Raw genomic sequence first — 134,722 nt, 5'->3', positions numbered from 1 at the left:
ACCGTAGGAAAAGCTCCCACCGGGAGCCCCCATTGCCAGAGCCTGGATTATTTTGGCCTTTGGCATCAAAGAGACTCGTCGCCAAGATCCTGGGTCACGGTGGCTTTGGCAGCCCGGCCGGGGGACCCGCTCGTGCCCGGGGCCACCAGACAGGCGTCGAGGGCAGCGTTGATGTCTGCCCGCCCTCGCCGTGGCCTGGGGCAGCCCTCGCATGTCCCGCTCTGCCAAGCTATTTCCAGCCTCCCTCTTTTTATAGCTTTTCCACCCCTGCAAGGAGCCGCGCGGGCCGCGGCTCCGGCGGGATGGCGGGAAGCGGAGCCGCAGGAGCGGGGACATCCGCAGGGGCACAAACGGCGGAAACCCGGCCAGGAGTTTGCAACGGCCCAGGAATAATCGCGCTGTCCCAGAGCCGGAGCTTTTGCAAGTCATCTTGTACTCACCCCAAGGAGAACATCATATAGATGGATTTTCTAATACTAAATTGGCATCAGTGTCCGATCCTCCCTTCCTATACCACTTTCAAGCACTTGGCCTAGCATTGAAAAGAGCCCTATCTGCATCTCCTTCTTTACTGTGGTGTTAAAGCAGTGGATGGGCTGAGAGCAAACCAAGATTCCTGTTGTGCTGGAGGATCCTGCATGGTTTTGGCCCCTGAGAACCACTTGGTAGCTGTCTGTATCCTTATTCCTGCATGCATGCTGCTGCCTCCTTCCGCAGTCCCATTCCATGGGAATGTGCACATAAAATCCGCCTTCCAGAAGCACTGCGGGAGATGATCATTGCTCATCCTTGGGTTCATACCTGCTTAAGAGCAGAGGAGAAAACTCCAGCCCTTTGCTGCCGGGATTCCTGCCCGGAGGGGTTGGAGAAGCCCCATCCAGCGCCTCGGCTGGGTCGTTTGCAGCTCAAACAAAGACCTTTTAAGCAGCAGCTACTGCTATTGCCCAGCCACCTGCCTTCCCCAGCCCTGCCGGCTTCTTTGGGGTCTCGTTTTCAGTAATAGCTGCAACACGTGTGCAAAAACTGCTGGGTTTTTTTCCCCCCTTGGTGCCTACAGCGCTGGCTGCAAACCAAGCACCAGGCCCAGGGAGCGCAGCTGCGAGAGGGAGAAAAAAAGAAAAAAGCAGCAACCTGAGGAATGTTTTCTTGCTTCTGAGAACTCCAGTGCTTTTTATTGCTCCGAGAGCACTTTCCATGCCTGGCACTTGCTGCATCCAGCCGCCAAGTGCGTTTCCTTTCCAGCAAGAGAGCTTGGGCAAAGGAGGGGGACGGCGGGGGGTGCATTTGACAATGATTTGGTTGGATTTTTAAACTGATACCTCTGTATGACATCCCCCTTTGCAAACTGTGCAAGCACAGGGGTGCAGGGGGTGCCAGGAGGAGCAACCGCCTCGGACAAGGTGGAGCAATACTGAGGTCTGCGGCAAAAAATAAGGGCAAAACTGCTCGGATCAGCCCAGGGGAGCAGCCAGCGCCACCAGACGAGGGAAAACAGCCCAATTTGGAGCCACGCTCACGCTGGGCACTTCTATTTGCAAACGCTACACCCAGGCAGAGAGATGGGCCACAGAGGTGGGGGGCTAAGGCCTTGCGCCTCCCACTCCCGCAGTGCCGGGCAGGAGCATCTGTCGCCGGGGGCTGCCGGCTGCGCCAGGAATTCACCGGGAAAGGGGGAGAGCCCGGGAAAGGCAGCCCCAGCTGCACCCGCGGCAGCTGTCGCCGGCCAGGACATTTAAACTTTAAAGCCCACCGGCTCCGGCTGCTTTCGGAGCGCCCCGCGGTGCCGCGCGCGTCCCCGGAGCCGCTCGCCCGCCCGGCGCCCATGGGCTCGCTCGTGGCCAAGCTCCTGCTGCCCACGCTCAGCAGCCTGGCCCTCCTCCCCACGGTCAGCGTGGCGGCCAAGCGGCGCTTCCACATGGAGGCCATGGTTTACTTCTTCACCATGTTCTTCGTCGCGGTAAGGGCCCCGTCGCCGCGGCGGCCGCGCGGGGCTGGGGACAACGGGGGGAGCAAGGGATGCCCTCATGTAGCTCCCTTGGCGTTTTATGGTCTGCAGCTTTGGGAAGGTTGGGAGAGGGGCCTGGGCGCCCGGCATGGTTTGTTTGTGACTCTTTGGGGTTTTGTTTTATGGTTAGTAAGCGGCCGGGATGAGTTTGGGTTTTAAAGGGTCTTGAGAGAAAGTTGCTGTTTCTCTGCAATTTGTAGCCAAAAACATGTGGCCGAGGGGCTGGAAATGTGCTGGTCCCGGCTCCGAATCCCTCTGCTTTCCCTCACCATGAGGAAAACAAGGGCAGGAGGTTGTTGGTTTGTGTGTCCGGAATAACTCGCTGCCGGCGCCGCGGTGCCTTGGCCTCAGGACAGCTGCCGGCGATCCCGTGCCTGCACGGCCACATTCCCACCAGGAAAAGGCGACTGTTCATACCATGAAATAGCCTGGCAGCCTGATATTCCCTTCATCTCTTCCCTGCTCCGGGCTTTCCAGGCAGATCCTTACGTCCCTTGGATAAACAGAGGCCGGGAGGAGATCCGTGCCATTCCCAGAGCGAAACCTCTTCCATAGCAGAGCCCAGGGTGAAGTGCAGGGCTCTGGATGCCCAGCTCCCTCCTCCTAGGGATCCATGGGTTAAACCTCCCTCTGAAGCCCAATACAGGGAAAAAGACAAAATCAGCTACTTCTGTAATTGCTATAGGGCCAGTTAATAGGCATGAACCAAGGTGGCCTCCCCACCAGAGCAGGCAGCGACAGCTCCACGTTACACTGTTTTGGTGCCTGCTCCACCTCCCAGGGATGCCAGCTGCAAATTTGGCCTGTGACTTCCATGGGGGGCGACGGAGCTTCCACCGAGGGGCCATAAAGCAAAATTGTCACACGCAGAGATGGGGCAGCTGCCGGGGGAGCCCGCGGGGCAGCAGCTGCTGCAGTCACCAGCGACACTTTGCAACTGGGGACAGCGACATCCTCTCTCAAGTAGCTTTGCGGATCCATATCCTTCATCTGGCCGCATAGGAGACGCCAGGGCTCTGCTCCTGGCTGGCCCGCAATTGCACACACAATTGGGGTAAAGACAACACGCCAGGTCTGGGTTTGTAAGGTGTTTTCTAATGCTTTGGTTGTTGTTTTTCCCCCTGTTATAGATATACCATGCCTGCAATGGCCCTGGCTTGTCGGTGCTGTGCTTCATGCGCTACGACATCCTGGAGTATTTCAGCATCTACGGGACCGCGCTGTCCATCTGGGTGTCGCTCATGGGTAAGCCCAGAGTCATAAAAAAACAAGAGTTTTGCTCATGGAGATGGGCAGAGTTTTGGTGCCCGGTATTTGTATTCGCTGAGTGCCCTTCTGCCATCATTGATTCTCGTGTGTATCCTTTAGAAAGCAGCATTTTTGCTTTAAAACTGGAAAATAAACACACTCAATCTTAACTTTAGTTGAAAACTGGGCAGGAGACCGAAATCACTCAGTTTGCATCCTCGTGTATCCGAGAATCTCGTTTTTTCCCCGTTATCCCTGCATGGAGCCTGTCAGCTCGTTGACACTGGGAAATGGAGGATCTGCCACTTCCCCTGGTAGCGACCCAAGGGGCTTAGTCAAAACACAAATATATCTCCTTGGTTCATCAAAGCCAAGTCTGGGTTGAGCGGAATATTAGATTGGATTTGAAGTAGGAGAAAGATATATCACTTGCTTTTTACTTAATATTTGGATTATTTTCCCTCCTTTCTCTCCTCCTTTTTCCATCTTTTGTTTCTCGTTTGCCACTGGAATGAGGAATAATTGAAAGAAAAATGAAAGAACTAGAGAGGGGTGAAACCTTCAAACTTCCTTTTAATTTTCAATTCAGCCACCTTTTTTTTTTTTGAGGGAGAAGGACAGCTGGGAATATGAGAATATCCATCAGGGAAAGAGTAAGGGGAGAGGAGAAGGGGTCAGTCACCTTTCATTACGGATGTTCTGCTCCTCAAATTCAGCCATACCCAGCAGCAACCCCAGTTCCCGTCTACTTCCAACCAGGAAGGTCCCCAGCCCTCCAGACACTGCTTTGGGGGTCACTGGGCCCATGCACAGTCCAAAATGCAGCAGAAAGAAAAACCTCACGACCAGACAGATCGTCTCCCAAGGACATTTTTCAGTAGACAATAGCAATGTCAGGGTAGGTCAGAGCTCATCCAGACACTTTGGCTCTTGCAGCTCAATTTGACTTGATTGCTTCATTACTGTATTAAAAAAAAATCACACAAAAAAAAAGTCCCGGACTAAGATGTTTAAAATATTGACCCACAGGGAAAAAACAGAGATTAAAACGCGGACATTATCCCTTAGCCAAACTCCCTATAAAAATGCAATCCAAGGACATGGAAGTGTGGTGGCTGAAGCGCAGGGAAGCCTCTCGCGCCGTGGCTTGTAAAGCCCCGCGCACATGTGCGGACACAGACCCTCGGGCATCCTTCCCGGAATGCAAATCCGGGACAGCCATAACACAGCTGTGCGAGCTGGAAAAGCATGGAGCCCACTGGGATCCATAACTTTTATCAGTTATTACCCCATTCTGTGCTAAACAAAAGCCTCTAATAATTCACTTGCACTGGCAACTCGGGGCTTCCCGGCTCCAGGCAGGTGTCTGCGCGCTCCGGCAGCCCCATCCCGGATTGCAGCTTCCAGGGCTGGGCTGGATCGACCATCCTGGAGCCGGGAGCTGCATTGAGGTGAGACAACCAGGTTAGGGTGGGTTGGAGAGGTGAGGACCAAGCGAAGAGCCAGTTACAGCGTGGTTGAGGTTGGAAGGGAGCCCTGGAGATCATCTACTCTGTGTCTAGCCTATCAGTCCACCTGGGACAGGGAAGGAAAGGCAGAGGGAGGCTGAGATGGAAAAGTGGCCCAGCTGCCACCACCTGGAAGGACTTACTGGGCTCTTTGGTTTCTGCAGAGCCAACGAGAAAGTTGGCTCCTCATCTCCTGCTGAGAGCAAAGGCAGCTGCACACGTAGGCTCTCTCCATGTCCTGGGCATTGGTTCTCTCAGAGGTGCCACAATCACCTGCAAAGCCAGAGTTTGCTTTAGCAAAGGATGCTCAACACCTTCCACTTCCAGTGAGTCTCAGGGTCCTCGGACTAGAGCCACAAGCTGTACCAAACTCAGGGCCATTCAGTGTCCCCAGGTGTCCCCAGAGCCCTCAGATCTCTGCAAGTGCCATTGCCATCTCCATGCAAATGCCTGAGCTCACGTGTGCTCACCTCTCAGGCAATGGGAGCTGGGGCTAGGAGGAGAGCAGAGAAAGGAAACAGTGCAGAAAACTTCCTTTTCCTTCCACACACTGAGCTTAGGACATTAACATCAGCCGCTAGACTCAACCACTACCTTCTTGTGAACCTTGGGGTGATTTATTTTGCCCCATGCGCCTCAGTTGCCCTAGCTGTGAGACATAAGGAAGGCAAAGCTCAGATGGATCAAACCCTTGGTGTCCTTGTGGCAGACCCGGATAGAGCTGAGTAAAGCTCCAGCATGTGCTAGAGACCCCAGTCATTTGCCCCAAGACAGGAGGAAGGGCGGACGAGGTGGCCTGATGCTCCCTGTGGTTTGTGCCACGCAGCCCTGGCAGAGTTCGACGAGCCGAAGCGATCGACCTTCGTCATGTTTGGTGTGCTCACCATCGCCGTGAGGATCTACCACGACCGCTGGGGCTACGGCGTCTACTCGGGACCCATCGGGACTGCCGTCCTCACGATAACCGTGAAATGGGTGAGTACGAGACCGTACGGACTCCAAGTCATCGTTGGGGTGACTGCCATGGTCACCCCTGGCATGGCCATGGCACGGTCACACCAGGGATCAGCCCAGGCCTTCTCAGAGGGCATCTGACCTGCAGGAGAGAGGGCCAGGAGAGCAGTTTCCTTCTCTTGCAAGCAAAGCAGCAGGCAGCAAACTGCTTTTGTGATAAATGCCGGATTCTGTCGGTCTGAACAACCCACCGCATCTTTTGTTCCTGCATTTCTAACTCATGAGGAACATATTTACGGGGAGTTTACAACCACCAAGGAGTAGCCTGGTAAACTGCTCTGAAGCCAACGGAAGATGTGCATAAGATACGTACATATAAGATAAAGTAGGGAGCAATCTGCCCCAGATCTGCCTGAATCCAACTTGCAGCTCCAGGGGTGATGATTCCAGCTTCTTCCCAGCATATGCCCTATGTGCTGCTGCTATTGATGTCCTTGATCCGATTATGCGGGCGGGAGCACGTGTCGGAGCCGTTAGCAGGAGCGAGCATGTCCGTAAAAGGGCAAGGCGAGGGATCCAGCGATGGAACAAAAACTGCAGGAAGACCCTGCCAAGCAGCGTGGAAATTCAGGGATCCAAATCCCAGCTCAGCGCTGTCGCTGAGCCCTGCCTGCAGCGCTGCCTTTGTCGTTACCGTCTTTACGGACTGAATTACAGCAGCCAGTGCAGGCCGCAGCAAAGGCAACAGTGCACGGAAATCCCGGCTGTGCAGGGCAGGGAAAAGCAAAGGGATAAGATGAGGAGGGTGTCAGGCATATTCCTTCCATTCCCAGAGGGATGGGCATGGAGACCATCCCACATCCCCCAGCCCTTGGAGCTGACTGTGATGTCCCCTCCCTCCAGCCCCATTCTGAGGCAGAGATGGGGCTTACGAGGCACAAACTTCCCAAGTTTGCTTTGGGGCCGAATATTAGGAAAAGAGTTTTATGATCAAAAATGAAGCAGCAGTGCCCCAGGGGATCCACAACAGCCCCCAGGGGCAGGTACGGATGGATATTTTTGCCTCAAGGAGCTGGTTTGAGGACTTTGCTTGGTTTTATTTTAGCATTTGTGGCACCTTTGAGCTGCTGAGCAGCGCGTTAAACCTGTGTGAGCGGGGTGGACGTGTTCTCCCTTCCCTTCCAGCTCCAGAAGATGAAAGAGAAGAAGGGTCTGTACCCAGACAAGAGCGTCTACACGCAACAGATCGGTCCTGGCTTCTGTTTTGGAGCATTAGCACTGATGCTGAGGTTCTTTTTCGAGGTATGTCTTTGCATGATAAATCTCCCTGACTTTACAAGGCGTAAAGGACATTACCCAGATAGGAGCTCTCCCCCTTGCACCACGGCTTTGCATCCAGCCTTGGACAAAATCCATTTGAGCTCTTGCCCAGAGGATCGGCGTCCCTTGGCGAAGCAGGAGAGACAGGGGCTCCTCCTGCTCGTGCCCGTCCTCGTTTTCAGCAGAATAACCTCAGTTTAGGCAGCACACGGGGTTGCTCGGGAGCATCGTGCAGCAGGACGCTCTCCGCTTCCCTCCCGCGAGCGAGTTTGCACTGGCCACGTTTCCTCCAGACAGACGCAGCCTTTGAGATTATTTTGTTGAGAGCGAGTGGCCTTTTTTGGAAGCGGGGCACGGGTGATTTAAGGACACCTCGCAAATCCATGGCAGGGACTGGATATGACCTCGGCACGGCGCGAGCCAAGGCTTACTCAACGCGCGCGCAGAGACGCGCGCTTGGCTCCCTGGGGCGCCAGATCCGGCTTTTAACCTTTTGCTCTCGCCACTGGCCGATCCTCACGAAATGCATGAAATGTTCTGCCGCTAACGGGCAGCACGGGAGGGGGAAGGAAGGCGATAACCCTCCTGACACAGCTGCGAGGCGAGCGTGCGCTCAGCCCTCGCCTTACTGCTGCTCTGTGCATTGGGAGCTACTAGATACAACTTCACAGCACTCCCCAAGGATTATTTTTCAAAGCGGGCGGTAATTGCAAATTCTAGCAGAACATAAAAACGTCACTTAGCGGAGGCTCCCTCCCCCCGCGCGCCCCATCCTCCCCTCCCGCCGCTCCGTCCTTCGTGGGGTAATGAAACACTTCATTCGGGAACCGGGGAACGTGCAAATTGCAACGTGCTAAATCCACTTTGCTTTTCCACTTTGCTGCCTTTTTTTAAGGTCGGGAAGCCTTCCTCTTCTGACAGCAAGAGGAGGCAGAAGCCTAGGGGCTTTCTTTCCTAGCCTATAGACAACTTTTAGGGATGCAATTGTGGCGCTAAGCCAATGCCACCAAGGAACAGCCCTATGGTGGCATCGACTCCAGGGTGGGAGGCACAAAATAAATAAACAAAAGGAAGCCCAAGGGCACACGGTGGCCCAGCAGGTCTCCCTGATGCAGCGTCCCATTGCAGGAGTGGGATTACACCTACGTGCACAGCTTCTACCACTGCGCCCTGGCCATGTCCTTCGCGCTGCTGCTGCCCAAGGAGAACAAGAAGGCCGGGAGCGGCGGCAGCCCCGCGCGCCTCGACTGCTCCACGCTCTGCTGCTGCGTCTGAGCCGCCAGCGGCCGCGGGACCTTCGTGGACACGGGGACACCCCGTCCCTCCGCCACCGGCCTGAGCAGCGGCCGCGTGCGGAGTCGGCGGCTCCTGCTCTGAGGATCACGCGCTGCCCTCCGAGACCTCGTGGCTGGAAGATGATCCTCTCCCCAGCGGGGACATGTGCAGGAGACCTTCGTGTCTCCCCCTGTGCTTTCGGGATCCACAGCCTCTCGGGCAGCCCCATTTTCACCGGCCTGCAAGGACCAGCGTTGCAAGCCGGAGCACGCAGGGCTGCGCTTGCGATGCTGAGTTAACAGAATCTGTATTTTTGTGAGGATATTTACTACTTTATTTATGTATGCTCTGGGTGTAAATAATGCATATTAACAAAGTCTTTGCAAGCATGCAGTGCTAAAGCTTTCCTCAACTTTCTAGACCAGCTCATGCTCACTCCTGCTGAGCCAAGGTCGGGTGCCAGCACCAAAGGGGAGCTCCAGGCATCCACCTCCCTCCCGGAGCAGCTCTCTGCACCAGCCAAGCCTGGAAGCAACAGCAACATTGGGCACTTTGTCCTTGCAAACCTGCTTGGATGGCGCGGGCAGCAGGTGCCTTCGCAGAGAGCCCCGTTAGTATGGAAAGTACATGGAAAATTAGAGGCACCGCAAAGAAGCTCCTGGAGGGAGGAGGGAGGGCTGTAAGCCAATAACATCTCCTGTAACAGACTATTTACTATAGCAAAAGTGTATGATTTATTTAGGCTGTCTGGGAAAAGAGCCAAGACTATATGTCATGGACAATTAGAGCAGCATTGATATACAGTGATGTCCACAGAAAGCCCACATTAAGCCGGGCTCCTCTGGAATAGAAATCTGCGCTGGTCATTCATCAGAGCAGCTTCCTGCTATGGGGCAGCAACCAAAAGCCAAGGAGCTTCCAACAAAAATAGAAGTGAATTATGAAGCCCAGAGCATCCAGGAGTCACTGACAAGCTGGCACGGCGGTGGCACGGGTGCAGCAGGCATTGGGCTGGCAAAGGGCTACCCAAGGGTTTATTGCTAAAATAACAGAGGGCATTGGGTCTCTGTGAGCATCCAGCCACCTGCATGCTCCGCAATGTGCTGGGAGCCCATAGCCCATGTGCCATGCTCTCCCCATGTGCCACCGATGTGCTTGGCCCTGTGAGGACAGCGGGGACATCCCCGAGACTCCCAAGGCAGGGACTGGTGCAAGGAACAATCCTGCACCCAGGCTGCACCTTCCTGGGGCAGGAGCAGGGTTTAACCAGCCCAAGGAGGGGGAAATCCTGAACAGGAGGTTTCAATAAAACCACGAGGGCAAGTGGATGTGGAAGAGGGTCCTGTGCAGCAGGGACCAGCACTCACCACAATGCCCATAAGACACATAGGAGAGTCCCTGCATCACCACACCATGGATGCAAACACAGCTCTCTAGGCACAAGCCAGGCACATTTAACCTTCCTCAGCGCTTTTAAGGGAAAAAAGGTGGCAAACACCTGCAAATAATGAGGGCAAGGCAGCTGAGGCCCAGCTGAGTCTGGGAGAGCTTCTGCTCACATCTGCCCTGCATTTGGGTGCTGTAGGAAGGAGAAAACCACTATTGAATACAGCAAAATAGTAGCCAGTGTTCTTTTTTTCCCCCCTCTCTGCTGTTGCAACAGGGCTCTGCTCTGGCCATCGCAAACCTCCAAGCCCACGGGCCAGGCGGGGATATCGGGGCATCCCCACAAACCTGCAATGCAGGGGCAGACGCAGGCAGAGCCGCGCAGGGCACCGCGCCGGGGTCGCGTCGCCCGCGCAGGGTATCCCCTGCACTACCAATGCAGGGGGATATTCTAAACATTTACAGCAACGTAGACAAAACAGTCTCTTGTAGCCTTTTAGAGCTGCCGAGAGCTTTGCCTGTAAGAGCTCTTGAGCCCTTGCCAGAAATTCTTGCTGTTTTCATAAGCGGAGGTGTTTTCGTCTAAGGTGCAGTCTGAGTGCTGTGACCTTTGTCGTGTCTGCTACTGAAATTTCCTGCTTCTCTGTTATTCTCTTCTTCGGTAAGACGATATGAAACCCAAAACTTTTATTGCCCCTTTTAAAGCGCCTTTATAGCTCCCCGTCTACTTCATATACTGTCTTATTCTCCAGCGCTGGGATATTACTTAGGGGATCCGTGCTTGACGCTGCAAAAGGCATTTGGGTTTCGCAAAGCCCAAGCCACCCGGGGCTTTTTTAAGATCAGCCGGGAGGAAAAAAAAAAGAGGAAAGAAAAAGGGGGGAAAAAAGGAATGAAGACAGGAGGGATTCAGCTTTCTCTTGCAAAGGCGCCTGCTGGAGACATGAAGGGTCTTTTATGCCCTTTAATCCCAACCAGGTGATGCCACTCTCCAAAGTGCTGTTGCATCGGTGGCATTTGGTGCTCGCAAGGAGCGGAGAGGGACCCAAGGCGATGCTGTCCCCAGGACGTCCAGAAAGGCTCCTTGCTCCGTGGTAGGGCAACTTCCCAGCGGATTCAACAGCAATGATGTGGGTAGAGGCAGGAAGGGACAGCCCGGAGAGGCCCCGGGTCCCGGCCCTGCTTGGGTGCTGAGGAGGTGCCCGACCTGCCCGATGGAGCTGGCGCAGAAGCGATGGCTCCGTTCCGGAAAGCAACACGGTGCCTGGCTCCCTTCCCCGCACGCCAGCGCTTCCAGGCTTCGCTTTGGTGACATCCTGGAATGACGGAGTCTAATTTTCACTTTAATTAATGGTAAAAACACATGTATCGAGCAGCAGAAGGGAGCGGGAGCAGAAATGGGATGCTGGAGGCGTCTGTTCCTCGGAGCGGGACCGAGCCAGGGCTGCCTGGGTGGGTAGGAACAGCCACAAACAGCCCCCAGTGCCGCTGCTCCTGCCCAGAGCTCCATCAGGCTCAGCAAATTGCTCCTTCTCCTCCTTTTGGGCTTTCCCAGGCCCCAATCCGTAAGCCCTGGATGAAGAAGACTCATCCCTGCTGGTTCCTCCCTGGCCCAGCTCCCAGCTGGGTGCACATCAGCACAAGCAAGGGCCAGATTCCCCCTGGGAAGGGATGTGCAGCTGGGATTTGCTTAAGGAAATCCCACACAACATCGTCTTGGGCTGCCCTTGTCCAGCTCCTTCCTCTCACCCCATCCCAGGGCTGTTCCACAGCCTCCGGCAGCCACTGAGGGTTTTCAGGAGCGATGACACAGGGATTCAGGACCCCAGGGACAGTCCCCATGTCCAGGATCATGCCCAGGATGCCAAGGCACTGGGAAAACCTCCAGAACAGTGTTTGGTTCCCCCACCCCAGGGACCATTGGGGCGATGGACGCAGGGACGAGCCCAGGACCCCCATTTGCACAGAGGACCCTTTGCCACACAAAAGCTGGAGGTGGATCTGGATTATGGACGAGGCCCAACCTGCCAAATGGGAGTTCGGGATTATGGACGAGGCCCAACCTGCCAAATGGGAGCTCTGCGGCCTTGGCCTTGCAGGGGCAGCCGCGAAGCAGCAGCTCTTCCTCGGCGCTCGCCGAGACGCTTCGGCAGCTGCAAAAACCTGCTCCGAATCCGGGTCCAGCGGCTCAAGCCTCCGTGCTCCTACGGCAAAGCAGCCCCCGGGAGCGCCGCTCCAAGGTTTTGGTTTAGGCCTATCTCCCAGAAATTCGGTCATCATGCAGAGCATCACGCACGCTCCCGGCTCCGCATTACGAAGATCATGGCCCCGGTCCAGCGCCTCTTAAAGTCAGTGGAAAAACCCTCCCTCGCTACGATGGGAGCTGGCTCGGACCTTATATGATCTGACAGATACCAGAGCGCGCGAGAGAGGGTGTTTTAATCCGCGGGTATCTTGCGGCCCCAAAGCTTCTCGGAGAGCCTGACAAGGCAGCAGGTCTGCAGAGTATGTGCTGCTAAAAAGAAAAAAGGGGAAAAAAGGCTCCAAATTTGCAACAGCCTTTCAATAAGCATTTAACTAATCATCTTTATCTGATCCATGTGCTCTGAGTGCAGGGGAACTGCTCTGATTTTCAGTTGCACACATCATCTGATGCTCATAAAAAGAGCTAATGCGTCTGGAAGCCCCAGACCCAAAGAAGCATTATTTAAACAGGGGGAAAAAAGTCAAAAAGGTTTTAAAAGCACACACACACACACAAAGACACAGGCAGATGGCTGCTTTCCCTCCGTTACCTGCGTTTTTCCAGTAAAGCAAATGTTTAGTGATAAAACTCATGATCTCATTATGAAGGCAGGATCTGGTTTTGCCTGTAAATGGGAAGGATGGGGGGGAAGTTTTACACATATCTCTTTCATTATATATATATCTGTATATGTCTTTATTTGCATTTTCATTTTCACAGTAGTTCAACTAATCTGAATAGAGCAGGAGTGAGGGTCCAGGTTATAACCAAAGTATCAGATAGCACCTTCACATCTGGAAGGGATTTTGACACAAGTTCTCCCAGACTGTTACAGACAGTTTAAAAGCAAAATCTGATAAATAGCGAATGTTTAACAATAGGAAGCTGCATTTGCTGGAAGACATGGACCCAGCCATCCTAGCAGCGCCGTATTGCCAAATCCCTTCGAATTGCACAAATGCACACATGCAAGGCGCAGCGAGGGTTCAGCACGGAGCTGCTCGCGGTTGCACATGGGAGCGTTGGAGACAGACGGGGCTTTCTACGTCCAGACATGTCCAAGTGGCCTCTTCAAAGCCCGGCTGCCGAGGCGGCCCCGAGCCCCCCGGCTTTGGTGGCATCTGCGACTCGCAGCCCTCCCGCGTCTCGTCCCAGCGCAGCTCCCTGCCGAGCCGCTCGCAGCAGCGGGGCAGCCTCCTCCGGGCAAAATACCCCGGCACGAAACTGTGTTGCAACCCTGGCTGCTTTTGGGAGCCTTGAGAGGAATCAAACCCAAAATGTGGACGCCAGCATTAAAATAGACAGGATTATGCAAGGCAGGGGGGCAGACGAGGCGGGGATGGAGGAATAAGAAGTGACCAGGAAAACCACCAGAACCCCTCTGGGATGCCTGCCTATATTTCAAGATAACGCGTCCAGCCGCCTTGCCAAGTCCCGCTCATTTGGAGCCGGGCTCATGGTTTGGATTAATTTTAAGGCAGTTCCTAAAGCATCTCAACTCGCACGGGGAAGAATTTTTGCCTCCTTGGCCAAGGTGACCCTTTAAAAATCTCACTCGCTATTTTTCAAGCTCTCACCCATTTAAAATTGTCATCACTTGGGCGCTTGGGGACGGTCGGCGGAGGCGACTGCTCTTCTGGTGCTGGGCAGGCGCCGAGCTCCCGATCGGCACCGAGGCAAAGGGCACACAGGGAGGGATTCATTTCTCTGCTCTCTCACCTCTCTGGTCAACATCATCCACCTGAGAGCTGCAAATGGAGAAATTACCCCCTTTGCCCTCTCCTGACGCCCACATCAAGTCCCAGCTCCCACCTCTCCCTCGGAGCTTCTCCCAGCCCTGATGACCCTCAAGCTGTTGGGTGCCAAGGAGGCTTTGCAGAGGTGCCAGACCCCCTTCCTGCTCCCAAAAGAACAGAGAGAGACACTGAGGGAAGACGCTCGAGAGCGGTTGCTTGGGATCTGCTCGGCTGCCTCCAGGACCCGGGGAGGTCGCACACTGCGACGCTCCCCCCATAGAAATAGCCCGCAGCCCACCTTCTTGCCGAGGCATCTGCTGCATCCTAATCGCCCTGGAATCCAAAGCACTTCCATGGCCGGGCACTCAGATGCTTCCCATTTAGCTAAAACGCTCGCAAAATGCTCAGCCACTGACTCACCGCGTGGCCTTGGGCGAGCGCGTGGCTGGGATGCTCGGCCCCACCGCTTCCGTGGGGCAAGGGCCTCTAGCAGGACGGGCGTTTGTTAACAGTCCTCCATCCCCTATCATTTCCCACCTTTCCCAATAAACCTGGGCGCAGCGGTGCCAACCAAGCAAGGGGCTGCAGAGGTTGGCCAAGTTGGTCAAGCTTGGTGCTGGTCAAGGCATTGCTGGGACCTCTGTGGCTCAGAGGCTCTTTGGATCCAGGAGTTTCAGCAGCTATTTGTACCCTTGAGATTTGAACCCTGGGTCCTAAAGATCCAGTGGAAACACCAGGCCAGAGCAGCACGATCAGGAATTGGCCCTTTGGCTGGAAAAAAACAAATCACGAGATCTCACAGCTCCTGAGATCCAGAGGTAGCACAAGGAAATCCTTCCCCACAGACGCTTTGGGACATCCGCTTCCAGCCCCGTGGAACCAGGAAACGCAGAGGCAGCCCTGAAAACCAGACAGACATTTGGGGTTTCAGTTGAGCAGATTTCCTCTAACGAGTGAGAACAGTTTAGTTTGGGTTTGGCAATGGAGTTTTCTGGGCAGTTGCACGGCTTGCTTTAAACCGGTTCAATCAGCCATCCCATAACCTCATCCCGCGAGGGGAAGGCAGGAACTCAAGGTGCCTCTTGTGCAATAGATGCTGCTCCCTACCCAGGCAGGTCTGGGATAGCGCTCAGGGCTTTGCTCCGTCTCCGTCCAGGCTAAAGGAGAGACCACACACGCAAGGGCTGCAGGATGCCAGCAGCTGTGCACAAAGCATTTGGTTTACATTAATTATGTCTGGACAAAAAAAAAAAAAAAAAAAGAAAAAAGAGAGAGAAGCAGCGAATACGAGAAAAAAAATCAAGTCTAGGAGACAGCAGGGATGGCGAGAGGCTCGCAGCGCTGCCGGCAGGTCTGCGCTCCCGGTATCCCGAGCTCCGAGCCCCGCGGGAAGCCTCCCTCCCAGCTTGGGGTCCCTCTTCTTCCCTCTTTCTCCTTTTCTCACCAAAAAAAATGTCCTGAGAGAGATGGGGAGGGCAGAGCAAACGCTGCCCTGGCAGCGTGACGGATGCTGGAGCTGCTGGAAGCCGCGGTCGGCAGCAGACAGTAAATAAAGCAGGGGGAGGCGAGTCGGGTAAAGCCAGGAAAGTGCCCGTCACCTCCCGGCGGTGGCCGGGGTGGACAGGGGCTGTGCAGAGCCCGGAGAAGCCGGAGCGCTCCGGGATGAGGTGGATCTGTGCAAAGCAGAGACCCCAGCTCTGGCTCTGCTCCAGGTGCCCCTTGCTCATCCCGTGAGCTCCCTGCAGGTTCTCAACAGCCTGGAAATGGGGAGCGGAGACCCTCCGGGAGCGGGAATTGCCCAGAAGGTGCCTTGGGCAGCAGATGTGACGCCAACAGCATCCGCGAGGCCGGCACAAGGCAGGTCGGAGGGTCCGAGCGTGCCCAAGCAAGCGGCTCCCGCTCCGTTAGCGTGTGCCTGACGCTCCCCGCGGCAGGGGCCCAGGCGTCCGGGCGCCAGCAGCCGGACGGGCCCGTGTCGGAGGTGATGAATGCATCAGGCTTTTGGCACCCGCCGCTCCCAGGCAGGAAAACAATATCCCGGATTCCAGCCCTCCCCGCCCAGCAGCTGCGGGCCGTCCCTCTGTCCATCCATCCCGTGGAGATGCCGTCCGGGCTCTCCCACAGCCCCACTGGCATCCTCAGCTTGGAGGGACGGGATGGGGACCGGGACAGGTCCCTCCCGCGTGTTCCCTTCCCTCCCTTCCCAAGGCTCCAAGCACGGAACAAGGAGCACAGGGAGCGCAGGGAGCGCGGCTGCCGCGCGCTCCCGGCCGGCCCAGGAACGGGAGAGAGCGCTCGGGTTTTTTCCTGCTTCCCTGCCTCCCTCCATCCCCCATCCCAGCGTTTGGGAGCAGGGACGAGGCCAACGTACGTCAGCACTGACCCGCGGCACCCTCCGGCCTCGGGAAGCCTCCCTTGGGGAAAACAAGCCTGGATTTACAGGGAAAGGTCACCAGCGGCGCGGAGCAGGCAGGAGCAGGCAGCCGCGAGCGCCCAGCGCCGGGCCCGTCCCATTTGCACCGCGGGCGTCGGGCTTATGCAATTACCCAAAAAAAAGGCAAAAAAAAAAATAATAAAACAGCCGAGCAGCAAGCGCAATCGCGGTGACACAAAACATGAACGTTTATGTTGGCCTCCCCGCGCCGCGGCGTTGATCTTGGCCGGCCCGGCCAGACAGACGTTCTGCATTCTTCGGAGATTAAGCAGTGCAGCGCGCGGGAGAAGCCCAGCTGCTTCTCCCCCCGCTGCCGGGAGCGCCAGGCTAATTCCAAACACATGGCGCCGGCCCGGGAGCGGGGAGCACGTGCGGGTCCCCCCCATGCGCAGGCACCGGGATTGGGGGGGACACACACACATGCATCCCCCTCATTCCTTGCATCCCGGCACCGGCAAAGCCGGGACTTGGCGGTGGGGATGGCAGGATGCGGGGCTGGCAGGGGCTGCGCTGGGTGTAAAGGAGACACTTTAGCAAAACGGTTGAGCAAAAAACGGGGGTGATGGATGGACGGGGGCCCCGCAGCGGCTGGAGCCCCTCTGCCCGCACCGGTCCCTGCGGAGCGGCTACGGGTGAGGGGGAGCCAGGAAAACCTCTTCCCATGGTGGCTCTCCCTTCCCTGTGTCTGAAAATCCCTCTGTTTCCCCTGAAAAATCAAGCTGGTCTTTAAGAAGGACCAAAGGCCCATCCTGGTCTCCCCCTTGCAAATCCCGGTGCTGCAGCAGGCAGGAGCACGGAGACACGGCACCCGCATCCGCCTGGCAAAGGGCTGCACCGATGCCGCATCCCCCAGGAACATCCCACCTTGGGAGCCCCATCCAGCCCCTGCTCCGGGGAGGCTGCGAGGAAGAGATGCAAAAATACCTGCAGACCAAGACAAGCTGGGAAAAGCTCCCTCCGTCGCTCCCTCCGTGCAGCGGATCCCCCGGCAGCTCCCGGGATGCCAGTGGCTCCGAATGCAAAGCCAGGAGGGCACCAGGATCCGCCAGAGAAAACACCGGCGTCACCGCGGCGCAGGGAGGGATGGAGGGATAGAATGAAAGAGGAGAGAGAAGAAAAATAGCCCCTTATTCCACTTTTCATCAAGGAAGTGTCCAGGCGTCCAAAAGAACTTAATGTCCTTTTTTAGCAAGAAAAGCAGCAGTTGTGGTACCAGACAGCACAGCCTGTGGATAGCGGTGGAGTCAAGGTTGGATGTTCGATGGCAAAAACCCCAGACCCAGCTCAAGACACAACCCTGCAAAGGCCCTGGGTGCCCGCAGGGACAACCCCGGCGCAAAGCGGGGTTTCAATAAGGTGCTTTGTGGCTGGATCTTTGGGCAAATCTCCCTGGAGCAGCTCCGCGCTTTTAAGAAAAGCCCTGGTTTCGTTCCTGGTGGGTTTTCCCAGCGCGAAGAGGAGGATGCGCCAGGGCTGACCCTGCTTCCCTGCAGGCTCTGCTGTCCGATCAGCTTTGAGACCGAGGAGACCTTCATGTTTAGGAGAGGGAGGTGGCAGCGGCACCATGACTCGCCATTGCATAGGAATGAAACCCAAATTATGTTTTCATGCAATAATAGTAAAAAAAAATAAAAAAATTGGAAACTTCTTCATGGGTTTCAGTTGCCTACAGCATTTCTTTAAGGAATCAGATGCTCGAGAGTGTCGGTTGCTTGATTTTTCCATTTTTAAGCCCACTTCTCCCTGCCCAAGGACAGTGCAAAGGCAGACGTGAACTGGAGGAGCCCAGCAGGCTCCCACTGACCAGCTACAACCTTCGAAAGCAGCACCCCAACAACAGCACTTCCCTCCCTTCCCGTCATCCGCCGGGAAAACCCCATCTCGGAGCATCCCGTGGGCCAGGAGGCATCCGACGCAGAGGATCGGCATGGCCCGGAGCGCGGTCCCCATCCCTATGGATGTCCCGTCCTCGAGTAGCGCCCGCTCTGCACCCAGCGCAATCCCGCGTCTTGCCGACCTCCAATGCTTGGATAGAGGCGACTGCAGAGGGAGAAGGGGAAAAAAAAAAAGGAAAAAAACTCCAAGGTGGAACCGCAATGTTTATAAAATGGGTCGCTGAATTATACATAAAAATATTTTCCTTGTGGATGCAATTACTTCCTGGACTTGTTATTCCACAGATGCTTAAGTTCGCCTCGAGCAACTCCAATAAATGCTTTACAGTCTGCTAGATCAACAGTAGCAATGTTGGAGGGAATTGAGTAGCGCTGGTTCAAATTTGTCAGAAAACCACACAGTGTTTTCGTGCGCACGTTTGAGAAACCCAAACAAAGCGATTCCCGCCCGGCGCGCTCCCTCTCCTCCGCTTCGTCCTTCGCGTTGGCTCCTCCAGACCCGGCCCCGAGGGCCGGGGACAGGGCGCAAGCAGCGGGTTGAACCTCCCGTTCATCCCCTCCAGCCACAGAGGTAATCGCTTTTTTAACACATATAACCCGTGCAAAAGGCCGTGCAGTAAAATCCTGTCGCCTTTGCAGCAACACCCTCTCCTGAAGCATCAGCTGCAGCTCAATGCTCTGGAGCCCGAGGAAACTCTTGTTCAAGAGCAAGTGCCAGTATTTAATGCCACCTCCAGAGACCATAACGCAACCTAAGACAGGGCATTGGAGGGCACTCCAGGATAAGGCAGTGAGGTTTTGCCAATAAAATATATTACCACCTGCCCAGTGATGCTCCAGAGCCGCTCAAGGTGCCTGTAACAAGATTATCCTGTTAGCAGATCGCCACTGGAGCAGAAATGTTCTTTCAGGTCTCTGATTCCACTGCGAATTTCAGCCACGAGATTTTCCGTCCGAAGGATAAATGGGCTAAAAGGTTCCAAGATAAGAAAGGGCTTATAAAAAGCTCCTTTATCCTCCTGCTCAGAGGATGAAGCTCTCTCCCATCTTCCCCCTTATACGGAGATCCCAGGCCCCAAATATCACGAATGACGAAGGCCCATGTGGACTGCAGGTCCCGGGGTGGCAGAAGGAGCCAGGAATGGGATGATCCATCCTGGACCACTCGGAGTTTTGCCCATCCAACCTACACGGATGCAGCTGCCACTTGCAAGCAAAGCCCTCGCCCCGGGGATGCTGGTGAAGTCGGCAGCCTGAGAGATGGAGTCGGCTCATATTCAATGAAGGAAATGATATGTTTTGCTTTATATATGCATGTATATATATATACTAAGGAAGGAGAAGGGAAAAGAGCGCTTAGGAATTTGCGGGGGAGACTCATGTCCCAAGGAAGAAAAATATCCATTCCTCTCCATGGAAAAGCAGCTTCCCTTAGGAGAGGCCGGGCAGAGGCGCCGGGCAGGGAAGGGCTGTCCCGGTGCAGCCCCGGGTTGTGGCAGAGCCGCTCGCACGGTTCAGCCAGATGCTCTGGAAAAGGAGCCACTGAATTATCCTCCAACACACACCTGTGTCCGTGCGGGATGCGGTGCGGGACGCGGTGCGGCAGCGGCGCGTTCACCGCGGCAGTGCTGCCCTCTGGTGCGAACGTGCCAGCCGGAGCCGCGGCCGCTGCACCGAGCCCGGCTTTGCCCATTCCTGGGATCTGCTGCTCCATGGGCACGGAGCAGGGAGCATCGCCACCGGGACCAGCCTGCGGCAGCTTCCCAAGTTCTCCACAATTTTCATGGGATCCAGGGAACCCCTCCCCAGATCCCAGCCTCCTCCTCACACCCCATATGGGGACAAGGTGCTGTTTTTTGCAGCACGTGCACAGCAGGTATCTGTTCTTTTTAGAGGCTGGCTCTACCACCTTTTTTTTTTCTCCAATACATTAAACAAATATAAAACTCTGCTCCCGAGCCCCGTGGCACTTCATCATTCCCCTCCGCAGCCCTCGCTGCTGTCGGAGCAGAGCAGATCCCGTCCGACATCCATTTCTCAGGCTATTAGGCAGCGTTATTCTTTTGCTCTGTGCTCTGGTACTTACAGAGCTATTACCATGCCTTGCATGCACATCCATCATCAGAGCTTCAAACTCCAGAAAGCCCCAAAAAAATGATTTTCCACTCACCATGCAGCTTGCCAGGCTCTGTGCTTCTACTCTGCGCCGTTTCAGCCACCGCGAGACATTTCAGCAAGTTCAGAGTCCAGCAAAATAAACAGCTGGCAGCCTGGAAAGGTGCTGAGTTTTTTTGGGAAGGGGGAGCGGGCTGAGGGCTCGAACAGCAGGGCCGGGTGCTGCGTGTCTGCTTGGAAACGCCAGCCCAGGAGGGAGGCCGAGCAGCGGCGACCGCTCACACCAGCCGACATCCAGCTTGGAGCAGAACGGGCAAAGGGCCATTTTGCCAAGCCCCATTTTCCAAAGCCCTGTTTTGCAAAGCAAGCCCCGTTTTGCAAAGCCAGCCCCATTTTGCAAAGCCATTGCTCCCTCAGAAGCTCTCACCAAAAGCGACAAGTGTTACTGCCCCCTCATGTCCCCAGGCCATGCACAACTAGGACCCGCTGTCCCCCCAAAATCCATCATTTTGCACAGGGCCGTGGGGCCACATTCGCTCCCCATTAGCAGCCAAGCCGAGCAGCAGCTTTGCCCCGGCCTCGTCACCGGCTGCAGGGAAACACGGAGGGAAACAACCTGGGCAAACACCCCCCAGGTCCCCCCGGCGCCTGGGCACCGTCTGCCCCCGGGCCCCCGTGCGCGTGGAGCTCGACGTGGGCGCTAAGCGATTTTGCATCTTGACCCGGCAATCACCAGCTCAGCCTCCGAGGGGGAGATTTATGGAAGGATGTGGCCAGATGAGCGATAGAGACGGATGGCCTCGAGGAGTGACTGATTTCTCCCTTACAAGACGAGGGAAATTAATTTATGAATCGGGCGAGTTAAGCTGCCAAGCGGCTTTGATGCAGCGTGTTTTTTTGCATATGCTCATGATCTATTGCACAGCTGGCGGAGGGGGAGGAAGAGCCTACGGAGCCGGAGCAATGCACCCCTGCCACGGCGGCCAGCAGGTCCCGGCACAACCAAACTGCCCTGAGAGCAGCCCCGGAGCCACTTGCTGTTGCTTCCCACTTGGCATCGGAGGGTCCGGAGCCCTGCGGGCTGTGGCACGGATGGGAGCGGCGCAGGAGCCGCTTTTGCTTCCCGATATCCCGCACGGCGACTGTCACGGATGCCGAAAGCGAGCGCCGCGCCGCCGAATCCCCATGTGCTTTCCATCCGTACAGGTGCTTGGAGTTTTTTCCAAGACACGAAGTAATTTCCTGCTCGAAGCAGTTGACAAATCCCCGCCGAAGCTGGATAGCGCTGCGGGATCCAGCTGCTCTCCAGCCTCCCGGCCCCAGACGGAAGGGGCGGCTGGAAGACGAGCGAGTGCTGCTCCCTGTCCCCTGCGTCCCAGCAGCTCCGGCAGCATCCGAAGGGATTTCCGAACACCGGAGCTCGGGGCCAGGCTCCCACCCCAAAGCACCGACCTTCCTCTCTGGTTTCAGGGGAGCAAAATAACTCGGCTGAGCCAGCTAAGTCAGCGAGAAGGTTTCACACTGCTGCTCTAAGCAAAGCTGCAGCAGGGCCGGGTACACAAACCCCCCCCCAGATCCCCAGCACTTACCTGGCCTCAGCCTCCCACTGGGAGGCCGGGGATGGAAGGGGACAGAGGGACCTGTCACTGCCACCGGTTCTGCAGAGGATCCTGCTGCAAACAGCAGCTGCAGCTGGAAGTGCCACGTCCTCAGCACGGACAACCCTCCTTGCAACATCCCCAGCGCGGCCCTGGGAAGTTCTCAGATGAGCTGGCCTGTCCCCATGAAGTCCCCTCGTGCTGTGACCTTCTTCCCCACCGAGAAATCACAGCCCCGGGTGTCTGAGTCAGCCGAAATCCCCCGCGTCCCCCGGTGCTAAATGCGGCCCTGGCTGCCGGCGCACAGGGAAGCAGGCGGTGCCGGGGAGGGAAGAGCCAGCGGGTCCCGCTCGGCTTCCCGGCACCACTGACTTCTCCCCTGCGCTTCCCAGGGCGGAAAGCTCCCAGGGAGACCCAAAAGTGCGGGGGAACTGAGGTTAGTGATGGGAAAGAGAGGAGCGTAGCAGCGATTTAGGGGAAGATTAATTAAAATAAACAAAACCTGAGCATAAAGCCAGTGGACCCCTACTTTCCTGCGTGTCCTGGCAGCTGCTCGCAATGCGGGATCGCTGCCGGCCTCCTGCCTGCCTCGTCTCCTTCCCCAGATCCCTCTTCCCAGCCCTCCATGTCTCATCTTCTGCTGGTTCTTGACTTCCTCGTGCTCAGGTCTGCCCAAAGGCCCTCACCGGTGCAGCGGGCAACGTGGATGCAATTCACCCCCGTGAAGAGCAAGAGCGTTTGGCCTGGCTGGTGTGAACTGGGAAAAGAGCGACTGGAAAGGCGACTTTTCTGGGAGCAGGAAGGATTTTGCAAGGAGGTCACCGCAGCAGCGCAGGTCCAAGGGGGTTGCCAGCAGCCCCCAGGGTTTCCGCGCTTTCCCGGAGCGCTGGTTTTCCGGCCCCCCCAGCTTCCTCCGCAGACGTTGGTGGGGCACGGGGCACAGATTTCTCCGATTAAGCAACGTTGCTGCCTCTCCCCTTTCGCTTTCGGCTGCCTCTTCCTCCGCGCGCGGGGAGGAAGCAGCGGGCCGGGGCGCGGGGCGAAGCGCTGCCCGCGGCGCCATGGAGCCCAGCGCGCGGCAGCCCCTGCTGCGGACGCCCGGCTCCACGTACCGCACCCTGCCCCGGAGCGCGCCAAGGAGGCTGGACAAGGAGTACCTGGAGTAAGAGCCACCGCCGGGCGCTGCGCGTGGCCCCAATGGGAGCGTGGGGCTCGGGAAGCGGGTTTGCGACCCTCGGAATCGCCGCGGTGGTTGCGGAGCTGCGTTGAGCCGGGGTCTCATCCGTACCGGAGTGTGGGGCTGATGCCGCCAGCTGCAACTTCTGCTTTTTTCAGCCCTGGCGTGTTGGGCTGCAATGGGGCTCAGTGGCCTCCGGCTCTCACCCTTGCCGGCGCGGCTCAGAGCGCCCTTCCCGGGAAAACCCCTGCGGGAGCCTCGGAAAGGGCACCCGGGGCCGGGCTGCAGAGCGGGTGCGCGCGGGGCTGAGCATCCCGTGAGCCTCCCGCTCGCTCCCTCCGCAGCAGCCTCCGGAACAAGCGGCTCTACCTGGCAGCCTTTGCCGCAGTCCTGGGGAACTTCAATTTCGGCTTCGCCCTGGTTTATCCGTCTCCCGTGATCCCCGTCCTCGAGGCATATCCCATCCCAGCCCTGACGCTGGACCCACACAAAGCCTCCTGGTTTGGGGTAAGAAGGGGGTTTTTCCTCGTTAAGGGGACATCGCTGCCGGTCCGGACAGGCGGCGCTGGGGCTGGTCGTGGCCGGCGCCGACGCAGCGAGCGGAGTGTCCGTGTCTCCCACAGTCGGTGTTCACGCTGGGGGCGGCCGCGGGAGGACTCAGCGCCATGGTCCTCAACGACCGCCTGGGCCGCAAGCTCAGCATCATGTTCTCGGCCGTGCCGTCCGCCGTGGGCTACGCGCTCATGGGCAGCGCCCAGGCCGTCTGGATGCTGCTGCTGGGGCGAGTGCTCACGGGCTTCGCCGGTGGCGTGACCTCCGCGTCCATCCCGGTAACGAGGTGCCCAGGGCTTTGCGGGGGGTGGGACGAGGTGGCACCAGAGCCTCCAGCCCTCCGGGAGGCATCAGCAGAGCTTCGGGGCTGGAGCTGTGCTATGGGGTTGGGAAGGTGCCCCGTGCCAGGCAGAGGGTGAGAGGGCAGCGGTGGCGCCGGGCTCGTTCCCCGCTCTACAAAATGTGGAAGGCAGGTCCTGGTTCCCGGCCCCGTTCCTCCTCACAGCGGTTTCCTTCTTAAGTGTTGATCTCGCGCTGTAGGCAGAGGGGAAGGAGTGAATTGAGCAACGTCCTTCCCGTAAGCGGAGTCCGAAGGTGCCACTGGAGAGCTCCGAGTGTTGCACCACGAAGGGGTTCGGCAGGGAAGCCAAGACAACCTGGTGCCACCAGCTTGGGTTGACCCATTGGGCTTGGAGCAGGAGGGCTGGAGTCCCTGTGTTGACCCTTTGGGCTTGGAGACACCATGAGCTCGGGTCTCCGAGGGAGGTGGCAGAGCTGAAGGCCACGGCCGGCGGTGGCCGCGGTTGCAGCTCGGCTGAGTGGGCGCTGTCCCCGTGCAGGTCTACATCTCGGAGATCTCCCACCCCGGCGTGCGGGGCCTGCTGGGCGCCTGCCCGCAGCTCATGGCCGTGCTGGGCTCCCTCGTCCTCTACGCGCTGGGCAAGTATCTCCGTGGCGGAGGGGAGGAAGCCGCGTTGGGGGAAGAGGAAGGGGTTTTACCAACCTTCTCAGCAAGGCAATTGTGGGTGTGAGAGCATAAGAAATCATCCTCCAAGGCTGGTCCGGGCAGGATCGCCGATGCATGAGCCCCATGTGCACATGCCTGGAACGGGGAACCCATAACTTGCAGGGACTTGTGGCCATCCCTGTGCCCAGGGCCTCGCTCTCACCCTCGCTGAGGTGGCACACGATGACCATTTGCACATCGACTCTCTTCTGGCCGCTGCAGCAGACATGGCTCTAGCTGGATGCTCTATGACTTGGGGTCTCCTCTAAGTTTCCCACTTTTCATAGCAGCTGAAAACACTCCTTTTTCTGAAGGGGAAAAAAAAAAATTCTCCCCAGATTCATTAGATCTCCACTGTTAGGGTGAGCACCTCGAGGCAAGGCAGAGAAATCCCTTCCCAAATGCTCTCCCGTCCTAACCTGGTGCCGGCTCCCGCAGGTCTGGTGTTGGACTGGCGCTGGCTGGCGGTGGCCGGGGAAGTGCCGGTGCTGGCCATGATCCTCCTGCTCTGCTTCATGCCCAACTCGCCCCGGTTTCTGCTCTCCCAGGGGAAGGAAGATGAAGCCCTGGGGTCGCTGTGCTGGCTCCGGGGCAAGGACACGGATTATGCCCAGGAGTACGAGCAGATTAAGGACAGCGTGAGGAAGCAGGTGAGGAGAGGAAGGGGCTCACCTCCAGCATGCGGGAGAAGTTACAGTTTTCCTATTAAGTCCTGTAAAACTGTAGAAACCTCAACTCTCTGTCTTTGTCCCCTCTAGAGCAGGCGGATCTCCTGTGCGGAGATCAAGGACCCTTTCATTTACAAGCCCATCCTGATCGCCGTGCTCATGAGGTTCCTGCAGCAGCTCTCTGGAGTCACCTGTGTCCTCGTGTACCTGCAGTCAATATTCAAGAAAACCTCTGTCATTCTGGTGAGCGCTGGGGTTCGGTCCGTGCACAGACTGCCCTATCATCAGTGATTCCTGCCAGTTCACTCAGGGCTCTGAGACTTGAAGTCACTTTGAAGCCCCCCTTAAAGCACCTGGTTGGCAGCAAGTAGCAAGAACCCAGTCCTCAAAAAGCAGCACGATGCCCGGGAGTGGGATGAGCCCCATAGCTTCAGTTTTCTGCCCTCTAAGCTACAGGCTGCTCTTGTCTGGACTCTTGCAGTTGAAGGAAGGACCTCTGTGTTTAGCTATGATAAAGCCACTGGCCAGAGTTAGCCTGTAGGAACCGGCTGGTACCCTGGATCAGCTGGGATGGGAATCCCAGCTTCCCCACTGATTTTGCCATTGCAGAAACCAGAGTACGATGCAGCTCTTGTCGGGCTGGTTCGCCTCGTCTCGGTAGCGATTGCTGCTGCGTCGATGGATAAAGCTGGGAGGAAGATTCTGCTCTTTGTGTCTGGTACGTGTCTCTGCATTGATGTGTGAGGGCACCTCTCCTTTTAGGATGTCCAAGGGCTGTGCAGACTGGCAGCACTGGTGACTTCAACCATGCAGGACTCTGATGGTGGCTCAGCTCTTGGGCAGAAGCATTTCCATGAGCTTTGCCATTGCACAGGGGTGGGAATCACATTCCCATCAGTTCCACCATGCTGTTGTATCTCCCCACAGCTGGTATCATGCTGGCCTCAAATCTGACCATGGGGCTCTATGTCCACTTCACGCCGCCTTCTCTTAATGGCACCACGGCCAATGAGACCTTGGTGAGCTGGGCCAGCCACGAAGCTCAGCCGATGAACTACATCACCCTCATCCCCCTCCTGGCCACCATGTTCTTCATAATGGGTAGGTGCAGAGATGGAGAGCCGGGCACCCACCGCCTAGGATGTTTCTGGTCCAGGGCAGCGTGGTACGGGGTGAGGAGGTTTGGGATCAGGATTCCAAGGAAGATAACCTCCCTGGGAGTTTCTTTCTTCAGAGGACCTTGGTTGCCTTTCTGAACAGTGGTGCTGACAGACACAAACACGGGAAAATCATGCAGGGACCAGAGCAGGACTGTGCAGGACTCCTCTGTATCCTCTAACGTGTTTCAAAGCCCAAATAGCCTCACTCTAGCCCTGCTCCCCTCCAGGCTATGCCATGGGCTGGGGTCCCATCACCTGGTTGCTGATGTCGGAGATCCTCCCTCTGAAAGCCCGCGGGGTGGCCTCGGGCCTCTGCGTGCTCGTGAGCTGGCTGACTGCCTTCGTGCTGACCCGCTTCTTCCTCCCGGTCGTGGTGGGTATGCGCCGAGGGGGACGTCTGCGCGGGCCCCACCAAGGCCTCGCTGCCGCAGCTCACATCTGCCTTCTGTCCCGCCTTCCAGGAAACCTTCGGCCTCGAGGTGCCATTCCTGTTCTTCGCTGTCATCTGCGCTGGGAACTTCCTATTTACAGGCTGCTGTGTCCCAGAAACCAAAGGCAGATCCCTGGAGCAGATCGAGTCCTACTTCCGCACCGGCAGGAGGTCGTTCATGAGGTAGGAGCCGCTGCCTGCCCGATGCACCAGGTCACCAGCCCGCTGGCTTAAGGGAGAGAAATCTTTGGGCTGCTAGAGCTGGAAGCTGGAGTTCTCTATGAAGAACACACTCCCTCCAAGGGGAGGGGAGCAGGTGGCAATGGCTGCCCTGCTTTGGGTGTAGAAATTCCCCTCTGGAACATTACCTTCTCTTCCCGAGTCATTCAACACTATCTAAGGACCCATGGCTCTGCGGGCAGCATATCAACCTGAGGTACAGGACCAGGTCCAACACTAGGCTGGAAACAAATACGTTTTAGCACGAAAACATGCGGCTGTGGACAAGAGTCCTTGTACTTCCCCTGCGCAGCGGCCACCAAGGCAGTTCAAGAGCCTCAGGGCTTGGTCGAGGCAGAGTTAATGGCTGTGGCCACCATTTTGGCAGAGTTGCAGAAATAAAATTGTTTGCTTCCATGTGGATGTTGCCTTGATTTGCAGAGAGGGGAGCTGCAGGCAGGTGGGATGAGACAGGGTGGATGAGGACGGTGACTTGGAGACCAGAGACCTGTTGATGCGTTCCCAGATGAGTCTTATGGACCTGAGGACTTCAAAAGAGGCAGAGCCAGATACTTCATATAAAAAGCTGCCACCTTTTATTACTCTAAAAACACACTTTATACTAGAAACCTAATGAACAAGACCAAATACAGTCCACAAATAAATCTTACATCAGAACAAAGAATGAGAACAGACATTCAGCTGTAGTGCAAGTGATTCACCCTTGGAAAGAGGGTAAAATCCCATTCCATACTGAGGCGGATCCTTCCCTCCCCAGGGTTTTACTCTCTCAGAGTGAGGGCGGATGCCTCCACCACCGTTGCGTATAGATCCTCCACCACTTGGAGATTTTGCCTGCATAGACAGTAGCAAATTGCTTTTACCCCTTTTCCTGTATGTCCTTCAACACTAAAGTCTTTTCTTAGGGTCATAACCTAGGTGAAACGCAGCTGCAGAGGGTGACACCCTGGGGAGCTGAGGCCTGTGTCCTCCCAGGCCAGGCACACATCGATCTGCTGTGACAAGGAAGCTCAGGGTAACGTAACTTGGGCGAGATCTCAGGAAAAACTAAGCACTATTTAAATCCTCTGCCACAGAACAAGAAAGGAATCACCTAAGAGGTGCCATATCAGAGGACTCGGTTAAAGCAGCCAAGGACAGAGGAGGAAAGATGGGCCCAAACCACAGAGAAACTTCAGCACTAGGTGCAACTTTTGCAGCTGAGCTCCATTTCTAGCAAGAAGTCCAGGCCTGGCTAGAATGTGACTGTTTAAGTATGACCTGATCCAAGAGATCTTGATCTCTTATGATTCCCACTGGCCTCCAGAAGATCAGGATCTCCAGCAGCCCTGTCCTAGAGTGTTCCCCATCTCTCATGGCTACAGACCAGGTCTTGAAATCTTCACTCAAGTGAAGCCTTTCCCTGAAGACAAAAGACATTTTCCCTGAGGAAAAAAACATAGAATCATAACATAACAATGAATTGAGCTTCCCAGGGCTTGGTTTATAGAGGAAAAGCCTGAGTATGAAATGAGGTTGGACTCTATAGGTCCTACAGGAACCTCATTGGAAAAGTATTCTCTGAGTGACCTCCTTCCTTTCATGCAGAAAGTCTAAGGGCTTTCGCTGCAACACTTGAAGTCTGAGAAATCACAGTGGCTCTTTCCAGAGGTAGAATGGTCTTTTTATTCACTGCAAACACAGAGAGTCAACTGGTGTTACAACATCAGCTCCTGCCTAGGGCAGCAAGGCCTGGGCACGCAGGATAAGGTGAACTGGTGTCTTCTCTTCACACCCCCAGGAGAGCCCCGGGGGAAGCAGGACCCACACACGCAAGGGTCATCATTTTCATGATGAAATGGGACACAGAAGGTTTCTATGCCCTGTAAAAGCACTTAGGGAAGAGAGGTGCACAGCTCGCGTGGAGAGGGCTCAGCTCTAAGCCTATTTGCAGCCAGCACGCAGGTGTGTCTTCACGTTTCGTGTCAACAGCTCAACCGCAGGCAACGCGTCACCCGCTCCAAGTTCTCACATAGCAAAACTCCTGCCCCGCTCTCCCAAGAGGCCTTCCCATGACCTGGGAAGCAGAGCCTCTCCTGTACAGACCCCCTAGATCGGCCCTGACACCATCAGCTGGGACTGGGTTGAGACTCAAATCACTCAAGCAGGGCTTATAACTTCATTTACTCCTGTAAACCTCCAAGCACCACAAGGTGCTTAAAACAATCACTAACCACCATGCACTGGGAATGGGCCTATTCGCTACTGTGCTATTACTACTCTAAAAAGCCTTATCTCTCTCCACAAAAATCTCATGTCCACGCTGGGCTGAGACCATTCATTATCTATCACATGGATGCTGAATGCTTCGCTAGGAGGACGCATCCTTCACCAGGCCATGGAGCAGAGCCGACCCGTCCGTGCTGGAAGGGGACCAGGAGCATCCTGCTGCCACAGAGCTGGAGCAATGGGATGAAGCCAGCGCGGGTCCTGCCCGTCGCTGTGGTTCCTCCCTGCAGGTGCAGGTCGAGGGTTACTCTGTTGCCTCTGCTTTGCCCTTCAGCTCCTTCCACTAAAGCTACCGCGGAACTACTCGCCGCGCAAAGCGGCCACTACCAAAGACATGCATGCGCGTCAGTCTGTGACATTCCTCTACTAAACACTACTAAAACCCCTAAACCCCCTCGAAATCAATGCAGGTGGCCTGCTCACTAGGCAGAACTTTGCAATTTACCCATCCAATAAAGATACTGCCTGGGGCTGTTGCCCACCCAGGCATCACCACAGGCCTTTCTCAGGGGTGTCCCGTGGAGGGCAGCGTATTCCTCCCACACCACCTGATTCCCACAGGAAGCATCCGAGATGCTTCAGGCCGTGGTCCCCGTGCACACAAGGCCAATGTCCCGTGTCCTCCATGCAGCAACATGGATCAGTCCGGACATGGTGGCTCAGAAACAGCAGAGCCTCGATTCAAACAAGCTGCATCTGGACTGAAGGTGCCTATTCCACATCCCAGGCAAACTGGTGTAGGAGCAGCTACAGCCCAGAGGTCCGGGGAAAAAGGGGTTTAGCACAAAGTGGCTCCCCAGCAACCAGCTGCAAGGGTTTGTACACGTACATGAACCCAAGCCACGCTCCTGAGCGGGGCAAATCTTCACACCTCCCTGACCTCCACCAAAGAAACAACATTTAACACTTACCAGCACTGCCGGGGCTGCTTTGGTACCATTCAACTAATGCAGATATGTTTAGGACACATATAGACAGTGTCCAACGCAACACCATATCCACTAACTGCCCTAACTGCTTGAGTGGGCACAAATCCTCACATCCAGGAGCTACCTCCTGCATTTTCCTCTCCCCTGGAAGAAGGGAAAACAAACTTCGGTCAAGTCAGCAGCCCAAAAGAAGAGAGAGGGGAGTTAAAAAGGGAAACGGCCTTTCCAAAAGTCCAGGAAAGGCTCTCAAGGCTGAACTAGGTTTCTACAGTAGCTCAGTCAGAGCAACCAGGGACCTCCCTGGGTCTGTGGAGAGACCCCCGAGCTAAATGAGACATTCCTCTGAACTACAGGAACAGCTCTCCTTCCCTAGGTCAGGAGAAAATGAATCCCATCAAGCATTTAAATAACTAGAAATAAATTATTCTTCCTTTTCTGATGGAAAAGGACAGATAGAGCCTGGATGAAGCAGCAAGGTGTCCTGGGCTGTACCATTCCAGCATGGGTGGCACGTTACCCATTGCTCTGTGTCTGCAAGGGAAGGATGGGCCACCCGCCCACCGAAAGCTTGCCCAGGATTAATGAAAACAACACGAGCCTGAAGAAAAAGACTGAATCTGAGAAGCAAAGAGCAGGTCCCACACACTATAGGACATATGCAGGGGCAGGAGAACATTACTATCCCTCTTCAAGCAAACCTCACTTCCCTTCTCCCCCAGTAAGAGGGTGAAGCATGAGAAAAGTATCATTATTAAGACAAAGTAATTCATACATTTCAAGTAAATTGCAGCAACCGCCTGCAGCTGTAGGCAGGAGGGAATGTGCTTTATAGGTACCAAGATCTGCCACAAAACTCCTCAGCTCTTCCACAGAGCTGGTTATTGTCCTTGTGTGGGATTTTTTGCTCGAAGTCCCATACTGTGCAGTGATGCCTCCAAGGCCTGACCTAACTGGACCCATATTAAAACCCACTCAGTGAAAGAAGACCAAGTTTAAGCATTACCAAGCATTGCTAAACTCCAGATTAGAGTATCACACCCTCTGCAAACCGTAGTGCCGTGCTAAGGAAAGGCTGTACATTTAGCTGTTAAAACAGCACTCAAAGGGGCCAGCACCTCTGCAAAAAATAAATAAGTAAATAAATAAAAGAAAGGAGCTGTGAGATAGTGATTTGGGTCAGGGCCAAGCCTTGGGGTGGGTGAGGAGGAGGAGAGGGCCAGGCACGAAGGCCTGACTGCTGGTGTGAGCGGGGGGCACAACCTGCCCCAGCCCTGAGATTTCCAGTTGCTGTGGAGTCCTTGGAAAAATCGGAGAGTAACGGCATGGAAGGGAGGGCAGAGCGGGTCTCCACATCTTCCCAGGGCATCCGAGGGAAGCTGCCTTGAGCCGGAGCGCTTCAGAGAGCCTGTCCCTCCAGGGCGCCCGCGAGCTTCTCCTCATCCATCTGCTTCTGCTGCTGGATGCGCGCGTAGGAAATGGCGTCTCCCCTGTGGAGCAAAGGGAATAGCCTGAGCTCCGCGCACCCAGCCCGGCCACGCCGGCGGGCGACCCCTCTCTTACTTTTTGCCGAGGGCCGAGAGGCCGTAAAGGACCCCGGTGGCGAAGGCGATGGCGTTGCCGAAGAGCGTGGTGAGCGTCAGGCTGAGCATGACGGGGACGGCGGCCATCCTGCAAGGGAGACGTGGCGCTGAGCGCCGCTCGCGCTGCCGCCCGCCCGCCCCAGCGCCCGCGCCGCCTCACCCGCAGTAGAAAGCGGCTTTCTGCCAGGGCCGCAGCCGGTCCGCCCTCGCGGCCGCCGCGTTGGCGAATTCGATGAACTGGCAGCAGAACGGGGCCTCGCACAGGAAGAGCACGAAGGCGTTGAGCCTGCGGGGAGCGAGCGTGAGGCACGGCCGCCATCGCCCCCTGCTCACACACCCGAGCCGTGCGGCTCCCCTCGTCCTGCCCATTCCCTAACTCATAATTTGGGGTTTTTTGGATGTTTTGGGTTGGGGCATCCCAGCATTTGCTTGAAAAGGGTGTGGAAATGGCTAGGAATATGAATAAAATAAACCCAGTGTCTCAGGCACCTCGTGACTGAGGTGATAACGAGTCACACATATGGGGTCTCCCCTCTTCCACTCGAGGCGTTACCCAACGGGGCAGCTCGGACACTTGCTGAATGGCGTTTAATGAACGGAACCCCTCTCCCAGCAGGAAAAAAAAGAAAAAAAAAAAAAAAAAAAAAGGAAAAGAAAAGAAAAGAAACTCTACTCACATCATCCACACGCCGGCCGCTATGTTCAGGGGGTTGATAGTGACGCAGTTCCAGAGGCCAGCGAAGGCACAGGCTGGAAAGCAAAGAGGTTTGGAGCAGCCATGGAGAGGAGCCCAGCGCATCTGCGGGGACTCGGTGACCATGGCACGGCGGGCAGGACCGTCCCCTTCTCCCAGCTCCGGCACTCGGCACGGTTTCGCCCTCCTGTGTTGATTTGCCCTTGCTTTTAGGTGCAATAACTTAAGTGGCACTCTGAGGAATTACTGGTTTGTGCCAGCATGAACAAGGAGGTGCTGGTGAGCACCTCCACGAGGAAATAGTTTGGAAAAAACATACCTGCAGCATGGAGCAAACCAAAGCAAACTCAGCTCTCAACCACCCGCTGCAGGCTCTGCCCAACTCTCTCAGGACCGGGCAGAACCCAGAGCTCGTTTTGGGTCTCCTTTAGCAGCAACACAAGCGGATGCTGGATAAAGCCAGGCCCGAAATAGCTCCAGCACTTCTGAATCCGTAATGAGGGAGAGGAAGCCGCTGGCTGCCTCCACGCCAAGGCCGCGGGCACCTACTTCCTGCCTCATTAAACTTGCAAAATGTTCCCTGCACTTGATACGGGGCCTCGTCCTCCTCGGCGCGGAGCAGCCGGCTGCGGCACTGCGGGAACCCGAGCCGGGAGGAGGCAGGGCCGGGAGGCAGCTCCGGCCACCGTGAACAGCAGCGCGGCGCAATAGCAGAGCGCGGCTACTTATTATTACGCTCTATTCTTGCGCTGCGTAGTTTTAGTGCCTACAGTGGGTCCAGTCTAGGGTCACCTCCCAAGCCAGTGGCATCCTGTTTTTAGGAGACAGCAAACCAAGGTTACTTAATTAGCAGAGTAGCAAAAGCAGCCCTGAAATGCAGCACTTCTGGGGCAAATTGCTGCCTTCCTTGGCAGCACATTATGAGCAGAGCGACTTGGAGAGCAACAGGTCAAACCTGGAGAGGAAGAGTGACATTTCCCAAGTAGATACCCAAGCAACGTAACACTTAAAAAAAAAAAAAAAAAAATCTAGTCGATCAAAGTTTTGTTTTGTCAGAGGTTTGGTTTTGGCTTGTCCTCTAAACACGACCCAACCACCCTTGAGCACTAAACGTCCTTGAGGGATTCCCAGCCAAGCAATTGGCCTGGGTGCCAATGGGCTAATGACCCAGCAAGACTGAGCTGACCAAACCCCACGTCAGCAGGCGGGAGCAGGAGTCCGGCAGCAGGAAGGGAAGCAGAGGTTTATAAACACACAGAGATTGGTGACCTTCAGCCTCCTCCCCGGCACAACAGCCTGGCACAGCCTTGTCCCATGAGGGCAGGATCAGCTCCTGCATCGGGAGAGTGGGAGCCAAAAGGCACCAGAGCTGACAGCCCAGGGACTTCCTTTTTTGTTGTGTTTTTGCAATGCGGATACCTCAGAAAAGGTTTCAAATTCAGACAGTGCTTGATGGCACGTGAGCTATGGAGGACAGACACTTTTGGTGTTTGACTGCTGTCCTGACACTTTAGGCATCGAGCAGCTGGTTGCTCAGTGCAAGTCTGTTTTTGCTCCTGAAGCGTTTTACAAAAGCCAGGGAATCTCACTGTCCTTTTACAGAAGGGAACTCAAGGAGAGGAAAATGGACTTGGCCAAGGCCACAAAGCCAATGTGTGCAAGAACCAAAAGAGGTCCCAAACCTTGGCCACCTTGTCCCCTGCTCCAGCCCTTGGAGCCTTCTATCCTAAGCACATTGGGGACTGCAGACATCCCAACCTGTGTAGTTCTCTGCCTCACAAACCTCCTGAGGGGAGACTGCCGGGGCTGCCGAGCAGGTTGTCCAGCTTTCCGGATCACCGGGAGCGCTGCTAAGAATCTGGTTCTTCCCTCTGAAAGTTCCTTCTCCCACACTCACTCCACCACGTAAAACTCTTGGCTTTCCTTTGAAAAAAGTCATGAGTTCTCAAAACTGTGAACAAAAGGTTGGGAAAATAACCCAAATATAACTGCGCTTATAATCCTGGAGATAGGAGGGAAAAATATATGTTTTTGAGGAAGGGCACTGCTTTTAAGCCACTCTTGAGCTGTTCCAGCACGGGAGGTTAACAGTACAACCTACCAGTCACCCTCTCCAGCTCTTCACCCTCCATCCCAGGGCTTCGCCCACGTCCCTCCAAGCCGCACATGGGTCGGAGCTATGGAAGAGGCGCCAAGACCCTGGCTGGAGTCGCAGGCCGTGGGAAAGAGGCCGCTCCACAAACCCCTCGTCCGGGCCCCGCGCCGAGTGCTGCAGCTGCTGCCCTGGCCCCCGGCCAGCACCGGAGCAGAGGAGCCTGGGCCAAGCACGGTGGGACAGGGACATTTTACCCCTTAAGAGCAGTGCTGAGAAATCCTTTCACACCTCTGGGATTTCGGCAGCTAAAGCTCATGGCAGCGAGAGCAGAGGCCAATTTACCAGCGTGTAAACACCGTGGCCTTGCGCAGGCGAGTTCCAGGTGTGGAATGGGGGCAGGAAGAGGGAGGGATCAAAGGAATCGCCACCGCAAAGGGAATAAATCGGGACGGGCCGAACTGGCTGAGAAACTTCTGCTTGTCCTAGCAGCAGTCATGGACCTGGAGTGAAGAAATTCTCCCCCCTGTGCTCTGCAGGTCAGACTAAGTGGTCCAAGAGTCCCTCCTGTTTTTAAGAGCCATGAGTCTCCTTGTATAACAGCACTGTAAGGACACGCTCGTTTCTGTCAACCTTGCAAAGATTTGCCCTGGGAAAAGAAATGGTGGTGGCAGGTAATTCACAGCACAGCTGGCTTTACTGCGTGTTGTCACCCTTCTTCTGCACACCCAACACCAACCTCCTTGAAAACACACAGCACGTGAAGCTCATCCTCCTCAAAAAAAAAATACAGCAAGGCCTTCTGCCTTTAACAACAGCAAGAGCAAAAAGTGTATCCTGCTATTCAGAAAAGGGAAAGGAAATGTGCTGGACGAGCGCCAATAGACAAATGCAATGAATCAAACCCTGGGGTCTCTGTTGAAGCTCTGCTCCTGACCCTGCTGACCGCCTGGTGCTCCTGAAAAACCCATCATCCAGCTCCTCTGGCACAGCCCTCCGGGGAGACGGGGTCTGGCCCCTGCCCGGCACGTCCAGCAAGTGTTTAACCCAGGAAGAAACCCCGGGATCAGCAGATGCTCCCCAGGGCCAGCCCTCCTCCCAGGTGCCAAAGTTCAGCCAAGTTCAGTGAGCCCAAAACATGGCCCATATGTGCACCTAAACCCACCCTGTCCAGACGAGCCCTGGCTCCCTTCCTTACGTGGCACCTCCACAGCCTGTGCCCGAGTGTCACACAGCCCAAAACATCCCTCCATGCCCCCCCTCCATATATATAACCTTAAAGGCAGGCAGACGTGAACCCCAGCATATGTTTTGGCATGCACAAGGGGAGCCTGGGCCTGCAGGGGAAGGGGATACTCACACACGCCCCCGAGGAGCCCGGCCATCCTGCAGAGCCACCTGTACCACCAGGTCATGCCGTCGTCGGCCGAGGCAGCCGCCGGCCCGGGGGCCGCTGCTTGGAACTGCTCGTCCTGTGCGCTCATGGCCCCGGGGGCTCAGGGGACAGCGCCCAGCCGCACAGGAGGCCCCCTCGGGTGACACCCCCTAAGGCCACCGCGTGACACGGTCCCTACGGCCGCCGCCGGGCCCCCATGCGGGGCGACAATGGAGGCTCTGCGCCCGCAGCGGCGATGCCAGCGGCCGGGAGCAGCCTCCACGTCTGCCCGCGTGCTGCATTGTGGGTCCCCTCCTCCCGCGCGCAGGGCCCTGATGTCACTCGCAGTGGGAGGCGGGCGGGCAGAGCCCTGCGCCTGCATGTCTAGATGGGCCGCGGGGACGTGCACGGGCTCCACGCGGGGACAGAGGCAGGTGGCCGTCCCGGGAACGCACAGGGGATCCCAAGGGAGCTGCCGTCTCCTTGCAGCTGCGGGTGCACACGGCTCTGCAAGACACAGCACAGAAAGCAGGCGCCAGCAGCTCTAACCTGCTCCCATCGCTGCCCCGCTGCAACACGTCCACCAAGGCACACGGGGACATTGTGGGACTCACTCCTCAAAGCCCCAGTTGGGCCTGAACACCCCAGCTCCAGCTCCCCGTTGTGCTTCTCTCTTACCCGTCTTCACTCCACTTTACTTCTCCTAGTGCCGAGCTGCTGCTTCAGCACAAGGTGGTTTGTCTAATGGCACAAAGGCAGCAGTAAAGCCAGGAGCAGAAACCTGCAGCTCTGGCTCCTGCTGCTCCTGTCCAACCACTGGATGCTGTTACCCACCTGGCCAGTACGCACTAAGGAAAAAGGAAAACATGAACTTTAAAATGAACATCAATTTAGCATGAAAGCTCTTACAAAGTTCTGCCTTCGAGGTAAGAGGATGAACAGGAAGAGCAGGGTGTCCAGACAAGCTCCAGGCCTGGAAAAGACTATTTCAGCAGCATGTTACAACAAACTTGGACCAAACTGGGAAGACACTTCTACCGAAAATGTTTGAGATTTTTTATATATAATCACATATACATATTAATATATAAATATTATTAAACCAAACTTGAGAAAATGTTACTTCTCCAAAACATTCCTTCCTGCTACAACTCATAATCACATGCAGCCTCAGCAATCTCTCACTGCACAGTTCCTGTGGAGCGAAGATAGGAACAGATTATCAGCACAGCTACTGTTGCTATCTGAGTAAAGTCATCTTGGCACCAAGTTCACCATCAAGAAACAGATATCTTATTTTCTCATAGTATTTTATTTTCTCAGAGGAAAGAAGTACTGGTGTCACTGTCAAATAAGTGGCAGTAACACCACAGAAGTGGTGGCTAGGAGGGACCTCTGGAGGTCACTTAGTCCAACCTCCCTTCAAAGCCAAACTGTGCCCATTGCTGGGCTGGATCAGCTGCGCCTTGGTCTACCCGAGTCCTAAAAACCCTCAAGGATGGTAATTCCTCCAGCCTCCTGGGTGACCTGTTCCAGAGCAAAGAAACTGCCTTGCCCTCAAGCATTTGCCTAGTCCTCCTGTCCTAATATCATGTCCTCATATAGGTCTTTGCCCTTACACATGAATTCATGTGTAAAATGGGCCTGAGGATTTTTAAGGGGCATTTACACTTTGGGGGTGTGAGCTTAATGATTAAACCATAATCTTAGCTACTTATGGCATACAGAGGTTTGTAATGGGACACAGACACTGAAAACCAATGATCATCCTGTAAGGTGACAACATAACAGAAACAGGACCCTATGGCTTAGCATCCAAGTCACAAACTGCATCAATACCATTCAATACAGACAGAAAACCCTTGAGGACTATTTGCTAGATATTTGGTAGTTACAAAATGTCTTTTGCATTAAGTTTATAAATATTAATGGAAACCCCAAAGGCTTGGGTATATATTACTGTTTTCATTCAGTATATAGGGAAGCAGAGGCAAAAGGCTTGAATGACTTGCATGACCTGGGGCAGCAATAACTAATTTTCTCAGTAAGGTGGTCCTGGCACCTTTTATTTGGGCTCAGCAATATGATATTCGGCCCAGAAACTGGTTCTATGTTCCTTAACATTTTCGTGAAATTCAATTTCAACTTGGCTTCCAGTTGATTCCCAGAAGAACTGTTGTTTCCCATGAAAAACCATCATCTTCATGGTGTTTACATCACGGATCTGAAAAAAATAAAATAAGAGACCATAAAAGACCATATCATTATTTCACAGCACCCTACAAGTCAAGCACCCACCAAATATTAGAGTCTTGCCAATTGGTCACTTGGGGAAAAAGCTGCCCTAAACATAGGTTAGAGAAAATACAGGAGACATCAGGGTATGCATTTATTCGTAATTTACATTTACAGAAGAGATCAGAATGTGATTCCCTAGGGTTTATGACATACTTTCAATCTCCCTTTGGATGAAAGTCTCTCACGATGAGATCTTCACACTCTTTAGGCTTCTGACTCACCAGGACGTAGTTGGACTGTGTTTGGTTGCTGTCCTTGCCCAGGTCAATATAGAGGGCGCGGATGGCTACGCGGTGCCCAGGAGCCACGTTGATGAAGGTCCGACACACCTCTGGCCTCCGATCAGGCAGCTGCACAGGATACACTATTTCACCGTGGGGACTAAACAGCTGCTTGTCACAGTCTGAGAGAAGGGAAGCAGGAGAGAAGATAATTTAGCAAGTTTCTAACATTGCCAAGAAAAAAAAAGTTTTAAATTTAACACATGCAGAAAAGTTTAAGACTTTTCATCTGGGGACCTCCAAGCACCACCAAACTCTGCAAAGGGATTTGTCTTTAAAATGGGTGGGTAGCCCACAAATAATATTCATTTCAGCGCTCCTCACAAAGGGGCCAACGAGCACCTAGAGATGAAGCAAAGGTTCCATACATTCCCATGGACAGCCATGACCTGTGGAACTCTAAGGGTCTTGTCATGACTCCCTCAATCCAAAGGAATAGTAAAGATTTCAGTAAGGTACCTTGGTAGTATTTTTTAGTTGCCGCTCTGCTGTTGTACTGAAGAACGACCCCATTCCCTGGCATCAAAAGCCGCTGTTTCACAACCAGGGTATTTGTTCTGGAATTTATCAGTGACAAAGGGAGCTTCCTGCAGCCCTTTCGCCACATCATTCGCCCAGAAAACAGCAGGAACTCACCTGGAATGGATAGGCAGAGTGATTAGACTCACTTTTACTTTCAGTTCAATAACTTAGTCTGAAATCTTAAAGGTCAGAAATTAGTCTGACTTTCTATTTTACACAGGTCAGGAATCTAGTAATCTCTGCTTCTTGTCCCTATCTTATCAGAATCTGTAATGAAAACAGTCCAGTTAACTAATGTAACTGTTCTGATTACAGACAGTTTATAACAACCTATAATGGGCAGCTCCTTTAAGCCCACATCTATCAACAAAATAAGGAGGAAATCATTGTGTGGGGAAAGAAAAGGCAACATCTTTGTTTAGTCTCTCCAGGGAAAGACTTGGTGGGACAGAAGAAGCTCGTAGCATCTCAGAGACCGGCACACACAGGATCCAAGGCAGCAAGATCCATTCAGGGCAGCACATGGGGGAATGAGGTGCAGATTTCCCAAAGGAAAAGTCCCCAGCACCTGCAGTGCAATTGAGGGAGCTCTCCAGAACGCTGACCATTATCTCCTCCCCGAGAGGACGGCCAATGGTCACGGTGCAGTCACTGCTCTCCACACCCGTCATGTTGATGATGCTGGTGGCATTAAGGAAGAGCTTCCCACAGACACCTGTGCAAGAGACAGACAAGTAACATCCAGAGGGACCTACAGCTGCTGAAACACAGCGTGCAGTAGGGTCAGTCAACACAGAAACACGCACTGGCCACTTAGGTCTATCTAGCAGCATCCTTCTCACCTCCACCAGTCTCCTCTCTTGGTTCCTGAGGAAGATGAGGCACAGCAGATGGAAGAAGATCCAGGCCCTTATATCTTGCCCCTCTGGCAGTTATGGCAGTCACTGGATGGGTGGCTGGTGTCACTACCTGGAGCTCTGCTCCTCTGGCCACCACTGCCTGCTCAGGACAGGGCCCCATGGAGCAGCCGCGCAGCACGAGGGGCTTGGGGAAGTGCCTGCAGAAGACGGGGTTCACGCGCTTGTGGGTGAGCGGGTTGACACAGAAATCCTGACGTGTCTGGACACCATTTCCACATGAAGTCGAACACTGCAGAGGAAGAAACCCACAGGCCTTTTTATATATATATGTTTCAGCTGGAATGCAGAAATAAGTTCATTTATTGGCTCAGGGACAGTCCAGAATGTCTAATCTGCTGTCACTGACACTGCTTTGTCACTTGGCCTCTTAGTGGTTTAGTCTTTTCAGCTCTAAGATGGAGGTAATAAAGCCAGCCCTCCTTCCCAGGGGAAGCCTTCAATGTATCAGCACACGGGATTACAGAAGCATTTCCCCCTGTATTTCTCCCCTGTATCATTTATGAAAGCAAATGGCTATCGAACTGCTGCGCTGGACCCCCAGAACTGCATGTGGACAAGGGCCAGTACCTCCGTCCATTCGCTGAAGCCCCATTCGTAGGAGCACATTCGGGTGACACAGGGGATGCTGCTAAGGGGCTTCTCTAACCCCGGACATAAGTGATCTTCCAACAGCACCTCCTGGCCTCGGTGCATCTGAACACAGGTGACCTGCTGAACTGCTAAGCCAGGTCCACAGGTGGAGGAACAGGGACCAGCTGGGGCTACCTTCCACCTGAGAGAGGACAAGAAGGAGAAAAAGATGAGTAAGGGATGATTCCCTTCCCTCGACTGCCTCTCACTGCAGGGGATGCAGTGCAGCTCCCTCGTCCTTCCCTCCTTCCCTGCTCTCAGCAGCTTCCTTCCCTCTTCCACACTTTGCTGCCCGTGGTACTTGCAGGGCAGACTCTGAGGCAAGGTCAGGCAGTCTGAAAAGACCTGGAACTGGACCCAAGAGGAAGGCATTCACATTTTCCAGGAAGCCCAAAGACTCCAAATGTATGTTGAGTGTTACTGCACATCCATTATGGTTTCCCCCAAGAGTGATATAAACAGGTTTAACAGCAGGAGCAATCTTATCTCCCTCCAAAACACACAGCATTCTGGAAGAACCAGATTAGAAATTGTCCCGGGGTTATTCCATCCTGGGACCACATCCTGTACTATGTAAAAAGGAGTTCAGATGAGAGCAGCGTTCCAGCCCCATGGCAGCCAGGGCAGGGCAAGTTCTGCCCCATTTCTCAACCTTGAGCCAAGTAAATACTTCCAGGTTACTCGGGCATGACCCACTTTCCACAAGTAGACAAAACTTGTGCTCCTGTCTGAAGGGAATGCTAAGACCTGGTTCCCTTCCTACATATTTACCATCACCACATTTACAACCACAGTTCCTCATGCATGCTATTGTGGCCAGCGTGACCACTTCACCTTGGAGGACATGGCTCCAAGTTACACGGCTCCTGCTCCTCCGGGCGAGGCAACGCATCGCACTGGGCATCTGCTACGATCTCCTCCTCCTCACCGGTCTCCCTGGCGCAGTAGAGGACCTTCTGCCTCACTCCTCCTCCACAGCTGACACTGCACGCACCCATTTTGTACTGCCACCTGGAAAGAAGGCATCCATCAGTGAGTGCTTCCAGCCATCAGCCTCGTCTTCCATGGATTTTAAGTACAAGTCTATGGAAGCACACCTACAGTTTTGTTAATACACACAGGTATTGTCTAGTGTTTGAAAGATCACTCAGTCACCGCGGTAACTGAAGTGCCCATAAATCCTAAGGAACATGCACCTGATTGGGATAACTGCTGTGAGAATTAAGACAATTTCCTTCCTTGTAATTCCTTTACCTTGCTGGGCAGGGATGGACATTGCAAACTTCCATCCTGCTCTCAGGCTTTGCCACTGGGTGACAATTTTCTTCTTGGGTTTCTTCTTTGGTGTCAAAAGCCACACATACATATTGTAGCTGAGCTGTACCTAAAAAAAAGGAAAGTGCTCTCACTGTCTGGCACACACACAGGAGTCGGAAATAAGTCCTTGGTGACAAAAGTAGTGGCAGCCTCATTTGGTGCACAAAGCAATCAAACCCCCAGCACACTCATTCCACTCATTCCCCCTGACTCTGGGGCACAGCCAGACCTGACCTATTCCCCACCAGGCACCCTCATCTCTTCCAGACTCACCAGATTTGTGACCACAGCTACACATGCCCCTTCATCTATAGGGAGGGAAAGACCAGGTTCTTGACCTGCAGCACTGAAAGACCTCACCTTTACCACAGGACACAGAACACTGTCCAGGCAGAGGGCTCCACACATACACAGGCTGATTTTCCCGTTGGATATGTCCAGATGATCCCAAAGTCTGCAGCAAGTGTACATCTTCCTCCTCAAGAGAGAGCAACAAGAACCAAACACACAATGGCAACTGCTTCTCCCCCCGGGCCTAATCTAACCCAAGCCAAAAAAACTCACTTTGTCCCAGCCTAAAGGGCAGACTTTAACCACGCAGGGCACAACGGAGAGGGGTTTTTCTTCTGCTGCACACAAGCTGTCATCCACAACAGTCTCTAATCCATCACAAGACTCAACACAGGTCAAGTTCTGCTGGGCAACTCCAGTTCCACAGACAGCAGAGCATTCATCTGTTTCAGACTTCTTCCACCTATAAATAGGAAGTAACTGTATCAGCCAGTATCTCACCTAAACCATGGAGGTTTATTATTCGTATCACTGACTACAAAATGGGATGTAGAAAATACTGCAGTTATGAAGAAAGTCAGTCACACATACACAGCCCCCTTTTTTTGTTTGTTTTTTTTTTTTAAACCTGATCCTGCACAGTGCAAACTATAGTGCAGAAATTGGAATAGCTGGCAGAGAAAGGGCAAGAGTTATTGTTTTCCAGAGTGAAAGGAGATTTAAGTTTAATCGGTGAGGAACACTGACCTGTGCAAACATGGACACGGTCCCATGGCACAGGGCTCCTGCTCCGAGCGGGGCTGTGGGAGCCCCAGACATTTCTGAGCCTCTGTTGTTTCATTCTTTGTCTGGTCAAAGCACACGTGATCCACCAGGCGAGTCCCTGGGAATGAAAGTGCAATCAAAGAGAAAGGATGTTCTAAATCAAGTAAACAGTTTGCCTCTGTTATTCCAAGAAGATGCTGTAACTGCCCTTTAAGCTAATTATCCACATAGGAAAATTGGTATATTTGAGAATGCAGACTTTCTACAAACATACAAAAGCCATATTTCTAGTATAGCTTTCCTCAAGACTTTTAAGGAGAGTCTCCAAGACGAACATCCCAGAAGAGGAGATATTTGATGGATAACCCACTGTCAAAATGGAAAGATGGCTCCAAATTTGTCATTTGTAAAGACAGCAAATTATCTATCATCATTTGTTCAACAGCCCTTCTACTGGGCTCGGTGTTTGGCTGAGAGGTTGCTGACCTCACCTTCCCCACAGGTCTCTGAGCACTGCCCCTTCTGAGGAATCCACACATAGGACAGCTTCTTTTTTGGCACAAAGTAGCTGAAGGTGATGTCTGGATTGGTGGCACTGCCATATTCTTTTGCATACCTTCTGTAGACCTGGCGAAGGAAAAGGATGTGATCAAGACACAGAATCAACTCAACCTTACACCTAGGGATAGAGCTAAGAGGGGAAGCTGGAGCTCCTCTTCCATTCAGTCCTGAGCCTCAAAGCTATGACTCCCAGCTCTTCCCAGATGCAGTGAGAATACTCAGCCTGGGAGCTCTGTACAACCCAAGCTCTGCACTGAGCAAAGATGGAGCCAAGAAAGAGATTTAACTTGGTCCACCTTCACCCCATCCATCACCCAGGCCTGCAGATGTGTAGGTAGCACAGCCTCAACCTGTCCCAAGAAGACGATCCTCACTCTTGGTGAACATCTCCAGAGGTCTTGGACATGAAGCCACATGTATGAGCAGTCTTGTCAGGTCTGACTCCTTTCTAGGTTAATTTACCTGTATCTCAATTTCCTCTTGGGTTGGCCCGTCCACATGGATTTCCTCCAGGCTTGGCAAGTTGCCCTTGGTGAGAAACACTCTGTATTTGATCTGGCTGTCCTCCAGAACAGACGGATAGGTGACATTCAATGAGATCTTTCCCTTTCCAGCAACCACATACTCGCCTTTAACTTTCACAGCTAGGAGACCAAAAAGAGCAGTAAGGTAAAGAGATACGATGTGCTCAAGGAATCCCCTAGCGTTGGCAGCTCCACTCACTAGAGACTGGGCTGATTTATATTAGACATCCCCAAAAGCATGACTTCTACCAGCTCCCACCTGAGAGCATCCCACGAAGTGATTATCAGGAACTTTCCTCCCACATACCCTTTTTCTTGTTTTTAGTGCACATCTGGGCATTGCCTAGAGCCCATCCTCTCCCTTTCACTCGACTCACCCAAATGTGTGAAGAGGGGTTTCCGATTGATAACACGGAGGAAGGTACTGTTATGAGGCAGGGACAGAAAAGTGATGTACTCTGGAAGGTTGGAAAGACAGAAGATACAGTCACCTTCTTTTACTGGGCCTCTTTTAAAAAGATAAAGGATTACAGACCAACCATACTTCACCTTATCAGCATTCCATCCATCAGGGGACAAGCCTTATTGGACAGTAACAGAGCTCAATTGCAGGCAGAAGCAAAAATCAAAAGAATCAAAAATAGCTAATCAAAAACATGAGGATGCAACAGTTGTCCAGCAGCCTAAACTCACCCTGACCTTAGCTCTGTCAGCTTGGCCTGATCAAAGCATGGGTGAATACCACCCCCAAAAATGTGGGTTTTAATGCATTTTAACTGTATTAAATGAATTCCGTGCTCTGTTTCTTACATTTCTTTTGTTTTTGCTATGTCCTTTCCTGTTGACTAGGTGTGATCACTGCAAGAGCTAGATCAGTATCAAATGCAGTGGCATCTTCAACAAAGCATCATCATATTGAGCCTGGGGCTGAGGACTACACACCTTTAGCTTTTCCTTCTGAATAAGATCCACTCACTTTGGTGCATGTGGTATTATCACCCCCACAGACCTTACAAGAGTCCACTGTCTTCTTGGAGTCCATCTGACCATCACAGCCAAATGCCTGAGAAAAGGAAACAGTTACATCAAAAAACTGCCTGAATTCCTTAAACTGTCCCTTTCACTTGTAGGAAGAATTTAAGAAGGCAACACTGACATACACACCCAGTCCTGCCATTGAACAGCAGTACACAAAACTAGGGAGTAAAAAGTCTTAAAAGAGTACACAAGTTTTCATTAATTGTGTGATTATGTATTTTCCCAAAAGAAGCAGTCCAGAAAAACTTCCCTTCCAGAAGAAGGGCCTCGAAAACCCTCAGAGATTCAGTCCTCACTCCAATGGGTGAGACTGCTTTACCCACACCCTCTACTGTTCATTTGCTGGAAATGCATTACAAAGCACTGTGAACACCTGAAGAATCAGAGACCCACAAAACTTGAAATGTGTATTCTGGGAACGTAAAGAAACAACAGGCAAAAGACAATGGGCTCAGCATCGAGCAGTTATTAAAATATAGGCATTTAAATTCAAGTTCATCACAAAAGAACACCTTTCTCAAAAGCTGGAACAATTGTTATACTCCTATTTTGAGAGTGATTCCAACAAATCAACTTGGGCAGTTACAGTTCCCTGGTTTTACTCTCTATTTTGCCACTGACACAATACATTCAAATCATGTAACCTCTCTCCAAAAGAGTCAGCATTTCCCATGGCTATTTACACTACACAAGCAGAACTGCTAACAATGTCTCTTCGACCAAGGCACAGAGCAATTGCTGCATGGATTAGGGATCAACAGCCTCATGTACTTACTGTGTAATTAGCAGAATACCTTATCTAGAGGGCATTGGCACTGGATGCACGGACAGTGCACTAGATTAGCTGGACTACTTCCAATGAGCTCAAAACAAAACTCCTCTTTTGAGGAGTGCTTGCTCTGCTGCTTGGGACACAGCGTTTCTTCCCTTTCTCCTAAAAACTTCCTTAGTGCAGGTTACAAGTCTGAGGTTCACCCGGATCCAACAGTCACTTACTTTGCAGCTTCCCATGACACACAGATGGAGAGTCCCATGGTGTTCAGGGTTATCCTGCTCACATCTGGTTCCATCTATGAAACTATCTTCACGGCTTACCATGAATTCTTTTCCAACTGCTCTGCATATGTGCTTGCATAGCAAGTCCCCTGGAGGAGGCAGATATGAAGAGACAGGAATTATTCATTCAGAAAGACACATGGCTGTCCACCAAACAAGAAGTCAAAAAGCTCTGACGAAAGGAACATGACGGTTTCACCTGGAAACTGAAAATGGTGAAACAGCCTTTTGATTTTACAATATAAACAGCCACAGAGCACTCTGCCACACAGAGACCCACGCTCTCAGTCTTTTCTTACCTTTGGCAAATCCAACAGCAGAAGTCCAGGTATAAAAGGATGGCACCCCTGCAGTGTCAGCCAATGGCTTTAAATTTGTTGCTGCACATTGCTCAGCCATGAAGTCCAGCTGGCTCATCAGACAGGCCTGCATCCCAGTGAAAAATGTACAGGGAGGGAAGAGTTAGTGAGCACAGAATCCCAAACAGCACTTCACCCACTGGCTAAAAGCAGCCAACTCTGGAGCAGAAAAGAATGGCTAGTAAAGGAAACATCTGCACAACTACTGAAAATAAAGACTATCACATCAAAGTGAAGCTGCATGATATGCAGAGAATTCTGTTTAGAAACCATTATCTTTAATATTTATACAAAATAAATAGACTTGGAAAAACAGGAACAATATAGAACACCTCTCTAAAGCAAGCTAACATTAAACAGAGTCACTCTGCTCAGTGCCTGTCCTGCTAGAGAGGCATACAGAGAATTCTTCATTACACATGGAAAATACTGTAAAAAAACACTGCTGTCTTTAGAGCCAGTGGAACAAATACCACCCTGAGGTCACACAGGTGGAGACCTCATGCCAAAATCTTAGATCTTTCCACAGCAATTAGCTGCAAAAAGCAGGGCCCAGAACCTCACAGCTCTCACAGGGTTAGCAAGCATTAAGGAGCTCTGAAGACACGATTAGCACTGCTACCTGGGTATTGCACATCTCCACTTGGCTGCCAGGTCCTTGGCATTCCTGCCCTCCAAAAGCAGGCCTGGAAGTAACAAGAAAAGAGCTCTACAGAGGCCAGTCCATCACAAGCAAACAACAACACTGCCCTGGCCTGGAGGCCTTGCTGACTTCACGTATCCCCACCTCTCTACCTGGGGTTGTTGCAAAACCGCTGCCTTGTTACCACTCCCCCTCCGCAGCTGCGGGAGCAGGAGGAGAAGGGGCTCCAGCTGGACCACTGCCCATGCACGACAGCCATGGGGTTCAGTTCTTCCAGAGAGCTGCACCGGCCCTTGGAGCACCACTAAGACCAAGAAGACACAAAATGAGCAGCAGCACCACGGGCAGCACAGCGGGGTCACGGCACAAATCCCCACCTCTTGGCAGGCCAGAATGTAACAGGGAAGCCAGGATGAATAAGCTACTTTCTCATAGGAAATTAGAGAAAAACAGTCCTATTCCTAATTATGACCTTACATGGGCTTAAAGTTAAAACAAAGAACTGATAAGTCATATCAAGTTGAAAGCACAGCCTTGAAGGATGCCTTAGGTATCAGGCTGTGGGACTGCAAAGCAACCTCAGACACGTAGACAAAGCAGAAAGATCAAGATCAGCTGGTCTCTGTGCCTTGGGTGCCTGGCCTTAATTTCATGGCTGAGGACCAGCGAGTCCCACGTCCCCTCCAGCTACTGACCACCACTAGCTACCAAAGAGCTCCATAGCCCCCATGCCCATTTCTGATCCTCAGAGCATGAGCAAGCTCCTTACCTTATTGATTCCACACTCAGTACCATCCAGGAGGGGAACAAGAAGGCGAGTGCAGCTGGATTTGTCTCCTGGTTGCACGTGGCATGAGAGAACCTTACATATATCCTGGTGTGGCAAGGAAGAGGGTATTCAGGAAGTCATTTGGGCTCATTAACCCCATGCCCAAAGGCAGTTTCATTTAAATTGTGCACACCCTGATGTCTGGTTTCCCCACAGCTACCCACCAATGCAGGCAAGTTCCTTAATTTCTGCTGCTACTGGGCAAGACTTGTGAGCCTTGCAAAAGGGCAGTGCTGCCAGATGTAACGTTAGAAGTGCATCAGTTGAAGCAGCTGAAGTTTCATCCAGATCAGAACTTCCCCATTAACAAGTGTATCCAGAAAGCAACTATTAGCCATACTACATGTCTCAGACTTGCAAAGGTGAAGGGAAGACTAGAAGCTCCAACAAACAAGAGCTTCTCAAGAGAGGAGCCAAGACTTTCCTGAATAGGTGCACAGAGAACTAGTGCTGCCAGACCCACATTAGGACAAAAGATTCTGCTTACAATCAGGTCCAAACTTTAAAGGAAACTTGTGTGGACAAAGGAGGTAACGGTGGCAAGAAGGAGAGCATTTAAAAGACTTTTGGTTTGTTCTTTACCACAAAGCCTGAGGCAGAGGAGCACCTTAATATTAACAGTGTCACCTCTCCCTGAATCCTGTCTCCAGAGCATCTCCCCACTGCCCCCAGAAATACTGGCAGAAACTTTCTACCTACAACGTTGCTGTCAGCAAAGGTGCACGCCGAGGCGACGTTCCCAAAGGCGATTTTACATTGCTCATCTGCTCCGTAGTATAAGCCAGGCTTCCACCCAGGGATGCTGCCCTCCATGTCCGGCAGGTCATTCAAGCAGTTTGTTTGGCCTGTGCTGATAGAGACACCAAAACATAAAACTTTCCCAGCTGTGGGCAATAAGTACAGTGACATGTTTGTAAACTTCTGCCGAGCTTCATTCTGGGAGTGGGTTGTTGCTTTCCCAGACAACACATGCTGACAGGGCGCCGCGACGGATTCAGCTGCCGCAGCTAAAAATGTCACTGCCTGCAGATGCTCACAGTTCCTTCTGCTGAAGCTACAGCAGAAACCTGTGCCTGTTTCTCAGCCAGCCAGTTCACAGTGCTTGTTTAAACCTACGTGCCCTGACATTTTAAGTAAATTTTCCCAGCCGAGAGAGCATCTGCGGAGTCAAACATGGCCCAGGCATGTCAGTCACTGACATAAGTAATTTCCAGTCACTTGAAGCAAAGTCTGGGTTTAACCTCAGCAAAAGACACGAGTGATACGTAAATAGGCAAGCCTCAAGTAATTCACAGTTCCTTTTTCTCCAAGGAATCCCCCTTTCATTCCTCGTCTACCCCTTCTCTCTCTGAGCTCCCAGCTCATGGAAACGCTCCCATACAGGCACACATGGGACTCAACCCCTCACTTACCTGACGAAGGCCAGGAATTCTTCCTGGCTACACTGTGACCAGACAAGGTCAATACTGTTGTGGTTTCCTGCTGAACCCATGATGTAGCCGCTGCTACTGCAGCGATTCCCCTCTCCATCATGGGGAATTCCAAGACTGCAAGAGAAGAAACATATGCCCTGAGAAGCAGAAGCCCGGAGACTTGGTTTCCAGTATCTCTCTTTTTGTAGAAAGAATGAGCCTTCAAGGAATTCAATCCAAATGTTTTGAATAATCGGTGAGAAGCCCACCCTTAACACCAAGAGATTCTTTTCTTTCTCCTGAACCCTTAAATTGTGAAGTGGGTTTTCTTGGATAAAACAGCAGGCTTATTTTGCTGCCCTGGGGCTTTGCTCACTGACCTGTGCCCAATCTCATGGGCAATGGTGACTCCCAGGTCAAAACCTGTGTCCTGGGTAATAACACAGCTCCAGAAGGAGGAACAGACTCCACCTAAATGGGTCACTCCACGTAGCTCCTTGTTCCCATCAGGTAACTCCAGGTCAAACCTAAGGTTATGGAGACAGACACAGGGAGAAGAGCAAAGAACCACTGCAATTAATGAAGTCAGGTCTAGACTTTCAACCAAATTTATCTGCACTTTCCCAATCCAACTTCCCCAGGGCAGGGGAGCTCCAGTACCTGGTCACATACAGGACGACATCAGCATGCTGGGGATCAGAGTCATTCTGCGGATTGACTTTCTTGCTCCATTCACAGACGCTGATGAGCGAGGAGGTGATATTTGTTGTGATGTTTATGTCCATCTAGAGTGAAGGCACATGTCTACACATTTCATACAGCTTTTACCAACCCCTCAGGCTGGTAACTCTTGGATGAGACTTGAACAGTCGTTTCTGCCTACCTCTGGTTCCCTCAAAACAATCATTTGCATCAGGTGGACCCTAAAGTGAGCACCCAGTGAAGCATCTCTCAGCAGCTCTGCTCCCTGGTAAGGGAGAAAAGGGATTCAATAAAGAAGGCACTTAGGTGATTCACACTAGCAGCTCTTAACAGCAGGGGTGCAATCATTTACACAGGTTTACACCTGGTAACCATAAGAGGCAATCAGAAAATCACTACAAAGTACATCATTAAAGCAGGTATAAAGGCATAAACGGGCTGTCTGAGAATAAACCACTTGGTAAAAAAAAAAAAAAAAAAAAAAAAAAGGTTAATTGATGAAAAGTGTTGTTAGATTTGTCAAGTATTTTGAAGCAGAGATAAAAATCTGTATGAAAAACAGTTTCATGAGGTAGGAAAATGAATGCTGAATACTTTAGAGCTACCCATACAAGATAAAGAATTCTTAATGAGAGCAAAGGAGGAAATTTAGAAAAAATCTGTAATAGAAACAGAATGTTGATGTGTAAAACATAAGATTAATTTAGTCGATCTGGTTCAACACCCCTGGAGTCAACAGGGACTGATTCAGGACTCTGGTGATAAAACTCCTGCTACTGGATCTGACATTAGCTATATATCAATATTAGTAATGAAACAAACGCTGTATTTTCTACACAGGCTTCAAAGCTACAACCTCTAAGCCTCTAACACCCACTTCTATCCTTTAGGTCCTTGTATAAGGGTAAAGCTTCCCTATGGGAGCAGAAGTGACTCTGCCAGGCTCCTTTCCAGCCTGCGACACTGTGAGCTCTCCGAGGGGGACAGCAAGTCCAACAGCAGCTACTCACAATGTTCAGGTTAGCGAGAATGTATCGCTCCGTGTCCTCCCTGTGGTGCAAGTAAACGTCAGGACCGGCTACAACCATCAGCTCCAGATGTTTGACAGCTCCCTCAGCCCTCTTGTGCAGGCGAGGAGACCGCCCTGCTGAACAGCAGAAAGGGACACGGAGCTTAAGGTGTGAGATGACACAGGAGCTCCTACAGATCCCCCTCCTTTCCCCAAAAGACTAGAAATATCCAACTACAAAACCAATCCTCCAGACACTCCCCCAGCTTTCCCGGTTCTGTTCGTTTCTCTCATCTAACTGCATCCTTCATAACAAGCTTTAGTGTGTAAAACACCCCACCCACATCCAAAACTGTCCTCGGCCAGTACCAATATCCTGCTTGTGTCCTATCAGTCTTGTGTGAGTGACCAGTGCTATCAAGTGAGGATAAAAAGCTGGCCACTAAAGAAGTCATCAGCAGTGCTGAAACAGCAGAGGGGTATGAGGACATAATTCTGTCCATTAACAGGCATTAATCTGCCTACAAACACCTACATGAAAACACATTATTTACATCTCAGAGAGATGAAATACATCTATCAAGCATAATCATATGGTTGCAGGTATAAATCTCTCCCTGGAGCTCATCTATGCAGTCCCATGACTGGAAGACAGCTTATGAGAACAGGATGATTAGGGCTTCCTTCCCAAATGACCATATACGTTACCTCTTGAGGAACTCGCCCCTCTTCCAGCACTTCTAAAGACAATGTGGGGTCTGGAGAAGCCAAGGTCCTTCAGCAGGGCAATATCCTCTCTTCTGACAGGTCTGATATGAATCTTTTCCTCATCTGCAATGATGACCCCTTGCTAAAGGAGATGAAATTCCATCTCTGAGTAATTCCAAAGACATCTGCTATCAGCGGAGAACCGTGTGCCACATCCTGCCTGTTTCTCCTTTTTAACATTCGGATTTAGCAAATGGGTGGTTCACACGTGAGGATTTAAATACAGTTAAGACATTTATTGGTTAGGGCATCAGGCTGCTAACATATAAGGGCTGTAAGAGCTGATCACTCCAGTGCATACTCACCAGCTGCCCTTCACAGTAAGTGACTCTACACTCAGCTCCTGGAGGGGACAGTGAGTTTCCACCTGCAAAGCAGTCGCCGGAGCGTCGCTTCAGCAGGCTGAAGGAGGAGTTCACTATGTGCTTGCTCACGAAGGAGGCGGACAGGAGGGCACGATCCTCCAGGAATTCAAATGCATAGAGACGTCCCCAGGCCTCAAAGGAGCAGTGTTGAATGCGACATGATGCCAGGCCGACCAGCTCTTCTTTGCAAGGGCAAGTTGGCTGAGCAACAACAAACTCGGGAACTGAAAGAAATGGAAAAAAATTACTAGAAAAAGGGGAACAATTATGGAGAAAAATAATGGTACATGAAAACTCATGTAACCATCTGTCTCTATGTGGAAAACTATTCTCCAAATAACTGCTGCAACTTTGTGGGGTCATTGTGTCAATAGTCAAAAAAACCCTTCTGTGCTTTAATCGACTCCAAAGTGAGGATAATGTAGGTAGAGACAATAGCTCTGAAACTGGTTCCTGATTTATCTGTTTTTTTTTTTTTTTTTTTTTTTTGCTTTAATGAAGGCTGAGACAGTTTCACTTCTTCATATGCTCTGTATTACCGCAGTGTGAATTGGCATAATGCAGGGACACTGGGTGAGCACTAGGTGAACTCACAACCACACAACATCTTTACATGGAGAGTCTGCAAACACGCATCCTACCTCTGAACTACCACCAATATAGTCCTGGAATACTAGTCTCTCCATCTACTTATTAAAAAAAAATACAAATATATTTAAAAGCATTTTTAGTCTACAGTTTCCCATTCAGATGACCTGGATCTGTCAATTTTGTAGAAAAATGTCACTTAGGAGAAGAAGGACTGTAACAGAAAAGTGCAAAAAGATTCATCATTATCTCCTTTAGCAGGTTTTAAATACTGACCCAGTTCCTCAACGCTTACACGGTGAAACAAGGATTACCTGCATCAGTAACGTACTCTGAAATGTTAAACATTTGTCAGATCAGGGTTAGGACACAAATGTTCTTCACGTTATCAAACATGCAGGTTTGGAAATAAGCTGACAAACGTGCTCCAGAATCAAGAAGGAAGGAGCCCTGCATACCATCAGAAACCGAGCTGGTGCCAAAATACGAGAAAACATCTTCTGGATCCAAAGCTCTGAGAAATTTCTGCAACAAGAACAACAGATTTAATTTTTTTTTTAAGAAAAACAAATGGATAGAAAGACTATAACTTAGCTTAACCTAACCCAGAAGGAATGTCAGCAAACAATTTCACAAGTATTGATGCCAAGTCCTAATGGTTTTATTTTGCATTGAGCATATGCTGCACAATGACCACCCCGGGGAAATGGTTTTATCTTCTTGATTACTGTGGTCTGTTACATTCTGGCTTAGAAAATTTTGAGTTTTCCCTTCTTCTTTCCTAGAAATAAAATAAAGCCTTCCTGGAAACCGTATTTTCCGGAGGTCAAACTTACCTCTTGGCAAGGGGACGTCCAGCAAAATCCCAGCGGGAGCACGGCGAGCACTCGGATCATCGCGTTGATGATCATGTTGGAGGAACCACAACCAACGCCGCGGAGCAAGTGCTGGCCCAGGGGGGATTAAAACGTTTAGCCCACGGCATCACGTGGAGCGGAAGCGACGAGCTGGGAGTTTACACAAACATCGGCGGAGAGGGAGCGGGAAGGGGGCGCAGAGCTGCCGCGGGACGCGCTACGGGAACAGCTGTGGGGGCAAAGAGAGTTTTTGCGCAATGTTTGCAGCTTTATTACAGCCAAAGAGCTCAGCAACAACAGGCGCACGGGGGCCTGTTTTAGCCGCCAGATAAACAGGGAGAGTAAAAGGGCTCAGAATTGTGCAACCCAAGGGAGAGGACGGCATGGAGCACCAGGGAAGGGGCCAAGGGCTAAGCCACCATCACGGTGGCACCACGGGGAGCATGGGGAGCCGGGGAGCCGCCATGGGGCAGCGGCCTGGCCCAGGGGCTCAGGAAGCACGGCGGGGCCTGAAGCGCTGCCCCCAAAACGCTGCTACGGGGCTGAGGCCACAGCACGGCCCCGAACACTACGGCGGGGCTGCGCCTTGGGCCACGCTCCCGAACACCGCCCGGGTCAGCGGCCCAGACGCCACCGTGGGTCTGAGGCGGGACCGCGGCCATAGGGGCCATAGGGGCCATAGGGGCCATAGGGGCCATAGCGGGCACAGGGTCCCCAGCTGCCCCGCGCAGGCCCGGCCTGGCCCCCGGTCCCCGCCCCGGTGCCCGCCCCGGGGCCGGGCGCCCTCCCGCCGCGCCGCCTCCCGGAAGGCCGAGCGCGGCGCGGCCGTTCCCCGCTCGCCTCATGGCGAAGGCGGGCGCCGCTGGGCCGGGCCCGAGGCCGGCGGCCGGGAAGGTGCGCGGTAAAGGCAGGAACCGGGGCCGGGGCCGGGGCCGAGGCCGGGCGGCCGGGCCGCAGAAAGGCCCCGGAGCGGCGGCGGTGGCGGCGGCTCCGCCGCGCAGCCCCCGGGAGTTCTCGGCCAACTGGAAGGCGCTGCAGGAGGTGAGGGCGCCGTGGCGGAGCGGGACGCTCGGGTTTGCTCCCAAATGCGGCTCCTTTGGAGCGAAGTGCCCCAAACGCCGAGCTGCGGCCCCGCGTGGGGTGGGGGATGCTCCCCTGCAGGTCCAATTCCCGTGGCGATTTAAGAGAATTTTGTGGCAACGAAAGAAATAAGGCGCAGGGGCCGGAGCCTGGGGCAGTCCCCCGTCACGGGGAAGTGGGATGGGAAGGAGGGATGATGCTGGGATCAAGGGATCCTTTATGTAACCCATACAGTGTTGCTTTGCATGATTTGGGATCGTCCTTACCCCGGGAACCTGTGCGTTGCTATTTTGGGTCCTTTTAGCTGCTGAAGCAAAAGGCAAACGGCGCGGATGAGCCCAATGCCGTGCGTCCGAAAGAGCCCAGCAAGAAGCAAGTGCCCAAGGAAGGAGGTGCCCAAGGAAATGCAACCCCCAAGGGGAAGGGGGACACGGTAAAACCCAAATCTGCGAGTAAGACCAACAGCAGCTCTGCTAAAAGCGATCCTCCTTTGGATGCCACATCCCGGAGGACTGCGGGGGATAAGGCTTTGAGTGGCACCGGGAAGGGTGGGAAAGGCTGCAAAGAGAAAAAGAAGAAGAAGAAGAAGAACGGCAATATTGAAAAGGAACAGGGTGATATAAAACATAAAAGGAGGAAAGCTGAGGAACATGTGGAGCCACAGCCAGAGGAGTGAGTACTTAAAGCTTCGTGCGTGTGTGTGAATATGGATTTTAGAAGGGGTCTCCAAGGGGCATTTGAAATAGGTGCATGCTTCCAGATTAAATTTTGGAGGAAGCAAGATGTATAGAACCCCGATTACTCAGCTATAGCAACAGAACTGCATGGATATCAATATTGGACTGGTTTCACAGAGCTAACTTCTTGATTAAAATAAAACCCAAGCTTTTTCTACACTATAAAGATGGAGGGTCTTTTTTAAAGCTATTAAGTGTAATTAAATTTTGTACTTATCAGGGATGACATCTGGTTTGATGATGTTGATCCCAAAGATATTGAAGCAGCAATAGGACCCGAAGCAGCAAAAGTTGCCAGAAGAAAACTGGGACTTGAAACAGGCCAATCCAAAGAGTCTGTGGAGCAGGTGCTGGTTAAAGAAAAGGCTTCTGAAGGGTGAGTGGCTCTGTCCGTCCTGCTCGCGCTGATGTGTGAATCTTGTGGGCTGTGCACAGGCCCTGCAGCAAACGTGTCCTGTTTTCTTTTAGGTTGACCAGAGCTGTGGCCATGGACTGTGAAATGGTGGGAGTGGGGCCCAAGGGCGAAGACAGCATCGTGGCTCGTGTGTCCATTGTGAACCAGTTTGGAAAGTGCATTTATGACAAGTATGTCAAGCCTACGGAAGAGGTGACTGATTACAGAACAGCTGTTAGTGGCATTCGCCCTGAGAATATAAAGACAGGTAAGAACTTTCTTTCAAAAATGTTCCTTAGGGAGGACAAACAGGCTATTGCATAAGTCTCCTTGTTTGAGCTTGGGAAAGTTTTAGTTTTATTCTGGAAAATGTACATGAAAGTACCAAGTGAATGCTGGGGAGGAAACTTGGGCAGATGTCCTTTTAGAGTGGTCACTAACGCCCCATGAAAATGCTCTATTTCTTTAAGCATGGTATAGAAATAATATAGAAGTTCATTTCCTTTAAGTGCTGTGCTCCTTGTGGAATTCTGTATGCTTTTATAACAAGCAGAGTATTTACAGTGCTGTAGACATTCATAATTGTCCTGTACACATTCAAGTAAGTAGGGTTCAAGGGATACAGCTGCCATCACAAACAAAAGATGCAATGTTTTAATTGCAGCTTGCTGAGTTGCCTTAATGTCTAATAGAAAGTGTTTCATTGTGTGTTATTTTTAGGAGAGGATTTTAAAGTTGTTCAGAAGGAGGTTGCTGACATCTTAAATGGAAGGATTTTGGTCGGGCACGCTTTACACAATGACTTAAAGGTATGTGGCTGCAGAATTGTTATTTTGAAGTCAAGACTTCAGTGGTTGATTACATTTCTAATTTATCTCCCAGTCATCAGATGAACATACCTCAATGCCACGAAACTAGAGCTTTAGCACTGTTAGCTCGGTTTCTTGTCATTTCAAGCTGTATCAAGTATAGCCCTATTCACTCACCACTGAAGTTCTTCAGCTTCAGAACGTTGTTTCAAATAGAACTAACATGGCCTACTAAATAGCCAGGAAATAACCAGCATGATACAAAAACTGTTTGCACGCTTTGCTTGCCACTGAAACAGCAGTCTGGATGTCTTTCCTGGATGCTGTGTCTAGTTGCATCATGTTCTGCCACCACTGCCAGTGGTCTCTATAGGTGGTGCCTCCAGACTGAACGATGTTTCTCATATTAAATAGCACTGTGGCTCTTGAATCCTGCCAGTCTTGTTGATCTTGTTTATTCATGGTTTGGGACAGTCTTTTATAATGGACGGAAGAAAAGAGCTGAAAGTTGTACAGTCAATTGTATAAGTTTTCCTGCAACAACAATCTTTAGACTGGATATATTTTTTTTCAGGTCCTATTTCTTGATCATCCTAAGAAGAAAATTCGTGACACACAAAAATACAAGCCTTTCAGACAGAGAGTCAAGGTAAGAAGTTGACAGGAAAGGACACACTGAGGAACTGGGTTTTGAGCTGCTGACTCCCAACTTCCAGCTTGCTCCTTATATGTTTCATCAGGCACCACAAACAAAAAATGTTAGGGCTACATAAAAAAATTCTCAGGATTGTGTGCAAAAATATGCATTAATTCATTATGAATAAATCCATTATGAATAAATTCTATATGGAGGAATTCATTAATACTTTTTGCCAGTTCACCAATAGAAGCTGAGATGTGCTATACTTCAGTTTACGTGCTCTAGGTGTCCCTGCTTGAGCAGGGGGTTGGACTAGGTGATCTCTAGATGTCCCTTCCAAACTTGACCATCCTGTGATTCTGTGTTGAAGTATATCGTTCAGTAGAGAGCCCAAACCATGGGAGACAGAGCGATCCAGTCTTTTTCTTCTAGAATGTGCGACCGTCACTGAAGCTGCTCTGTGAAAGGCTGCTGGACGTTCGCGTGCAGGCGGCGGAGCACTGCTCGGTACGTATCCCATCGGAACGTTTCTGGGCAAACAGCAGGATACCACACGTTCCTTCCAGCGCTGGGTTCAGTCCAGAAGCCCGTGGCTTCATTCTTGTCTCAGTGAAGATTAGCAAACTGTGCTTGGATTACCAGCATGGGATAAAATTGTCATATAAACTTACTGTTATGTGCCTCATGCCACTTGGACTACTTCCTCATTTTCATCGATTTCATAAAGCATATTTTAATTATTTATTCTTGCTACTTTAAGAGCCCCATGGGGAAAAAAAATCCAGTATCAAACTGATACCTTAAAAGCAGCTTTTTTATCATTGTACTATGGCAGGTTGGATAAAATACTACAGGAAGAATTTATAAGATACTAATTGTAAGTAGGTATTATGGAAGATGGAAGATTTGGAAATCATAGAAGATTTAGCTACCTCTTAACAATAATATTCTTAAACCATGTCAGCTGTGTTTTGTTAAACCATCTGTTTGTTCTGTTCTCTTTTAGATTCAGGATGCACAAGCAGCTATGAGACTGTACACCTTAGAAAAAAGGCGGTGGGAAGCTGCTCTTAAGGACAAATCTAAAGTAAAGAAAAAAAAATAAACTCCAACATTTGAATAATTCTACACTGTGTTTTTAATGTGCAGCATTTGCTGTGTTCTTGTCAAATTCCCCTACAAATTTAGAGGGAACTTGGAACTGACATCAGCTGCTTCATAATAAAGCTGAGCACACAACACTTGCTGACGTGGTATGTGAACACTTTTGTACAAGATTACTGCAGAAGTAACCCCAGTTCTGGAGCCCATTTCTGGCTACTGCACTACTACTGCCTGTTACGGTTTCAACAATCCATGTAATTAATACCTGAATTCTTGAAGTACTTCATTTGATCCACTCCTGCAAAACAAATACACACTAAATAGTAAGAAAAAGTTTTTCTTAATTGTGATACATGAAGGAAGAAACTATTACTGCTTTGCTGAAACTTCTAAGGCTACAATCTTTATTTCTGAGAGGTTAGTGGTGTTGGTCTTACAGTTGTAGTAACTAAATCAACAAAATACGTGTACATATTTCACTGAGGCACAATATCAATCTCACTTTTGAGTGAGAAAAATCTCTTAAAATATTTTAGAAGGATCTGAGCGTTTCTACTTGAGCCAGAAGCCCATAGGTCTTGTTCTTTTTTTGTCACTTCTGCAGTTTCAAAAGTGTTGCATCCACAAGGGTCATTATCTCCTAGAGAAAAATGTGAAATTTGTCAATTAAGAAATTGTCGTTGCTTCACTTATTTTTATATTATTTTATTAATAAAAACTGTGTGTTTAACAGAGGCCTCTACAACTAGTGGTGTTTTAAATGGATTCTGGGTCTGATTGTGCAAATTCCAAAGCAATGTCACCCCTTCTAAGGATGTCAGTTTCAGAAGATTTTTTTGCTTTATTGTATATTTATGACTATTTCTGCAAACTCGAGACTGTTTTAGTGTGAAGAACATAGTAAAATAATGCAAGCCAATGTTGTAAAAGAGCAGATCATCACAAATCCTACAGCGCAGAGCGTATAGAAGAAAAAACCTTCCCACTACTTTCTTTAGTATAATTATAAATATTCTTATGAAAATGCTCTTCACCCATGTACACCCATAATTCTCCTCTAAATTTCTGTCATATGTGACTTCTGTTATTTAGAGATTATAAAATCCATAACCAGAAATTTGATGCTAAGTCCATGCCCTTTACTGTGACAGTGTCTTCCACGTACCGTGCTAGATGGAAACCGGCATTTTATTTCAGACAGCATTTCTCTCATCTTCTGGGAAACCATATCCAGCGCAATGTCATCTGTGATGTAAACAAACAGCACAATTTACCTTAACTGGAATACAGCTGTGGTCTAGAATAACTTCTTTCTTCCCAGGTCCTAGAGGAGGGCAGAGAGGGGACAGGTCTATCAGAACAGAAGGCAAGATAAGGTGAAGTTCTAACTGCTGCATTGCAGAGATGCTTCTAGTTATTCAAGAACAACAAAATGGGATGATCTTACAGTTCAGTTCATCCTTCAGCTGCTGTTACAATTTTCCTTGCTACTTCTGGGGGCAGGGGAGAGGAAGAGGCTGCGCAGACACCATCTTACCATACTGAACCATCTCACTAATCAGTGCACAGATACTTTCCACCAAGTCTGGATCATCACTGTGAAAGTAGTAGGCATCTTTGACCAGTTTTATTCCACTGCCTTTTGAATCTGTTACAAATCTGAAAGCCGCGATTTCTAAAACAAAGAGAAACAAACACTGCTGGGTAACTGGTAGCTGGGGACTGTATTATCTGCTTTCCAGTTCTCTGCCCTACCTGTACCCCACACCTGTAATATTTTTCCAGGAAAAAGTGCCCACCTTCCTAAAGCTGTCTGAAACATATTTGGGCAGCAAGCAGAAGACAGTATAGACAGCTGATGCTGTCATGCATGACAAAAGTGATATTTTGGTATTTATTCTCTTAAGCTCTACCCTTTTACATAGTAGAAGCAGCTTCACCATAAAAGAAGAAGTGAAAAAAGCTCTCAGATTATGCTGATCTATTAGTTCTTGGACATTCATGTTCTGTCCATAGGAAGAAAAAAAAGTTTACACTTCAATTTCACTACTTCTTCCAGTCCCATAACCACCATAAACTCTTGAATTACTCAGAAATGTCCACATGTGAGGTGATTTACAATTAATAAAGATGGATTGCTGAGTGTTACCAGACAGCCTGAGAAGATGTGCTAATGCTTGGCAGGCATTCTTCACCAGCACTGGTCTTTCTAGGTTCATCCTGAGAGCATCTAGCAGAAGTGCTGTTGTAGATTCATATTCATTTTCAGTAAAACGACCTTTTTAAAAGAAATAAAGCCTTTAAAATTCTCATGAGCATTTTCACCTTCTGCCTCCTGTTTCCAAAAGGACTTTTGGATTATGCAACAAAAATTACAAAGAAAACGTGAAAACCTGTATTACAGTAATATAGGCCCCATAAAGTCTTATCATGAGCTGATCCAGAGGTCTAAGAGAAATTTCTGAGGTATTTTTAATGTCAAGATTTTGTTTATTCTCCAAGTCCCGAATAATCAACACATTCTGCTACTGGGTACTAGAAATGAGACGAGAAAGCACATTGCTTAGGCTGTTTTACACAGCCCTTCTTACCAGAACAATGGCATAAGCAAAGGTTTTGATGCAGCTGTAGGTATGGCAATATTTTTGCATGCATAAGGGACAGACTAACACTACAGGAATGCACTTATAAGAGCACATGATAATGAAAGAGGGTTTAATTTTTTAAACTGAAATGTTGTTCCCAAAGCACAAAATCAACAAAGGTTTAAAAAACAAACCTTGCATTCCTTTCTGCATGACACTAGTGCTGTTTTCAAAGGAGTAACATATCAGAGAGTAACACAGCTGGCATTCTTGGGCTTGGGAGATAAGCAGGATATAGCGTTCTGTGCTATATACGTTGCTATAGGTGCCCATCACTACAGTATCCACTGCAGTATCTAGTTATAATTGCAACAGCTCATAAACAAACAGCTCAAAAAAATAATGACATTTGAGGGCGTCCAAGTGCAAATGGGGAGAAGGCCGGCTGAGCAAGGAGGTTAAATTCCTAACTCTGCTGCCATCTGCAGAGCCTGCTCTGGTCGAGCAGCCTCTATTTCAGGAGTCACCCTCAGCAGACAAGTTTAGGGACAAGAAGCCCTGGAAAACACACCGTGGAGTGACAGTGCCCAGAGAGCAGAGCTGGATGCCTCGGTGACTGTTGCGTTCTGGAGGTGCTCTTGGAGGACAGCAGAGGAAGCACTGATGGCACTTTGTAGCAATGCTTTGTCCATGTTGTTCTCTAAATTGCCTTTAATAAAAAGGAAATGTATCGAGTAGAATTATTTACTCAAGTAATACTATCATAAGCACATTGTGTAGCAAATTACATCAGTAAAACCTTAACTGTTGAAGGCACTGGAGTAATGCAACATTATCAGTATGGGAAAACAGCTGAGGAAAGGAATCTTAAAATATTCTAAAAGGAAGCAAATGTTACAGAACTGCAGAACAGCACTTATTGAAGAAAGCTGAACTCCAGTAACTAGTTTTCTCTACCACTTAAATTATACACGGGGATCACATCATGCAACCTCAAAAATAAGCATGGATGGCTATAGCTGGACACACAAATCAAAAAAGTAGTTCAGTGTGCAGGGGGAATAAAACAGACCAAGTGCAATTGTGCATATCCTGTGTTCTCTGCCTTCCCTGCTGGTTAGGACACTGCACAACTATACGAGAACATGTCACAGAAACAATACACCTCAAGATACTCTCCTGTGGTCTCTCAAAACAAGGTCACCTCAAGCAGTTAACTCACAGCTCTCCAACACTGTAGGATGACAGTGGTTTAGGCCTAAGGCAATAGGAAGAGAATACCTGCCACCTCATCAAACATTTCTATTGAAAAAGCAAGCTCCTGTGGGATGTCCAGCTCAGGACTTAGCTCAGCACTACCAAGAGAAGCATGACACAAAGAAATAAGATGGCATTTACTTTAAATACTATTGTGGTATCCAATCTAATATGCTGTTTTAAAGCATTGCCTCTGCTGATAACAGAGCAAAAAAGCATGACTGACAAAGCAGCAGCTGTGTGTTCCTTTTCATTTCTGACAGTTTGTTCATAAGCCATATCTTAGCTTAAACAGTAAAGATTTTAGTTTGACCCCTTATCACAACAAGAGGTACTTGAAAAGTTTGCATTACTTCTATTTTTCTTTCATTTGGTTCTGGATGACTTAATTTTGTTCTAATAATGCTGCAGAGACATCTCTCTAGAACAGGAGAAATAAGAACAAAATTCTAGTCCCAGTAAACCAGTGTCTGGATCCAGCTAGGCACCACAATACCTGCTGCCTTCAGTCACATGAATCTAGGGGATAATACTTGCTCTGTTCTGCTCACCGCTCACAACCAAGCTCCAGAGGGCTCCACAGCAAGAGAGGCAAATCTGTTCATTATGAAGAAATTTTCTTATACTCATCAGAAGGTCAGGAATTGCTCCAGCTTTTCTTAGGTTCTCTGCTGCAATTTCTAGAAAGCACAGAAAACAGAAATTCTATCAAATCTGTTACTTTTTTAAACAGTGCTGATCTAAGTGGTAGCATGATGAGGGGAAGGAAAACAGATGAACGTAAGCACGGAGTTCACCACAAGTGACCCCTGCAAACACTGCCTGCTCAGCCATCCCTTCTCCTAACACCTCTGAAATTTACAGAACAAAAAGGAATTAAGAAGCTATAAATCACTATAATTCATATGTTTTCAAGTTACCAATTCAAACTGCCTCATTCACTACAGAGTTAGAAAAAAAAGTATAAAAATAGCTTGGTCTTAGTAACTTTATTTGTACAAATATAGGCACTTCATTTTTGTACATTTTTTTAGATTATCCTTTCATTGCTAAATCCTTCTGTAAACATTTAGAAAAGCAATCTTCTGCTGAATGTTGAATTGACAATTCAAACAGGTAAAAAAACACTATAAATATTTAGCATCTACAAGCTAAGGAGAAAACCCACACAGAGAAATTAGGTTTCAATTCTCCATGGCACAGCCAGAAATAGAATTCAGGTTCTCTGCCCTCATTTTCCAAACACCACTATTTGTACAATTTGTACTTTCCAAAAGAAGATCAGACATAGCACCACTCTAATACATATAAATTTGTAAGTGCCTGAAGCCTTAGCAATGTGTCTCATACTTCCAGGATTGTTATAAATAAGAAATTTCACTACTATTGACCTAACATCTGCAGACATTCACAAATCCTAGTGGTGTCATGAATTCGCCATTGTAACTTTGACTATAAAGGTTAATACAAAAGTATTGTAACTTATCAAAGTATTTTTAGCTTAGATTATAGAAATGGGAAAATAAGAAATTTCTCCAAAATGAGACCCACCACTGGATGAAATCATCATCAATAGCGTGCAGACCAGTGAAAGCAACTCTTCATTTTCAGAGTATTTTCTCACTGTTTCTAGCAAAGAGCTAATCACACTGTCATCCAAGCTTCCTTCCACATCCAGATTACGTTCTAGAGCTGTCAAAAGTAAAAATTTGAACAGAATGAAGAGATTTCAGTGGCTTTGAATGAAATCTGAGCTTCCTGTTCTCATCATAAGCAAAACATGAACTACATCACAGAACAAAACCATGAGTTATCTTAAACATGCTTTTTTTTCCTGAAATAAAATTCTTATTAGTTTCAATCCAAGGAAGTCTAATTACTGTACCTTGACTAAGAATTTCAAGCAATAATCTGCAGCCATCTCTCTGTAACTCAAGAGAATCTATGTGAGTCTTCATGGCAGAAGTGATCAGCCCTGTGCATGCCAGCAGGCAGGGTAAAGCTACGGAGAAAAGATGCGAGTCAGCACCCACTTACACTGTTAATTACTTTGATTGCTCAGCAGGTGCCTACAGTTTAAAACCGAGTTTCATTTTTCAGAATCTATAGAGGAAAATATTCCACTACGTTTCCTAATCGTAGGAAGACTTTGAGCTTTTGGAATAGCTAGTACAGCTATCAATTTATCACAACATTCATTATAAAAAAAGTTCAGGGAAAACTGGATGGTTTCTAGGGATCCATTCTGAGCATGTTCAAAGATGTGAATACCAATCATGGCAAGCCATGGTGCAGAAGTGTCAAAAAAGTGAAAATCAGGTGTGTGCCCAGCCTTGCATTGCTGCCAGTGGGTTTGAATAGGTGTTGAAGACATCAGTGAACAATGAAAAAAAAATTCTTTCTCATTTTTGACTACAGGTATAAAATACTCACAAGCCAATGACAATACTAAAATGTTACCACTACTATACTAAATAGCTGTGTATTTCATAACTGAGTTAATGTGTTGCTTTGAAAATATTAATCTTCATTAGAAAGATCAATCTGAAAAAAGTTTCAATACTGGGAGAGAACATTCAATCTTCCTTCACACAATTTATTCACACAGAAATGGGGCTCCTGTAGCTCTCTTTTGCTCTACTGGTTTTCTAGCCCCAGACATTATCAGCATTTTGCCCAGCACTGATACCTTCCACGTGCTCAGTTTGCCAATTCACCTCAGTTGGCAACTCAAACCTCACTGAGTTCTTGCAGTGACTATTGGCCTTACCACTGGTCTTTTCTTGGTTCAAGGAAAGCATTTGTAAGACAAGTACCAACACATCCCTAAGAAATGGCAGTCTACTTCAGCATGTGCAAAAATGAAAAATAGGAAGAAAGCAATTTCATTCTCAATGATAGTCAAGAGAACATTTTTCCCCTTGCCATTATGTCAAAATGTAAAGAAAGAGCAGACCCAATAAAGGAATAAAATACTGCCTCACCATTTTTATCTCCTAGAAAGCTTGCAAGGTGCTCCACAGCCCTAACCTGTGCTTCTTCGCTGTCCCAGTACGCGTGCATGAACTCTGCATAAAACAAGACAATTCTAATCATTTCACTTGATATAAATACACACACAAAGCAAATTTCCTATCTTGTGCAAGACGTGAATTCACATGAATGAAAATATTGCAATTTGTGATCGTTTCAACCATTCACACATTGCTAAGCGTTGAGATTCACCTCTATGACCTGTGTACTGTGTACTGTGTACTAACCTGTGTAATCTGAATAGCCTTTTCAGATTACAATAACTTCATCCTTACTTAGAAGGAAAATGATGGAGGATATGATAGATCCTTTGCTGGCATAAACTGGCTAATGTATTGGAATGCAAGCAACATAAGCAAGGTTCCCAGATTTCCTGAAGAATCCTCTCTAGCCCCATTCAGCTACCACGTTGGGTAGGGCTGGTAATCTTACGAGGTTATAGAAAAGGAAGTGCAGCAATTCTTTCTCCAGATAATATTCTATTTCAAGTAACATAAATAGCTAATAATTCATTTTCCAGTCATCATACTATGAAATCCGTGTTATTTTCTTATTACCTAGAACACTGCCAATTCCTCCCTCAAGGAGCACGTCTACTATTTTCAGAGGCAAAGGCTCTTTTGGTTTTATTAGAAAGGAGCCAGCATCAGTCAGGTATTCCTTAATAAGCGGAAAATCAGTCAGAGCCCTAGAGTTATGAAAGACAAAAAGCAGTACCAATAAGTTACAATCAGTAAGTTACACAGATTTCCTGCAGGCTTTGTTTCACTATGATTTAAACCCCTAAACAATACCTCTTTGAAGACTGAGTTACTTTTGACGGAACTTATACATTTTACCTTAAAAATACTAAGGAAAGCACATACTTTGATTAAGCCATTCTTTGGCTTCAATTAGCTGTCTGTAAAAAGGCTACAGAAGCAAAATATTACATGTCGTACTAAAATGTATGCATTTTGCACATGTATATAATGCTCATTTCTAAAAAAAAGAGAAATGAAGTCTTTGAATCTTTTCTAGTAAGTCAATTTCTCAGGGAGATAAGATCAGCAGCCTTTTGTCAATCACTTTCAAATAGCAGCTAACACCCTCCCTTTTCGTTAAGGGAGGTGTATTTAGTGAAAAATAGTAATAATAATAAAGAGAAAGCATCCAGAACTCACTTTGCAGTGGGTCTCATGCTGGGCTCAATATGTAGCATCATAAATAAAAGAGTGAATAAAGGCCGAATGCTGCTATCTCCATTTTGCATTAATGTCAGAAGTCCCTCAAGACGGCTGGTATCCTGTCTAATATCCTGTAGTAATGAAGTTATCTCTTCTGTCTGCAGAGAGGAGAGTATCAGAGGAGCTTTCATACACTAACATACACATATCCTGGGGGACTCATGACATTTAAAATCTGAATTTAACGTTAAATTTATTTAACAAAATATTATTACATACGTTCAGAACACAGCAGGTCATCATGTCAAGTAGAATACAACCTAGGGACCAGATGTCAGATTTCTCACTAAAAGAAAAACTGAGTGTTTCTGGAGCCATCCAAGACTTGCTATCTGTTGAAATAAGAATCATATGGTAATGTTTCTAACAGTGTACTATATGCACAGTTTGGCTTGCACAGCCAGAATCTGTAGGCTCTAGTTCCATGTCAGATACTTCAGAGATATACAGCACAATTAGTCTTTTTTTTACTGATGATATGCCACAGAAGACTGTAAGAAACACGCTATAACTAATGAATAATTTTCCGTGATGTTACTGTGCATGCATAGAGCTAAATAGGCTTGCAACAAAATTTGTTGCAGAGAAGTTTTGTTCCTCACAGTCTTTCATCTAGCTACTGTTTTTTTTTTCATTCTGAACACAATTCATACTGCAGGCAACCGTCTATGCGGAGCTGAGCAGATACTTGTGAAGTGAATCTAGAAGGTATCAGAAAAATCTTAAACAATAGTGCTAGCTGGATTTAGGTTAATGACTTAAATGCGACTGTTTATGTAATAGGCTATGATACAAGAAACACATCTACTTGACCCTTAGTTTCTTTTTAATATTCTCTTTATTCATTAGAAGAAAAAACAGCATAATACAGAAAACAAGGGAAAATGTGTGTCATGTTTCTTTTATTTTCCTCTGAGGATTAAAAATATCTACCACAACCAAATAAATAAATAAATAAATAAAATAGCTACCTTCTTCCACTCTTATTTTCCATTTCATTTCATCAGTCATAAGTGCTTCTGTACTGAAGTCAGAAAGCATGAAGGATACTTCATCAATCACAAGAACGTTCGATGGCTTGAGATTTCTACAACACAAACATTTTCTGTCAGCGTGTGAAATCAGAATGCAATAATGTATAACTACAGGCTCCCAGCATCTTTACACATGAAAAAAAAAGATAATGAACTCAAATACAATCTTTTCCTGCCTTTACTGAAAACTGCTTTAAAAATTGACTGCAACATAGATTTATCTGAGCATGTAATAGAATGCTTTAATCTGTTACTTTAGATACATGAAGTGTAGTTTGTGCCACGGACATTAAAATATAAACATTAGCAGACACAGCCAGAATTCCAGTCAGCAGAGACTGAATGGTATTAAAACTAATGATCACTTCTCAGCTTATTCCCAAGAGCAAATATAGAACATCTAGCATACCTTTTAAATGGATAATTCTACATAAAACTAAAGAATTAAATGACTTTCAAAAGTCACAAAAAACTAAGCTACGTACAAAGTGCAGAATTCTTATCTGCCAATCCTCCTTTTTGAGCAGTTAGATTCAATTCTTCTTAAGTGAACAGTTGTTCACTTAAGGTGAACATACAGGTGCTGCAAAGAGAACAGATTTCTACTCACCTGTGAATAATGTTTTGCTCGTGTATATAAAACAAAGCATCCACCATCTGCCCCAGGAACTGCAGAATCACCTACTGACAGGAATATACGTGAAAGTGCAAAGTAAACAGAGTAACAGAGAAATAAAACATTTCACATGAGAGAATTCCTTTGCTTGAAGCAGGGTCCATCCAAGAAGGAAGTAGTATTTTCCTCATATAATAAATCTGTCAATCACCCTGTGTACCACCAGTACAGTCAGTACTAGACAATTATTACTATCCGTATATTTTACAAATGAAAATCAAAACACGAAAAGATTTAAATGCTTGAGCACAAATTGTATTAGGAGATTATTATTATTATTATTATTATTATGGCAATTTCATATTGATTCAGGGCAAAACCGTAGTTTTCCAAACAGGCCTTAAGAAAAGCACTATGTTTATACTTTGAAGGTTTTGGAGAAGGCTTTGAGAAGGAGGGAATACAGAGGAAGAAATCTCAGAGCAGTGAGACTCACTGATTTCAATCAAATGCATTTTCTGTACATTTTACCTTGTCTCTTATTTTCTCTGACTTCTGCCTTTTTTCCTTGATCAGAGATGAAAGATCTCCTTGGCCGGCGTGTTGCATTACCAGACAAAGGAACAGAGATGATATCTGTAAATAAAATTACACCAAGATTGCCTAAGTGTTTGCAGATAATAATATATCCAGCAAGAAAGCTAAAACCAAGCTCTCGGCCAAACAGGTAGGTGGAACTTTTACCAATACCAACATGTTCTGAGCTAATTAATCTCTCACAAAAGAGACAACATTTCCTTTATGAAAAATATAGCATATGTTTATTTTGAAAACACTACCAGGAGTCTTTTCTTTGAAGCTACATGGGACAATGCAATTCAAATACACATCCATAAAATCAACATGAATTCTTCCTGAGTGCTGAATCATGGCTGCAAGCACATAAATCAGAGCTTTTGGCTTCCTAAACCTGCTATAAAAGGGTTTTTAAGTAGGCATACTGAAGATGGTACAAAAGCAGCTTAAGATGATACATGCACTACAAAATGGTACAGAATAAGCAAAAACTAAACACCAGAATTTGTGACTCAGCACACAATCCGGCCATGTGATGGATTCTGACCCATATACCTTCTTCAGTATGTTTAATCAGGAGTTTAAAAAAACAGGTTAGTTACAGATCAGGTAACATTTTTTAGTGTCTCACAGTAACAAGCCCAAATTTGAACCCGCAAAGAAAAAAAAAAAAAAAAAAAAAAAGCTTATAGGCCTCTAACATTAACAAGTGCTCCAGTTGAACCAAACCTACTTCATTCTCACCTTATTATCCCATGTCACAAACAATTCCTTGTAAGCACAGATGTTTGGATGCTGAAGTTTCAGCAAATCCATTGCCTGCATAGAATAAAAACAAAATCCAGAGACAAAACCGACCATAGCTACACGCTCCACCCCACTAACAGGGCCCTGTATCGTATCCTAAGTCACTTTTTCATGTCACACGGCTGAATCAAACCTTTCTAAGCATAAGGTCTAGCATATATCTCCATGTACCAGTGTCAAGTAAAATATTTCAGGAAGATTCAACTCAATGCAATGCTGTAACAGCCTGGTGAGATATATGGGATATATCTCTTTTATATATGTGTGTGTGTGTGTGTATGGCATAGTCAAGATATAAAATGATCCTTTAAAAAACAAAAACTCCCCTTTATCCAATTCCTAACATTCAAATCTGAAAACACAGGTACGGAAGTCAAGGTGGTATTTCTAGCACAGACATTTTTTCCAGTAACTACTCTGCAAGCTTGGGCTATGGAAAATATGATGACACTAAAGAGATATTGTAATAAATAGTCTTACTCGATATGGATCTTGACTGTTTACATAGTTAATCACTGCAGATAAAAGGCTTTGTTCTATTTACAAAGTTCTACTACAGACTTTGGGTTTTGTAAGGAAAGCTACTAGAAAAGCTGCACTGGTACCTCCTTCAAGGCCTTGTTTGCTTGCTTTTCTTCAATGCATTCAACCTGTACCAAACAAACAGAAGATAATGATGAGACTGTAACACAGAGACAGCCAACCACTAAGCCACTAAAGATCTTGCAATGATCTTGCCAAGACTGTCGGAACCACAATGTGTGTATGAGTTGGCATAAATTTTAAATGTTAGCTCTCCATGGCAACCAATCTCTAATGTTTGGACCAGTCTGCTGGGAGGTGAACAGAAACTGAGAGAGCTCAGGACTATTGGCCAGTCCTTTGTACTGCCAAAACACCAGGTTAGAACATGTAGATGGATGTGCAGGCTGCCCCCATTTCCCTCAATTCTAATCCCAGTATTCCAATAAAATAACCCAAACGCTGGAGCTGTCGAAGGCAGCAGGTGTAGCAGCAGGGCGGTGTAGCGTGTACGTCTGCTCACGCAGCGGCCGAGCTGCTTTGCGTGTTTGTCTCTTACAATCAAAAGCAGCCATGGAGATGAGGAGCCTGCTGGCAGGCTCTTGTTTTCCTAGCAACCGCCTTCTCACCTGCTTCATGACATACTTCTTCCCCGCGCTCTCCTCCGCTTTCAGTGCAACCACCAGCATAGTGCCCAGCGCGCCGGGCTGCAGCTGCTCCAGCACCTGCGGGACGGGGCACAGACCCTCACGCTCTCGCCCCGCTTCGAGGTGGGGGACGAGCAAGGTCCCTCCGAGCCCCTTCCCCATTGAGCCGCTCCAGACCCAGAGCACGCCCGGATCTGAAGTGGGGGGCGAGCAGACCCAATTCCCATCTTCCCTGAGGTCCAGGCTTCATCTCCACAGGGCCATGGACCCCTTCTTAATGTCATGCACCCCACTAAGGTCCTCATGACCCCACAGCCCAGGGCCACGGACCCCTTCCCAGCATCATTCACCCCCCTGAGGGCCTCATGAACCCACAACCCAGGGTCATGGACCCCTTCCCAGCGTCATGCACCTCCCTAAGGGCCTCATAAACCCACAGCCCAGGGCCATGGACCCCTCCTCAACATCATGTACCCCCCTGAGGGCCTCATAAACCCACAGCCCAAGGCCACATATCCCCCAGGGCCTCACTCCCCTCCCCAGGCCCTGCACCCCCCACCATTTTGTGACCAGGCCCCCTCGCCCCCCGCCATTTCCCTCACGCTGCCCCAGGCCGGGCAGGTCCCACAGGCACCTCATAGCTCTCCATGGCAGCTCCGCGTCCCTGGTGACCGCGGGGCAAGGAGAGGACAGCGGAGGAGGAGGAGCGGGGCCGCTCGTGAGCGGAGCTTCCAGTCCTCCCACCCTCAGCAGTGGCGCCCCTGGCCCCTGCCGGCCTCCATTTTGCGGTGCTGCCTGCCGGACATGGACGGTTTACAGTTGTGTGGCCACAAAACGTGTGTGTGGGGGGACATTTGCCTAGTGACAGCACTGGGGCCCAAGGTTTTTTACGCTCTGTGGCTTTCTGCAGCGATGCTTCTGCGGATGGGGTTTTTCTGCTAAAACAGGAAGAAACTTGAAAAAAAAAATAGGCCAAGCTCAGAGAATCTGCTCCCCTCACAGAAACAATGTAAATACTGTCCCCAACAAGGTGGCCTCAGGGCTCTAGTGCCACCTCAGTAACGCTGATAGGGACAAAATGCAGCCAGGCCTCTCCCCTGGCCCTATACCTCACTCCCCCAGGCACACGGTGTAGCTCTTTGTAGCGAAGTGATCAAAAAGCCACAGGTTGGAAAATAAATAAATAAATAAAATAAAATAAAATAAATGTGCTGAGGTGTGTAGGGGCAGAAGAACAGCCTTTCCGCAGGCCTGTGTGATTTGCAGCTGCAGCAGCCCTGCTCATCACCACAGCCTTGCTAGCACCCAGAGATTAAGAAAAATGGGAGAGGAAGGAAAACGGGAGAGGAAGGAAAGTGGGAAAAGTAGAGGAAAAGTGATTTATTTATATATTTACTTTAGGAATGAAGGGAAAACAGCCATTCCAAGGCATGAAAGAAAGAGGGGAAAGTGAAGCCAGGAGGGAGGCACCGGCTCCGCGGGCACCGAGGGTCGCTCATGGTGGCCGGGGGCCGGTGTCGCCGCCGGTCCCGCTCCCTCGCCCTGCCCGGGGCGGGCGCGGCCGCCCCTCCCCGTGGCGCGCGGGCGGCGGTGGCTGCTCCTTTAAGAGCGGGGCCTACGTGGCAGGCGGAGCGGGCGGCTCTTCCTGCGGGCCGCGGGGCGGGGGTGCGAGGCCGCGCGCGCGCACGGCAGGGCTCGGGCCGGCTCCCCTCGCTGCGCTCCGCTCCGCCGGCGCCATGGGCCAGAACGACATCATGAGCACGGCCGAGGACTTCGCCGACCAGGTGCGCCCCGGCCCCGCTGGGCCGCCGCGGTGCGCGGGGCCCCTCGCCGCCCCCGGGAGCGCCCGCGCCGCCATGGCGGCTGCCGCCTTCCTTCCTTCCGCGCCGCCGGGCCTGGGTCGCTCCCGCCCGGGTCCCTCGCGCGGCGCCCGCAGGGGAGGCCGACCCGGAGCTGACCGCGTTCCCAAGGGGAATAGGGCCAAAAAAAAAAAAGGGGAGCATTTGGGGGGGGAGAAAAAAGTGGCGGGGGGAATCCCAGCCCTGGTCTTGAAAGGCTGGAGGGGAGGGGTGGCTACATGGCCGCGTCTGATGCTCCTTTGGGCAGAAACCGCGGATTTCTGTGATAAAACAGCAGCTTAGGGCCCCGCCGTGTGTGAGAGCAGCACTAACTCAAGCACATTGGTTAACCCCTTCTCCCAGGACAGTTTTTGGAGATCTTTCCCCCCACGCTGATTCATCACTTGGGCAATACCCCCCTCTACGGTCGCTGACTCCCGGGGCGAGGGCGCGCGGGATGCGCGTCACGGCTGCGAGGGGGCCGCGCTGCCGCCGTGGCCGAATCTCACTGGGAAAAGTTGTTCCCGCTTCCTGCCCACCCCCGGATGGGTGACTCGGGTTTGGAGGCCGAGCTCCTCGGGCCTGCGGTGGGATCCAGCCTGAGGGCTGCCCGCATCATCTGCTGCTTAATCTCATCTTCCTGCCTCTTCTGGGAGGAAAAAAGTAAATTATTACTCAAGTTGCTTGCCAATACTTACACCATCTGTGCTAACCTTATTTTAACACATCTGTTTATTGCTGTGTAGCTATTTCTAGACATCTTTAACACTTCTTTTTTTCCCCCCCTCTACTACTGAAAGCTTGTTTGTCCAATAAAAAAACATATAGTTTGCCTCTCCCCAAAATAAGTCTAAATGGAATGACTGAAATAAAATGTGGCCAAGCATAAATAAAGAGGAGTCTTTACTTTAGCCACAGAGCTTGGAGTTCCCCTCTTCTCAGCCATCAGGTTGCAAAACAACTTCTAGGACTTTGCAAGTAGCCAGCCTTTCAGATAACTCTGCTTCGAATAACTGCCCCCTTGCTCAATCACACACTTAGTTCTGTGTATGCTACTAAAACTCAGTATCCCACTAATGCAGCACTAGAGCTTTACCGAGAGATACCCACTGGGCATAGGTTGCTAACGTATAGTGTTAGAGAAGTCATTAGTTCCTCTAGAACAAAATTTTCGGAGGGGAATTGGGTCAAGGCTCCCCTTGATGGAGGAGGTAGTGAAGCTTCTGTGGGACCTGCTCTCCTTGTCAGTAATCTTGTTCTCTTCCTCCTCACTATTCAAGATCTATCAAATTTTGCTTTCCGCAGCATTATAAAACTTCTCCCATGGAAAATGTTACAACTCTTTCAGTGGCTTTTCAGTAAATACTGAATGTCTCACTTCCCTCCCAAAAGTGAGGGTTAGTTGTTGTTCAAATTTGAACAGGATGGTTTAATTCTACCAATCCTGTGATTTCCTTTTGAAAGAGCAAGTTGCACCTTGGGTGGCCAGATGCGGTTTGGACGTTTGGCCATTAAGTAGGTGCAAGTGGCTCTTAACTCACAGGTGAAGTGTCTGTGGGGGTAACCTGGGGCACCGAACACTGTCCTTGGATCTGAGCTTCTCTAACAGCTCCTGTCTCTGCAAGGGATGGACCCGCTTCTTCCCAGGCCACGTTCCCCTTTCCTCCTCATGCACTAGCAAGTATCCGATGCCAAGCTGGCAAGCTGGTTTGGCAGAAGGCTTTAAGGGTTCAGTTATCTCGCTGTTAGGCCGGACGGGTGCCAAGGGGGAAGGGAGCGATGCGAAGGCAGAGCCGGGGTGGTAACGGGCTGGCTGGATTGCTCCCATTAGGAACTAGCCATTAATTTAACTTGGTTATGGCATCATTTGTATCCAGCAGGTGCACAGAGCAGCTAGCAAGAAAGAGAAAGTCCTTGGCTCCAGAAATCCCCTGTTTTCTCAGGGCCAATGTGAAGTTTGAGGGCTGCAGCAGAGGGGACAACTATTTGATGTGAATGTGTGGGTATTCAGGCTTCTTGGGTCAGGTGGGCTTGCTGGTTTGGGTGAGCAGGTGGGTCTGCTTTTTAGATAAAGGTATGGAAAAAGCTTTTAAGGATTGTTTAAAATCTAGATGATGTGCAATACAGACCAAGGGAGTTCTTGGTTCAGATTGATGCCCAGCTCTAGCCTGTATGGGTGTTTGTTTTAACACTAGTCCAATATTATGAAATTAAATAACTTGCATATCCAGATGTTAAGCTTCTTTAGGGATCTTTGCTAAAATATTGCATATTAGGCCCTTCAGAGCAGTCCCCAAATGCTTCTGTCATTACCATAGTGCAAATAGCTATACCCAGGCCCCATGCTGGGCCTGGACTCATCGCGTAGGGTTACAGAGCTGGTTGCTTTTCTAATTCCCATTAGAGAAAGCAAATCTCAAGCAACTTTTCTAGTGTCTGTAATAATCTTTAGGAATGTGGGTGCTTGGTATTTCTGTCATTTTAGAAAAATTACAGACAAAAACACAAGGAAACTATTGAGTCATTGTACTGCAGTGAAAGGACTGTAAGGAAGAACCAGACTCCAGGGGGTTTATTTAATTTTCCAACATAAATGCTGGTGCACATTGTTCAATTAATTGTAACATCTTGGCATCTTATTTCATGGAAAACAGAATGGAGAAGAAAAGGCTACATTATAAGTCTGAAGTCTTTTGTTGGGTTTTATATTATTGTCAAGAACTGAACTCACAGTGTGATGTCAGTGCACTGATTCTTTATGGTTATAAACCAAATGGCCTATTCCTGTTAGGCTGGAAAACTTAGAATTGTCCTATGAAAAGTGATAGAAAGATACAGTATATCGGTAAGATACCCTATTTTAAAGACTTGTTTAATAAATAGCACTCAGTACTTCACATAAATCCCTTTTTTCACATGTATTAGAAATGACAAATGTCTTAAGAAGTATTTCTGCCATTGAAAGTATAATTAAGACTGCTAGAAACTTTCTCATGGTTGAGATCTCTATTCTTGCCCTCTGAAATAAACACGAGTATTATTCCCAGGATTCAGGTTCTATTTGAGCTACAACTTGTAGCTGCTGGTCTGGTGTGATGGGCATTACTGTCCTTCAGATTGTTAGGTGGGATCATCTTAAGTGGAGCTCTGCAGGTTAGTGGAAGAAAGCGACTTGCTGAGTTCATTTCCTTCTCAGTGCTTGTAATGTACAGTTAGGTGACAGCAAGATTTCCTGGCTGTGCATTGGTCTTAAAATATCTGTAATGGTGACATGGCTTGTCTACACTTAGGAAAGTGGGCAGGGATTAATTGCTGTCAAATTTGAGAGCTAGAAGAAGTATATATTTTAGAAAGAATCTCAAAGTCAAAGTGGGATCACTTCACCTCTTTGCAGGCAGACTTTTTTCATATGTGTTTGAGTATTTCAAGCCTCCTTTTGGAAAAAGGGATTTTAAGAAGAGATTTGATTTAGAGATTTCTGGATCCTGTTGTGCATCTTTATTAAACTAAGAAGAGTATCTAAATCTATCTTTGCCCTCATAATCCCATTAGAGGGGGGAAGTGGCAAACATATACCCTCTGGTATGTGTTAATGCCTTGGCCGCTAGCACAGAACTGGCTGTTCTTCTCAAGCAGCTCGACTGCAAGTATTTTTCTTATCTTTTTGCCATTTTTGTCCCATTCTAGAGATCTCTTGTTTCTAACAAACCACACTGTGTTCAGTGAAACTGCTGAAGTAATTTAGCACCCAAATCTTCTTTAATGCTAGTCACTCTAGATATGTTTTTCTTGTCATTATCATGTAATTGCTCTTTTCCTCTTTCTAGATCCTCATGGCTAGTTTTCCTCTTTGCTCATACGGTCTCTGAAGCTTGTTTATTTTACGCTTGCTGTGTACAGCAGCTTTGGTTCTTGCCTACACCTGAATAAAGGCAGCTCCCTGGGTGATGGGTGGCTGAAGACAGTGTGTGTGATAAGGTTGCTTAGCACTGCGGCCGCCTTGGGCTTCAGTTTTTCTGACTTGTCTTCAGCTGATTGGGTGTTCACGCTCGCTTTTAATAAATGTCATAGATTGTAAATGGAATTTAATGCTAAGAGAACAGGTAAATGTTAAATGACCCTTTATTCGCCTAGACTACTTGACAGTTGCTTGGCTTCAGAGAAAGGGAAAATAAGACTAGCCAAAAACGTGATTTGCTGCAAAATCAGTGAAGATGAGGACTGGAAGTAGATACCCTCTCGAGCACTTATTTTTGCGTGGCACTCTTGTCCTTCCCCTCACTTCTTTCCACAGTGAGGCTTTTTACCCCATGTGGATTCTCAGCAACTGCCTTCTTGCATCTCCCTCTCCTCCTTCACCTTTCTAGGTTAAAGTTGCCTTTTCTGTATCTTGGTTCAGGGTAATGTACCTTTAATATAGCTTTTTTTTTTTTTTTTTTACTCTTTCCAGAATAACTTTTATCCCTTGGTTTCCAGATCTCAGTTTACAGCTTTCCTCTCTTTGTTTCACTATGTGTCTCTTTCAGTGACAAAGATCACAGGAAAATCTCCCAACTCGTTCATCCAACTGTTAACATGTATTTCAAAAAAGCCTGAAGTACCAGCACTGAGTCAGAGTAGAGCTGCACTTAAAATGAACTTGATTGACTGGAATCTCGACCCTTAGACTCTGGGTGCCTGCAGAACAACTCACAGGTGTAGTTTGCTCTGATAGTAACTGTTCAGCATGTTTGCTGGATGTTTCTTTTCCTTTCTCCCAGTAATCCTCAGCTACACAGCAAGCAGTGCTTGTGATTTGCGTAGGGTTTGGAACAGCCTTTAGTACTTACAAATTACAGTGACAAGAATAAACTCTTAGAAGTGTCTTCAGTTTCTTGCCACCGTTCCCCGCATTCTCTTTTCTCCTGAAACCACACAACAGTGCCAGGGCTTAAAAAAACTGTCTAGAAGTAAAAACTGAATTGATTATATTGTCTAAGCAGAAGAGAATGTAAATATTGAACTGTGGAAGAAGAGGTTTCTCTTCCTTTTTTTAATACTGCTGAATGCTGTCTGGAAAACATCTATACACGTCTTGGTTCCTCCCCCCTGTTTCTCATGCTTAGAGTATTCTAATACTGCATAAAATGTATGAATCAGTGTGTTTTATGACACGTTGGACTTTGTGTGGGTTAATAGGATTTTATCAAATGGCTGCTCCTCCTAGTTCTAAAGCAAGAGCCTCTGCAAAGCCTGGCAGTTCTGCAGTAAAGCTTGTGACAAGTGTATTTATTTTTACAAGTGTCAGCCTGCCCAAACTGTTCCTGTCATCTGAAGGTAGAAACCTGCTGGATAGTTTCATAAAAGCTAATTTTAGATTAAATTTACATTTGTCATTTAGTGCTGTTCATGAAAAATACCTTCAGTACACACTGACTCCAAATGTGTCCTCATGATTTGGCTGCGTGTAATCAGTGAATGAAAGGGAGCAGCCAGGTGCTAACTTCCTTCAGGATTTGCATTGCTGCCTTGAGTGTAAGTCTTCTTTAAATAGGGCACTTAAACTGGGTGAAAAGGAGTTAACTGTGCCATAAAGCACGTACATTATTGCCAAATTGTGATAGTGAATAACTTTGTCTAGACTAGCCTGCTCTGTGAGGCTGCATGGTACACAAGAGCAGCCAGTGTATTTGTTTCTTTGCACCTACTGTAGTGGCAGAGCAAAAGAAACAGTGAGTTTGCAGGATGAGGGGCTTGCAGGACCAGCTACAACTTGCAGTTCCACTCTGTTGCATGATGATGCAATTTCTTTTTACTTACTGTGCTGGATTTCATCTATTTTATCTTTCTGCATAGGATGTTACTTTTTATGGCTGTAGAAACTCTGTTCCTGCAGAGAAGGGTGTACTTTGATGCAAGAGTGACACTGATCTAACAGCAGGTTCGGCACTCCTGCTTCTGCTCAGCTCTGGTGATTGTCAGAGCTGTTGGAGAGAGCTAGCTCAGCAGAAAGCTTATTAATATTTTTTAATCTTTATTTATAGTTAGCCTTCTGCCAGCTTAGCTCACTGAATCAGCTTGTTGCAGGGTGCTGAGTGCCTGAGCACGTGAGTGGGAGCAGCGTTGCCCTTTCAGCTCCTGGCAGCCTGGTAGATCAGTTGAGCTGTAACATGAAACCATGAGATAGATAAACTAAACCCAAGGTCAGCCCTCCTCTAGTAAGAGTCCTGTCAAAACCCTGCTCCTGCCACGCAACATTGTGCTGTCTCATTCCACTTACCTCGTCCAAAACACACCCACTTAGATCATAGAAACACCCCCTCCTTTCTTTCCATCCTTCTCTTCCCCAAAGTGTCCTGACTCCGGAGCAGAGGAGCGCTCCGCTAAATCCAAATCCCAAGCATGGGTGTCTCTGGATAGCAGTGACCCTGCGCCTACAAGGACTGCCCCGGAGCCTGCTCGGTGCATGGACCCATCGCGCCTTGGTACCCCCCTGCCCTCCCTGCTAACTGTGCTGTCTGCCTGTAGTTCCTGAGGGTGACGAAGCAGTACCTGCCCCACGTGGCCCGCCTGTGCCTCATCAGCACCTTCCTGGAGGACGGCATCCGCATGTGGTTCCAGTGGAGTGAACAGAGGGATTACATTGACGGCACGTGGAACTGTGGCTATTTCCTGGCCTCCATCTTTGTGTTCATAAATCTCTTCGGACAGCTCAGTAAGTGGCTCTAAGGCTGTTGCGGTGGATGCCGGAGCGCTGCAGTGCATCTGCCTTGTGTAAGCGCTGTGAATCGTGTAAGCACGGGACACTCCTGCTTTCTCAGTAGCCACTGACAGCTTAGAACGGATCCCCCTGCAAGGGGTGAATGGAGAGAGGACTCTTGATTGACCTGTTTCAATCTTTCCTGGAAATAGGCTCAAAGTTCCCCTTGACTCAGTGCCTCTGAGTCATCGGGGATGCCAGGAGTCCATTAGGGCAGTCTCTTTTCAATTCTCTGCATACATATATTAATAAAAACCTGAATTCTATGAATAAAATACTGTTTTCTTAAAACAGAGCAGTATTAAGACTTTCTCAGCCTACCATTTTTATGGGGGTTAATCTGAATGGAGAAAGTTTTGCCTTCCAGTAGGAGGTAGCACATCAGCATCAAGACAGCAGTGATCTTGCATCTGAGATATTACGTCTGCAAAGCCCAGGAATCAAAACAAACTAAACCCAGTGGAACTTTTGTGTGTGAGCTGGGTGAGCCTCCAGCATCATTAAAGGAGACAGAAGTAAAACTTTTCCATTTATATTATGTCCCTGATTTAATGTTTTCCATTGCTCTGTCTTGTGTCTAGTTTTTTTCTCCCTGTATTTTTTTTCTGTTTTCCCACTCAATTTAATCTAGTTACCAGTCCTCACTGTGGAGATCATCAAAGTGGCAAAGGCTGTCAGTGCTTTGTGAAGGAGAGAGAAAAGAAAAAGCTCTTGTTCCTGTAACTCCTCTAGGAGAAGGAACATAATATGTTTATCCTAACAGCCATCCTGTATTAAAATGTATATATACATGGTTAGTTGATTTTTTTTTCCTGTATTTTTTCTTAATGCTTTAACACTGACTGCTGTACAATACTGTCTGCTGGAGCCTGCATTCAGGATATGCGTTGTGGAATAAGGGGTTACTTCTGGAAACACTGAAAACCAAGAAGTGTTAGAACATCTTTAAAAGTGATTTGTCTCATGCCATTAAAATTTCCTACCTGATGTTCTCTGTGGCGTAATTGAAGTAAATCCTGAGTCTGCTAAAGTTCAGAACAAGTCAACTTTCATGTGGCATATTTTGCTCTGCAAGCCAGAAGTGTAATTATGTTCAATTTCCCTATCTCAGGTGGCTGTATCCTGGTACTCAGTAGGAACTTTGTGCAATATGCCTGCTTTGGACTGTTTGGAATTATAGCATTACAGGTAGGAGGCTATAAGTCTTCAGAACTTCTACATCCTGTCCTTCAAATCATCCCTCTTAGCCCCCATACCACCAATGTACTGAAGTATAATCCATGGTCCTGGAATTCTTCTCCATTCCAGCCTGATGCCAGTGTCGTTGAGCTGTTTTGCTGCTTCTGTTCTTGACGTGACCAATGGGTCCTTGAATGCAAGAGCAATCAGTCAGTTTGATGTTGCTTCAAACCTTGACCAGTTTAGAAGTAACTTGCTGTTACCTGCACATCAGAAAGCTCCCAAGTGTGGAACCTGCAGTTGCTTTGGCCTTCACTATACGAAGGACTGTCTGCATCAGAAAGAGTCCTGCCTAATAGTGCACTCTCTCCAAAACCTTCTTGACCAAAGCACAAAGCTCTTCCACGCTGACACGCAAGGCTCTGATCGTGTACCCTGTTTCCTGCAGTATCATATACTTCTAATGGGCTTCTGCATTGGGTTGTTAATGTTTGATGGTGTAATGTACACTCAGAATTTCAGTTCATATTAGGGTGTTTTAACATCTATTGTTCTTTGCCTAGACTATTGCATACAGCATTCTATGGGACCTGAAGTTTCTGATGAGGTATGTCTGCTTTTAAACTTCACAAAAACTCCTGTCTGTCACTGACAACCACTGGTAGAAAACGATTACTGAACATGCAGAACTTTTTGATGCACTTGTCTTTAAACTTATAAATGGGTGCAAACTGTAGTAAAATACTGCTTTTCCATTGCTGTCTTTCCTTAGGAACCTTGCCCTTGGGGGAGGCTTGCTGCTGCTTTTGGCCGAGTCGCGCTCGGAAGGGAAGAGCATGTTTGCTGGCGTCCCCACCATGCGGGAAAGCTCCCCGAAACAGTACATGCAGCTGGGAGGCCGTGTGCTGCTGGTCCTCATGTTCATGACGCTGCTACATTTTGATATGAACTTCTTTTCTGTAAGTAACCAAGTGTAAGAGTAGCGGTAAAGAAACGGGAGAGCTGTAGGGTCTCAATGCTTCTTGCTTGTGTGTCTTTTTTTTTTTTTTTTTTCCTTTTCTTTTTTGGTAAAATTAGTATTTAGAACAAAGCTATGATCAGATCATCAAAGCCTGTTCTGCAGGACTGGCTTGTGCTGTGTTCTGCTGTCTGCGTATCCATTTCAGAACCATGTTGTAACCCTGTCTCCTTCTCTTCCTGCAGATTTTGCAGAACATTGTGGGCACGGCCCTGATTATCTTAGTGGCAATTGGCTTCAAGACTAAGCTGGCTGCCTTGACGCTCGTCATCTGGCTGTTTGGCATCAACATCTACTTCAATGCCTTCTGGACCATCCCAGCTTACAAGCCCATGCATGACTTCCTCAAATACGATTTCTTCCAGACCATGTCTGTAATTGGAGGGCTCCTCCTCGTGGTTGCACTGGGTCCTGGTGGAGTCTCCATGGATGAGAAGAAGAAAGAGTGGTAACAGGAGTAGCAACACTTCTTGGGACATATTAAGTCCAGGACTGATTCTCTATGGATTCAACAAAAACTGCCAGCATTTTACACGTACCATGCCCCCTTCCTATTAAAGGCACAGATGTTTCGAGAATTTGATTTACAGTGGCACCAGTAATCTAATAGATAAAGTCCCACTTCTTCAAGGAATGTTGCCTAGGTTTATTGTTCTAACTTCCTAGAATTGGAACTAACCCAAGGAACCTGCACTTTACTGATGCGTCAGTGAACTGCAGTAGAACGGTTGCTGTTTCTGTCAGCAATGTTTTAATTTCAAGTACTGTGAGCAGATACAGCTGTTTCACTCAGTGCTGTTGGGTTTTAGCTGTAACTCCAGTAGGCCCCTTTCTCACCCTCATCAGACCTGTGTTGCGTAGAAGGAGTTCAGTTGCTGGTTGTAGCATTGCTTCTCTGAGTGGAAAACAGCATCAAGAGAACTTGCTGTTATGTAGCTATGTTTTTTTTTTTTTTTGATAAAATGGTATTACAGGCCTCTGAGAAAGAGGGAGGCTTTTCCTGCCCCCAAGTAGAAGGCATAAAGACCACCCTGAAAGCAGCTGTACCCTTCTTTAGGTGAGAAAAGAGACAGGCTTTCTAATGTTAAGGTTTACAATACTGTTCTTGAGGGGAGCAAGGGGAAATTCTATATTATTCATCAGATTTTAAAAAGGGAGGGGGAGAGACTTCTGAAGAGACTGAATATTAGATTCTAATAAAATTCTGTGCCAAATAACTCTTTATTCACTACTCTGTCCACAAAGTTTTTTTCCTCCTAAATTTCCAATGTGGGAGCCAAGTTGTGCTACAGCTCCCACAATAAAAGGTCCTTTCTGCTCTCGACCAGCTTCCTTTTGTGTATGCCCCAGATCAGGATCTGAACTACAGTTTGTTACTGAAGAAGGTGTCTTAAGAGCTATGGAAACTCCCCCTGCCCTCTTTTTATAATCTTGCCCTCAGTAGATGCAAGTTGAGTGCAGTCAGTCTCCAAATCTCCAGTACTCTTTGCTTCCCAGCCTTTCATTAGTTTCTCTGCTGCAAAAGCTCCAGGTGACTGAAGAGCTGGGATTCTGCTGAGCTGAGAGCACAAGCCCCTTCTCTGCAACATCTTGGACTGCAGTGAGGTGTGGAGAGAAAGAAGGTGGCAGACAGGTAATGGTTCTAGCTGAAGAACACACGTACAAAACCTGTGCAGTGAACATGCTGTCAGGAGAGGTAACTTGCATGTTAAGAGGGAGGCACTCAGGCTTAAGGGTGAGAGATGAAGGGCCTGATTCCACCTCTCAGTGCCACAACCTCTGTGCCACAAACATGCTTAGTGCTGCTAGAAGGAGGAATTTTTTTCTTGTCCTGCTAGTAAACCTAGGTGAAGCTGTTTGACTAGATCACAAAAGCATTTTACACTCTAGAAAGCATGAGCCCTACCAGCTTGCTCACATTGCAGGGAGTTTCTAGTACTGTTGTCTCCTTCAAGAAAGCTGCTCAGCTGTTTGTTCAAGGGGTCATTCAGCTGAAGGGACTAGCGCCAGGTTGTCTGGTAAGGAACTAACGGTTCACCTTAACGGTTAGAAAACTATGCTGAGAAGGGATGGCAAATAGAGGGCATTTCCATTTGTTAAACCAGTGATTTCATCATTTTAAGGGAAAATACCCCTTATACATGCTGCTGCTGAAGAAAGCTTACTGGTCTGGGGGGAACAGATCGGAGAGGAAACCAGCATAGGTCAGAGAAGACTTTTTCCTCTAAAAGAGGTTTTGCAGGAGAGAATTCTTCACCTCGAGTGTTCTCATTATGCCTGTCTCTTCATATCAAAACAAACTGGTCCTTTCAACTCCTAATATGCAACCCAGGATCTTTTTGCTCAATTTCCCTGCAGTTTCTATAAATAGCTATTTTTGACTATATCAAGGCAACCCTGTTCACATATCTGTTGATGTTCATACTATTTATAAACTGAATAGCAGAAACAAGTTCTGTAAGGAGCACTTGGTTAACTTCCTTTTTTTGTTGTTGTTCTTTCTTTACGTCATGTCTAAGGAGCTGGATGACTGACTAGTCGGAATCACTGACTAGACTCTACTTTGTGAAAATGAAGTCCAGTAAAAGACAAATCAGTTGAGGTACCAGAAAAGGGAATGATACTGTCCCTTACAGCAGAAGTCTTACAGTACAATAGGGGCCCAGTTAGGTGGAGGGCATTTTAAGACACTTCCAGGCAGCACAATATCCAAACTTAATTAACTGTGAGTCATGATATGGAAGAGTGCAGTCTCATACACACTGCTGTATTCATTTATCTCCCCCAAATACCTTGACCCTCCTAGTGGCTGTGAAGCTCTCACAAGCAGGATCTCGGCTATTAATTGGCTCTGCAAAGTGTTCTGGAATTCATTCTGAATATATTTTTGCTTTCTATGTGGAAAAAGAAATAAGTAAATTCTCATTTTATGCTGTATTTTGTACCTTAGTTGTGTTTGAAAATGTTTTGATTTTTGGAAACAATCAAAATAAAATAATGGCATCTTTGTATCCACTTGGAGTGTGTGAGCTGGTGACACCACATAGCTTTGTTACCTGGAGAAGCTGGTCAGTAATCCCATGTGCTTTCTCTTCCACTCACTGAAAAACGGGAAGGTCTTTAGGAAGCAAGCACTTTAGACAATCCTGTGCATCCTCTAGAACTGTTAAACACCAGGCTTCAGGCCATAGAGTTTTTTTTTTTTTGTCATAAAATTTATTTGCCAGTGGTGGCTTTCTTGAAATTTGGGGGTTTTCCACGATGACTCTTGAATTTCTTCTTTAAAGCACCTGACTGTTTCTGTGGAGAGAGTAAATTAATCAGCTTTTATTTCAAAAAAAAAAAAAAAGTGCAGCCCTGCCTGAGATTACTCTAAACTTCTTTAAAATCATGTCCTGTGTCAGGTGAGACAGGATTAAGCATAGCCTTAGTTGCAGAGGACATGGGGTCAGTGAGGACGTGTCCCTGTGGCAGGGATGTGAAGTAGCATCCCCTTCTCCAACAGACCTGTGGTGGTTTCATTAGACACAAACAGCCTCCCCCTAGAAATGTTTCTGAACCAGTCAGTTTGATGCAGTCAGAAAGAGAAAGAATCCCTCCCTCAGGACTGCCATTTAAAGGCTTATAAGTAGTTCATGGATGTAGCATTCTAATCCAGCTGCTTTCCAAACTGCAGAGGATCAGGATGTATCCTCCTGTAAGCACATCCAAAGGCAAAGCTTTACCAGTTCCTCAAGAGACAAAGAAAAAAAAGATCTGTAAGGACTAAACTGCATCCTGTAACTTGCATTCAAAGAGGTTTAACTAGTCTGCAGGGGGAACCCAGGACCCACCTGATACATTCAGCCTCCCTCTTAAGACAGCCTGCAGCAGGATTCAAGCAACTTCTATACAAATACGTATAAGGGCAATAACATCCTTAGTTGCTGCTGGAACCTGCTGGTTTTTCTCCCACAGTAGTGGATGAGACAAAGGCCCACGTGGCAGGAAGGCTGTTCCCACCCTGCTGCTGTCACATGTGGCAGTGAAGCTCCTACCTTTCCCCTCTTGTTGCCAGCTGCTCTGCTAATGTTCCTTCTCCTGCTGCCCTCCCTGTTCACATCACCATTCTTCCCCGTCAGCTCGGCCGTGTCTTCCTCGCTGTCCGATGCGAAGCCATCGGTGCTCTCAGCATCCTGGGGAGCTGCTGGGCTTTTTTCTGAGAAGAGTTCAGCTGAAACAAGAAGACCCGGCTAGGGAGCAGTTTCCTCTGCAGTAAGCTACTGTTCTACCCAACTTTATTTTATGGGAAATCAGCAAAGTAGAAGTGCTTAAGGAAGCAAATCCCATGAGATCCTGTAATCTTCCCCTCGCATTTTGTGATTGAAGTCACTTGGCAATAACTGCTATTTTATATTTAGTGGTGGTAAGCTTTTCCTCAATAGCTTCCCAGAAGACAGCAATATAAAGAAGCCATAGAAAAATAACTAGCAACCTCCCGTTAAGATACAGGCAATACCAGTTCTTACTCACGTGGGTACAGGTCACTCATGCTGTCATCCGTCTCCTCTCCATCCTCGTCACTGGACTTAGGCTCCCAAAATTCCTCCTTTCTGTAAGGCCGTCTGCTCCCGTTCACCTGGTCATCGGCACGTCGCCTCTGCTGCTGCTTCTGTCTCAAGCAGGCAGGGACATACTCGACTCCCTCTTTCTGGCACTCCTCATCTAATCCCAGGAGATAGAAACCAGCACTGAGCAAGGATACCCCATCGCTTGATTCTTCGTCATTTCCAGCTATAATCTATATTACACACAACTCGGAAGCATGGTAAGCAGTAACTCTAATGCATTCATATAATTGAGACTGATATTATGGGACTACAAAAGATAGAGCAGATTTTAATAGAGAAACTGCTGGATGCAAGAGCCAACCTCTCTGAGGAAGCTTTAGAGCCACTCATTTCAAGTAAAAGTATTCCAAGGTATTTGCCCAAGAGGTCTATTGCTCCCCACGCCTGGGACGCTCCTTCCCAGCTGAGAAGCACAAACAGCAACAGCGCTCCACAATACTGTCAAACTACAGAACACTTACCACTCACTACACATGGAGCAACTGGAATCACAAAAACTTAGGGAAAGAAAAAGGTTGGATGACTGTATCTTCAGAAAAGCAGCTTACATCTTTTGAGGGCCTTCTGATAACGTTTCCCTTGGACATGACGCAGCACATGCTCCGGAAACTTGTTGATGTGCCTGAGAGTGAGCTTGCAAAACAGCTGATGCCTTAAGACACAGGCAGAGAAAGAGCAGGCAATGGCGTTCAATTATACCATTATTTCATAATCTTCCACTTTTAAGCACTATAGCCAAAGTTAACGAACACTTTATAAAGACTTTCCCAACCCACCAAAGCCCACAAACATGTGAGGAGCTCTCGCAGCTCGCCCAAGGCGCGCGGCGGGGCGGCTACGTACGGGTTCTTGGTGCTCGGTACTACGTGGGGCTCAAACTTGCTGTAGTCAAACTCCCTGGCTGCCTTTGTGAGCCGCTGGTACCTCCTGCCGTTGGTGTATGCCTGCAGCTCCGCCAGCCTGCACGGCATCTCGTGGCCCGTCAGCCTGCATCTCACCTGCAGGAGGGAAGGTCCAGTCACAGGTCACAGAGCTCTTATGGTTGGAGAAGACCTTTGAGGTCATCAAGTGTAACCATAAACCCCTCAACACCATCCTGCTAAACCCTGAGCGTCTCATCTATACATTCCTTGAATGCTGCCACGGACAGGGCCTCCCTGCGCAGCCTGTTCCAACACTTGATGACTCTCTCCATGTAGAAATTTTTCCTAATATCCAACCTGAACCTTCCCTGGTGCAACTTAAGGCCATTCCCCCTTGTCCTAGTGGTAGTTATCCTAGAGAAGAGACCAACCTCCGCAATAATACAGAAACAGCCAGGAAACATCATCCCAGGGATGCAGGTGGGGGGCTCCCATCACCGAATCATTACAGTTGGAAAAGACCTTTGAGATCATCAAGTCCAGCCATAAGCCCCTCAACACCATCCTGCTAAACCCTGCCCCTAAGCCCCTCATCCACACGTTCCTTAGACGCTGCCATGGACGGGGCCTCCATGGCTTCCCTGTGCAGCCTGTTGCATCGTCCTGTTGGATCTCCCCACCAAGCCCTGAGGGACGCAGGAAGAAAAACCTCCACACAGGGAGTTCCTGGAGATGAGCCCTGAGCCCAGGGGCCCTTCCTAGAGCTCCCTCCAGCCACCCTGGACACCCCAAGCTCTCAGGGGAGGCCCAAGGGCCGCTCAGACCGGCTCAGAGTCCCCTCAGCTCCCCTCATGAGGGAGCCCGACCCGGTGCCCCCTCCGGAGGCGGCCCCGTGCTCCCGGCCCGCCAGGCCGCACCTTGCCCGCGTCGCCGACGCCGAGGAGCGGGTGCTGCCGCAGGAAGAGCCGCACGTCCCGCGGCAGCTCGACCGCGGCGGGCGGGCAGGGCCCGGGCGCGGCGGGGCCGCCCGCTCCCTCCACACGTTCCCGCGCCTCGGCCGCGCCGCGCGGCGCCCTCATCATAGAGACGCCCCGCCAGGCAGGAGCCCGCCCCACTTCCGGCCGCGGCGGGAAGCGGCGGGAGGCACAGAGAGGAGCGGCTAGAGAGGCGCCCGCCCGGCGCGGCCGCTGGCGGACCAGGCCACGGCGCCATGGCGGCCTGGCGGCTGCTGCGGCCGCCCCGGGGCTGCCGCGCTCGGGCGCCGCCGCCCCGCAGGCCCCGCAGCGACGCGGCGGCCGCCGGGGCCGCCAGCGACGGCGCCTTCCTCAAGTGGGGCCTCCTGCTCGTCCCCCTGGGCACCTTCGGCCTGGGCACCTGGCAGGTACCGAGCGCACCGGGTCCCCCGCGGCTCCCGGCGTGGTCCCCTTCGCGTCACCGCCGGGGCAGATACCGCTGTGTGGGAGACCGCGTCGCGGTTAGCTTTCCTGGTGTCCGTCTCCAAGGTTCCTGCAAGCCTTTAAAGGGGAAATTCAGTGATTTTGGTTGTATTCCACTGTTTCATCTCCCCCCTCGTCTCAAGTGCAGTGAGTAGCCCCCATTTTTGGAGTCTGTGGTTGTCCTGCTTTAGGTAATGCCTGGGGAGAAAATACCCATAAAGAAACACTTTTCAGGCTTGCCAAGGTTATTGCACTGCTCTGTTTTGTGTATCTCCAGGTTCAGCGACGGAAGTGGAAACTGGATTTGATTGCACAGTTGGCGTCAAGAGTCACAGCAGAGCCCGTCCCGCTGACACTAGAGTAAGGAAGCCGAGTCCTCAGAGCTGCCAGCAAAGCGCTGGGGAAAAGGAGAATCCCGTGATAAAATCCCTGATCTGATTTGTGATTTGTCTGCCACAGCCATGATTTTGTTTTCATCTTACTCCACACAGCCCCATGGAACTGAAGGAATTGGAGTACAGGCCTGTAAAGGTCCGGGGGCATTTTGAGCACTCCAAGGAGCTCTATGTTTTGCCACGGTCACTTGTGGATCCTGAACGAGAAGCCAGAGAAGCCGGACGGCTCACGTCCAACCCAGAAATCGGAGCAAACGTCATCACTCCTTTCTACTGCACTGACCTGGGGTAAGTGTGTTCCCACACAAGCCTGAGAAACGTGTATTTGTAGCTAATTAAAGCCGTGCTTCACCCAAGCCTACTTTTCAACACAAACGCTGTGTGCTAGTGGTTGGTTAATCACTCACTTCTCTTAAAAGACGTGTCTCTTGCAATAAGATAAGTCACTGAAGCTTGATTCCAACTTATATCTGAAATCGCTTATAATGTGTGCTCAGATGACCAAAAAAAAAAAAAAAAAAGTGGCTCCAAACATATTTTTGGTACCTAGCTCTTAGGCAGCAGCAGGAATAATGGGAAATTTCCTTCTAATGAGCTACATTTGTCCTCTCTGTGCAATTCTAGGGTCACGATTTTAGTCAACCGAGGATTTGTGCCCAAAAAGAAGCTGAAACCAGAGACCAGGCTGAAGGGACAGGTAAGAGGAACAGAGGGAGGCCTTGTCTGTTACTTTCTACTTGTTGTTACCCAAAGAGACACTGTTGTCCAAGAAAGGCAGTAACTGCTTTGAGCGTCATGGGAGTTTATTTAAGTAACTTGTACTTCTTGAAAAACAGGGGTTTTCTTCCCACCTCTTTTACTGAGTATAGAAAGTGTTTTTTTTTTTTTTTTTTTTTTTTTTTTACAAACAAGGACCTGATCCTGATCTTTTACCCTGCCGTGTCACAGCTTTGCCTTGCTGTGTGGTACTACCAGTTGTTTTGCAACCAGACCCTAGCAGGAGCTGAATGTGCATTTTGAAAAACTCCTCCTTTTGTCTCCTGCCCTTTTCTTCAGATTGAAGGTGAAATTGATCTCACTGGCGTGGTGAGATTGTCAGAAACACGGAAACCTTTTGTGCCTGAAAATAACATTGAAAAGAACCGTTGGCATTACCGTGACCTGGCAGCCATGGCAGAGGTGACTGGTGCTGAGCCGATCTTTATCGACGCAGATTTCAGTAAGTTACCGAGGGACCCAACTCCGTGTCCAGTTTACTTCCATCTCAGTCCACTTTTCAGTTCAGTTTGGTCCCAAAACCTACCCCTAAAGCTGTGGGTTTTATAGTAACTTGGGAACACTGTAGCCTAAGGAAGAGCAGTAGGATACCAAGGCATCTACCAGCATCTGTTTGTCACAGAAAGGACAATTCCGTGAATCCAGACCGTCTGAAAGATTTAACGTGATGCCCTGTGTTGTGCCTATAGGAAGCACAGTCCCAGGGGGGCCCATTGGAGGCCAGACACGAGTGAGCCTGCGGAACGAGCACCTGCAGTACATCCTCACATGGTGAGTGCCCCACTCATCCTCTAAACCTAGAGCCCTCACCTGTCTCCTGTTTGAAGCAACTGGGTACTTTTCCCCTAACATCCAGCTCCTGCCTGAGACTGAAGGAAGCCTTTGCTGCAAAGCTGGAATTTAAACTTAACATGTGCAACACAATTTGAAATAATTGTGCAAACTGCAGCTGACTTAGGGAAGTCCCCTCCCTCTTGAAAAGTGAGTGTAAAATGTGGTTTTCTGTTGCAGGTATGGGCTATGTGCAGCAACCTCATTCATGTGGTACAGAAAATTCCTGAAAAGGTCCTGAAAAACTGATGTATCCCAGGTTTCCAAGTCCTGGATTCAATAAACTGCTGCAGCTGCCAAAATGCAAACAGACTTTAATTGATGGATGCTAATTCTGAGCTCCTACCACTGACTCAGGCTGCAGCTTGGAAAAATCCAAACTTCAAAACTGTATGTGCCTCTTTGGACTGAGGCTTAAATCAGCTTCACGAGACTGCTCAAGGCTACAGTTTTCCACTGTGAGGGGGTAGTGGTTGTAAGCTACAACATTCAAACTCCTCCATAGCTGCATTTTCCATGAAATTCATTGTAAGCGAATGATAGTAAAAGATTTCATTAAGCACAAAATTCCTTTGTACCAACTACTCCTTCCTAAAGGCAAGACAGTGACTCCGTGCAGCTGAAATCAGAATAAGAGCTTAGAGCTGCTGGTCTTGGGACTTGCTTGAACACCTCAGATCTCACGTGTGACAGCCGTGGATTACAGGGTACTCTGGACACTCACCTAGCACAGGGGTGAGGCAGCACATAACACTCTTGCAAAGCTAGGAGAGAGCCACAGCAACAAGGTGCCTTCTCCGCTCCTGCCAGAGCCTCAGGGTACATGGTACCCTCTGACAAGAGGCAAAACCAAGTCAGCAGCCAGGAAAGAACAGGAGATTTTGATTCTTTCTCCACTTGCAACAGAAGAGGCATCACAGACCTCCTAATAAGAGCTGCTAAATGGTAAATTAAACTAAATAGTAATAAAACTAAATAGTACGCTACTTAAAACCACCTGGAGCACACTGCATGTACTTGTCCTAATACAAAATAACCTGTTCCACACAGCTGTTTGTGCAGTGTGGTTCAGTCACCTGCTCAAAGGCATCAAGAGAAGATAAAACAGTAATATGGCAGAACTAACACACAGCCCAACAGTCCAAAGCCTTCCCATTAACAGAGACCACCGAAACTTAATTTGGGGTTTATTTTATGTACAGAAACATGGCAGCAGTTGAGTACATCTTTAACCCAGCTTAGTTGCCAGTTCTTTAGCCTTTGCCTTCTCAAGCTTGGCAATGCGAGCCACTGATTTTGGACCCAAGACGTTACCACCCCAGTGACGACGGATCTGGAAAGAAGTGAGAAAAAGTTAGATACCTCATACAATCTCTTAGACTATCATTCTCATCACCTGCAGAATTCCACTCCTTTATGCACAAGAGGAACACACTCACAATTTGGAATTCCTACATATTTTTAAGTGGTGAACCACATTTTCTTCCCTATGAATGGGGCAGATTCAGCTATCATGGATTCTCTGTCACTTGGAGAGCAGAGGTTGAGTCTAGCATTAACTGCTCTATTCTAGGCAATCCCAGCACTGTGTTAGCTCCACTTGCTCCTAACTTGGTGACAGCAGAATGTCAAGGCTGTTACCCTTTTCTCCACCCTTGGGCAAAGAATATGGATACCATCACAGCCAACAGGCTTTAAATTAACCCCCTAATTCTCCAAAGCTATTGGGGATAGGGTAACAGTATGAACTGTAAAGGACACGGATAGCTGCAAAGAGAATCTTACCTCATCGTATCTGTCATTGTAGTTGGTCTTGACAGCCTCCACCAGCTTTGCAAGGGCACCCTTATCCTCCCTGTTGGTGACAGCATTAGTTTCTTCAAAGTATTAATATTACTCTTCCCCATTAAATCTTTTGGGATTAGAGAACTCAAAACCAACATGATTTTTCATGTTAAACTTGATTAACTCCTCAAGCCATCAATGCTTAGGAACTTGCACCACTCAGATTATAGTTACAGTTTCACCTACAAATTCCACTTAAGAGTGGAATTAGAATTCCACTCTTCTAATTCCACCCATTCCAATAAAGTAAACCACATCTCCAGGATGTGACAAAGCCCTTCACACAAGACAATATCTGTATTACACATTATACAGACAGTTCACCCCCAAGCGTACTTTAGTATTACTTTAAGCTAAAGCAACCCGAATTTGTTACCCCTATGCCCTACAATCTGCTCTTAAAGGCTGCTTCCTTTCCCCATGATAGCAAATTGAATCTGCACATGGAATACTTACGGGTTGACCTGGGTGAAGGCAACGCAGGTGCAGGTTTTGCGGTGGACCAGGCGCCCCAGCCTGGCTTTGCCCTTGATGATGCAGTACGGCACTCCCATCTTGCGGCACAGCGCCGGCAAGAAAACCACCAGCTGAAATGGAGGGCAGCGCGTCGTTAAGGCAGGAACAACTTTCCATTCTTTGAATCAGTCTAGGCTGTGGCAATTGCTCAGTGTTAAAAAGCTCGTTTTGCTCTTCATTCTCGATTCAGGTGAAGAAATTCATACATCATCGCAAGGGCCAAGCCTAACTGTAACACCAGGACCACTGTGAACACGCCAAGCATCAGTGTTTGTGCACATTTCCTTTCTACACAGAATAAACTTAGTGCATCTCTCCTCCCTCTCACGAGCTGACTAATGACACCCAAGCATGTTTCCAGAGATGGACATCCACTGAGTGTGCTTACCTCAATGGGGTCTACATCGTGGGCAATTACAACAAGTTGAGCTTTCTTGTTCTCTACCAGAGTGGTAACAGTGTTAACACCTGAAAAACAAATTACAGAAAGATTTTACTCCATGTCAATCTGTTTTCAGAGCTTTTATATGAGCCTAGCGTAACCAACTCAGATTCCATGGCACAGCTTCAGTATGACAACAGAAACTTTTCACATTCATGCAGGCAGCCAAAGGTGACATTCTATGGACAATTTGCTAAAGCTCAGGGTTAAAAAGCTCGTCTATTTTCGCTCTTCACTTTGAGCTCAGGTGAAGAAATTCATACATCATTGCAATAGCTTGTCCAACCTTGTTTGGCTGAAGTAAAAGGCCAAATCTCCTGATTAGCTGTTTAATGAAGTCTCCCATTCCTGCATACACAAGCAGACAACTCACCTGCTCGGAGGACTGGTGGCCTCTTTGTTGGAGCATCTCCCTTTCCTGCAGCTTTCTGCTCTGCACGAGCCAGCAGCCTTTGCTTCTTCTCTTGCTTAGTTTCAGGCCTGTACTTGTGTGCCAGCTTCAGAAGCTGCGTTGCTGCAACAGAACACAGACTTTGCTTACAAAGTGCATAGCCCAAAGACCTCAGCGTTACTCTTCAGAGGAAAAGAGTGCATCAGCGATCTTGGTGGTTGTCATCAACCGTATTTAACAGTAAATAATTAGCATCATTTGCACAGCACAAGAACCAAGCTAGCAGAATACCTCTAGCACGCTTTACCTCTAAGCGCACCTTTGCTGGCAATGAGAGCTCCTTTGTTTTTAGTATAGGAAATATCTACTGCCCCTCACAGATCTATGGAAAAAACTGATGCACTTTCTCCTTTAAAGTAAATAGCTTGTTTGGCAACATCTATGAAGGAGTTACTCTACATACACTGAACGTATGCTCATTGTTCACATCACCAGTGATGCTGTTATAGCTTCGCTATGTCGCTACCATAGATGCTCTAACTTATTTCTGCTACACTTTATTTTCATTTCCTTCCTCTCCTTTGATGCATAACCCACTAAAGGATATCCTGGAATTTTAGGAGGACCATCCTCACCTGTCTGGCGATCCAAAGCCTGAGTGAACTGGTTAATCGCAGGAGGCACCTTCAGCCGCTTGTACAGGATGGATCTCTGCCGCTGCAGTCTGATGTAGCGGGGCCATTTCACAAAACGTGTGAGGTCACGTTTTGGCTGGATATCCTGTCCTAGAAATACAGACTTTTAACCCAAAGCAGCTCCAAGATGACAAAGAAACAGCACAGAACAGACAGGAGTGCATCAGCGATCTTGGTGGTTATATGTCAGCACTATCATTCAGATAGCAAATATTCTTTCACATCATTTGCACGTACACAAAAAAAGAAACAAAAAAATATTCTTTATCAATTGACCACTTCACAGTTAACATAAAAGGGCAAGAATCACCACAACCCCATCAAGTGTTGAATTTTTGCATCATGCAAAAACTAACTAATGTTTGTGGTGATCTGCAAACACCTGGTGAAGGAATGATTAATCACTGCAAGTAACCAGAAAGGATCTTTACCACCTCTCTACAGGTTTTTCAGAATGCATAAAAATAGAGAACAACAACAACAAAAGCCTTTTCTGAACAGCAAGTGGAATAGCTCAACAACCGGCTTACTCACCGATGCCAAAGTTTTTGGGCCTCTTCTCGAAGAGTGGGTTGACAACCTTCTTGGCCTCCTGCTTCTTGACTACAGCAGGGGCCGGTGCCACCTTCTTGCCCTTGGCCTTCTTTCCCTTCGGCTGCAGGGAGGGAACACGCTCACCTTCCTGCCGCACGAAACCGCCCGGCTCGCCCCGCGCGAACAAGTCTTTATGTTTGGGTCAGAAACGCCCCGTTCCCCTTCAGCTGGGTGGCCATCAGCACCGAGCTGCACCCGGGCTAGGCCCCAGCTCCAGCTTCCCCCGGACCGGCCGCCATCCCCGTACAAACCGGCACCCGCGGGCCCGCCGCGCTGTTCAGCATCTGCCTCAGCGCCCCGCGCCGCCGCCCAGCCCCGCGGAGGGGGCGGATGGCGGCGGATAGCAGCGCCCCCCAAGCCACCCCTCCTACTACTCACCATCTTGGATGGAGGAAGAGGAGGAGCGCGCGGGGCATGCCGGGAAATAGCGCCGCGCTCCGCGGAGTCTCGCGAGAGACTGAGGCGCCTCGCGAGAGGCGGAGGGATTTAAAGGGGCAGGCGCCGCAGTAGGGTTCCCCGCGCCATGTCGCAGCAGCGGGTGCTGCCGCAGAGCAAGGAGACGCTGCTGCAGTCCTACAACAAGCGTCTTAAGGATGACATCAAGTCCATCATGGACAACTTCACTGAGATCATCAAGACTGCCAGGGTGGGTTAAGGCACCGGCCAAAGCACCCCTGGGGGAAGGGGCCTCTCTGAGGGGAGAGGGGGAGCGACCGTTAGGTGGGAGTGAAGCAGAGTCTGTGAGGGGAGAGGAGAAGGGGCCGTTAGGGGCTGTGTGTGAAAGGTCTGTGAAGGGAAAGAGGGTGCAGCTGTTATGGGGGTTGTTAGATTGGATGGCAGGGAAATGCCTTGCAGTAAGGCAGTCATATTTCATTATTTTTGTGTGTACATGTGGCAGTTTGGGCTTTTCTTTTAGATTGAAGATGAAACTCAAGTGTCTCGAGCAACCCAGGGTGAACAGGATAACTATGAGATGCATGTCAGAGCTGCAAACATTGTAAGTACCACTCTGCTGTGGTCTAAGCACCTCAGGCAGTGTGTTTGTCATGCACTGTCTGGTTTGTTATAGCATCTGGTATTGTGTTTAACACTTCTGTCCACTGCTGCTAGGAGGGCAGTCTGCTGTTTGGGGAGATTATGGGGCAAGTTCCTTTTCTAGAGGAAACCAGGGTAGCCTGGGTTAGCAGCTACAGATATTTCTCTGAATCCTGATCTAAAATGGGAAGAACTCTGTTTTGGGCATTCTAGTTTAGATGTGAGCAGCTTGTCTGATATCAGGCTGAAGCAGCAGTTTGAGAACACTGGTTTCAGAGCTGGAGCAAACACTGTTTTAATATACTGTGTGATTTCCTTCTATGCGGCAAGGTCCGAGCTGGGGAGTCCCTGATGAAACTTGTGTCAGATCTGAAGCAGTTCTTGATTCTCAATGATTTCCCCTCTGTGAATGAAGCCATCAACCAGCGCAACCAGCAGCTGAAAAGCTTGCAGGAGGAATGTGACAAGAAGCTGATTGCACTGCGGGATGAGATCTCCATTGACCTGTACGAGCTAGAAGAAGAATATTACTCTTCCAGGTACAAATAGAGCAGTGGACTTCTGCCTACTGACTCCCTCCCTTTTGGGGGGAGTTGACCTAGACAAATAGCCCTTAACATATGTGTCTTTGAGGTTCCCAGAAAACTTTTGCTCCCTTGTTTTTAATTAGGTCAAACTTTCTACAACTTAAAGCAATTATCTTCTCCTTGCAGATATTCTACAGGGTATAAGTGTGATTATGGAGGTATTTAGAGTGCCCTGGTCTAGGTGCCTGCTTTAGTTGGCTAGATTAGACAGGGAATTTGTGTAGGCTTCCTTCAGAATCTTTAGCAAGGGAAAGGCATTTTCTTGAGTAACATCAGGCTTCTGCTTGAAGTATCCTTCTGGAGGAGCCTCTGTCTCTCTTCCTAGAGAGCTACCTTCTAAAGTCAGATGAAGTGAGTGTTTCCCACATCTCTGTGGCAAGTTTTTTCACAAGTGACCTAGTTACACAGTGTGCCTTTTTTCTTCTAGTCTACTGCCCAGCTGCCTGAAGTCCCACTGAGGTGAACATTTCAAAGAGTAAAAACAATGTTCTCAGTTTTATTGAATTGTGAGGGATAGTGATAGGATTTTCTGCGAAGGACTTGATACTGATTTGTTTGTAGGATTTTCTTAATATTTTTAAAGAGACTTTTACATAGGAAAAAAGCTTTAGATGATTCAGACACTTTATTTTTTATTTTTATTTTTTGTCATGCACTCCAGCACTTGTAGTTGATCATGCAGTAGATGAAAGCAGGAAAAAACAAATGAGAACCTGGTTATTTCAGCTGTATTGTACAAGCTAAGTCAGTGTGATAATGGCATGAGTTGTAAACAAAAGCTGATTTAAGCTTGCAAAATTTTAAGATTTTAATGACTAGAATCTTTTTTTCTGTCTGTAGCTTTAACTTTTGGATTAAGGGGTTCTGACCCTGTTGATGTGGTCTGACCTATCTGGCACCATATGCCACATAAAGCCACCCTTCTTAACAGAACTACCCTGTAAGCACAATGTTTTCCTGTTCTGGTTACACCAAGTGGATCTGCCTTCATGCTCTGTAAGAGTGGCCATAAGGTAACAAAACTTGGCTAAACTACAGAGCTAAGATCCCTCCATTGAGACCTCATACCATATAGCATTACCTAGTGCTTTAGCTGTTTCTTTGGCATTTATTTGTTTTCTCCTCTTGTGTTCTTTCCTGTCTTTTTCTGCACCAAAGAAATGCGTGAAAATAGGAAAACTGTGATTTATTCAAAATCCTTTTATAATTAGAGTATTGAGATATTTTTAATGAAACCATATTGTCTGATGTGGGGAAAGGGTCTCTGTTGTATGTCACATAGTCCTAGAGTGTCAGTCATGTTTCAATAGCTGTAAATGCAGTGGGGTTTGCTCACCCATGGGCATTGCCTGCTGCCTCTCTGCACTGTCTGTTACTCTCTAGTGCAACTTCTTTTCACAAGATTTAGAGATTTGCAGTCCCAGGAGGCTGTATAGCTGTCCTGCCAAGCTGCTCTCAGGTGTTCTGGTTAGTTTATGTTAGGTCATCCTAAAATTCCCTCCCTGCCTTACCTCCAGGTACTGCAAAACTAAGGGCTGCCTAATGAGATATGTGGTTCTCTTGGTCCCTGTGCTATGAGAAGTCTGTAGGAGAGAACTTTTTTCTGTGTTTGGCAATTGTCATTTCTATTATGCCAACACTGCTTAGGAGATGCCCCTTTTCCCCTGCTAAATAGGAGTATTTTAGGGCTGAGTTGCATTTTACATAGGAACTTTAATGAGGAAACCTGAAGACAAATCTGTGAAACTAAAGCTGAGTAGATTGTTTGGAAGGAGTCTTTGCTTTCACTCCTGCTCATGTAGCTTCCTAGGTATATTCCTTTGTGCAGACCTGCCATGTGTCCCAAGGGAGCACTACAGGGAGAGAGCCTCTGTCAAAGGACAGTAGTAGGTAAAGCAGTGCTCTTCTAGGCCTTGCAATGGTCACTTTTCACCCTGGATTTTGAGGAGTGTTGAATGGGAGGTGACACTTAGACTTTTGGAGCTGTTCTTCCTGAGGCAGCAGCCAAAGCAGATATAGTTCTGACAAGTTCAAGGGTTCATAGTTCTGGTTCATCTGCCAAGGCTGATGTGATGACTGCTTTGGCCCAGCTTCCCTTGGGAACCAGGGGCTAAGGGGCAAGACTAAGAAAAGGGGTGGTAATTCTGATGTAGTCCTGAATGTCCTCAATAACTGAATCAAGCTGCACTTTTTGGAGCCTGTAGAGCAGGGTTAGATATCCTCATGTCCCAGAAAAGGAAATCCTATAGGAAATTTTAAAAAGCCCCAAGTATCTGCCTGTATCTGCTGCCTTCTCACTTAAGTTTCAAGACAGCTGGGTAATGCTACTAGGAAAAAAAGCTCAAAAGTAGATGCTTGAAGCAGGGCTTTGTGCGCTTGTTCTGCAAAGCAGTAGCTCAAGTCCAGCTTGCCTTAAAGCCAAACTTGATTTTGTGCTCTTTTGCTTCATCCTCTGAGATCACAGGCACTATCTTGTGTGGGGTTAGATCTCAACATGTTATATGTTTGTGCAATGTGAAGTGTCTCTTATATTTTTACACTTAATATTTCCCATAAGCATCTATTCAAGTCCATACATGAAATATGTAAATAAAGCTGCAACAACAACCACTTGACCAGTTGGGTTTGTTTTACTCTGTGCACAAGCTGCTTTCTGCTCTAGCACTTGCTGTCTTGCGTGTCTTGTGTGTGTGCAGTGCTTTCTTTTTTTAATCAAATTGCATTGCTTTTCTCTTAAATTTTGGCCCTTCCATGTGGTATTTCCCTTAGAGCACAGAAGAGAGGAATTTTTTTTTTGTTTTTTTTTAACTACTTATCCATACTGATGGTTCATACAATTATATAATCTACAGTAGTAAAATCCAGCAAGCTGCTTGTAGAACAACTCTTAACTGAAGGTCTGCTGAAACCACTAGAAGCTGAAAATATTTTAGATTGAGGCTAGGGACACTTCAAAAGTAAGGCCTTCTCTGGAAAGGTAGGAGTGCGAGTAGGGTTTCTTCCTTTTCCTTACACGGGCAGACCTTAAAACAATTGAACTAGGATTTTTTTTTTCTGAATTTAAATCTAAGGCTTGAGTTTTTTCCTCGTTTAGGTCATGATGCAACTCCAAGTGAAATGTTTGTGATTGAGGGGTCTGAAATTAGTGGCAGAACTCCTGTGTTTGGGAATACTAGAATTTTAGCCCACATCTTTCTAGGCACTTGGAGCAGCTGAATTAAAATTCAACCTCTGTCTCAGTTTGCAGCAAAAACAAAATGTTTCTAAAACTCCCTGATTCTCCTCTAGCCATGAGATTCAACACCAGCCCCTAGCGGGTATCTAGCCCAATGGTATAAGAGCTGCGATGAATTTATGATCACAAACCTTACATCCATGGACATTTTTTTGCTATTTTCTTAATGCTTTGCTTCTGTCTTGCTTTTCCCCCTCCTTCTTGCTCCCTTCCCCTCCTTGTTTGCACCCGCTCTCTCCTCACTGGGGTTGTTTGTTCTGGAAAGCTACAGTCTGTGTGACAACAACGATCTGCCCCTGTGCGAAGCCTACTGGAGACAAGACCTTGCCGCGCTGTCCCCCGAGAGCCTCTTGATGCCTCTGACAAGTGCCCCGGCAGAGCAGAGCGTTGCCGCCTCGCAGAGCTCGACCCCGTCGCACCCGCACGTGAACGGGCACGGGGCAGGCCCCGCGGAGCACTCCTGAGGAGGCCTCTGCTCGCCTGCATCCCGGTGGTGCGGATCCGGGAAGCCTTCCCGCCGGATTGCGCGCACATCTCCTGCTGGATTGCAGGCTGCTCCTCCCTGGATAGCCACAGTGCTTTCTGCAGCCTGGGACACTGCCATGAGCTTTCCTCTCCCTTGGGAGAAAGTGATGAGAAACACGAATTCGGTTGTTCTAACAAGTTTTAATTAGGTTTGCTTTTGGATTGCTTTGTCATGGCTACATGTAGAATTTGTTAGAAATCCAGGATTTGTTTCCATTTGAATCGCAACCAGTACATGATAGAGTGCTACGAATTCAGTGTTGTCTTTGAAATAAGATGTAAGCCAAATTTGGGGGATAGTGAGTGTTTTGGGTTTTCCTCTGTTACCTCAGCATTAAGGTGGCTAACTTTTTAATTGCTTTAAGTCTTCCTCTTTCAGGATGCCATCAACCAACTTCTGTCTACCTACTGGAATAAGAATCTCACTGTACTTTTTGCAGAGCACTCTTTACCTGTAAAGTGCTTCAAAAACTTGAACTCTTCCCAGGTATTATTTGGGAGGAAGATCTCCTAAAGGCACTTGCCAGCAGTATTTTTCCTTTAGAAAGAGGCAAATGTAGGAATTGCTGTGATATTGGTGATGCAGCTTGCTCAGTGCTACAGACTGAAGCAATAGCAGACTCGAGGCTGCTTCCTCTGAGTTTACACAGAAACTTGCTGTTAATGTAGCCTGAGCTACTGTATTAGGAAGCTACTACTAGCTTCATTTAGTGCAAAGTGACTGGAGACTACTGAAGGTGTACCTGACACTGAGGGGATATTAACTTTAATGCAGCTTCCTTTTTAAGAATTGCTTTCAGTGTTTTGTCCAGTTATTCAGCAACTTGGCATTTCCACTGCCCTTCCCTTGTGCAGTTAATTCTAACTGCAGCAAAGGGAAGAGGTACTTGAATTGTGATATGGTTGTGACTGTTGTGCTTGGAAACTGCAGAGCTACTGCTGCATTTGGAGCAAATGTCTTAGCTGAGATTGCCTGACATTTTCCTGTAACTTCCTTTGCAAAGATGTGAATTTTGGTTTACTTTATTTCTCCCATTCCATTTTTTTTCTTGTAATTAGGTGGTTTAATAAAACTAACTTTTTTGTATGTTTTTCAAGTGTGTGTGTTCAGCCCCAAGGTTATGTAGAAAGAGGGAAGCCTTGAGCAGGAGCAGGGCCCCGAGGGAGGGATTCGCAGCTGTTTCTGTGGGCTCCCTCCCTCCTCGTGGCGCGTGGCGGCTGCAGCGCTGTGTGTGCCCGGCCCCTCGGGGTGTCCCGGCCCCTCGTGTCCCCGCGGCGGCACCGGGGGCTGCGGGGAGCCCGGCAGAGGCCGCTCCGCAGCGGCGGCTCCCGGCAACCCCGGCGGCTCCGCCGGGGGCGGGACCCGAAGGGCGCGAGGCGCCACCCCGCCGCGTGACGTCACCGCCGGCCCGGCCCCGCCGCGTGACGCCACCGCCGGCCCGCGTGACGTCATTTCCCGGCGCGGCCGGCGCCATGCGGAGCCTGGCCGCGCAGGACTCGTACCTGCAGGGCTTGGCGAGCCGCGTGTGCCCGCAGCGCGGCCCCGAGCCGCCCAAGAGGAAACGCGGTAACGGAGCGGCGCCTGGGGCTGATGGGCACATAGCGCTGTAGGATTCACCTAGTTCTCTTGTGCTTATTTTTATTGCTACCCTTTTTTTATTAGAATGGAAGCCAGGCCAGCCTGAAGATGCCGGCAAACAGCACAAGAAAAAGAGGAGAAAGAGGCCTAGAAACCAAGATGAGAAGGCGAATGGTCCTCCAGTTAAGCGGCTGGCATCCAACAAAGCTGCCCCCGCGCAGAAAGCAGCTGCTCAGCCCAGCACGTCATCTCCACAAGGGGTTAAGCAGAGCAAAAATGAGAGCTCGATTACAGGTAAGAACCTGATTAAAATTACCTGAGCTGATGTGGCTGCATTCCAGTTGTTTCACATGTGTACAGTTTGGAAAGGTTTTAAAAATCTAGTTGAATTGAAAATATTTTTGATATGCTATGTTTCCTAAAAAGTTACATGCACATAGCTCTTTTTTTTTTTTTTTTTTTTTTTTAATATAACCACTGGGTGGCTCTCTAAAAATACCAGCCTTCAATCTGTCACAGGCGTTTTATATATATAGCTAACTTCTGGAAATTGTGGCATATTTGCCACAATCTCTTTCATCCCATGACAGCCTTCCATATGAATCTCAAATGCCAGCTGAGTGGAAAAGATGTCTTTGGTGTCTTTGTTTCTACTACCTGGGTATTTATCTTCAGGCGTGTTTGAAAGCCATACAGCATGTGGACTGGCAGTGTTCAAGGATGATGTGGATAGAAGGGAAATGCTAAAGAAACTACGAAAAGAGGAACTGCTTGTCCCTTTAGAATTTCCTTTCTTCTGTTTGCAGCTTCACAGAGATTTTCTGGTTCTTTCATACCTGTCCTTCTGGAATCAGCCAAAACAATTCTGTTTAGTTGGTGCTGTATTTTAAGTAAATTGCTCTATTTTTCTGCTTCTTGTTCCCAGATAGCCAAAGTAAAGTCAATTCACCTTCTTTTTCTGCAATGAATCTCTTGCGTCAGAGACTACATGAGAAGATTAAAAAAGCTTCTGGTCAAGTAAGAGAATTTTGATAATACACTAATGTGCATTATGTATGTGGATTTATATATGCTATATAAACTCTTATCAGGTCTCCTGGGAGAGTGGGGGAAAGGGCTATGATCTTGCTAGGTTGAGGGTTTAAGTTGACTGCTGTCTACAAAGAAGTGCTTACAAGCAGTGTTGGGCATCCTGCATGTATTCTATGGTCCAAAGAAACAAGGGAAACTAGGCATGGCCTGCTCTGGAGGAGTGTGTGCCTCTGGTAATCTGTAAGGAAGAGGTACTGCACTGGGAATCTGAAAGGAGCTGTGTTTAATGCCTTAAAAAGCTGAACTCACAACTTCTTGTAAAAGATACTGTGCTGCTTATGAGAAGTTTGAAATCAGGAGCTTGAGTATGTCCCGTTTCTAATTCTCTTTACAGCAACTGATTTATGTCAAACCTTTCCTTAGGATGATGCCAAAGAGTTATCCCCTGCTGTCTTGGAGAAGAGGCGTAGAAGGAAATATGAGAAAGAGAGGAAGAAGCGTCGAAGAAAAGAGCTGAAGATGAAGGAGAAAATGGAGAAGAAGGCAACAGAGGCCACAAAGCCTGTAGAGCCGCAAAGCAAAAAAGAGGAGAGCACAAGCACAGCTGAGATTATCTTTAGCAAGGTTGAAGTCCATGAAGAGAATGAGCTGAGCAAGATCCAGAAGAAAAAAGAGAAGAGGAAAGCGGTGAAAGGCAACATTGCACCTTTGACCGGCAGGAACTACAAGCAGCTGCTGAGCAGGCTGGAGATCAGGAAGAATAAACTAGAGGAGCTCAAGGACAAAGACCAGAAGAAAGCTCAGGAGCTGGAGAATAAGATGAAATGGACAAACGCTCTCTATAAGGCCGAAGGCGTGAAGATTCGTGACAACGAGGAGCGTCTGAAAGAAGCCTTGAAGCGCAAGGAGAAGCGCAAAGCCCAGCGCAAGAAGCAGTGGGAGAAGCGGACGGAGAAGGTAGTGGAAAAGATGCAACAGCGTCAGGAAAAGCGTCGCAAGAACATTCAGAAGAAGAAGAAGGAGAAGATAGAGCGCAAAAAGAACAAGGCCCGCAAGAAAGGGCGCGTGCTGCCAGAGGACTTGAAGAAAGCTGGTCTCAAGTGAGAGGGGGCAGCTAGTCCCTGCAGACACCAACGTTATGGGGCTGCATGCAGGACTTGGTGATTAACTTTTACAGAACTGCTCTGGCACAGCTGCCCCCTTCCCTCCATATTTTTGTAATGGGGGGTGGATTGAGGAAAATAATCCTAGAAACGGGACCACCTGAGTGGCTGCCAGTGTTACCACCGCTGCTCAATAAAAACCTCTTGTCATTGTGTGATTTGCTTTATGATCCTTGAAGGGCCATTTTATGTGTATGTAGATTTATTTATTTATTCATTTTCCGTTCGTTCTTTTTTTTGTCGTTCGATCTTAAGGGGAAAAAACGCAGTTGTTGGCGGGGCGGCCGCGGCCGGGCTAGGCCCGAGCCGGGCTCCCGCGTTGCCGCGGCAACAGGCTCCGCCCCCTCGGCGTTGCCATGGCGGCCGTGGGGGCGCGCGCGGCTGAGGCGAGTGGCGCCGCGGGGCCGTTGTCGGTTGCCCCACAGCAGTAGGGACCGTTCTGGAAAGGGGCCGAGAGGAGAGCTGGGCAGGACGACATGCAGCCCGTGGGCACTGTCCGCGTCGTCCCCAGCAACGACGTCTACAAGCAGATCTTTGAAGATGAGGTATATATATATTTTTTCCAAATTTTTGCACCTGTGGCAAAAGCCAAACTCTTGGTTGGTTGTTTCCTTACTCTTAAAGCTGTGAAGTTAAACCAGGGGTTAATTGGAAACTTTCTGTGTTCAGTTTTGCAGAAAATTGTGCCATTTTAAGGTGCTGCTATCTAATGGATGCATTTATTTTCCTATGTCTCCATTCGTATCAGGAAATACTAAATTAATGCAAAATCAGGTGAAAATAGCAGTAAATGATAGAGATGCAGCAAGTCACGCTCAGAATTTGACTAGTGCTGTAGGCTGTAGGGTTTTTAAAAGGAAAACCAGTGTGAGGTAGCGTGTGTTCCACACAATAACTCCAGGATTATCCAGGTCATGTTTCTGGCTCTCCTGTTGCCTTTCCTTGTAACCATAAACAAGGCATGTGAGCTTGCTTCAGTTTTTCTGAAAACCATTAGGCATGTGCTAAGGAATTCTTGATATTTTACCCTTTCTGCGACCGTTATTTCCCAGTTTTTAGTCATTCTGTATTATTCTTATATGGTCAATCTGTTCGGAAAGAGTTCTAACCATTTTATTGTGTTTTCTTTGAAGGTTCATTTAGTTCGCTCTTTGGGTGAAGTAAGGAGTAAGGCTGCCATTTCTACGAAGTATGAAAAAGTACCTTTTGTTAAGGATGCGGGAATTTGTACTAGTGAGAAGCCACTATCATGTTACCAACAGAGGTGCACTGAAAAACTGCCATCTAATGAGTTCACAGAAAAGCCAGTGCTGCGCAGGTATAGGAAAGAAGTACAAGTCCATGATTATATGTTTATGACAGTGGGCATGAAATTGTAAGATTTGGAGTGTGCGTTAGTCTTGGAATCTTGATTAAAACACTAACTTTGTGCTCTTTATCACATCTATGTAATGATATTCTCACTATTATGTTGTTTAGTTTCCTGCATTTTATAAGTATGAAAACCATATTATTAGACTTCGTTGGCTTGGATCTCACATCGGTGGACGCAGGTGACATCAGCAGAAATGGCTGCAGGATTTTCCAGCCTGGTTATAAGCTGCGGGCATGAACAAGAAAATAAACCAGAACCTCCATGCATTGCAGCCTGCCTCTTTTCTTGAACAATCACTCCCTTTTTCCCACTTCTTCCAGAGAGAAATACAGTATCCCAGCTGTTTGGAAGAGCAATGGGCAGATAAAGGCTGTTTTCATGTATTTTGCTGGTTATTACTTAATTTATTGGTACATCTTCACAGTTTACCGGTATTCAATCTACTATTACTGCTTTTATGCCATCATAGGACATTTGATGTTTAGCAACAACTAGTTGATAGTTAGTCCTATTTGCCCAAAGCAGGAACATTAATTCTATGACCCATCACCCGATTTATATTGATGTTAGGAGGATGCTTATGTTTACTTAAATGTTATGTTTTTTGCCAATTAATTTGATCTGTGGCTCTTTTACATATTCAGCACAGATCAAATGATTTCTCTTTCTAATTTAGGGAAGCTTCAATATTTCAAAAGGATTGGAAAAGTGAAGCTATAATTGCAGTTGAGGAAGTCAGAGCCCTACCTGATTTTGTTGGTAAAAATTATTTCTCTTGGTTTCTATATTTCTCTTAGTTAGCCTTTTTTAGGAGCCACCTTATATGTAATGGCTTGAGGTGAACAAGGCTGAAAATGTTACAAAATGAACCTCAAAGATGAGCTGGCATACTTTTGATTTCTAAGTAATGTTGAAGATGAAGCCTCTATCTATAGAAAGAAAAAAAAAACTTGTAAAATTGTAGTTGCTTATCAAAACACGTATTCACACAGTAAGTTCCAGTTAGAATGTAAGCGGCTGTTGTTCTTGGAAGTTGCAGCTGTTTGCACCATACTCAAACCTATCCATGCTTTTATCCTTCCGAAAAATCACAAATTAATAAAATTAAAGGAAATAACAAGTATTTTTTTAGCTTTGCAGTTTTTAACCTAGATTAATCTAGACTTTCCTTTCTGCAAAAAGCTGTCAAGCACTGCAAAAGCTGCACAAGATATAAAGGCTATTGATTTAGTGATTTATTGTGTGTGCCTTACCTTTACTGCAGCAGCAGTTCCAAACTCCACCAGTCTCATTCTTTCTTGGCAGTTGCTGAGAAAAAAAGCAGCAATATTTTGGATCGCCTGTCAGGACGCAGGCGAGGCCGTCATGATGAAGCACTGACCTTAATGCATCATGAACTGGCCTGCATTGCTAGGGTAAGACTGGATCTTGCAGTTCAGGTAGCTTAGAGTGCCGTGCAAAAGGTAGGAACAAATATTCAGAAGATCCACCCGACTTCCTTACCTTTTCAGGAAATGGAACCTTTTGTTTTGGAGCCTGGAAATTTGCTTTTGTCAAAACTATTGGAATCAGATAGAAAAATCAAACTTCTGTTCAAAAAGATTGAGCTCCATACTGATCTGGAAGGCTTCTCAATAGAAGTAAGGCAGCTCTTCTCATTTTCAGTTATTTGTATCCATTGTTTGCAATCCACTTGGTCTGTGTAACATATCTTTCTATGTCTACCTATGATTTTGAGATATAATTGCATTCTTTTACTTCTAGTTTTTCAGTGAAATTGCTAGTAAATCTTTCTTGCAGAGTTTGGAAGAACTGTGGGATGTCGTCCACGAGGAGTTCTTGACCAGAAAGAAGTGGATTAGGGAAATGGATGAAACCTTAAAAATGGTGGAATGGAGTCGAACTGACAAAGTGAGCTGTAGTTTTAATGACTGTTAATTAATCATGAGATTATTATTTAATCATAATGCTGGGTATAGAGCTAAATAATAGCTTTTTAAAAAAAAATTAAGAGTCAAAGAGCTCTGCAGTGGTTTTTGATACATAGATGATCACTGCCTTTTCGCTAGTAGCTCCTTCTCTGATTCTATGCAAGCATAATCAGGAAAAGATTACTGGACACTGAGGATCCCAGGTAAATGTTTGGCTTGATAAATGGGTAGTCCATGATAAAGTCTTTGCTGCTTTGTCCTTACAAGCAACCGAAAGCTGTCTCTGTATTGCAGACACAATGTATAGCTCCAACAGCATCATTAGTAATTTTTCTGTTTGATTAGTTGCAAAAATGACCAGAGAAGACCAGAGTCGGTCAAGAAACTGATCTCTCAATTACTCAGATGTCTCTTTTTTTACTTTATCGCACAGATAACAGATGTACTGAGAAAGTACACCGTGATGTTGGAGGACATTTCCTTCCTCTTACCACCTGATGTCTACAGGTTCATGAATGATGAAGCCATGGTAAGTATTTTGTATTGAGTCACATCTGCTTGTTAGAAGATGGCAAGCTGGAATATTCCCAGAATCTTTCTTCTTTTGTCAACCTGAAACCCATCATTTCTACCTGTCAATCACAATAATACAGAAGAGCATTTTCCATTTTGCAGGGCAGGTCTGAATATTTGTATTCTTTCTTCTGTAATCAGTTAGCTCAACATAGAGCTGGCAGTTTTCTTGCTTGCATGTTGTGTGCTGCTCTTGTTTCTGTTTTTATGTTTTAATAAACAGATTATTAACAGAGCCCTATTGGCCAATCGGAGGGCAATTGCCAAACTGTTCTTTAATCTAATGAAAATGGAGTTGAAAAGGGAATTATCACATAGGTTGAAATGGCAAGATAAGGTGAAGGACTGGAGGCTCCTACAAAAGAACTATGCGCTTCACAGTTTCAGGTCTGAAATTTCAAAACTGATTATGTTTTGGAGTATCAATAGTACTAGTGAGCAAGGATTGTTTGTCTTTTTTATTAAAATTGTATTTTATTCTTTTTCCTTTATAAGGCTAAAAGAATTTAACCTCCTTCTTTAATCTCATATATAAAAAAACACAATTTGCATTTCAAATGTGAAAGTTTCCAAAGCAGGTATTTATTTCCGAGTGTTCTTGCACCCTACAGAGAATTTATGGCAAGTGAAGAAATACAGAATCCACCGGCAGTGCAACAAGAAGTAGAAAACATGATAAAGAATCAGATTTTAGTTGATGAAAGAAGACTAGAATTTCTGCAAAGCCTTGGGTATGAAAAAAAGACAGAATAGTAATGGGAAAACAGGGCTCCTGCTAGAGTAAATGAATGTTTGATTATAGAATCACGCACTTAGAATTATAGAATCACTCTGTACAATTGCACACTGGAAAGGAGCAAAGCGGCTGTAAGGTTCTCAACTTCTACTATAGACTTCTCTTTAACAGGAAAAAAATACATATTTTTTGGTTTTCAGTGCAAAGGTTACACTAAGTGTCATCCAGGCTTGGAAATGCAGGAATGCATAAATAAAGGTCTTTGACTATTAAAAAAAAAAAGTAGAAATAAGGGCAGACAAGGATGAGTGGATAAGTGAAAAATACTGACCTTGTCTAGACATTATTTTAATTTTCTCCATCCTGACAAAGAGAAGATAGCATGGGTGCAACTCATTATGCTATTGCTGCTTTAAAATAGTAGCAACTAGTTGGATTACACCTAGTTCCCTGTCATTAAAAAGTAGCTTGATAAACAACAGGCATTGCATTTTCATTTCTGATACGGCTTTCTCTTCTAACCACTAAAATAAAGCACAGTAGCTTGTTTACTCTGATTTTTCGTTTTGTTCTTTGAGAATTGACTGAATTATATTTGAAAACCCTGACTTTTGTTTCATATTTTGATAGTCATCTGTTGCCTCCTACACACACGAAAGCCGAGATGAATGAATGGTATGAATCGTTGGTGGATTTAAACAGAAGCATAGGTAAGGAGGGAAATAGTAAAAAAAATAAATAAAATAAATAAAAATAAAAAGATCTAGATCTTTTTTTCCAGGCAGGGAGTGACTCTTACTTTGCTGTGAATGTTTGCTGTGTTCATTGTTCCGTGTGTTTCTCTATACCTCCTAAGTTGCTTGGCAGTACAACTAAAATAAGCTGCTTTTATTGCATTGCTTCGCTTTTGCAAGCACTAGTATTTTCACATGATAAGTTCTAGCAGTAATTGATCTGGTTACAATTAGTCTGGGGACAAAAACGAAAGTTCTTTTTAATCTAAATCACTAGTCATAGAGAAATGCTTCTACTCGGCTCTGGTAGAATGAGAGGGACAGTATTTGAGATAATTCCTTTCTGAGTCTTGCTGTATGCCTTCTCTCTGTATGTGACTACCTTCTGTCTCTCCAGAAAAGGGGTTGTCTTAATGTTTTTTAGCTTACATAGCAACAAAGGTGTTGCTAGCACTTAAAAATAACTCACTACCTTTAAGCATAATGATAAAAAGATTTGTCTGCAGGTGCCTTATTTTGCTGGCTGATAATGTCATCATTTTGAAGATTCACTGGCATGATTTGGGGTCCAGCATAGGTCGTGTCATGTTTCTGTTCCACACTGTCCTGTGGAATACTGAAATCTAACAGTGGATCTGACATTCTGTTCTGTGTCCTTCAGATACCTACAACGTGCAGTGTCTGGTGAAAATTCGTGCCCAATATGAGAAGGTCCAACAGAAATGTTTGGCAGAAGTGCAGTTGTGCAAGGTCAGTATCATAGTTTAGCAAATGCTTGAAAGGATTCTTGATAGCAGTGTAGTGTTTGAGGATCCAGCCAACTCTCAGATAACTTTTCAACCTCTCCCTTATTCTATTAAGAACCCTACTGTGTATTTTGTTTTGTAATAATGTGTGATATTTGTGTGTGAAATGTATGAAAACTGAGTAACAGCGACTAGTAACAACCAGGGTGCTGCCCTACATTTAAGTAGAAGACTCAAGGTTAAAACCTTCAGCATTTCTGCTGAGTCTGACCAATCTTGGGCAAGAAATTCTACCTCTTTGCCTCAGTTTCTCTTTGTGTGCAAGTAGATTCATACTGTTTACTATCAGAATGGGAGATCTGGGGGCTGAATTTCTCTGTGAAATATTTTAAGAAAAATGGAGAGTGAAGCTGTAGGAAGAACAATTTCACTAACAGTCAACACCAGGTTTATGAAATTAATGTGTGCTGAAGTAAAACATCAGAGCTTCAGCCTGCTATTATAGGATGAATATAGCAGCTCTACAGTTTATACATGTGTGATCTACATCCCACCTTATTTAGGAAGAAATACTGAGTTTAACCGCACTCTGTAAAAGCCACATGATGGTTTACATTATATATGTGTCAATAACTTACCATTCTTTTCATTCAGAACAAACTGTTGGAAATGAAAGCTTGCACAAAAGAGGAGGCTGAAGAAATTGTGAATTCTGACTTGCTTCAGTTGACTGAAAAATTACAAAGCCACTTTGAAGAGGAACTGGATCACATGGATGTATGATTATTACACCTGTCCTTGTTATCCTGGGCGTGTTCTTCTTCGTGACATGTCATATTCATCTGAGGCTTCCGCTGTCATCTTAGGGATAGATCCATGGGATGATTGGATATCTCTCCCATCAGTTTTAAAAACAAGCAAGCAAACTCACTCTGCTGTGGTTCAGGAAGTCTGCAATTACTGGTTTCATATTTATAGTAGCTTGTCAAGGGTGACTTAGGTAAAGTTCATTCTGCCTGGAGACAGAGGGATAGGTTTGAACAGTTCCCAAATTACTTCCAATACAATTTTTTTGTGATTTTTAAATATAAAAACAGAGACACAGGTGTTCTTAAAATGCTAGATAGCCACATCTTTCAGGGCTTATGCAACTTTTGGTGATTCTTTGTTTTACAGTACCAGAAGAATAAGCAGAAAGTTTGGTACCTCAACTTTTAGAGAAAAAAAAAATATCCAGTTTAGTTGGGCTATTTTTGTTCCTATTCAACTGAAAGAGATTATGCTAAATATTAGTGGTCTACCTTCAGGCAGTCTTTTATTATGCCAGATATCCCTTTATTCATTCATTTTATCTTCTAGCAAATATTTTAATAGTTACTGGTTCATTTAACTGTTTTGCTTTAGAGAGATTTGAAGGAGCTGGCTAAGCAGAATGAACAAAATTGTAGAGACTTGTACAGTTATTTTCAGGACGTCATCGTCCTCTGGGATGTCCATCAACTCAAACTCTTCTACCAAGAAGATGAACTTAAACAAAAGTTAGATGAATGCAGATGGAGACAGGATAACTTCATACAGGTAAAAACATAAGAATACGGTATGACATAAAGAAAGGACTCTTATGTAAGAGGCCTTTGAAATTCAAAGTACCTACTTTATAGCAGGTAAAAAAATGAAGGGTAATTATTAGGACTTATACTGATATTATTACAAGGTAATTTTGTTCTGCCAGATACTTTTTTTTAGATAAATTATTGATTCATATTTAGGAATCATCTATCATAGGTCATGCATTAAATGCCTTGAAAATAGCCTTGTTAATATAGTTCTATATCCTGTTTGTAAAGCCGCCTTCATTGTGAAATTATTTGAATCCTAAATAATTTTGAATAACTTTAGAAATTAACAATTTCTTTTTCCTTTTTCTTATTTCTTACAATGTCTTAGATGACAGAAACTAATCTGGATATAGCTTTGGATAAAATGAGAACAGCAAGCTCTGAAGAAAAGCTAAAGAGATATTTGGAGAAAGCTGTTTCTTCTTTGGATGATATTGGAGCTGGGTATGAATATTGTAGTGCAAACTTGCCAAGTAAAACATATTCAAAAGATAGTAGTAGTATTTAAGTTGTTTTTGTGCTGCGGCGTAAAGGAGTGAAAACCTCTGCCATCAGCTCTGCTCTGGGTTTGCAAATTTGATCTGCTTCAGGGTGGCAGGGACTCAATGTTTTTAATAACTTTCAGATAGCCTAAGTATATATTTTGGTAATCTTTCTGTTCTGATTCTCATTATCAAGAATTAGCATCTTAAAAAAAAACACATGTAAATTGACACGTACAAATCTTGTTGAAGACTGTAGCAGAAGGTTTGAAGATTTAAGAGCCAAAAAATAAGTTACATTTTTATATGTAGGTAGGCTTCTCTTTTGATCAGATATGATACCATATCGTATGGTATATGAATATTTCATATAAATATGAAATGGCAGCTTTTAGAGCTGTTGGTTCAATACTCTTCCTGTTCATTAAAACCATTAAAAAAAAAAAAGTGAGCAAGTGCCTTTTATGCGAGTGAGACCGTAGTGAGGGGATGCAGAGATGGAACATCATCTCTCTGAACATTTGAGTACATATGTAAGTTGCCCTTAATTTCCATAATACAGGAGACAAACCAGATCTAAATCTAGGTGAAGATGAGTTGGTTTTTCTTGGACTAAGAGTGAACTTGAATCATTAGTTTTCATTTCTGAGTACAAACTAAATCAGCAAAGCTTCACTCATAGCTGAGCCTGATACAGAACTAAACTGAAAGATGTTAGTTTGATGCTTGTTACTAATATTTCTTAGGTAAGCACAGGTCACGAATGGCTTCTCATCCAGAATGAAAGATCCGAAAGCCTTTTTTGTAGAACATATTATTTTGTATACTTGTGTATCTATAATAAAATAATTCCCAGAACCCAATGTGTTCAGGCTTAACAGATACAGTATGATGATCGCTTTCAGCCCAAACAAAATATGAAATAAGTGGAAAAGTTAAATTTGGACTTAAAGACATAATAATTACGCTTTATTTTGTTTCTACACATAATTAAGTCTCTTAAATAGTCGCCTTGTGTTTGACAGGTATGAGACATTCCACCGTGCTCTAATGGATAAAGTTATGGCTTACCCAGAAGCTGTTTTGCAGGAGTTGATTTCCTATAGTGAATCCATCAGCCAATATTTTAATGTAAAAGAAATCTTTAAACAGGTATAAAGAAAACAAACTACGTGTGTTTTAAAATCTTACTGCTGTATTTATTTTTCACTTTTGGGAATCTACACTTTTGCTGAAACTCAGATTAAAAAAATGAAAATTTGTTTTGGATTGAAGTGCTTCTGCTTGGTGGGATGAGGAAGGCAGGGGCAAACAAAACGTTTCTGGATTCTGCACTTTGCAGTTGTTGTAAAGTACATTTTAGCAAATTAACAGAAAAGTGAAAAGGAACAAAATTAATTAATTTCAATATTATGGTTAGTTCATTTATTATTAGTTCAATTAAAAGATAAATGATCCATTCAGGACTAGACTATCTTTCTGAAGTAGATGTAATTTGAGAAGGGATGTGAATTTATCATTCTAAGGAAGCCAATTCTTATTTTTAAATTGTAGAACTTGTTTTTGTTTGTTTTTTCCCTGCTAGACCTTGCGAGGAAAGATAGAAACGACTTTTCAAGAGCAAGGTAATATCTCAATGGCACAAATAGATTTCTTTTTCTGCTTTCTTGTTTTTTAATCTTGTTTTTTTTTAATGTATTTCTTTGTATTATGACCAATAAACTTTGTTTTAACTGGGAAGAATTAGTTGAGATTTCAGAAGCTGAAAATATGGTGGAGCAGCAAACTGAGAGCCCTGTGCGAGAATATGAAGAGGAAAAGGAAAAGACTGATATTCAACAGGAGAATAAAGAAACACATACACCTGAGAATGAGGACATGTTTGCACAAGAAACTGAAGAAACAGAGAAACAAGAGGATGGGGAGAGTATTCCTCATGAAAGTGAAGAAACTGATGAGACAGGGCAGGAGGTAAACTTTCCACAAGAAGGTGAAGAGGAGAACAAATGTGAAGGGGAAGGAAGCCCTGCAGAAGATCATGATGGAATGGGAAGGCTCCATCAGACTGAGGTAGTCTACATTCTCTAAAGTAGATCAGACTTAGTTTGTACAAACAGTGCACATCAGTCTTTATTGTTTAATATATTTCCTGGGCAAATAGGACTTTAGATCCTGTTTATGGACAACTGAAGTCTATAAATAAACATAGCAGTTTTAAAGATAATAGATTATTCCTAATTATTTCCTAGGATATGATCAAGAGTGACGAGGTGGAAAGCTCTGAATTTGCTGTTGAGATCTTTTCCACTGCTGGTGGAAACACTTACACAGTTTTGGGAGTTGAAGAGTCAGGAAAGACCAGTATCCCAGAGAATTACTTCACTAAATACGAACAAGGAGAAGAATCCCTTCCTGCATACCTGAAACATGTCCTTATAAAAGAAACTGTGTTTGCAGAGCTTAAACGATGGTTAGTAGAAAACAGTTTTCTTTTTTTTTTTTTTATCATTAGGTAGTAGGTAAATTGTGGATGTTCGAAAGAAAAAAAAAAAAAGTATGAATAAGCATCCAAAAACTAATCGAAATTTCTGATATAATTCCTTTCTTAAATCAGTAAAAATAAAGAGAAATTTTCAATATTGCTTTTCACCCATGGCTTTCTAAGTACCTAACAAACAAGTAATATTTACAAAGAAAACCAGGTACAGGAAAGAAAGAAATTTGTCCAAATTCGCAGCAGAACAATGAAGATAAAGTGTCTGGCACTCAGTAGAATTCTCCAAGCTCAAAAACTCTCTGGTCTTCAGTAATTTTTTTTCTCAGCCTGCACTACTGCAGAACAGGAAAAGAACTTCAGATAAATATTGCAAGATGCCTTAATTCAAGTCAGTTTAAAGAAGAAAGGAAATTTTAATTGGTCATGCTAAGATTATTTATAGTCTTAGTTGACCAGAGTAATAGCACCAGTACTGTGTAAACAGTAGCAAAATCTATTTTCCTATGGCCAGTAGTTAAATTCTTAAAGCTTGATTTATTTATTTAGAGCTTTGAGTTTATACATTTGTAAAATTAAAACTTGTGTCTGTGTTATAATATTCCACTGTGCTGACTGTTCCTCACTGTAATAATTTCTTTTTCAATCATAGGATTCGCCTCTGCTTTTTTGAGCACTTGGAGAAGTGGTTTACACAGTCCTTATCCAACTCTTCTGTCATTGTGGATGCTAAGAGAGAGGAGCTGAAATCAGAACTTAATTTGCACCTTCACTTGCATCAGTCAAGGCAGCAGCACATAAAGACAAATATCTACAATGTTAGAGCTGGTACCTGCTTTTTTTTAACAATAGTCTGTCATGGTAGAAAATTTTAGTAGTGTTACAGAAAAAGAATTAGCAAGTTTGGGAGAGATAAAGTACCAACACTTGCCTCCTGTATAGGAGAGGAAGGACCTAGCTGTATAAAATATTGTTGAAGGCCACAAATGATAATTCTTTCTTGAAAACTGTCAAGTTGTTTTGAGGAAGAAAAATAATTAAAGTTACTGGGATGAAGGAAAAGATATTTGCAACTTGATCTGATATAATCAAAAATGAAAGAAAGAAACAAAGAATCATGTTCTTTATTGTATTTTTAAGCTCCTCTGAGATGTGGCTTGGCTTGGCTTTGTTTCCCCCTTGCTTCTGCTAATAGGTTCACTTGTGACTGTGGTAGCCCACGGGAGGTATTGACCATACTGTAAGAGTTGTTTTCTTACCAGCGGAACTGTCGCTTCACAAGGAGCGTCTGGAGTGTCACTGTGCAGGGGTGGTGGAAGCTCTGAGCAAGGAGAAAGCCGAGTTTTCCAGGCTTCGTGAACAGCAAAATACCATCAGCAAAGACTTCTGCACACGGGTCCGTGACATGGGTTCTGCCCTGATTGGTGCTGCTAAGACTGAGAAGTGAGTGTGTTACAGCTCTTGTTAGCTGGGAATTTGTGTAGTTAGACTCCCGTGATTGATACCTGAGATTTCTCTTGTTCCTATTTTGCCTTCTGAGTTTGCTTTATCTGTGCTGTTATTCACTGAAAACTGTGTCCTGAACTTGCCTTCACAGTAATAGCAATTGCCTAAATAGTTTTGAGGAACATTTTTTCAATAGCATCTACTGCCTTCCAGTGTCTTCTGGGTGTTGCAGTCCCAGTTCAATTTCACTGGGTTTTCAGGTACTGTTCATGTCCTTAGCAGCAGCAGCCTTGGAACCATAATGTATGCTCTTCTACTTGTACCTTTTCTCTGTCTTTTTAACGCTTGCTGTTAGGTTGGTTTCTTTCACTGAAAGTCTTCACTCGGAACTGCTTAATCATCTGGAAAACATCCAGATTTCCCTGAGAAGCTACCGGAACTATTTGGAGGAATCTTTGGGAAAATTACGAGATTCGAATGTGGATTTTCTCAAAACTTGCAGGTATAGATATTCTATTCACGGGATGTTTATAAATACAGTTAACTGTTTCTGGTTATGAGCCTTTATTGCATAAACAGAACAGTAAAATTAAATTTTATGTTGTTATTCAGCTGGTCAATATAATAAACAAAAGCTCTTAAACCTCAAAGCTGCAGTTAATGCTGTTTCCTTCAGTTTCATATGGATATCTCTGTAATAGCTAAAATAGTCTTTGAGGAAAGGAAGACTTCTAGCCAACTGCTCTTTTCTTTGCCTTTTTTTTTTTTTTTTAAAGATTATTTTCAGAGGGAGGTAACTTTTCTCCTGAAGAGATGCAATTTTTCTGCAAGCGTCTTCAGAAAGAATGTGAACGTATTGACTCTTTTGAAGGTTCAGTCATGGTTGATATGGAAAAAATGGAATCTGACTACTTTGAGCAGGTGTGCAGTGCTTCATTCTTTCAAATTATGTATGATACTGACAGATTTAATGTGACAGCACAGCCTGTTCCCAGATGGGACTGTAAAGCAGTTCTAGTTAATTTTGTATAATAAATATGTGATGAAAAAATACAACAAGATGGTGAATTATATTATTAAAACAGAAAAAGAGTGAAAAATAATTACTTCTGTCTCTTTTCTTTCTGGCATTTTTTAAAGGCTACTGAAATTATCAGCCAGTCTGAGACAAAATTCCGTTATCTTTCTATGGATCGAGCCTTTATGGAAAAGATCCAACGATTTCTGACAAATCTACAAGTGAAAATCAAGTCAGAGGTACAAACAGAAGCACTAGAACTTTGTTCAATTGAACTTTAATCATTCCTCTGTATAATTCTTTAATTAGAGATTTATGGTTGAATTCAGAGAGGACAAATGTTAAGTGACTTTTTCTGTTTATTCAAGTTTTCTGTAATTATTCACTTAAAACTGTTGTCTTGCTACTGTGGCAGCTATGCTAGAACAACATGGTCTTGCAGCACATTAAGGAAGTGGAGTACATGCTCAAATAAGCATATCCTCTGTGAGGATGCAGACCTCCTTTGACTACTCGCTTTTGCAGAAACACTGACATTTCTATAGCTATTGCAGAGCTCATTGAATTTGGATGGATTTTCATTTCACCAGTATCTGCCTCTGCTCTAGGTTGCGAATTCTAATGTGCAGGCAGTGACATTGAACTCTTGTCTGGAGAAGCTCCATCAGAAAATAGATGCTTGTGCTCATCCTACTGCAGATAAAGAAGTAAGTTCTAAGTGGTACCAGCTGGTTTAAATGTGACTCACTGTGCACATTTGTATCGTTTGGGAAGCACCCACCAGGGGCCAGGTAATCAAACTGACATGATGGGTTATAATCAAGAGCAAGCTTTTACCATCTCTACCCAAAACAGGGGTCATAAAGAGAAGTACCTTATTGGTTTGAAAATAAAATACAATGCCATGCACTTTTAGTATTTTTTGTTTGTTCATCTGTAAATCCAGAAAGCTGTGTAATACTTGTGATTCCTGTGCGTTTATCAGGCAGTCTTCATATGTGGCATTTAAAATAAGTAATTGATATTTTTAAGGCAGATTCTTAACAACATAGCAACTGTTATTTTATCTGATATATAGGATGGATATCAACAGACACAAAACATGTCTCTGGAGGTCAGGGCTTGTATGCTCAATTTTACCCTTCCTCATAAGCAAGTCTCTCTGTGTGCACATTCCAAAAAAAAAAAAAGCACTTTTGTTTAGGAAGATCCCCTGCAATGTCAGTGCTACTGTTAAAGTTGCATGGATATGCACCAGAGTCACTCTCTCCTTTCCAGCTTTGAGCAAGGATATTTCAAGGATATTTGCATTTGTGATTATATTTGAAAACAAAAATTTCAATTTCTCCCAACAGTAGATAAGTCTTACTGCTTCCATGTATGTGTAGGCAAAATGGTGACAAAACTGTTTTGGATGCAACATTTTATATAATATATTCTATATATGCAATATAAATTTTAATGAATTATATAGTCAATATATTTTAAAAGTAGGAAATCTCTGTCTAATTTAGTAAATACCATTTATATTATTATATTTTTCAGGCTCTGACTTCAGAAGAGTTGTATGATTTTTCCAGAAAAGTGTTGAAAGAACTGAAAAAGAGGAGCCAGTATCTTGATTGCTTGCTAGTAAATGTAACCAGCCTTTATGACAATGTAAGATAATATCCAAGTTCCCTATATTGTATTAAATTTTTAATTGGACAGAATGACAGGTTTTGTATCAAGTATATTTTTTCCTTCCAAGCATGGAAGGTCTGTTTTTATTTTGTAATCCACTGTAGATCATAGGTTTTACAGGTATATATTCAAATATTGCTTATGATTATTATGACAAACCCTCATTCTTAGCCAAACTATTAACTCTTAGATAACTGCAGAGTGAAAATGTAACTGCTTCTAAATGGCTGAGTTGTACAATTGTGACAGTGCTGTTAGCTGTAGTAACATCCTATTATTAAAATTATAAAACTCTTTCTTCAACTCTTTGAAGCAAATAGTGGCTATTTGGATGATCTGCTTTGGTAATAGTAGTAATAACTATTTATTTTAGTAATAACTGCAAGGAATACTGTCACTAATACATTCTGCAGTCAGGAGGTTTTTATTTTCTGACCGTTCCAGGACGACGTTTCCTCCTCTGCTACAGAGGTTACGTTACAGGCCCCAAGTGCCGTTAACATTCGAACAGAGTCTCTGAGAGCCGAGAGCAACGTGATGGTGATGGGGTTGGATCCTGTTAAATTTCCTGTGTTAAATCCAAGCAGAATGGGAAAGTCTGCAATTGAAGATGTATCAATAAGCATTATCAAAAGTTTACTTGAGTAAGTACTGGTTTGCCTGAAGGTATTTTTCTGTCATTGTCTTCATTTATATTTTTCGTTACTTTATATGCCCTTTCTCCTCATGAGGCTCACAGTGGAATGGCATGGGGCTTCCCTGTGGCACTTCTTAAAATTTTTATTCCAGAGGCAGATCAAAGATTTCCAAATGTAAATTTTCTTGTTTACCTTTGTCTGTACAGAACTATTGTGTATATATTATTTGCATGTAATACTACTACTGCTACATACTTTGTGGTCAGCCTTTATTTTTTTTTATTTTCCCTCCCCTCATTGTCAAAAAATGCCACATTGTTTTGCTATGACTAATGAAGGTTAAAGATATATAAATTACATGTTATGTAGAAATTAAATGTTTGCCTTCTAGTGTATTATTTTAATTAAAAGATGGTTACATGCTACATAGTGGTGAATGTGTGTGAATGGACATACAAAGCACATAATAACCAAGTAACTTGCAAATAAGGATTTTAATGCACAGATGTGCTCATAAAAGCACCTAAGTTCCTGTTAAGCCATCAATTACACCTGAATCCTCTCTGTTGAGCATTATCATAAAAATTGAGCTTCGTTAGCACGTTGTAGGGTTAGAGAACTTGTAGCAAGCTATTCAAAACCCACTTTTCTTTTAGAATTCAGCCATCCCGAAAATCCTCAGTCTCAAATCCGGAGAGGAATGAGGCTTCAAACTCATTAGCACTAGGTATGTCAGCAGCTCTTTCAATATGTTGTATTCATGTAGATTGCAGCTCTTAGTGTGTCACTGAGTGAGTCTGGCTTGCCTCAGAGCAGTGCCTTTTACTGCTCCAAGCGGGTTGTTAGCCTAACTATTTGCTTGATTATCTTTTTTTTTGCAATGATCCAGATGATCTCTGACTCTAAACCAAGGAAAGCTGCAGGCTGTGGTAATGATTTTCGTACAAGGCGCACCCGTATTTTGATAGCAAAAGGAAAAGGGGTTTGGAGGGGAAAGAATGGAAAGAAAAGTTGGGATTCAGAGATATTTCTAGCAGCGTTTTATCATTGACCCAAAGGTGGGATGCAGTGGTAGCCCCAGCTGCTTTTTACCTGGTATTCCCATTTCCTCATCACTCATGCTCAGAGTCCGAATCCCCCAGCCCATTCCAAAAGTATCCTCTATGTCCCTGTTACAAAGCCAAGACTCACATCCAAGACTATGGATGTGGCCACTCATCCTCTTGCTCATTCCCTGCCTTGCTCTTGTTTTAAGCACCTCCCACTCACCATGTGTTCTGTATCACAGTCCTTTCTTCACACCCTCTTTCCATGCCTTTATCCCTGTTGCCACTGCTGGATTCTTCCAGCTCTATCTGCTAGACATTGTTGCTGCTGTTGTCCCCCGCAGTGTTGTGAGAAGACATGATTGAAATGAGAATGCAAGTTCTATACATTCATTCTATACAAATGTAGAAAAAAAGCCTTTGGGTGACATTTTTCAGTGTTCTTCTCTTTTTAACTATAAAGCAATTCTTCCCACATCAAAGAAGATTTCTTACTTAAATGTGCCTGGTGAAGGTCCCCAGAACGCCGCTTACAATTACCCAGCTCTGAGCACTAAAAAGTCATCATCTTTTAACAGAAGGGTATCGACAGGAAGGTAAGACCATTGAAAGAGAAATTCCACATGTCTCATTCCTATGCAGAAATTTCTCAGCTCTGCCTGCTCTTAAAAAGCCATTGAAGAGAGTGTCTCTAGAAAAATTTCTATAAAAAATATTTTCTTGTAATGTTTGTTTTTTTGAGTTACCTTTTTATTAGTTTTCTTAAGTTTCATGTCCTTTATGTGACTCACTAGCTCAAATAACTGGCCCAGGAAGCAAAAGATATGTTAATACTTTCAAATTTATGTTTTGACTTCTTAGCATGCAGAAATACAACAGAGCAGGCCGTACTGACAAGAGATTCTCTATATTTGGAGAGAAGCCTCCAGAATCTGAGTAAGCCTTGTATATTTACTGAAACCAAAATTTTATCTCTTAAAAAATAACTATCTATTTATTTATTTACTTATTTATGATGGTGAACTACATAAATCTCTTACCATTTATGAGGTACTTAATTCTGATTTTTATCATTAAAATATTTAAAGATTAGTTTATTTTGTAGCATATTTAAAATAAAAAATCATCCTTTTAATTCTATTTAATATCTGCAATAAGTGGGCTCACTAGAATATCTGCAGTTCTGTGCATTTACTAAAAATCATCTGGAAAATGTAACATATCTAGTCTCCTAATAATTTTCATCTGTTAAAAGCTTAAATTTTGTATTTGTGTGCTCAATATTACATGTATGGAGCTAAACTAGGAGCAGATTGTTTAGGAAATGATTCTTAAATGGTTCTGTTCTTTTTAAGAGCTTTTGTTATTCTTGCTTGATGTGTGCAGTTACACTGTACAGAATTTGGGTATTACATAGGTGCCACACAAATATATTATGATGAATGCCTAAGATGTTTAAATACTTGGGAATTTGACTCAGTGTTGAGTGTTAGTATATGCCCAATGAGCAACTAGACACACCTTCAAATACTTTTCATTTATTTAAAATGCAGAGTAAGCTCTTAATGTGAACCTGCAGCACAAGAACTTGGCCAAGATTGCCTTTTTGCCCCTGGTAAGCTCAGAGCCTGCCTCCCCTGAGCAGAAATCTGTGCTAGGGGAGATGAAATTTCATGTATACTAGGAACATTTGCTTGCATATTCTGAAAAATATACATTAAAATACAATTAAAAACCAAACTATAATTAAAAAACACAGTGTTTGAAAAATAGTAAATATTGCCAGTGTGATTTTTTTACTGTGTGATTCTCTCTCATTTTGCTTGTTTTCAGTACTTTTAAGGGGATTATTAACAGTCTTCTCTGGGCAGGTAGTGACAGCTTGCTCTCTCTTGCTGAGGTAAGAAAACTCAAAGTTCTTTGGTCATTTTGCTGCCACAGTTCTACTCTTAATTTGTTTCTGCTACAACATTTGGATAGCCTTCCAAAAGTTTCCTTTCTTTGTGTCCATCTTTTTTTTCCAATAATATTTGGGTGTAATTTTAAACACAGATTTCTTTGTAAGTATTAAATAAGAATTTTAGAGTCTCGGGCAACCTAATGTATGTGGACAAACATGGACATCCACACTTAGTTTTATAGCAGAAAGACTGCAAAGCCAAGACAGTTTCAATATTATTCATTCTAATGGCAGCAAAAGAGAATGTCAGACTGAGACAGCGTGGAGGAGTGACATGTGCCTACAGACTTTCCAAATATCCATAGATGTGCTGAAGTGTTGTTGCAGGCATCTCTAATCAAGCTGTTACATGTTGGGACTTGCTAGATTACAGTATAATCTTAATAACTAATATTTTAATACATATCACCAAAGCTAAAAGCAATACAGTGGGAAGATGGATAGAATCTTTGCAGAGTTGGTAATTAAGCTGCACTGCAATCTCAAAAACTAGTACTCATTCAAATATCAAACAGGCATGAAGATAAAAGCTGCTGATAGGGCACAGGGCAAGGAAGACAAGTGGCCTTAAATAGGAGAGTGGTTGACAGCCTTCAACATCTCTGCTCCTGTTACATGTCTAGATGTGACTTGTTTGGATGTGTTACTAACCCTTCCTGTTTTGTCTTTGCCTTCCAAAGGAGTTCTACCGAAAAGATAAGCATCAAATCACAATTCCTGAAGATCTGCCTGAGACATTTGAACAGTGTGCCGAACGGCTCAGACAGAAACTGTTTTCATACCAAAGTCAAACAGAAAACTACTATAATTCCTGTCTAATAGGTAAATTCCTAGAGCAAAGTCCTGTGTAAACATGAAGGAAAATTGCAGTGATAAGGATTCACACTCAGTGGCAGAGCTCCTGTTGATTTTATGGAAAATTTGGCAAAGAACTAAGAGTTTTGTTTCCTTACAATGAGTACTTCTGTATCACACACATATCTCTGCCTTTTCCAAAAAGAATTTCGGGATCAGTTGAAGTTGTTTGAGGAGCAACTCCCTCATGTCTCACAGTTGGCAGTTGATAGTCTTTTAAAAGAGCACAAGCAGAAGCTCAGCTCTTCCATCGATCAGATTCGGCACCTCTTCAATAAGCAGCTGGAAAACTGGGAGAGTATAAAGGTACGTATTATGGACATGCTGGAATGCTTCTGGTGAAAGGTATCCTAAATGCATCAGTATTATAAAATCTGGTTCTATCAGTCTGTTTGCTTAATCGCTCCCTGCAGATCTAGCTATAGTTATGTTTGAGTTGGTCTGTGGGTTCTACTGGCAGCTTTGCCTTTCTACATCCTGTCACTGCTTCTAGCACTGGGTTTCCTCTCTGTTGTCATGTACAAACATCTGTTGTTTTTGTTCTTAGGCTGTAGATTATTTAAGGGCTATAACATTGTGCTATGGCTACACAGCACATACTACAAGGGAGAATGTACCTATGTAGTTTCTGTTACATACAGAAAATTTGACATTATGTCGCCTTGCTACCTTTTAAAAAGGAGTATATCTTATCAGGTCTGATAAGAGTCATGAAATAGAATGTGCAGAAAACATAGTTTTTAGATTTTGTCTCACTGAATGTTGAGTCAAATTCAAGGAAAATACAGATATAATAAATATTTAATATTTGGTAAGAAAGATTTTTACCTGTGAAGTTTTGAAAACAAAAGCCAAGCTGGGATCAGAGGCCATGGACTTCAATAGCTACTTAAGCAGTTTCATATACTGCGCTGCAAGGTTTATCTTAGTCTGCCAAGGAACACAGCAAGTTCTCCTGAATACTTGTATATAAAATGCTTATTTTTACTTTTTTCTCATAATGATTCAATTGCATGTTTCCTACAGAAGGTAATTTTACTTATGTGTTTTCTTAAAGGCTGTGCACACAAACCAATTGCGTCCATCTCTGGGACATCCAGATAACTTGCTTCAGCTGGAATCTTTGTGCCGAAAGGAAATAAAAAGGCAAAAAGACCAAGCTGATGCTATTCATCTCAATACACAGAAGATGCAGGTGACTATAAAACTTAATATGAACTTGTTGCCTAATATGTTTGGAAAGAAGAGAACATCTTGGATGCATTTCTCCTCTCCATCAAAAGTAAAATGGAAAATGTTTTCAGTTTTATGACAACAGCGTCTTTTAACTATTAGTTATAAGTACCAGTATAATATCCGTATATGTATAAACGCATATGTATATGTACAAGGTCACATATTTATTGTGGGACTAACTGATCTTCTGTAATGTTCACAGAGCATACTGGAAATACCTAAGTAATGTCTCTCTCTTCTTAGCTCTACACATCCCTGCACTCTTAGAGCCTTTTGTTTGCCACTTAAACCATTATGTTTTGATCTGTAGCTTCTGCAAAAGCTCAAAGTTGAAGGGCTGTGTAGTCCTTTCAGAGGCAGTCTAAAAGGAGAGCAGATGAACGATCAAAGGAATTAATTCCTCTCTCTTGTATCCCATTTCCCAACAGACCAGTGCTACTGAGTGTGCTCAGAACTTTGTTTCTGCACTAGCTGCCTTCACTGAAAAGCTGCTTCTGGAATTAGATGAAAGCATCACTATTGATGATGTAGAACTAGCAAGTAAGTCCAGATTTGCTTGCTCAGGCCTCAGCATCTTTCTCAAGGGTACGAGCAGGCTCTTCCTACAAAATAGAAATAGTCACATTATTCCTAGATTTTGTGTGATTTCTGCTATAAGCATCAATGCTAATTGTTTTGCGTAGTCATATGCTCACTACCGAATAATTGGCAAGATTTAACGATATTGCCTACTGAGCTGATTTTTAATGATCATTTTTCAAAGGTTTCAATTACATTTCTATGCAATTTAAATTTCACTGCTGAATGTTGCATGAATGCTATTGTGTTTGCATATCTTACTGAATAAAAAAAGCTTCTGGTTTCTTCTATCGAGTTTTCTACTATGTGAATCAAGAAAATACTTTCTACTGGAACTATTTTAATAACACAGTCCTATTAGATGGTAGAGCAAAATTCAATTAGCCCAACTTTAAAGGTAACTGGAGAAAGATGTGCTTTTATAGGCTCAAATAAGAAAAAGAGATTTTTGTATACTCTAGTGCTTTAAATGGTGGAGAGATTTGAGTTATATTTGAGGTTGGAGAGACTTCTGGAGTCCGTCTGGTACAACCTCTCTGCTCGAGCATAGTCATGCATGCAGAGTTGCTTCTGAAAAGGGAAGAAGCTGCATCAAGCTGCATATAGTACAGTTTCTTCAAAACAGTGGCATGACTGCCATGGTTCTGCTGCTGCTAAGTCTGTCTTCTACTGTATCCCAGAAATTGAAATGCCAAGAGAGAAGATATCCACCCTACTGCGTCGTAAGCAAGCTGGGCTCTCTCTACAAACCTGTGAAGTTGAACAGTTGATTGAACGTGGGAGCAGGTAACATTTGAGATACATAACACTCTTCTGTGTAATTTTGGTGCTCCAAACTGAATTTGGGTACTGTTCTAGCTTTCTGCTCCACCTGTTCAAATTGTTGAATACTGTGATTGTCATTAGTGATGTCATTTGACTAGTTACAAGGCCATTTGGGTAGATAATGATTCTAAAGAAAGAACAGGAATGGCTTGATATAAAAATGAATTGTGTATTCTACTGTAATGCATTTGTTTAATTGTCATACCACTTTTCTAGCCACTGTTTATCACTCACAGCACTTTAAAATGTATGAAAGTAGGACATGTTTTCACTCAGAAGATTTGGATTCTACTTGCTATGCAGAGTTCTTGACATTTTAAATCAAGGGTAGTTGTTCTAAATAACAGGGACTTGTAGTTCAAAAGATGAATCATGTTTTTAAGTACGATGAGAATAAACTAGTCTTCTATTCCAATCACTCTTCTGTTTCGTTTGTTTTTTTTTTTTTTTGAAGGACTTGGCCAGGAATACCAACAACTACTCTTACAGGCGTTTCAGGTGATGTTCTTTGCAGGGAAACTGCCTCTGTGACAACTGCTAAGACTACACTGGGTCACGTAGCAGTAGTAGAAGCAAGAGATGCAGTGTATGAGGTTGGTCTGTGGGGAAGGACTGCTTGTAAGGGGCAGGTGGTGGTGGTTTTGTAGAAGAATGTATGGATGTGTTTAAGTTTACTGTACACAGTGTTTTCAGATCTTAAAGCCATATTCACTGTGGTAGAAACCCTCTCTCATGCCCATTTCTTGGTGGTGATGTCAAAAGTAGACAGAGTAGGTTTTTAGGGGAGCCCTTCCACTCAGGTACATTGCAACAAGAAATTGTTTCAGTAGAGCAGCACAAATGAGTGAATGGATCAGAAACAGGACACTTTGCCTTTCAGCAGCACCATAGTTTAAAAAGTAGCTGCTGATACCATATTTCCACAATGTCATATCAATTTAGCTTACTCTCACTTTTCTTTATAAAGCCTACAGCTGTATCCTTAGGTCACAAGGACTAATGTTTCATAAAAGATAGAAGACAGTTTATTTTATTTTATTTTATTTTAAATTTTATTTTATTTTATTTAAAATTTTATTTTATTTTAAATTTTATTTTATTTTAAATTTTATTTTAATTTAATTTTTATTTTATTTTATTTTTGTACAGAAATACAAATGTAAACTTGAGCAGCAATTTGCCCAGATCAAGGAAGAAAGTGAAGCTCAGCTGATAAAAGCTCAACGCTGGGAAGATTGGTGGAAACACTCCATTGACAAGATAAAGCAGCTCTATACATGAGACCAGTCAAATCTTGCTAATGTCTTTCTGTTCTACAAATAAATGTAGTCCTCACAAAGTAAAAAGGATTGTATTTTATATTTGCTGGAGTAATGAATAAGTAGGTAGTCTGTGGACATGTCTTGGTAAATTCTGTTCTGAGAATAATTAATCATTCGACAATTCATGAGCATTAAGAGGAAATTCCCACTGTAGGCAGGATAATCTGTATTGTGAATTGCTGAATTTTTCACATGGTACTGGCTGTCAGAGACAAGGTGGACGGGGGTTGAACCCATGGCCACATTCAGTGTGGTTATTCCGACTGCCAGAAGTTCTATGGCACTGCAATAAACTGCCACTCAGTAATTAGGATATCCAAATGCCTATTTTTCTCTCTTCTTTTATTTACTCATCTTTTATTTCTGAATAACATTAGCCAAGACAGATCAAAGGTGTATGCCCCTGAGCTACTTTTTCAGTAGTCAGGGTTATAATAGTTGAGGGTAACTTGTTTAATGACAGAATTGAGAAAGGAAACTTCTTTTCCAGCACAGGTTCTCTTCCGTGTTCAGCTTCTGAGCGATGCTGTTCTCTCAGCTTACTACCTCTCTTTTAGAAATTGAAATGCAGTTTTAGAAATACCTGATCTGCAAAGAAAATTCTCCTATGAAATGTTCTACAAACCAGGTATTTATCTGCAATGCAGAATGCTTTCTGTGGCAGGATATGAAGATAAGATAATACTTTGTCCTGTGCAAGTTTGTTTAGTTACAGCTGCTTTCAGCTATGTATCTTTTAAACAACTCTGAACAGCTTTGAGCAACCCGAGTGACTATTAAAATTGTTTTTACCCGTTTTTGTTCGTTAGCAGATTCTGTCATTAACAACAATCCCATCTGTTTCATTTTTGTTTGCATTGGATATGAGCACTAAGAGGGTAACTCAGTTAAGGACAGATATGGTGAGTGTGAATGAGGCGTTTTCAGACGCAGGAGCCATCCCGAAGGCAGCCGGCTGCGGCGAGGGGGATTTTGTGCTGTTTCATCGTGAGCCGATCAGATGGGCTGGCCAGCGAATGAGCATTTCTGCAAGAGGCAGTAAAGCAACTGAAAAGACTTTCTGCAGCCTGGCATAGAAAACAAAGAGAATAAAGTGGAAAAATCACCAGTGCCTTTTCAGACCTCTCACCCCAGCCCGGACAGTGGAGATCTCCAACATTTTCTCAAGCCTTTCAGGCACGATCCAGCCTCCTGCCGGGGAAGCACCAGGCAGTGCCAGTGCCCGCTCCTCCCTCTGGTAGTGTCTGCTCTTTTTTTTTTTTTTTTCCAGATGCCAGTCACATGCTAGAAGGTGGTTTCCTATCACTGATGATTGCGCTAGCAGCGGAGGCGGAGGCCTGCAAAGCTTTGCAGGAAGGCAGTTAAACAACGTGGCTGCAGAGGATGCCAAAAAAGGGTAAGAGAACTCGCCCGTACCATAGCGCTGTCATCCGTAGAGTAATAACGAACGTAGTCTGTAATGTAGCAATTAATGTATTTGCAACGGGCCCTCTCAGAGGCCCTGTGTAAGGACTCTGTGTGAGTCACAGGTGGCCTGTGTTCCACACTGTGGGAACTTGTGCTTTCCTGTGAACAAAGTGGGAATTAAAGTGAGCTTTCAAGGCAAAACCACTGAGCTGGGGGAAGTTGATTTTTCCAGCTGTTGCTAGGGGAGTATTTTTTCCGACTTAGCGAAATATTGTTGCCTCGTATGTGTTATTGTTCTCATCTAATGTTACCTTGCTCGTGTAAGTTTGCTTTTCTCCTACAAACCCATTTGGTAGGATCCAGCTCTGGCAATTCCTGTTTGGAGGAAGTTGGTGTTTATCAGCTAGAGCAATAACAGTATTCGCTCCATTTAGCACCTGGTATGATTGAGTCAACTGCTCTTGTTAAGCTGCAGAATGGCGTATGTTTTAGAGAGTAAAAGGCATTTACAGAAAGTAGAATTAAAGCAGAAAGACTCCCAGTCCTCCTAACTGTGTAACTGCGAAGCAGCCAAATGTGTCAAGTGTTTTACATGAAGAGCCTTGGTGACTGAATAAGCAGCCGGACCCTTGCAATCTGGTTCCTTCTGGGTTCCTAATTTGAGAAAAGCAAGAGAATTGAAACAGTGCTAGAAGCAAGAGAATTGAAACTACTTGCAGCACCATGTGCTCTCATAGTAAAATAATCCATTTCTTACAGTGAGATACTTACAGCTAGTTTCCCTTTTGTTTTACTCTTTGTAGATTGAAAGCTACGGGAAGTGAGAATTTCCCTTTCTCCTGCTCTAGAAGACATGATTTCCCAGAAAGTGGTGGGGTCACTTGTGTGTCTATTTGTTGTTACCACATTTATCTGGTAAGCTTTTGCTGACAGGCTTGGTCCTATTTATAGCATGAGCTTTCTGACTGCAACTGATACTGTAGTAAAATTTGTAATGATTGAATAATATAGACAGTTCACTTTGTGAGAAGTCGCTGTTAGACTTTGTGAGAAAGTAATTAGTATAAAATACAAAAAAAAGTAGTAGAGGAAGAAGCCTTTAAAGAGAGAAATGGAAGAAAGAGGAAAAAAATAAGACCAATTGTATCTAAATGAGGTTGCTAACTCCACATCTGACTTTCAAACAATTGTTCAAGTACAGAATAGTCCAGTCACACTTCAGCTCAGGCCTTAAAGAGATGATTATCTGTCTCTTCAAACAGTCGAAACTTGTTCCAAGGTAACTGAGGAAAGTTTGTGCCTTTCAAACACTGAGGACATTTGCAGCATTTAAAGTGGTGAGAAGTATCAATATATCATACAAGTGTATAGCATATATTTACCCTTTTTGAACATTGTTTTATATGTCTCCATTTGTGTGCGCATTTAGAAAACATGTAAATCTACGTTTTATAGACCATTTGATGTAGATGATAATACTTAGTCCTTGTGTTTCGAGCTGGATGCTGTTGGGTTCCTTTTATTTTGAGCATCCTGCTTATGTCTTGGCATCAGTACATTATGTTAAAGGGTGAAGACACTATGTCCCACATGAATGGGTAAAGTAGAGAAACGGTTAGATAGAGTTACTTCCCAAAACCTGTGCCAAATTCAGAGGAGATCCAGGAGAATCGTAGGAAGATCCCTTTCAAGACTACCTGTCTTTAAAATGTATTTTTTCCTCTTGCTTACAGGATGACCGTTGGGAACAGGAAGGTGCATTACCTCCTATATTACCTTCCTTGCCCCGAAATCTTGTAAGTGTCCAGCGTAGCGCCGAGTTTGTCATGTGGGTCTAAACACACACATGCACGGGTGCAGGATCTCACCGTGCTTTGCGCCATGGCTTCCATATCCCAGCTGGGAGCAGGCAGAGCCTTGTTCTGTGTCAGTAAGAGCAGTGCCCGTGGCAGCTGCAGCGAGAATTTGGACAGCTGTGAGTACAGCAGCAGATCCTGAAGCTGAACCGTGTCCTTGTTTTAAGAAATACATTACAGTCCTTTCTTTTTCCCTCTTATCATGCAGCTCCATGAAACTCCAGTACAGAGAAGAGAAGCCGATCCAGCTTTTCCCCCAGTAAGTGCTGCCCTTCTGTTTCCTGACCTTTAAACTGCCGTTCCTCTCTTCCTGGCATGTTCATCTATTATTCAGTGCATATCCCTTTTTTCTTTTGCAGATTATTTTATCCACAGCCAAGAGCACTGGCTCCACAGTAAGTTTCTTCATTTGTTTCTTGTCCTTTGGCTCTTGGTCCTGTAAGTTAGAGCTGTTGACTTTAGTTGGGGTGCTCTGTTGAACTTACGATTACAATAGCTTGGTGTGCACTGCACGATACCTCATTCCATGAAAGACCTGGGTGTGTGGGTATATATCTACAGCTGCCTATGTGACTGTAAGATTAGTTTAATCACTGCGTGCTTGCTAACATACCTGCTGGCAATTCCCAGTTAACACATTAGCACATACTCAGCCTAAGTTGCCATCAGGGACTGTTTTTTGAGCTAGAAGATGCAATAGCTGGAAGGAATGTGAGGAGGAAGTGAGGAAGGCCGCCTGAGTCTGCATCACATCTGTAACCAGCTCTGGGTGAGTTTTGAATCCATTTCAGGGCCAAATCAAGCAGGTGCCACGCACGACCTTCACAATTATTTCCATTAACCTGCTGGATCTTACCCTGCAACAAGTTGTAGGCCTTCACACAGTCCAGTCTGCCTGAGAGGCAGTCAGACCAGTGAGTTTAAACAGCCAGGGAAGGTTTTAGGCAGCTGCAGCCAAGAAATGACTCAGGCAACGAGCTCCAAGTCAGCTCGTGTTCGTTAGCAGCCTCCTGTGAGCCAGCTCCCATGTCCTGAGTCTCACCTCTAGCAGCTTCTCTTCAGCAGCCACTATTTTAATGCATAATATTAATAAACATGCATTGCAGCTTTCCATTTTTGACAAGGCATGCTTGGCCTATTTCTTTTTCCTTACTGGAATATATTAATGTGTGAAACCAGCTAGTGTATATTGAAGTAAATAAGGAGAGAATCTTTAGCCTTTAGTGCCATAACTTTCTGAAGGAAGCTTTCTAGCATGCACTGAGGGGATGCATAGCATAAGAATGAGTCATTATGAAACCCAGAACAGTCCCTTAAAATCAAATGAAAAAAAAAACCTGCTTAGGAGACTAAACTTAGATTTCTTTCTCCCTCTCTCTCCATAAAAAAGAATAACTGACCCAGAAAGAGAACAGCTCAGTTAATACATATTCTACAAATCAAATTCTTCTCCTATAATTTTCATATTTTAATCCTTTAAGCCTTACCATAGAAGGAGATGAAATAGTTGCTCTCCTGTCCACTCAGTCCGAAGCTATTAGATGTAGGCTGAAAATATAGCACTGCCTCAGCCATCAGAACACTCCCTGTAGGTCTGTGGCTTTGGTTCTGGTGCTGTTCTTGCCCTGGGAGTGTGTCAGGTGGGAGATGGTCTCCCTGGGGCTGAGCCCTGAGTGTGACCCAGTGGTCTGCAAGTCAATTTTCATTAGCTGAGTGCTCTAGATCACCATCGGGGGAGGAATGTGAGCAGACTAGGGTGAAATAGGCATCCTAAATTACATTTTCTGGGGGAGGGAATCCAGAGATCCTGAAAACACAGAAGAGATTTGAAACAGGGTTGCATAGCTGTGATCAGGCATGATCAGACTCTGCTGCATGTATTTTCAATTTTCACTACCTGCACAGGAGATATTAATCATTTCTATAATTTTGTTACAAATTTGAATGCTGGCTCTTATATAGAAGTTTAAATTATAGCTGAATGTGTTAAAGCTGTGTATAAATACTGGTAAAATAGACTGTCATGCTGCAAGCTGTGTTTTAATAACACAGTGGCAATGAGGTATTTTTATAGTAGTTTTCATATTATTACTTGCATTTTAAGTCTATATATAGCAATCTGCATCAGACTGATAACAAATATGCACTGGCTTCCATTTTGCGAGCTCAGTGGTCATTAAACTTTCTGCAGCAAACAAGTCCTAAGGACTTAAATGAGACTTTAGTGGAGTCTAGAGCTTTGGCTAATTTGCTTTGCTAAATGGTGCTGATTTTCATCCCAGGAGCAGAAATGTCCATGACCTTAAACAGGAGGGCAGGGACAGTGGTCTGAATGTAATATCTTCCATAAAGAGTGTAATGATGATACACACACTCTTCTCTCTGCCTCCACAGTGTCTCTTTGCAATTTCACTAATAGGCCATTTAATTTCCCTCAGGCGCCAGGATGTGCTGACCCTCACACCATGGTTGGCCCCCATCATCTGGGAAGGCACCTTCAACTCTGAAATCCTGGATAGTGTCTACAGGCCTCTGAATCTCACCATCGGGGTGACAGCCTTTGCCATTGGAAGGTGAGCGAACCTCTCATTGAACGTAGTTCTTGCTGTAGTTCCTCCCTGAAAAGGCTCTTTTGGCTCTTCTTGTGCTCAGCAGAGTTGCAGTCTGTCCCATTCTGTGGTCATTTATGGCCACGTGTCACATCTCTGATGATGTAAGCCTACATGATAACAGATTCAGCACTCAAGACACCTAAAGCACAGTCAATATTCTTGGAGAGCCAGCCTCTGCTTTGAGGGCTGCACCTGTAGATAAGGGGCTGGCAGGTCACAGCAGGGATAAGCCACTTGTTATTTGTGCTATCCTATACCCTACCTTACCTTGCCTCCTTGCATTTGTTCAAGTGCCCCCATAATTCCCCACCTCCCTTTTGCCCTGCTGTGCTGCCCACGTGCTGTGTCTGCACAGATACACCAGGTTTGTGGGCCGCTTCCTCGAGTCAGCAGAGAAGCATTTCATGAAGGGCTATCGGGTCACCTACTACATCTTCACTGACAACCCTGAGACGATCCCCAGCGTCCCGCTGCAGCCTGGCCGCACTCTTGTCATTGTCCCCATCCAGAAATACTCCAGCTGGCAAGAGATCTCCATGCGCAGGATGGAGAACATCAACAAGCACATAGCAGAGAGGAGCCATCGGGAGGTGGACTACCTCTTCTGCCTGGACATCGACATGGTGTTCTACAACCCCTGGGGGGCAGAGACCTTGGGTGACATGGTAGCAGCCATGCACCCGGGCTATTTCAAAGTCCCTCGAAGCCAGTTCCCTTATGAGAGGAGGAGCAACTCAGCAGCCTATATCCCCGAGGAAGAGGGAGACTTCTACTATGGAGGGGCTGTGTTTGGGGGGCTGGTGGAGAAGGTTTATGAGTTCACCAGGACTTGCCACATGACTGTGCTGGCAGACAAAGCCAATGGGCTCATGGCAGCCTGGCAGGAAGAAAGTCACCTCAACAGGCACTTCCTGTCCCACAAACCCTCCAAAGTGCTTTCCCCAGAGTACCTGTGGGACGACAGGAAGCCCAGGCCCCCTGAAATCCACCTCATACGATTTTCCACGGTGGATAAGAACTACAAGGAGATACGAGATTGAGCATCTCGTCCTTGCAGAGAAGTCATCCACACAGTCACACCCAGTGAATATTAGCTCCCAGGGAGTGTTCTCAGTGTAAACTTTGTCCCTGTTGTGAAAAATCTAAGGAAGGAAGATTGGGGTAGCTTCTCTGGAGCATAGATGTCTTAAATTATTTTAGAAGCAGGAAAATTCAAAGTGAAGGAGAGACTGGAAGGGTTTTTATCCTCCTCATCCCTGTAAATGCTTCGCTTTGCTTGTGGCTACAGCACACACACAAAAAAGGCTTCCAAAAGGCTCATTGTCAAAGGCACTGCTATCCTTATAGCAAGGCTGCAGATGTCATTGGCTGCAGAACAAACTGGGCTGACAGGACAAATCAGTATGAATTCATATAGCAATTATTATCTTCCACGCTCCAATCCATGTTTTGGAGACTCAGGTTTAAACAGAACGGGCACTGTTTGGGCTCAGATTTGAACAACTTGGGGTCAGTGCACTGAACCTTTTCCC

At 46.6% G+C, this 134,722-nt stretch overlaps 14 protein-coding genes and 4 non-coding genes across 19 annotated transcripts; 9 read left to right on the top strand and 9 right to left on the bottom strand.

Moving 5' to 3' along the window:
- The first annotated feature begins 1,822 nt into the window (after positions 1 to 1,822).
- Positions 1,823 to 8,310, top strand: MYMK (myomaker, myoblast fusion factor). The gene is made up of 5 exons (XM_010214989.2): positions 1,823 to 1,957; positions 3,136 to 3,250; positions 5,588 to 5,736; positions 6,901 to 7,017; positions 8,164 to 8,310. The coding sequence occupies exons 1-5, from the start codon at positions 1,823 to 1,825 to the stop codon at positions 8,308 to 8,310; spliced, it is 663 nt and encodes a 220-aa protein (XP_010213291.2).
- A 14,470-nt stretch (positions 8,311 to 22,780) lies between these two features.
- SLC2A6 (solute carrier family 2 member 6) lies at positions 22,781 to 27,286 on the top strand. Its single transcript, XM_088525463.1, has 10 exons — positions 22,781 to 22,881; positions 23,241 to 23,403; positions 23,520 to 23,726; positions 24,288 to 24,387; positions 24,893 to 25,104; positions 25,213 to 25,365; positions 25,732 to 25,840; positions 26,050 to 26,223; positions 26,510 to 26,655; positions 26,744 to 27,286. Exons 1-10 carry the CDS (start codon positions 22,781 to 22,783, stop codon positions 26,897 to 26,899), a joined length of 1,521 nt encoding a protein of 506 aa, XP_088381589.1. The 3' UTR covers positions 26,900 to 27,286.
- A 4,259-nt stretch (positions 27,287 to 31,545) lies between these two features.
- Positions 31,546 to 36,048, bottom strand: CACFD1 (calcium channel flower domain containing 1). Its single transcript, XM_088525462.1, has 5 exons — positions 35,876 to 36,048; positions 32,407 to 32,479; positions 31,890 to 32,015; positions 31,710 to 31,817; positions 31,546 to 31,636 (listed from the first exon to the last, which is right to left on the bottom strand). The coding sequence occupies exons 1-5, from the start codon at positions 35,997 to 35,999 to the stop codon at positions 31,546 to 31,548; spliced, it is 522 nt and encodes a 173-aa protein (XP_088381588.1). The 5' UTR covers positions 36,000 to 36,048.
- A 1,703-nt stretch (positions 36,049 to 37,751) lies between these two features.
- ADAMTS13 (ADAM metallopeptidase with thrombospondin type 1 motif 13) lies at positions 37,752 to 53,689 on the bottom strand. The gene is made up of 30 exons (XM_088525315.1): positions 53,605 to 53,689; positions 53,227 to 53,293; positions 52,121 to 52,404; positions 51,756 to 51,897; positions 51,049 to 51,185; positions 50,220 to 50,303; positions 49,997 to 50,121; positions 49,717 to 49,863; positions 49,337 to 49,471; positions 48,624 to 48,774; positions 47,865 to 47,969; positions 47,248 to 47,399; positions 47,075 to 47,138; positions 46,393 to 46,519; positions 46,034 to 46,182; positions 44,942 to 45,062; positions 44,377 to 44,457; positions 43,938 to 44,119; positions 43,406 to 43,541; positions 42,897 to 43,032; positions 42,423 to 42,612; positions 42,219 to 42,336; positions 41,796 to 41,925; positions 41,376 to 41,552; positions 40,479 to 40,683; positions 39,834 to 40,140; positions 39,560 to 39,706; positions 38,929 to 39,105; positions 38,410 to 38,591; positions 37,752 to 38,114 (listed from the first exon to the last, which is right to left on the bottom strand). The coding sequence occupies exons 1-30, from the start codon at positions 53,677 to 53,679 to the stop codon at positions 37,956 to 37,958; spliced, it is 4,392 nt and encodes a 1,463-aa protein (XP_088381441.1). The 5' UTR covers positions 53,680 to 53,689; the 3' UTR covers positions 37,752 to 37,955.
- Positions 53,690 to 54,468: 779 nt separating this feature from the next.
- Positions 54,469 to 58,416, top strand: REXO4 (RNA exonuclease 4). Its single transcript, XM_088525314.1, has 8 exons — positions 54,469 to 54,666; positions 55,010 to 55,377; positions 55,663 to 55,818; positions 55,911 to 56,104; positions 56,557 to 56,645; positions 57,220 to 57,294; positions 57,718 to 57,792; positions 58,292 to 58,416. The coding sequence occupies exons 1-8, from the start codon at positions 54,469 to 54,471 to the stop codon at positions 58,388 to 58,390; spliced, it is 1,254 nt and encodes a 417-aa protein (XP_088381440.1). The 3' UTR covers positions 58,391 to 58,416.
- Positions 58,417 to 59,464: 1,048 nt separating this feature from the next.
- STKLD1 (serine/threonine kinase like domain containing 1) lies at positions 59,465 to 71,498 on the bottom strand. The gene is made up of 18 exons (XM_088525440.1): positions 71,469 to 71,498; positions 70,675 to 70,770; positions 70,129 to 70,173; positions 69,461 to 69,535; positions 68,672 to 68,776; positions 68,135 to 68,205; positions 67,462 to 67,577; positions 66,710 to 66,822; positions 66,428 to 66,588; positions 65,822 to 65,952; positions 65,216 to 65,299; positions 64,117 to 64,233; positions 63,783 to 63,923; positions 62,783 to 62,911; positions 61,546 to 61,674; positions 60,539 to 60,667; positions 59,927 to 60,064; positions 59,465 to 59,634 (listed from the first exon to the last, which is right to left on the bottom strand). Exons 1-18 carry the CDS (start codon positions 71,496 to 71,498, stop codon positions 59,474 to 59,476), a joined length of 1,971 nt encoding a protein of 656 aa, XP_088381566.1. The 3' UTR covers positions 59,465 to 59,473.
- An 802-nt stretch (positions 71,499 to 72,300) lies between these two features.
- On the top strand, positions 72,301 to 82,687 carry SURF4 (surfeit 4). Its single transcript, XM_088525313.1, has 6 exons — positions 72,301 to 72,476; positions 79,038 to 79,224; positions 80,381 to 80,457; positions 81,012 to 81,055; positions 81,221 to 81,407; positions 81,652 to 82,687. The coding sequence occupies exons 1-6, from the start codon at positions 72,429 to 72,431 to the stop codon at positions 81,916 to 81,918; spliced, it is 810 nt and encodes a 269-aa protein (XP_088381439.1). The 5' UTR covers positions 72,301 to 72,428; the 3' UTR covers positions 81,919 to 82,687.
- Positions 82,688 to 84,327: 1,640 nt separating this feature from the next.
- SURF2 (surfeit 2) lies at positions 84,328 to 88,021 on the bottom strand. The gene is made up of 6 exons (XM_088525312.1): positions 87,857 to 88,021; positions 86,920 to 87,074; positions 86,625 to 86,728; positions 85,979 to 86,170; positions 85,504 to 85,679; positions 84,328 to 84,766 (listed from the first exon to the last, which is right to left on the bottom strand). Exons 1-6 carry the CDS (start codon positions 88,019 to 88,021, stop codon positions 84,683 to 84,685), a joined length of 876 nt encoding a protein of 291 aa, XP_088381438.1. The 3' UTR covers positions 84,328 to 84,682.
- Positions 88,022 to 88,149: 128 nt separating this feature from the next.
- SURF1 (SURF1 cytochrome c oxidase assembly factor) lies at positions 88,150 to 90,945 on the top strand. The gene is made up of 7 exons (XM_088525439.1): positions 88,150 to 88,320; positions 88,653 to 88,735; positions 88,867 to 89,058; positions 89,395 to 89,467; positions 89,827 to 89,989; positions 90,237 to 90,318; positions 90,559 to 90,945. Exons 1-7 carry the CDS (start codon positions 88,150 to 88,152, stop codon positions 90,617 to 90,619), a joined length of 825 nt encoding a protein of 274 aa, XP_088381565.1. The 3' UTR covers positions 90,620 to 90,945.
- A 608-nt stretch (positions 90,946 to 91,553) lies between these two features.
- RPL7A (ribosomal protein L7a) lies at positions 91,554 to 95,277 on the bottom strand. The gene is made up of 8 exons (XM_088525311.1): positions 95,240 to 95,277; positions 94,802 to 94,922; positions 94,208 to 94,357; positions 93,555 to 93,695; positions 93,128 to 93,207; positions 92,680 to 92,810; positions 92,164 to 92,233; positions 91,554 to 91,711 (listed from the first exon to the last, which is right to left on the bottom strand). Exons 1-8 carry the CDS (start codon positions 95,240 to 95,242, stop codon positions 91,607 to 91,609), a joined length of 801 nt encoding a protein of 266 aa, XP_088381437.1. The 5' UTR covers positions 95,243 to 95,277; the 3' UTR covers positions 91,554 to 91,606.
- Positions 92,883 to 92,955, bottom strand: LOC148594591 (small nucleolar RNA SNORD36). The gene has a single exon (XR_015913408.1). It is a non-coding gene; the product is annotated as a small nucleolar RNA SNORD36 (small nucleolar RNA).
- On the bottom strand, positions 93,377 to 93,454 carry LOC148594590 (small nucleolar RNA SNORD36). Its single transcript, XR_015913413.1, has one exon. It is a non-coding gene; the product is annotated as a small nucleolar RNA SNORD36 (small nucleolar RNA).
- Positions 93,771 to 93,835, bottom strand: LOC148594589 (small nucleolar RNA SNORD24). Its single transcript, XR_015913415.1, has one exon. It is a non-coding gene; the product is annotated as a small nucleolar RNA SNORD24 (small nucleolar RNA).
- LOC148594588 (small nucleolar RNA SNORD24) lies at positions 94,427 to 94,499 on the bottom strand. The gene has a single exon (XR_015913414.1). It is a non-coding gene; the product is annotated as a small nucleolar RNA SNORD24 (small nucleolar RNA).
- A 78-nt stretch (positions 95,278 to 95,355) lies between the features above and the next one.
- MED22 (mediator complex subunit 22) lies at positions 95,356 to 100,296 on the top strand. Of its 2 annotated transcripts, none has more exons than XM_010212446.2 (4): positions 95,356 to 95,507; positions 95,778 to 95,858; positions 96,227 to 96,435; positions 99,990 to 100,296. In XM_010212446.2, the coding sequence occupies exons 1-4, from the start codon at positions 95,385 to 95,387 to the stop codon at positions 100,180 to 100,182; spliced, it is 606 nt and encodes a 201-aa protein (XP_010210748.2). In that variant the 5' UTR covers positions 95,356 to 95,384; the 3' UTR covers positions 100,183 to 100,296. The 2 variants fall into 2 exon arrangements, with proteins under 2 accessions (XP_010210748.2, XP_010210747.2); XM_010212445.2 differs by having other exon boundaries at positions 99,984 to 100,296.
- A 1,420-nt stretch (positions 100,297 to 101,716) lies between these two features.
- SURF6 (surfeit 6) lies at positions 101,717 to 103,961 on the top strand. The gene is made up of 4 exons (XM_010212452.2): positions 101,717 to 101,810; positions 101,907 to 102,116; positions 102,748 to 102,839; positions 103,278 to 103,961. Exons 1-4 carry the CDS (start codon positions 101,717 to 101,719, stop codon positions 103,956 to 103,958), a joined length of 1,077 nt encoding a protein of 358 aa, XP_010210754.2. The 3' UTR covers positions 103,959 to 103,961.
- A 2,109-nt stretch (positions 103,962 to 106,070) lies between these two features.
- On the top strand, positions 106,071 to 127,339 carry CCDC180 (coiled-coil domain containing 180). The gene is made up of 35 exons (XM_010212448.2): positions 106,071 to 106,151; positions 106,698 to 106,807; positions 106,904 to 107,032; positions 107,193 to 107,303; positions 107,757 to 107,852; positions 108,120 to 108,283; positions 108,508 to 108,627; positions 109,263 to 109,342; positions 110,028 to 110,116; positions 110,767 to 110,889; positions 111,517 to 111,690; positions 112,060 to 112,175; positions 113,239 to 113,365; positions 113,799 to 113,838; positions 113,955 to 114,283; positions 114,463 to 114,683; positions 115,360 to 115,535; positions 115,970 to 116,150; positions 116,509 to 116,655; positions 116,930 to 117,074; positions 117,294 to 117,410; positions 117,780 to 117,878; positions 118,717 to 118,830; positions 119,299 to 119,498; positions 120,149 to 120,219; positions 121,002 to 121,134; positions 121,400 to 121,474; positions 122,372 to 122,438; positions 123,179 to 123,320; positions 123,499 to 123,659; positions 124,411 to 124,548; positions 125,018 to 125,129; positions 125,849 to 125,954; positions 126,448 to 126,586; positions 127,143 to 127,339. The coding sequence occupies exons 2-35, from the start codon at positions 106,778 to 106,780 to the stop codon at positions 127,272 to 127,274; spliced, it is 4,404 nt and encodes a 1,467-aa protein (XP_010210750.2). The 5' UTR covers positions 106,071 to 106,151; positions 106,698 to 106,777; the 3' UTR covers positions 127,275 to 127,339.
- Positions 127,340 to 129,529: 2,190 nt separating this feature from the next.
- Positions 129,530 to 134,401, top strand: GBGT1 (globoside alpha-1,3-N-acetylgalactosaminyltransferase 1 (FORS blood group)). Its single transcript, XM_088525307.1, has 6 exons — positions 129,530 to 129,637; positions 130,456 to 130,518; positions 130,787 to 130,837; positions 130,938 to 130,973; positions 133,017 to 133,151; positions 133,546 to 134,401. Exons 1-6 carry the CDS (start codon positions 129,576 to 129,578, stop codon positions 134,228 to 134,230), a joined length of 1,032 nt encoding a protein of 343 aa, XP_088381433.1. The 5' UTR covers positions 129,530 to 129,575; the 3' UTR covers positions 134,231 to 134,401.
- The last annotated feature ends 321 nt before the right edge of the window (positions 134,402 to 134,722 follow it).

Source organism: Tinamus guttatus, unplaced genomic scaffold, assembly GCF_059628265.1.
Source record: "Tinamus guttatus ecotype Peru unplaced genomic scaffold, ASM5962826v1 Tinamus_guttatus_pri_ptg000226l, whole genome shotgun sequence".
Lineage (NCBI taxonomy): Eukaryota > Metazoa > Chordata > Aves > Tinamiformes > Tinamidae > Tinamus > Tinamus guttatus.
This window is presented reverse-complemented; position numbering and strand designations above follow the sequence as displayed.

Bases quoted from the DNA above. Each gene is read 5' to 3' on its own strand.
- SURF4 (XM_088525313.1), top strand. From the start codon at position 72,429: ATGGGCCAGAACGACATCATGAGCACGGCCGAGGACTTCGCCGACCAG. The intron at 79,225-80,380 runs GTAAGTGGCTCT...TCCCTATCTCAG, and splicing joins AAATCTCTTCGGACAGCTCA to GTGGCTGTATCCTGGTACTC. The intron at 80,458-81,011 runs GTAGGAGGCTAT...TTCTTTGCCTAG, and splicing joins TTGGAATTATAGCATTACAG to ACTATTGCATACAGCATTCT.
- MED22 (XM_010212445.2), top strand. From the start codon at position 95,385: ATGTCGCAGCAGCGGGTGCTGCCGCAGAGCAAGGAGACGCTGCTGCAG. The intron at 95,508-95,777 runs GTGGGTTAAGGC...CTTTTCTTTTAG, and splicing joins AGATCATCAAGACTGCCAGG to ATTGAAGATGAAACTCAAGT. The intron at 95,859-96,226 runs GTAAGTACCACT...CTATGCGGCAAG, and splicing joins ATGTCAGAGCTGCAAACATT to GTCCGAGCTGGGGAGTCCCT.
- GBGT1 (XM_088525307.1), top strand. From the start codon at position 129,576: ATGATTTCCCAGAAAGTGGTGGGGTCACTTGTGTGTCTATTTGTTGTT. The intron at 130,519-130,786 runs GTAAGTGTCCAG...CTTATCATGCAG, and splicing joins CTTCCTTGCCCCGAAATCTT to CTCCATGAAACTCCAGTACA. The intron at 133,152-133,545 runs GTGAGCGAACCT...GTGTCTGCACAG, and splicing joins ACAGCCTTTGCCATTGGAAG to ATACACCAGGTTTGTGGGCC.
- MYMK (XM_010214989.2), top strand. From the start codon at position 1,823: ATGGGCTCGCTCGTGGCCAAGCTCCTGCTGCCCACGCTCAGCAGCCTG. The intron at 5,737-6,900 runs GTGAGTACGAGA...CTTCCCTTCCAG, and splicing joins TCACGATAACCGTGAAATGG to CTCCAGAAGATGAAAGAGAA. The intron at 7,018-8,163 runs GTATGTCTTTGC...GTCCCATTGCAG, and splicing joins TGCTGAGGTTCTTTTTCGAG to GAGTGGGATTACACCTACGT.
- SURF2 (XM_088525312.1), bottom strand. From the start codon at position 88,021: ATGATGAGGGCGCCGCGCGGCGCGGCCGAGGCGCGGGAACGTGTGGAG. The intron at 86,171-86,624 runs GTAAGCTGCTTT...TCCTGGGATTAG, and splicing joins TCAGAAGGCCCTCAAAAGAT to ATGAGGAGTGCCAGAAAGAG. The intron at 85,680-85,978 runs GTGAGTAAGAAC...TTCTTGTTTCAG, and splicing joins CATGAGTGACCTGTACCCAC to CTGAACTCTTCTCAGAAAAA.
- ADAMTS13 (XM_088525315.1), bottom strand. From the start codon at position 53,679: ATGATCATCAACGCGATGATCCGAGTGCTCGCCGTGCTCCCGCTGGGA. The intron at 48,775-49,336 runs GTAAGTGAGGGG...TGTCTCTATCAG, and splicing joins GAATTCCTGGCCTTCGTCAG to CACAGGCCAAACAAACTGCT. The intron at 43,542-43,937 runs GTAAATTAACCT...TTCCTTCGCCAG, and splicing joins AAGAGGAAATTGAGATACAG to GTCTACAGAAGGTATGCAAA.
- SLC2A6 (XM_088525463.1), top strand. From the start codon at position 22,781: ATGGAGCCCAGCGCGCGGCAGCCCCTGCTGCGGACGCCCGGCTCCACG. The intron at 23,727-24,287 runs GTAACGAGGTGC...GTCCCCGTGCAG, and splicing joins TGACCTCCGCGTCCATCCCG to GTCTACATCTCGGAGATCTC. The intron at 26,656-26,743 runs GTGGGTATGCGC...CCCGCCTTCCAG, and splicing joins GCTTCTTCCTCCCGGTCGTG to GAAACCTTCGGCCTCGAGGT.
- STKLD1 (XM_088525440.1), bottom strand. From the start codon at position 71,498: ATGTCCGGCAGGCAGCACCGCAAAATGGAG. The intron at 69,536-70,128 runs GTACCAGTGCAG...TATTCTATGCAG, and splicing joins CAAACAAGGCCTTGAAGGAG to GCAATGGATTTGCTGAAACT. The intron at 60,065-60,538 runs GTAACACTCAGC...TCTTTGTTTTAG, and splicing joins ACATCTTCTCAGGCTGTCTG to AAATCGCGGCTTTCAGATTT.
- SURF1 (XM_088525439.1), top strand. From the start codon at position 88,150: ATGGCGGCCTGGCGGCTGCTGCGGCCGCCCCGGGGCTGCCGCGCTCGG. The intron at 88,321-88,652 runs GTACCGAGCGCA...GTGTATCTCCAG, and splicing joins TCGGCCTGGGCACCTGGCAG to GTTCAGCGACGGAAGTGGAA. The intron at 89,468-89,826 runs GTAAGAGGAACA...CCTTTTCTTCAG, and splicing joins AGACCAGGCTGAAGGGACAG to ATTGAAGGTGAAATTGATCT.
- REXO4 (XM_088525314.1), top strand. From the start codon at position 54,469: ATGGCGAAGGCGGGCGCCGCTGGGCCGGGCCCGAGGCCGGCGGCCGGG. The intron at 55,378-55,662 runs GTGAGTACTTAA...TGTACTTATCAG, and splicing joins GTGGAGCCACAGCCAGAGGA to GGATGACATCTGGTTTGATG. The intron at 57,793-58,291 runs GTACGTATCCCA...GTTCTCTTTTAG, and splicing joins AGGCGGCGGAGCACTGCTCG to ATTCAGGATGCACAAGCAGC.
- SURF6 (XM_010212452.2), top strand. From the start codon at position 101,717: ATGCGGAGCCTGGCCGCGCAGGACTCGTACCTGCAGGGCTTGGCGAGC. The intron at 102,117-102,747 runs GTAAGAACCTGA...TCTTGTTCCCAG, and splicing joins AAATGAGAGCTCGATTACAG to ATAGCCAAAGTAAAGTCAAT. The intron at 102,840-103,277 runs GTAAGAGAATTT...ACCTTTCCTTAG, and splicing joins TTAAAAAAGCTTCTGGTCAA to GATGATGCCAAAGAGTTATC.
- CCDC180 (XM_010212448.2), top strand. From the start codon at position 106,778: ATGCATCATGAACTGGCCTGCATTGCTAGG. The intron at 107,304-107,756 runs GTGAGCTGTAGT...TTTATCGCACAG, and splicing joins AATGGAGTCGAACTGACAAA to ATAACAGATGTACTGAGAAA. The intron at 107,853-108,119 runs GTAAGTATTTTG...TTTAATAAACAG, and splicing joins TCATGAATGATGAAGCCATG to ATTATTAACAGAGCCCTATT.
- CACFD1 (XM_088525462.1), bottom strand. From the start codon at position 35,999: ATGAGCGCACAGGACGAGCAGTTCCAAGCAGCGGCCCCCGGGCCGGCG. The intron at 32,016-32,406 runs GTGAGTAGAGTT...CGCTCCCCGCAG, and splicing joins GCGGCCGGCGTGTGGATGAT to GCTCAACGCCTTCGTGCTCT. The intron at 31,818-31,889 runs GTGAGGCGGCGC...TCTCCCTTGCAG, and splicing joins AAAGCCGCTTTCTACTGCGG to GATGGCCGCCGTCCCCGTCA.
- RPL7A (XM_088525311.1), bottom strand. The intron at 93,696-94,207 runs GTGAGGATGGTC...GTTCTGTTGCAG, and splicing joins GGCTTTGGATCGCCAGACAG to CAACGCAGCTTCTGAAGCTG. The intron at 92,234-92,679 runs GTAAGTATTCCA...TGTCACCAACAG, and splicing joins GCCTTCACCCAGGTCAACCC to GGAGGATAAGGGTGCCCTTG.